This window comes from Agrilus planipennis, unplaced genomic scaffold (genome assembly GCF_000699045.2).
Source record: "Agrilus planipennis isolate EAB-ADULT unplaced genomic scaffold, Apla_2.0 scaffold242, whole genome shotgun sequence".
NCBI classification, from domain to species: domain Eukaryota; kingdom Metazoa; phylum Arthropoda; class Insecta; order Coleoptera; family Buprestidae; genus Agrilus; species Agrilus planipennis.
In genome coordinates, this window is record NW_020439006.1 from 85583 (window position 1) to 209051 (window position 123469).

Below are 123469 nucleotides of genomic sequence, written 5' to 3' on the forward strand. Positions count from 1 at the left end.
GTGCCTCGACCTTTGCTGGCAGTGTTGACCTGGGTCTGGAGCTCGCAGACACGGGCGTGATGCTCTGTTTATAGATGATCGACGACGGGGTGGTTGGTTGCACCCTTTGGTATATCTTTGGGGATTCTCTTGTCTCGTACTGGGGTTGCGTTTGATACGATGGGCTTGTGCGATAACTCTGCAAAAAATTTGAAGATTTCTAGTCTAGTCTTCCCACCTGGGAACCATTATTTAACATTTACCGTTATTGTTGGTCGCAACACTTGCTCGGGTTCGGGTTGTTCTTCTTCTTCGGAACTGTAGGTATTTTGGAACAGTGCAACAGCTGGTTTGGGGGTTGGAACAACGGGAATTGGCTTGTAAGGTCTTACAGGTCTGACGGGGTAATTCTGCGGGACATTTTCATCTTCATCCCTACCGTTTCCTTTCTCTTCTTCGTCTTGATCGTCTTTGGGGGCGTTTGGATCACACGGATTACCAGAAACGTACGTGAACTCTCTCTTGTTGCCGTCAGGATCTACGTATCCATATTTACCCCTAACAACGCAATCGGTTCCTCTCGTTTCTTCCTTGAAACTACCATCGGCGGCTTCGTAGCCAAACGTAAACGACCCATCGTCGTTTACCTTGTTGTAGTTTCTAATGGTTTGAACGGGGGGTTGTTTGGGTGCTGATTCTCGCTGCCTTTGTGCCGCCGCGGCCTTGTACGCCGCACCTCTGGACGGTTGATAGTAGTTGTCCCGCGATGGTGAGGACCTGGTGGGGGCGGCTGCTGTAGGTTGACCATAATATCCGTTGTATTGGTCTGCAGATACTAGAACCACCCTCTGGTTAGGTTCTTGTTCTGATTCGTCCTCTGAATCAGGTTCTAGGGCCGAATAGTATTGCACGTTGGCGTCTTCTTCGTCTGATGTTGGTCTCACGCGGACTCTTCTTGCTTCTAATGTTGTAAGAAGCACGAAGAAACCTATTAAAATTGTTGCGCCCTGAAAAAAAATTGTACAAATTCAGGGTGCTTTCCGCAACATTCCTCTAATTCTTAAGATTCATATATTTCAAGAATATTTTGTTTTGTTTGCTTGTTTTACTAATATCTCTCTCTTTTGTTTCAGATGAAAAAATTAAGTCAAAACAGTGTTCCCGACAGAAAGGATTCCCGCCATACACAAAGACGATTTTCTGCAAATATGTGATGAGTCCCCACGTTTCAACCCAACATTCCCCATATTAGGTAATATTTCTTTACTATATTGTTTACAGCTAAACATTTATTATCTATTTGTTTTGTTTGCTTGTTTTACTAATATATCTCTCTTTTGTTTCAGATGAAAAAATTAAGTCAAAACAGTGTCCCCCCAAAAAAGATTCCCGCCATACACAAAAGTGATGAGTCCCCACGTTTCAACCCAACATTCCCCATATTAGGTAATATTTTTTTACTATATTATTTGCAGCCAAACATTTTTTATCTATTTGTTTTGTTTACTTGTTTTACTAATACATCCCTCTCTTTTGTTTCAGATGAAAAAATTAAGTCAAAACAGTGCCCCCGACAGAAAGGATTCCCGCCATATACAAAAACGATTTCCTGCCTGCAAATATGCGATGAGACCCCACGTTTCAACCCAACATTCCCCATATTAGGTAAGATTTCCTTACTATATTGTTTACAGCGAAACATTTATTATCTATTTGTTTTCTTTGCTTGTTTTACTAATACATCTTTCTTTTGTTTAGATGACCAATTACCTACAACAACGATTTCGTGTAATTATTATGGATTATCGCCCTGAATTAGACAATAATCGCCAAATTTCTGTCACACACAAAGACCCTCTGCAATAATGGGTGATGAATCTAAACATCAACATATAATAGGTAATATTTCTTTACAATATATTATGTAAAGCTAAACTTTTATTGACCAAATCATTACATAATCCATACACTAAAAAAAAACATAGAATACTATACACACATATATATAGGAATATTATTTGTTATTGTTTTAACTCGTTTTACTAATATATGTCTCTTTTGTTTCAGATGATCAATTATTTCGTCAAAAAAGTTGAAGAATTATCCAAGATTCCAGTCAGGTCATTTCCTGTAATTATTATGGGTCATGGGTGGTCTGTGTTATGGTTGTCAATCGTTCAGTGACGAAGATGGTCCCTCCAAGTGCTGTCTCATCGTTGGCGACTTGATATAACAAATGTGCAAACTAATAAGCCATTCTGTTTATCAAGGATCTGTTGTTTTTTCATTTGTCTTCATTTTTTCTTTTGTTTTATTTTCGTCGATTGTTTCTTTTCCATTGTCTTATTCACCAATTAACGAGTTTTTGTACTCATCCTTCTGTTAATTTACTATTTACTCCACCATTCTGCAATTCTTCTTGTGCAACGTTTTCTGTTTTTCCCACACTAGCATGTCGTGCTTGTGGTGACATTTCAACAAAACTCTACGTTTATTTATTATATTGATTTGTTTGCCTACACATTCTGTGTACATTATATTTAATTAATAATTGCAAACTAATATGCAAATTATTAATGAAGAGACTGACGCTAATACATGTGGTTCTCCAATTATACTAGAAGTCGATGTTTTTTAAATAAGGGTTGCAAGTCCACTCACAATTTATACATTGTTTATTTATTATATTGATTTGTTTGTCTACACATTATGTGTACATTATATTTAATTAATAATTGCAAACTAATATGCAAATTATTAATGAAGAGACTGACTTTGTCTATTATACCAGAAGTCGATGTTTTTTAAATAAGGGTTGCAAGTCCACTCACAATTTATACACTGTTATGTGTATACCTGTATGCTGTATATTTTATTTATTTGTGCAATGTTTATTTGCTAATTTTTGTGTCTACATATTTGGATATTTCGTTGTTGTTATAACGAATTGTTTTTTAAAAACAATTGAAACTCCAGTTTCCCATCACCTTTCTTGTTTCCGATTTCTTACTAATTTTCACTTGTCTTCCTATTGGTTCGTTTTGGTGGCTTGTGGTCTCTTGGTGACAAATTGTAAACTAACATGCACATTATTCATAAAGAGACTTCGCTGCCAAAACATAGTCCTTTTATCGTAGTCTATATTCGCTGATAATTTCCCTATAATCCCAGAAGTCGATAATTAAAAAAAAAAGGGTTGTAAGTCCGCTCTCAACTACAATCGTTTTTAATTTACATGTGCATATGACTTCTACTTTTTCTAAAATTCAACACTGACCTATGTCTATGATTGCCAGATAATTATATACGTATTAACAATACTAAAAAAAAAATGCTGTCACTGTACCTAATTTGTTCAATAATAAATTTACTGGTTTATTAATTGTTGTTTATTTGTGCATTTGTTTTTTTTTTGGGTTTTTAGTCCGTTTCTTTGTTATATGTGGTTGTTTGTACAGTAGTAGTGGTAGGGGTTGTAAGTCCAACAACAAAAAAAGAAATGTTTCTAAGTCGCTAATACCACACACTAAAACATTTTAATATATGATTTCGTAAACATATTACTGTATATTATGCATTTTAAAACTGTGTGAAAAAAGTGCTCCTTTTTTTAATTGCGGCAGAAGAAAAAACAATGGCTAATTAATTCCCTGGAGATTTTTGTGTCCGAATGCTGTTCAATTGTTTTAAGCAACTTTTGAAAGAATAATAAATTATGGGAAACACAAAACAATAAAAGTACCATTTACTACACATAAGTTCAGCGACGTCTGATGCACTTGGATTACGTTGCCTAAACAAAAATTTCGAAAATTTTTGGATTTCTTTCGTCAATAGTTTCTAACGAAAGAAAGAGATGTTCCCCTTTTACTGTTCTGATTTTTTCATCTTTCAAAAATGGTACTACCTGTGCCTATAATACATCGTGAGAAAACAACCGTGCACCTAGTACCATTGTTTCTGCCGATTTCATGTTAAAAACATACAACTAACCTTTACAACATGTAACTACATTCGGTCGAGATTGGGCAATAATTTATTATAAGAAGTAGGTACAATTGCAACCATTGCAGCATACAAAAGTAATTCGTTATGTAAGGACACATGTTTTCTGTCCACATACTCTTGTTACCTTGCCCCTTTGACCTCTAATGTGCCAAAATCCACTACACAGTTTGACGTTGGGTCTTTCTCGTCGTAGACTACCATAATTACATGCTATCAGGCTTAAAAATTAGAGCAACATCGCGAGAACAANGCTGTTAAAACTCCAGTTTTATATTTATTTGTTTGCCTACACATTATGTGTATTATTTAATTAATAATTGCAAACTAATATGCAAATTATTAATGAAGAGACTAGTACTTATGTACTTTTTGGTGTGCCTATTTAATTAATTGTCCTCCAGCAAAAAAAGATGTGAATCCACCATGTACATCTTGCCTATTGTGTTAATTAATGTAAACTGTTTGTCCTCCTCTGACTCATGTCATTTGTCGTTGGTTTTCCTTTGATGTTTTCCTTTAGTTGGTCCCTGATCAAAACAACCTTTCATAACTTTATGTACTTGTTGGTGTGCCTATTTAATTAACTGTGCTCCAGCAAAAAAAGATGTGAATCCGCCATGTACAACTTGCTTATTGTGTTAATTAATGTAAACTGTTTGTCCTCCTCTGACTCATGTCATTTTTGGTGTTGGTTTTCCTTTGATGTTTTCCTTGAATTGGTCCTTAATCAAAACGACCTTTTATAACTTTATGTGCTTTTTGGTGTGCCTATTTAATTAATTGTGCTCCAGCAAAGAANTTTTTTCGCTTGGTACTTGTTCAAAAACAAAATCATGACGATTTTATTGGTGGCGATTTTCCATTGTTGAAATTTTGGTTATCTCTGAAAGTAAGTTATTCGAAAGTGTATTTCTTCTAAAAATACAACTTCGATCATTATTTTCTGAATCTATTAAGGCAATCGAAATTGAAAATCCGAAATTGGATTTTTTTGGTTTTTTTATGATATTTAATTTCGATTGCATTGTGGGAGTGGGAGGGGCTTGTTGGTTTTCGATTTTCCGTTTCCTGTTTCATCCACCTCGTATTTATAGTTGTTACAAGAAGAAGCAATGGCGTCGAAATTTTCAAGGTAAGTTTTCTGCTGTTTTGTTAGGTATTTCCATAGGTTGGCGACCAGAATTTGTTTTCAACGTAATATTTACAATCAATACTAGCGATTGATCATATTTTTTCTCTTGGCAATTTTGAAAAAGCACCTTAATTACCATTTTATTACTTTTGCAAGATGGCGCTTGGTCACAAACCAGAAAATTCTTTTAACTTTTGCCTCTAAATTCCAATAATATCAACTAATATTGCCTTATTATTTAAACTTTTATTAATAAATTCATAGGTTTTGTATTTTCGAAAATTAAAAAAGTCGTAACTAATAGACTTCTATTTGTATTCGATTACATATGTATAATGTGGTATATACAAGGTGAAAACTTATAAAAATTTCCATTGTGCAGCTATTGCTGTAGTAATATCACTTACACATGCTTAATGCTAACATTTATCTATGTGTAATTTGAAATTATTGAACTACACTTTTCTAAAATCGAAATGGTTTTTAATTGTTACAAATAAATGTTTAATAGAGAAGTAAAAGTATACAAAATTATATTTAGGTAACAACAGGTAAATAGATATAAAGGTAACGACAAAAGAAACGCATTTGTTTTTCTCTATGTACAACAATTTTGTTATTTTTGGAAAACAACACACAGGCAAGCAGCAATTGTTTAACGAGTCGCCCTAAAATGGCACATAAGCAAACAAATCTTTTGAATAGCTGTTATACGAGAAAGGAAATTGATACTTTGGTTGAAAATTAGAAAACAAAAAGAACAAATTAGGTACACAAAGTCTAAATTATTTCAAAATTTAAGAGAAAAAAGCTGAAAACCAGTCAGAAAAATTAAAACTCGAAGAATCACTACACTTATTAACATTTTCTGACACTAATTATCGTCCTTTTTTAACTACACTTGTATCACTTTTCTAAATCAGTTCATCATAAAATTTATTAATTAAAAATGACTCACCTTATTATTGGTACAATTTAAAATTGAATGTTAGACCCTCTTAAGAAGGAGTCTATTTGGCCATTGTTGTATCGCTGCTGGGGTTGAACGAAATAATACTGTCTTGGAGATGTTGCTTGGGCTTGTGCCTGGGCTTGAGCTTGGGCTTGGGCCTGTTGTTGCTGCGCTCTCACTCTTTGCTGTTGCGCAAATAATTCTGCAGAATTTTGGAACTGCAATCCCGATTGTTGCTGTTTGTAAAGGGTTTGGGGAGGAATTTCAGGTCTAGGTCTAAACACGGATGGTTGCTGGATGTACTGCGGTCGCGGCTGTTCCACATAGGGCTGAATATTTTGGCTCACTTTAAAATTACCCTGGGTTTGTGGCAGAGTTTGGTACAACTGGGTCTTATACTGTCCAATGGACGGGTCAAAGACCAATTCGGATGAATAAACAGGGTTTCCACTTAGGGTTTCAGGTTTTGAAGGTGCCAGAGGAGCTGGAGCTTGGTGGGGTTTGATGGGTTTTGGTAATAAGTTTTCGTTCGCGATAAAGTTGTTGGGTTGTTGGTATTTCCGGAGTTCGGCTTCCAGATCGAAGGTGGGTCTCGGTTGTAGGATGAGCGACGAGGGGGTGCTAGAGGGTAAGAAGTGAGGTCTTGGCGTAACCGAAATTTGTTTGGTATAAAGCACAGGTGGGGCCGGAGTCACTCCTACTTGGAGAAGTTGCGGTCGGTAGGTGGTAGCTGGTGCCTCGACCTTTGCTGGCAGTGTTGACCTGGGTCTGGAGCTCGCAGACACGGGCGTGATGCTCTGTTTATAGATGATCGACGACGGGGTGGTTGGTTGCACCCTTTGGTATATCTTTGGGGATTCTCTTGTCTCGTACTGGGGTTGCGTTTGATACGATGGGCTTGTGCGATAACTCTGCAAAAAATTTGAAGATTTCTAGTCTAGTCTTCCCACCTGGGAACCATTATTTAACATTTACCGTTATTGTTGGTCGCAACACTTGCTCGGGTTCGGGTTGTTCTTCTTCTTCGGAACTGTAGGTATTTTGGAACAGTGCAACAGCTGGTTTGGGGGTTGGAACAACGGGAATTGGCTTGTAAGGTCTTACAGGTCTGACGGGGTAATTCTGCGGGACATTTTCATCTTCATCCCTACCGTTTCCTTTCTCTTCTTCGTCTTGATCGTCTTTGGGGGCGTTTGGATCACACGGATTACCAGAAACGTACGTGAACTCTCTCTTGTTGCCGTCAGGATCTACGTATCCATATTTACCCCTAACAACGCAATCGGTTCCTCTCGTTTCTTCCTTGAAACTACCATCGGCGGCTTCGTAGCCAAACGTAAACGACCCATCGTCGTTTACCTTGTTGTAGTTTCTAATGGTTTGAACGGGGGGTTGTTTGGGTGCTGATTCTCGCTGCCTTTGTGCCGCCGCGGCCTTGTACGCCGCACCTCTGGACGGTTGATAGTAGTTGTCCCGCGATGGTGAGGACCTGGTGGGGGCGGCTGCTGTAGGTTGACCATAATATCCGTTGTATTGGTCTGCAGATACTAGAACCACCCTCTGGTTAGGTTCTTGTTCTGATTCGTCCTCTGAATCAGGTTCTAGGGCCGAATAGTATTGCACGTTGGCGTCTTCTTCGTCTGATGTTGGTCTCACGCGGACTCTTCTTGCTTCTAATGTTGTAAGAAGCACGAAGAAACCTATTAAAATTGTTGCGCCCTGAAAAAAAATTGTACAAATTCAGGGTGCTTTCCGCAACATTCCTCTAATTCTTAAGATTCATATATTTCAAGAATATTTTGTTTTGTTTGCTTGTTTTACTAATATCTCTCTCTTTTGTTTCAGATGAAAAAATTAAGTCAAAACAGTGTTCCCGACAGAAAGGATTCCCGCCATACACAAAGACGATTTTCTGCAAATATGTGATGAGTCCCCACGTTTCAACCCAACATTCCCCATATTAGGTAATATTTCTTTACTATATTGTTTACAGCTAAACATTTATTATCTATTTGTTTTGTTTGCTTGTTTTACTAATATATCTCTCTTTTGTTTCAGATGAAAAAATTAAGTCAAAACAGTGTCCCCCCAAAAAAGATTCCCGCCATACACAAAAGTGATGAGTCCCCACGTTTCAACCCAACATTCCCCATATTAGGTAATATTTTTTTACTATATTATTTGCAGCCAAACATTTTTTATCTATTTGTTTTGTTTACTTGTTTTACTAATACATCCCTCTCTTTTGTTTCAGATGAAAAAATTAAGTCAAAACAGTGCCCCCGACAGAAAGGATTCCCGCCATATACAAAAACGATTTCCTGCCTGCAAATATGCGATGAGACCCCACGTTTCAACCCAACATTCCCCATATTAGGTAAGATTTCCTTACTATATTGTTTACAGCGAAACATTTATTATCTATTTGTTTTCTTTGCTTGTTTTACTAATACATCTTTCTTTTGTTTAGATGACCAATTACCTACAACAACGATTTCGTGTAATTATTATGGATTATCGCCCTGAATTAGACAATAATCGCCAAATTTCTGTCACACACAAAGACCCTCTGCAATAATGGGTGATGAATCTAAACATCAACATATAATAGGTAATATTTCTTTACAATATATTATGTAAAGCTAAACTTTTATTGACCAAATCATTACATAATCCATACACTAAAAAAAAACATAGAATACTATACACACATATATATAGGAATATTATTTGTTATTGTTTTAACTCGTTTTACTAATATATGTCTCTTTTGTTTCAGATGATCAATTATTTCGTCAAAAAAGTTGAAGAATTATCCAAGATTCCAGTCAGGTCATTTCCTGTAATTATTATGGGTCATGGGTGGTCTGTGTTATGGTTGTCAATCGTTCAGTGACGAAGATGGTCCCTCCAAGTGCTGTCTCATCGTTGGCGACTTGATATAACAAATGTGCAAACTAATAAGCCATTCTGTTTATCAAGGATCTGTTGTTTTTTCATTTGTCTTCATTTTTTCTTTTGTTTTATTTTCGTCGATTGTTTCTTTTCCATTGTCTTATTCACCAATTAACGAGTTTTTGTACTCATCCTTCTGTTAATTTACTATTTACTCCACCATTCTGCAATTCTTCTTGTGCAACGTTTTCTGTTTTTCCCACACTAGCATGTCGTGCTTGTGGTGACATTTCAACAAAACTCTACGTTTATTTATTATATTGATTTGTTTGCCTACACATTCTGTGTACATTATATTTAATTAATAATTGCAAACTAATATGCAAATTATTAATGAAGAGACTGACGCTAATACATGTGGTTCTCCAATTATACTAGAAGTCGATGTTTTTTAAATAAGGGTTGCAAGTCCACTCACAATTTATACATTGTTTATTTATTATATTGATTTGTTTGTCTACACATTATGTGTACATTATATTTAATTAATAATTGCAAACTAATATGCAAATTATTAATGAAGAGACTGACTTTGTCTATTATACCAGAAGTCGATGTTTTTTAAATAAGGGTTGCAAGTCCACTCACAATTTATACACTGTTATGTGTATACCTGTATGCTGTATATTTTATTTATTTGTGCAATGTTTATTTGCTAATTTTTGTGTCTACATATTTGGATATTTCGTTGCTGTTATAACGAATTGTTTTTTAAAAACAATTGAAACTCCTGTTTGCCATCACCTTTCTTGTTTCCGATTTCTTACTAATTTTCACTTGTCTTACTTGGTTCGTTTTGGTGGCTTGTGGCCTCTTGGTGACAAATTGTAAACTAATATGCACATTATTCATAAAGAGACTTCGCTGCCAAAACATAGTCCTTTTATCGTACTCTATATTTGCTGATAATTTCCCTATAATCCCAGAAGTCGATAATTAACAAAAAAGGGTTGTAAGTCCACCCACAATTTGAAAATATTTATATGTGTTTATATATGTGTTATTTCTCTTTTGTTTCAGATGAAAAAATTAAGTCAAAACAGTGCCCCCGACAGAAAGGATTCCCGCCATATACAAAGACGATTTTCTGCAAATATGTGATGAGTCCCCACGTTTCAACCCAACATTCCCCATATTAGGTAATATTTCTTTACTATATTGTTTACAGCTAAACATTTATTATCTATTTGTTTTGTTTGCTTGTTTTACTAATATATCTCTCTTTTGTTTCAGATGAAAAAATTAAGTCAAAACAGTGTCCCCCCAAAAAAGATTCCCGCCATACACAAAAGTGATGAGTCCCCACGTTTCAACCCAACATTCCCCATATTAGGTAATATTTTTTTACTATATTATTTGCAGCCAAACATTTTTTATCTATTTGTTTTGTTTACTTGTTTTACTAATACATCCCTCTCTTTTGTTTCAGATGAAAAAATTAAGTCAAAACAGTGCCCCCGACAGAAAGGATTCCCGCCATATACAAAAACGATTTCCTGCCTGCAAATATGCGATGAGACCCCACGTTTCAACCCAACATTCCCCATATTAGGTAAGATTTCCTTACTATATTGTTTACAGCGAAACATTTATTATCTATTNAAAGATGTGAATCCACCATGTACATCTTGCCTGTTGTGTTAATTAATGTAAACTGTTTGTCCTCCTCTGACTCATGTCATTTGTCGTTGGTTTTCCTTTGATGTTTTCTTTGAATTGGTCCCTGATCAAAACAACCTTTCATAATTTTATGTGCTTTTTGGTGTGCTTATTTCTATTTAACATTTTGAAAACTTTGTGGTTTGACTCTGATGTTAATACCATTAGAGAGGAACTAGTTATGGAATTATAAGATTATCATACCACAGTTGCTGATATGATCATGATACAATCGTCGCAGGTTTTTTGGTAACAAATGAACACCAGATTGTTGTAATGCTTACTTTGTTGGCTTACGGTTTGACTCTGCTAAGTTTCTGTACCTACATAAACTGCCTAATGTAAATTTGAAGTGCGCTCCGTTCGAAAATATTTTTATATACCTATTTGTGGATAATTTCTCAAATTTCCTGTTATATAACGACATATATCGTAATGATAGAGTCACAATTCTGTCGTGTTCCGTGAAAGTATGTTTTTCCGTGTTTCTTTACTGCGTAATCAGACAGTTGCGCTCTAATGAGATTACATTATCTACTGTGACCACTTGCAAGGTGTTAGTTGCATACCAGAACTCATAGTATAATAATACCTATGCGAAGGTGTTAATCAATAAAACATTAAGAACTATGGTCCCGTTTATTAGGACACCATAAGCAAGTTTGGTCAATTAAGATAACATCTATATAAATTCGCTGTATGTGTATGTTGGTACAGATAGATGCATGAGAACTACATTATTGAGACCATGGTAATAGTGCATTATAATAGTCACTCATTTATGAACAAATTGTGTTACCGGCTGTACCTGGCGAGGTTTTCCTTTTCCTCTCTTGATGGATCACTTTGAAACCTGTTGATGTTGAAACTGCTAGAAAAAGTTGTACCACCCACGGAACACGTCAAGTTAAATATTGTACATACTGCAAAATAAAGTTCAATTGAGCTTACACCATATGCTAGTAGGAGACTATTTATTTAATTTGCTTGTTTATCTCCTCCCTGTAACACCTACAGTAATTAATTTCTTCGGTTTGTCTGACAGCTGCATTCTGCTACAATAAAAACGGTGGCAGTTGTTCCAATTGTTGCGATCCTTTCATTTGTCAACAAGTGCCATTGCTGTTCTTTTGTTTCCTGTATACGTCGATTGTTATAATTGACGGTAATTACGTATATTCTGTCTCGACTTAAAGTTCATGCAAATATAATTTTTCAATAGTAATTTCGATTTCGAAATTCCGTCGCTCCAGTTCTTGAAATTACCGTCCATGTAATTTTCTTTCTACATGCCGATTCGAATTTTATGACGTGCATTTCTCAAGACACTATTTAAAACACAAATTAAATCATTTGGGTCACGCCTCGCAGGATTACAATAAATAATCATCAACCTTGGCATTAAAACTACCAGATGCGTATCACATCGCATTCATGCGAGTGTGTGTGTTACGTTCTTCGGCTAATAATAATGATAATAATAGTAAAACAAATTCGTTTTGTCAAAGTCAGTCGCAAAAAATTAAACTTCTTCCTGCTTTATTTACAACGAAGTATTGTTACTGCTTGTAAATACCTACAGAATTAATTTTGTACACAAATAACTGGCAACTTCTAGAAGGATTAATTACTTTTGGTCCCGTTGAATGACTAATCGAGCTGTCTCATTTTAATCACGCATACACCATGCTCACGAATGGAGATCTTGCATAATCTTGCAGTTGTCTTTTTTTTTCACTACGGTTCTTATGCGAACGAACACGGAGCCACAGGTGAAGGTCGTTTTCAAGAGGCGATGTCTATTATATGTATGTATATGGAATGGTACCTTTATTCATGGTACTGCGGATCTGCGTTTGTTGTGTTCCACCTCCTGACGAGTTTCCATGGGATCATTTCAACCTTCACACATCGTAAAAGTTGACTATTATGAAAGGCGTGGTTTTGCAATTCACTAAACAAATTTGAAAATAGTAACGGGACAATTTCCGTATGTCTTTTTTTTTTGAACAGGCCGACTAAGGTGAAAGCAATTTTTCGTCTGTCGTTTGTTTTTTTTTTAACTTTTACATGGGTAATTAGTAAAACTGCGTAATGCAGAACTAATTTTGCGAATATATATGTATGGATTTGAATCGATTCATAAGGAGAAAGGTGATAATGTATATATATATATATATATATGTACCTGCTTAGAACTACTTATTGAATGCTCCAGTTCACACGGATAATCCAAAGGTAAAAAACTTTCATTTCCTTCAAATAACTTACCTTCATCTGATCAAAACACTATGCAATATATGTACCTACATGTCGAAGCCAATTCGTAAAATTTGAACTGAGAAAACCAGTAAGGTTTTGGTTTTTCGAGTTGTTTATTCGTTGATTCGTTATAAATTAATTAAGGGTTGTAAGTCCGCTCTCAACTACAATCGTTTTTAATTTACATGTGCATATGACTTCTACTTTTTCTAAAATTCAACACTGACCTATGTCTATGATTGCCAGATAATTATATACGTATTAACAATACTAAAAAAAAAATGCTGTCACTGTACCTAATTTGTTCAATAATAAATTTACTGGTTTATTAATTGTTGTTTATTTGTGCATTTGTTTTTTTTTTGGGTTTTTAGTCCGTTTCTTTGTTATATGTGGTTGTTTGTACAGTAGTAGTGGTAGGGGTTGTAAGTCCAACAACAAAAAAAGAAATGTTTCTAAGTCGCTAATACCACACACTAAAACATTTTAATATATGATTTCGTAAACATATTACTGTATATTATGCATTTTAAAACTGTGTGAAAAAAGTGCTCCTTTTTTTAATTGCGGCAGAAGAAAAAACAATGGCTAATTAATTCCCTGGAGATTTTTGTGTCCGAATGCTGTTCAATTGTTTTAAGCAACTTTTGAAAGAATAATAAATTATGGGAAACACAAAACAATAAAAGTACCATTTACTACACATAAGTTCAGCGACGTCTGATGCACTTGGATTACGTTGCCTAAACAAAAATTTCGAAAATTTTTGGATTTCTTTCGTCAATAGTTTCTAACGAAAGAAAGAGATGTTCCCCTTTTACTGTTCTGATTTTTTCATCTTTCAAAAATGGTACTACCTGTGCCTATAATACATCGTGAGAAAACAACCGTGCACCTAGTACCATTGTTTCTGCCGATTTCATGTTAAAAACATACAACTAACCTTTACAACATGTAACTACATTCGGTCGAGATTGGGCAATAATTTATTATAAGAAGTAGGTACAATTGCAACCATTGCAGCATACAAAAGTAATTCGTTATGTAAGGACACATGTTTTCTGTCCACATACTCTTGTTACCTTGCCCCTTTGACCTCTAATGTGCCAAAATCCACTACACAGTTTGACGTTGGGTCTTTCTCGTCGTAGACTACCATAATTACATGCTATCAGGCTTAAAAATTAGAGCAACATCGCGAGAACAAAAGATAACCGATGGTGTTTTTTTTATGAAATATGGTCACAGTTTTGTCTACTGTTAAATTGTACTTTCACATCGGAAGTACGAACAACGAAACATGTTAAAGTGCCTTGTAATGACACAGTACAACAAGAGCAAAGAAAGCTATGTAGTTTACTTAGATTATATTAGAAGTACGGCTTCTGAAATGCAGTGGCGGGTCTTGGGGGGTGAAATGGGGGAAAAAAGTCGCCGATGTTTGATATTCAAAGAATTAAAGGCTTTAAGGATGTTCGAGTCGAAGACCTTCTGGTGGTGATGATCGTAAAGAAGAAGAATAAAAAATGAAGTCTTTACTTTGACAAAAAAAAAACAATAGAAATACCACTTGTTTTGAATGTTAAGTATCTTAATTTGTTAGTGTTTTGTTTTTCATGTCAGTTGTTTTGTTACTGAGGTTCATTTTTTTTATTTAATATTCCACGTTTTCCAAGAATTGTTCCCGTGTCCACCCGTACAAAAAAATTTGTTTTGTGGGTATATTTAGTCGTAGGTACATACTTTTCAATTACCTACATCGATTGCCCAAGTTCTTGATAAAGAAATAACGCATAATAGAAGTCTGTGTGACATGTACGTTTATTGTTATTTATATTCTGTTAACTAACCGAGAAGTTTTTCCTTCAAATGGTGTTTTTGTTTTTCATTTTATACTGAAAGAAGTCGTTGCTTAACTGCCGGTGTTGGCACAGTCAACTACAAGGAACTATAACGAGGTTATTGTTAAACAAATGTTGTTCTAGTAATATTAACAATAACAGGTATCTAATCATAAAAGAAAATGTTATCGTTGGAAAATTCTTTGATTGGTTACTGTCAGAAATCTAATATAACATACGTGTTACGCAAGAGAAAAGATAAGTGGCATGTTTTAAGTGAAAGAATTTGAATTTATTATCTAATTGGAAAGCTTTCTCTTTCGATGTTTAATTGATTATGGGCTCTGAGGACATCGACGACGACATAACCGGAATGGTTGACAGCATGCTGCCCGCCACTGCACTGCAATTTAAAAAAAAAAATATGGTGCATTTGTTCAAACAAAAGTCGATTGCACTTTCACTTTTATTGCCGAGCAATTTTTTTACGGCTAATGTAAAATTCAGCTCGTGGTTTTCGCATAATTTTCTATTACTTCCTTGCAACAAGTAACGTAAAAAATTAAGGAAACAATTAGTCGCAGTATTAATAGGGTAAAGTTCAAACATACAAAAAAAAAGATAGTCTACTAATAGTAATTCGTGTCGTGGGACCACATTTCTCCGAGAATTAATATTTTATATCAAGGTTTATGTTACTTTTAGGCCTTGAATGATCGTTTTCACACCGTTAATTGGTCACATTACATTCCTGAAAGTAATACGTGGAACTTACTATAGTTTTTTCACACGATGAAGGAATATTAAGTACCTACAGCGATACCACACAACATGCTGTGTAAAGAAAGTATGTATCTAAGTTTTAAGGGGACTATACGAAGATTGTTACCAGCTGACCGTCTTTGGAAGAAAAAATGTTGCACCACATGCGTACATTAAACAATTACTTACATATTACAATTTTCACTTTCATTTTTCAACGTTTCACAGTTTCACTTTCAAGAAAAATTCACTTAATAAGCGATTTTAAATTGTCTCTGTCGATTAAAAATAAATTAGCCGCAATGCAGTGGATATAAATATATTTTTAATTGCCTTCATAATTACAAATGATGACGTAAAAAAATTGGGACGGTTATCGGTTTTTGAATTAATTCTCTGAGGCTTAAGATTCGTACCTTTGGTTCGTTACGTTTTTGCGGTTTTATGATGGTCCACGAGGAAATTGGCGATGCTCTATCTAAATCTTCTTAATTATTATATAATCTTAATTATAATCTTATTACATGACCTGGTGGTTTCTGAAATTCTACTTGTTCGAGGCATTTCGACTTTTTCGTTAATGTAGATCATGCGATAACGCATTGAATAATAATTTTATAACTGCAAGGTCACAATTCGTCGTTTTCGATTAATTAAATTTACTGACTTCAAAGCATTTTCAGGTCAAAACCTATTGGAATATGTAAAAGTGGTTTGAACTTTAGCTAATCGTAAATGAACTGTTTCCTGCGATTAAAACAATTTACTTTAATTAAAATGCTGTAGCTGACAATATAACTAATAATAATAACAATAATCAGAGTCAATGTGGCACACCAACAATATCGTGATTAATTAATTACAAAAATAAGAAACTTACACTGGCCTATTTTGAAAATAAAAATCGATTAATTTAATTCAACACTCCGTATAATAATTACTGTGATAATTATTTATTGAAGCAATCTAAGTACACTAGTGTCTATTGCCAATAAAAAATCCGTGAACAATGTTCTTCAAGGTAATTTCCCATCTCTGGTGTTGTTTCAAAGTTTGGTTTCGTCAATTTACGAACAATGGAGACAATTTCCGGTTTTTAATTATGTTTGGAGAGTAAAAGTTGACTTGGATAGATAATTCAGTATCTTTACTCAAAAGTTACATGTTATGGGTTGATTGTCTAAGGAAATACCAAGTAAATCCTTTTTCGTATTATGCTAATGGGAATCCGTTCTGTCCTGTTAAAATATAGATCATCCAAAATCAACAATTTGAAAATTCTTATTAAATGTTAACATCCCTGATATCCAAAATAGGCCTAAGGATAAGACGCTTGGACGGTCATCCGATTCTATAATATTGTATTATGAGCTATACCAGCTGCATCGATTTCTGTTACAATTGCAATTTTAGGTAGTTTTGTTCACGCCTAACTGATACCGATTTTTTAATTAATATTCCACGTTGCTTTTTCGTTTAATGAAAATAAAAAATTGATATTGTTAAAGTTGCTGTACTTACCAAGCTCTTCCGCAGAAACATCCTGCTGCTTCACCTTTAGAAATATTCCCCAAAAGAAAAGACAATCACAAACGAAAAAGTTACTTTACACAAGAACTCGCTGTGTTAACACAGTAACACTTTATCGAATTGAAAATACGTTTTAGCCTGCCACAAAATGTTCTTGTTATTATTTTCTTCGACGGCACCGTTACGCGTATTATACTCACTAAATGTTTAGACACTTTCATTTATAACTTGCGTTTGGCGAAGCTCAGGAAGGAGGGGCTACCTCCACTAGGTCTAGGCTACTAATGTAAGAAATTACCTTTGATCGTATGCTAGAATGAGGTATAGGTATCTATGCAAAAGAAATCCTATAAACCCTTTAGGCCTTAGGCCCAAATGACGCACAATCTACTATAGAGCAGTTGTTGGTACGATGCTGAAGAAGGCCATTACGCAAAAGGGCTGTCAGTTCACTATAAATATACAGTCATCACCAATGCCAAATTTACATACACAAATCACTATTAATACTTTATTTTGTACAATTTCTTATTGAACTAAGAAAATAAAAAAAAACAAGTCATTTGGATAACCTCTGTCACAGTTTGCATCTGCTCTTGATGCGTGCAAAATCCTTAAACAATTTCTTCGGATGACAACTTTTTCTTAATTAATATCTCGATGTTGTACCCTCCGCACCAAACCATTTGATATTGTGTTAATTTTTATGGGTTAAGTTGTTCATAAATGTTTTAACGTTATAATTTTTACAATTTTACTTATTTTTATATTCTACTTCTACTCTATTCGTTTTGGGAATGTTCTTTGTCCGCTCCTGAAAGATATACATCGTTGTTCTTAAACTACTTTGGGGTTGAAAGTCCGCTCTTAATCATTTCTTGTTCTGTCTATACTTATGTATTTCTATTTATTTTTATGTGTTTTTTATAATTTTACTTGTACTCTAATTTTTTTTGGGAATTTTCTTCGTCCGCTCCTGCAAGATATACATCGTTGTTCTTAAACTACTTTGGGGTTGAAAGTCCGCTCTTAATCATTTCTTGTTCTGTCTATACTTATGTTTTTCTATTTATTTTCATGTGTTTTTTGTAATTTTACTTGTACTCTAATTTTTTTTGGGAATTTTCTTCGTCCGCTCCTGCAAGATATACATCGTTGTTCTTAAACTACTTTGGGGTTGAAAGTCCGCTCTTAATCATTTCTTGTTCTGTCTATACTTATGTTTTTCTATTTATTTTCATGTGTTTTTTGTAATTTTACTTGTACTCTAATTTTTTTTGGGAATTTTCTTCGTCCGCTCCTGCAAGATATACATCGTTGTTCTTAAACTACTTTGGGGTTGAAAGTCCGCTCTTAATCATTTCTTGTTCTGTCTATACTTATGTTTTTCTATTTATTTTCATGTGTTTTTTGTAATTTTACTTGTACTCTAATTTTTTTTGGGAATTTTCTTCGTCCGCTCCTGCAAGATATACATCGTTGTTCTTAAACTACTTTGGGGTTGAAAGTCCGCTCTTAATCATTTCTTGTTCTGTCTATACTTATGTATTTCTATTTATTTTAATGTGTTTTTTGTAATTTTACTTCTGCTCTAATGTTTTTTGGGAATTTACTTCGTCCGCTCCTGCAAGATATACATATACATCGTTGTTCTTAAACTACTTAGGGATTGAAAGAAAACCTATATATTCTTACAGATATAAAAATTGTCTAACCCCCCCTAGGAAAAATCTCACGCTACGCCCATGCTTGCTGCACAGTAATGGGAGTCGATGAAGAAGTTGGTTCTCCTGATTAATTGTTTTCTTTGTTCAGTCCTGGTGTTGATTTTTAGATAGCAGAAGTTCCAAATTAATTTCTACGAAAAAAACAGGTTAACTACTGAGATCAATGATTTGCAATACAAAACTATCTTATAATGATCTTGTTATTACCAATAGAATTATTTGTTTATTTATGGTTCCTGTCTACAAATTCTAATTAATGAAAATGATGGTAGGTAGACACTCTACTCACAACCATCAGAAGATTACCATACAGTATTTCATAATTAGTAAAAATGACATGCTAGGACCAATTAATCACAAGTAAACGTGTTATCATAGCTAAAATGTGCTTTATGCGATCCATTGATAAATCGACAATAATCTATTTCTGACTTTTAAAATAGAAATTATTTGTCATTTCTTTTATTTCGCTTGCGTCTAAATAGAAAAGAAAGTTAAAAATATGCCAAGTAATATGACTGTAGAATGATCTTATGAATTGGATTATTTTATTAATCAACGAATTAAGTGAAATACTAAAGGGTACTCTAATTTTTTTTTGGGAATTTTCTTCGTCCGCTCCTGCAAGATATACATCGTTGTTCTTAAACTACTTTGAGGTTGAAAGTCCGCTCTTAATCATTTCTTGTTCTGTCTATCCTTATGTTTTTCTATTTATTTTCATGAGTTTTTTGTAATTTTACTTGTACTCTAATTTTTTTTTGGAAATTTTCTTCGTCCGCTCCTGCAAGATTTACATCGTTGTTCTTAAACTACTTTGAGGTTGAAAGTCCGCTCTTAATCATTTCTTGTTCTGTCTATCCTTATGTTTTTCTATTTATTTTCATGTGTTTTTTGTAATTTTACTTGTACTCTAATTTTTTTTGGGAATTTTCTTCGTCCGCTCCTGCAAGATATACATCGTTGTTCTTAAACTACTTTGGGGTTGAAAGTCCGCTCTTAATCATTTCTTGTTCTGTCTATACTTATGTTTTTCTATTTATTTTCATGTGTTTTTTGTAATTTTACTTGTACTCTAATTTTTTTTGGGAATTTTCTTCGTCCGCTCCTGCAAGATATACATCGTTGTTCTTAAACTACTTTGGGGTTGAAAGTCCGCTCTTAATCATTTCTTGTTCTGTCTATACTTATGTTTTTCTATTTATTTTCATGTGTTTTTTGTAATTTTACTTGTACTCTAATTTTTTTTGGGAATTTTCTTCGTCCGCTCCTGCAAGATATACATCGTTGTTCTTAAACTACTTTGGGGTTGAAAGTCCGCTCTTAATCATTTCTTGTTCTGTCTATACTTATGTTTTTCTATTTATTTTCATGTGTTTTTTGTAATTTTACTTGTACTCTAATTTTTTTTGGGAATTTTCTTCGTCCGCTCCTGCAAGATATACATCGTTGTTCTTAAACTACTTTGGGGTTGAAAGTCCGCTCTTAATCATTTCTTGTTCTGTCTATACTTATGTTTTTCTATTTATTTTCATGTGTTTTTTGTAATTTTACTTGTACTCTAATTTTTTTTGGGAATTTTCTTCGTCCGCTCCTGCAAGATATACATCGTTGTTCTTAAACTACTTTGGGGTTGAAAGTCCGCTCTTAATCATTTCTTGTTCTATCTATTCTTATGTTTTTCTATTTATTTTCATGTGTTTTTCGTAATTTTACTTGTACTCTAATTTTTTTTGGGAATTTTCTTCGTCCGCTCCTGCAAGATATACATCGTTGTTGTTAAACTACTTTAGGGTTGAAAGTTCGCTCTCAATCATTTGTTATTTTGTCTGTTTTTGTGTTTTGTATTTTAATCAAAATGTAAACAAAAATATAGAGAACAAATGTCAACAACTATCAAATCGATTGGGATCAATCATTGCAGATCATTCGGTCAATCACCACAGCATAGACAACGCAGAATCTATGAATCATATTATCAAATTAATAAAACCATTACAATATCTTCCCTATATACTGGGGAAGAAAATAAAAGCCGTCGTGCCATACTTAGCATCCATGTATATACTTACATATTTCATTTATACATAAGGAGGTACAATACTTTCATTGCACATTTCATTCCATGTCACGGCTGTTCTTATGAGTTTTCACGTGTTTTTATGGTTGTTGCTTCTATTTTCGTAGCCAATAGAAAGTAATAAGAAACCGAGTGAAACAATTCGGTATCTTTTAATAAATGATAAGAAGGAGAAAACAGAAAAGTAAAACTTTCTTTATATATACAAACGCATATTCAAGTGCCAAAATAATGGCAAGAAATGGCTTCGCATTTGTTCTAATTACCCACGGAAAGTGTATCTGTAAAGTTTAGGAAAAAATGCAGCGACTGGCATGATCACTTTCTGCTATTAATTAATTAATTAATTAAGGTGCTTTACGAATTATTTATTCCCATGGTTATCCAAGTGCGTAGCGACAACAAGTGAAATACCACTAAGTACTAATCTAACTACGTAAGCATTTTTCCGTCTACCTTGCTGGTATTTGATGTTACAAAAGGTGAAAAGCGAAAAAATAACAATAATAATAAGAACAAGAGTCAGACAGTACATTATTACATTGTGATGACAGTGGCGGCGAGTTCGTTGGGTACCAGCTACAGGTCACGCTAGAGAAAACAAAAGTTCATTTGTCATCGAGGGTTTCGGTCTCGTGCCCTTTGGCACACTGCTGTTGGAAGAGGACATTTCTGCTTTCAAAAATATTGTCCACCAAAATTCTTGGTTAATAGAAATTGTAGGGGACTATCAAAAATAAATACGATGGGATTTTTTGGTGAAAGTCTCGATCTTGGTATTGCGTGTTAAGCCCTGATTTTGTTCATTTAATCTGATAAATACTAAGGTTTTTTAGTAATTTTTTTACACAATAATTGTCTTAAATACTAGAATTTTCTGTCACACATGCGAGCCTGTAATAACTGTTCGAATATGTAGAAGCCGTTCTATTCAAAACGTGTTAATCTTATCTCATCAAAGTGAAACCACTCGACCCCTAACTCAGTGAATTCCTTTCGGAGAATTTACCAAAAATATAACAAACACCACAAGAAAAAGACGGGCTGGAAATCCTACAGGAAGTTTTCAAAACATGTTTTCTCCAAACGGTTATCACTGGGACGAGTCGACACTGGCTTGTTACGGCTACACTGTTTAGGAAAGGGGGAAATGGGCTCGAGTTATCGAAGCTACACGGTCGCCGACACGGTTGTTCTCATAACAGGCATCTCGTTGTAGTTCACCAAGGCATGAAAAATGCAAAGCAGAAAGTGAAATTATTGTTACGAATCCAGGATATGATATGCTATGGTGGTGTTCACCTGGTCCAATCTATGTACACATGTCGATTTGTACTGTACGTACCTGCGTTATCTATGCCTTTATCTATCCGATACGCCGATGGACCAAGGTAATCGAGAAAGATATTTTATCAGTTGTTGTTGCTGCATTGAGCGCATAGTACAGCACGCAAAACGTATAATTTTCAACGGAATGTTAGACGGCGCCCCGACCGCCTAAAACAATTATGAAACAAGTAAAAATTATGACGATAAAGTTACGGAATCAGTTAGTTGTAGCTGGCATCAGGGGCGGCGGAATGGGTTGATATGGAAGGAAATTTTATATACACAGAGGCAAAAACGTCGCTGTTAATTCTATCTTAAATGAATACTCTCAAATTCATCAATTTGTCCTCGATTCAACTCGAACTAATTAGTTGATTCATTAATTTTTGGATTCATACTTTTAATCCCTAATTTATTTAATGGGCAATTGTTACTCCCTTAGTGTATGTGATGACCACAAAAAGCCCCCCCCCCCTTACAATCTTTTATTCTAATCTGGTCCCCATCCTGCGAAATCCTGCTCCGCCGCCACTGGTATTAAGGCCAAGTGATTCAGTTCAATTGCGAACAATAACTTTCAAATCATTTTGCCTAAAATTCTTGTCTGTTTGAATTCAAATGAACCAAATATGTCGAGTATTCTCAGTGACAGTAGCAACAAAGGGGTGATTTGTTGCGTTTTATTTTATTTATTAACAAAATAAATATTCATCGTTTTATGCAGATGGAATTAAACCCAATGACCTGTTTCATACTGGCCAATACTAGACCTAAATTTGGTAATTGGTAGAAGAGAATGATCTGACCTATAACAATAAAAGAAGTTTTTTGATGCCCTTTTTTCTTCCCCAAATCCAATTCACCCCATGTCCTTTTCTGCCTTCAGGAACAACATTTTTTATGGATAAAAGCTGTTCTATATGCTTTCCTGTACCCTTAGCAATGTGTACAGAAAATTTCATGATGTTTTGAGTAGTTAAAACGTGAAAAGCCGACAAACAAACAAAAACTCACATTTGTTACGATTGGTTACGATTTTGTCCTCTTCAATCTAATAATTACTAAGGATAAAATTATTTTGTTGTACCCCTACTGAGAAAAAGATCAGATTGATTTCAAAATCAGAACAATTTCTTGGTCACAATCTACATATCTAACAAAAAGTTTAAAGTTTAACGATACATTTCCGTTCTTGCCTCTTGGCCTTTCACCCCATTATTGGAATTTGTGGCATGAACTTTTTCGAGTGGTAGATGTTATCTTTTTCTTCTTGTTGCCAAACAAAATGGATTTGGATTATGTCACACTTAAGCGACACAACAATTACGATATGACCTACACTGTCCGGGCGGGGTTGAGGGGGCGATCGGCTGGTGTTGTCGTTATTGCATTGTCATTACATAGGTGCCAGAAAGCTTTATCCGTTTTATGCATAACAAATGGGAGATTAAAATAAAATCGTAATAGTTTAGGGCATTCCGTCATAACCACGGCTGATTTTGTAATATTTAAGCAATGGTAATTATCTCCGCTAACCCTAATTGGCTAGGAAGTAAAAATGATAAGAATTGAAAAATAATTAATAATCGCCAATCATAATCTGTCCAAATTATAGTCTGACGAAACGTGAATTGTTTTTACCATTCTACCGGAACTGGGCAACCTTGGCGTGTGTGTTGGTCACGTAGATTTGGATCAAGAATCATTCAGAAACTTTTACTGTTAATCCCACGCCGTAATCGTCAGACAACATAAATCTCAACCGTTTCCAAGTTTGTTTCTCGCTAACAACGAAACAGTTGAACTCTAATAACAAGAGCAAGTGTAACTGTCATAAAATTCAGATGTTTCGTAACTATATCAAAAACGAAACAGTCGAACTATGACAATTGATGCAGACAAAATTATTGCTGTTTTGTTTTTCATTTGGTTACATTTTCGTAGACAACAGCACTTCTCGCATATTTTAAATATTAATCATTACTTAGCACTAAATAATGTTTCCAAAATTGAACGAGAACTGAACCGGTTTAGATAAATAGACATATAATTAGCAAAGGCAAAATGAAGAAATTAATACCTGCATAAGTAATAGCTCTAGGTCGATTGTTAAAATATTTCCAGCCGATTTTGCTAATGGTCCTTAATTTGTTGCAAACAATTTATTACTCATGTTCAGTTGTTAATACTTGACGCGATTTCGTAAAGACGATTTCGAAATAAAATTAACAATAGACTAATCAACAACTGGTTATTATGGATTCGAAAAATTTCTTTCATTTTCTACATTCCTGTCGCAATAATACGCTTGAACTTATTATTACTTATTAAAAGGCGGAATTCATGTTGTGAAAGTATCAAAAGTGGATATGTGTATATAGATACACCTAATATTATTTTAAAACGGGTCTTTAAGTCCAAATGATTTCGTTGCATGCCTTTAAATCGGGCAATTATCAAATTCTCTCTGATTGGAATACCGAATGTTGCACGTCGTTCAAAAACACCATCAATCTACGTAGTATTCCGTACATGAACAGTTGAACAAGTCTTTTGAAAGAAGTGTGTCAACGGTAAGAAATTTTTCTTACATAATTGACATAATCTATTTTGTCGATTTAGTTGAGTTGACATACAAAACTTACAGATACATATTCACCTAATGAACTTAAAATTGATAGATATTTAGGTCCGACTTTCGGATATTGGGTATCTACAAAAAATCACCAATCTTTTGCAGTGTTGAACGTATTTAAATGTCAATATTCTGTCATAGGGTCATAATTGGAATGTGACAGTGGCTAGCCTAACTCATACTTCCATTTCTACGAATTTGTTTTTAACGACATTATTTGTTAATTATCGAATTTATTTATTTCCACAACTTACTACAATTTCTTCAGCATTTTAATCGCCGATTGGATTCTATGACTATCTTAGACATGTTTTAACGAGATGTTTCATCATCAAGTAAAGAAGAAAAATTGTCCAGCTCGAGGGTCATTTTTAATTATCTCCTAGATGTTCTCGTTGATCTATCCCATATGTAAAACATTATCCACTGGTCTGGCCGAGAAAAATAGGCTAAACGTGTTTGTCTCTCTCTCTCTCTCTCTCTCTCTCCCTAATATCTGTCTAAATATCCTGTCGTGTGTGGGCAATCTGATTTCGGCTGTGTGAATGCCACTTGATCTGGATTATTGAAATAATTAACAGAATTATTTGGATCAGTGCCAGCTAATACCTTCACCGATTGTGTTTGTCATCGTACACATATATTATTTATGTACAAACGGATTATTTCAAAACCGTATTATTTTTTCGCTAAAACTTTTGTCAAACAATAATGATCCGATTGTGACATTGCCAATATCTACTAAATTACATATTGTGAGACGTACAACGACTGTATAATTAGATAAACGTAAGTGCAATTGTAAAATTCAAGATTTTCGTGAACTAAAAGATTGTTATTGTTACTGCGCACTGTACCGTTGGACCTTGTACTTTTTTCACAACAATATTGTTGCTATTCCCACAGAAAACAATACACAACCGATTCTCCCGCTGTTAATTAAATTAAATGTTTTTTGTTAAGATTTTTTAAGTGGCAGATGTAAGAAGATTGCGTAGGTATTAGGTACCAAACTCATTATTGCACATTATTTGTGTGTGTGAGGTGTATTCTCTCTGGCTGGTCCTGGTTACAAAATTGCGGAGAACAGCATTTTGTTTTAATCACCGAAAAACAATTGCCTAGACAATTTGGAGCAACTGTTCAACAACTAGATCCCATAAAAGTGTTATTATTTATTGGTAGAGAGATAAAAAACAAATGAATTACCTACTACGTATTTCCTATATACAATAGACGAAGTTAGAATCTAAATTTCCATAATTCCACGTTACAATAATAATGAAGTGCCTTCAATCAAGCGTTTAGCAAAAATCGATCGGTTTTTTTACGTGACACCCACAAACAAAAACCACAAAATTTGCTTCTCGTCTCCGATCTCATACAAAACTATTACGCCAGTAAATTTTAAGGAATCTAATAAATGCTTGACATTCGGAAGCTACAGCAACGACTATTTTCAAATTTAAAAAATGTTAAGTGTCTATTGTTTATTAGAAAGCTTCTTGTTATTTATTATATTGTAGTATTTTGCAATTTGTTTTCGAGTCCATTTGCATTTGATAAATGAGCAGCAGCCACAGGTATAAACCGACTTGGGTTTCTTTGTTAATAATAAGAAAGAGATAGCGTTCCTTAATAACATAATTAATGGGTTAGTGGGCAGCACAGCAGTCTTTTGTATGTGTATGTATTGTATAAGTACATAGAATCCAACCAATTCAAATTTTAGACCTTATTTGTCAAACAAGAAACGACTTTGGCAGATATTCATCATTATCTAATATCTTTCCTGCTACAGGATGATCTAACAAGCAGTGGTGGCTCGTATGATTGATCACAATTTGCTAAATAAAAAAATAGAGAACAATTATTTAGTTTGCTGTTCTACACACGCTATATAGACGTAAAACAATCGCCTGCTAACAGACAAAAAAGCAGATGACTTTCTGGCTGCAACTGTTTCAGTCACATTAAAATCTTTTGCATGTTCACCTATTGAAACAAGTGCCTCGTTACGAACAAAATAATAAAGAGAGCGCATTTTGTTTATTTGAACAAAACACATCATCTACAAAATTTATTGTTTTTTTTTCCGTACAAATAACATTATACTTTATTAAACAAATGAAAAGAATTCTCATAAGACCTATTTGCATTGAATGCTATTATTATTTAAGAAAGTTTCACTGTTATGTGTATGTGTACCTATTCCTGATATTACACATTCATTCGTTCAAAACCAGCAATCGCACTCTACACATGGATATCAGCGTTTCGTTCGTTTGTAGCCGCTAAAGAAAAAGTTCACTTTCAATTTCCTCACTCTCTCCCAATGAAACCGTTGCTTATGGACATGGCCATAGACAGGTATGGCATGTAGATGAAGCCATATAAACTTGTTATTGTTAGTTAATTCCTACAATTTCGAAACCTAGCATAAAGCCAAACAAAAGCTGCATTTTCTTATCTAATTCGATCAGTCTCTTAGTTTATTTACGTTTGAATAATCTGACGAAGTAAAACTAGTATCTTGTATAGTCTACATTTGACTAATTCGTCATTTTTTTAACATAAGAAGAAAAAACTAATTGCATCGGCCAGGACTTGAAGCCGAGGCGCCCATGTGACTGTAAATTTTGTCTCATTTAAGATGTTTCCGATCTAATCTAATACATAAATATAACATCAGTCCAAAACAATTGAAACTTCGCTCAACGAGAACAATTGCTACCAAACAACAACTAAACAATTGACACTCTTCTGTTTGAGAGACTCATCGACAATTGTTTTCACTGTTGTAAAGTGGAATTTAAAGGACTTAATGAAAGCTAGAAATTATACGTGTAACCTATAGCATAAACGACTCCTAATTCTATGTACCTATTGCTCCAAATCTACCCTTTAATAAATTACATTTTTCGGTAAGATGTTACTTTCAACTTCGTCAGGGGACGCATTAACGCCATGCGCATCCGACGCCCGGCGTCGCTGATTGTAACGGCGCCGATCGCAATCAATGCTACTACCAGCAGTAGTTGGCTAGTTGAACTCAACTTTTTAAGGGGTGCGTGTCAATGCTGTATCCAAATACGTCCGGAAATGCGAGAGAAACCCCAGAAGTATTATAAAATGGGGTCGTGGAGTCCGCACATATTTTTATAGACTATTTTTTGATAAGAGCGAATTGTTCAGGTACGATTCAGTTGTTTCAATATCTCAACCATTACTAGGTACACCCATAGGGTGATTTCTGGTAGATTAACATTTCTTTCATTTGTTATTTTCTGCATTCGAAATAATTTCAAATTTAGTCATTGTTGTTAAGTAGACTAAAAGTAATTCTGATATTAAAGTTGTTAGATGTTACCATAAAAAAACGTTCCCAATGATTCGCTTTTCATCGAAATGACGAGGGACGGCGAAATTCCGACCATCTTCAATCCACGCAGGGGTAGGACCCCCAACGTTCTGGTCACCGAAGAGGGGGTTGGTAATGGTCCGTTCACCCATACCGATTCCATAGGTAGCGGGCAACAGGATGGCGGTGCAACGGGAGGAGGGGGTGATATCGAGGGGGTCCCGAACACCACCACGACGGGAGGATGTTCGGGACGTATTAGGAATTGTACGATGTCGATTTGTTCCAAAAATGCTCGTAAGGTTAGCTGACAAAAAGGAAAAAATTTAATAGATTATCCTTATTACTTATTAGGTAGATATATTATTGCATGTTTCCGAACGATTTTCTGTAAGGCAAAGGGTTGCACATATTATGCAAATGGGGGTTGCAACGGAGATATGGTAATTTTCTGATGGATATGCGAGATATTTTTTTGCATAATTATGAAATTTTACAACTGCAGTAAAAAATAATGTCTTTGTTTTGGTTCTGAGAAGAAAGGCGCTGCACATAAAAAATTCAGTGCTTTTTCATTGATATTATTAGACAATGGATGCTAACTGTTCATAAAAAAAAAGTTTCGTGAAACACGAAAACGAATCTATATCCTACTTATATACGTAAAAATCCTTGAATAAAAGCGTTAATTATCTCCGATGTCGATACGAAAATAAATACAATCGATATGCTGATTATATTTAGCCGTACAATTCTTTTGACCTTTTCGAAAAGTTATCTACCAAAAAACCAATAAATTCTAATTTAATACCTGCAAATTTTAGATATATTTTGGCGTATGGGTCACGATATGTGTAACAGCTTCTTGGGTAGGAGCAACGCATTGTATAAAATATCTTTTTCTTCTGAGACCGATTAGTTCGGAGGGTGCCGTACTTCTACCCCAAGACACAAACGACTTTAATATGACAGCCATTAAAACACAATATGTAAGTCATCATCAGGTCGTTAATAATATAATAGAGAGATAGACATCTTTCACTCCGTTTTCAACATTTTTGTGCTTTTCAAATAGCCTACTAATTTGCTTTATGTGTGAAGTTCATTTTTCATTGTTCATCTTTTGTTTGCGACTGTTTGGTCTTCTTTTTTTTTGCATCAAGTAGATAGCAATTGTTTGATTCTTCTTTTTGTTTCTAATCACGTAGCAATTGTTTGGAATCTCTTTTTTTTTCATCTCACCCGCCTTCATATTTTTAACTACTACTACTATTTTTTAGACTTTGACGTATAGCGCCCCATTTTTCACAACATGGTTTGTTACAAACTGGACAATACTTTTCTTTCCTCTTTACTACGTATGCCGTTTAAGCAGTCACCGTTGTAAATCGCCGTCCGACATTTTTTCTGAAAGCTTAAGGGATTTTCGAGACAAAGGTTTTACCGCTGGTACGTGACCCATTATCACCTTCCATCAAAGCGAACCAACTTATAGTTCATTCCTTTTGCCTTTTCAGTGCGGTTTTTGACGAGATGCAGTTTATTTTGTTTACTCTGGGTCGCCACAAACTACATGTACATTAGATCCTTAAGGATACTCCTGGCGACCGACGTTATGGCCTTATTTGCCACCAACGTTTCGTGCGTTTATTTGCTCTCATGGGTTATTCTTCACGAACAATTTGTCGGAATACGTGTAAGTACCCTGCCGTGCCCTGTCCATCCCTAAGGTCAACCCCTTCAATGTTCTCAGATAATGGCTGTGATATTGTGCGACACGGGGGTTGCCCTTTTGGCTTACATGGACGGTATAACTGGCAGTCCGACGTTGGGAGGCGTCGTCTTGGCGGCTTCCGCGGCCGCAGGTTCTGCCGTGTACAAAGTCCTGTTCAAAAAGGTCATCGGGGAAGCGACCTACGGACAGGTAGCGTTGTTTTTTTCGTTGATAGGGATGATAAACGCTGCCCTTCTCTGGCCCTTGTGTCTGACGCTGTTCCTCATGGGTTTCGAAACTTTACAATGGGAAAGGTTACCATGGCCTTTGCTGGTCGCGTGTAGCATTCTGTCGCTGGGTAAGTCGATGTTTATAATCGCAACTAATAAATGTACCTAGCAAGGGTTGGTATATGAGCAAAGGGGGAGAAATGCGATTGATTTTATGTCAGGGAAGTTCCGGTTCTTTTCATAATACCTACATAACGTTTCTTGGTTCGTAAAACCTGCACTGCCAACTGTTTGATATGTTAAAATGATCTTGGCAAAGTTACCACCCTTAAGACTCAAACGGATTGCGAATTCAAGCCAGTTTTATTTGTAGGTATTTAAAAATACAGTATGTCCCAAGTAAATATTTGACTCGTTCTTGTTGTAAAGGTTTTTGACTTCAGCCCGTATATAACAAATTTAAATCTTTCTTAATTATCATTAATGGTAGAGCACTTGTTTTATTCCAAGATTATTTCTCTATTTCTCTTATTCGAATCCCTTAAGAGTTAAATCGAGTGCACATTCCTTAACGTATCGGTTAAAGAACAATTGAGTGTCTGGCGCTTTCACCAAACTTGTTTCTCTTTATTTCTTTGTTTTTTTATTGAAATAATTCTTTTGGACCACTCTGTAAATTAGATCGTTCAACTTTTTTCGCATTTTAGTTGCCAATTTATTGGGTAACTTCAGTGTTGCCCTCACCTACGATATGTTCATTACATTGGGGTTAATCACCGCAGTCCCTGTATCTGCAGGTAAAATTAAAAAAAAAAATAGACATCTACAGTCTGCAAATTGGGCTTTCTCCTTTCATTTCAGCCCTAGATGTAGTCCTCTACGGTGCTACATTCGAAGGGATGAAACTGGCCGGGATGATCCTAATCGCCGTAGGATTCTTCCTGGTCATGTTCCCTGATAATTGGCCTGACTACATCACCCGACTACTGAGGTAGGACTTTTTTCCTTTTGGGTTTCTATTTAAAGAGGTTTCTCTCTCACAGCATTGTGGCGATTTTTTAAGAAAATTATTATTACTAAAGGGTTAACAATATTTTACAAAGTACTATCAAAAGTCAATACATTCGATGTCTCTATTGTTACGTGTAGCTAATCTTAATCCATTGTGTTTGTGTTATTTTTTCTCTATCTAGATATTTCTTAGTTAATTTTATTGCCTCTGTAGCAACTTTTATTACTATGGCATTTTGATTTGCAGAAAAACAAGCCGTGTATTCAATGGAAAGGTTTGTTATTGGTCACTTAAAAGATTATCTAACGCTTTTCAGTTGTTTTCTTTAAGTAACAGCTTCTTAGCTTTAATAAAAAATTACATTTATATCTGCTCGACTACGAATTAAATAAAATTGGATCTCTTTTGTTTTCGCTTTGGGTAACAACAACAATTGTTTCATCATATGTTTTTGTTGCTGTCACATTCAGTTATTCTTCACGCCCTTTCCCGACACCGTTTCGCACCAAATGCATCCCTTATGAATTGCAAAACTTAAAAAAAAACACCTTCACCTTTGTTTTCTTTGAAAACCCTTAGGAAAATTCGCATTAAGGGCACTTGTAAGCTAATTGACAATGGTTTTATATTTTTATGCGGGGGATGAACTTAAACATTTACATCCCCTTGTATATATGTATATTTTACACTATTTTCTGCATACATATAAACATATACATAGTTACTCGCTTGTTTTGGACAATTATTTATATCAATAAACTTTATGCAGTAGCGTGAATTAGTAAGCTAGAAATGTTTTCTATTTTATTGTTGCAGAAATATCGTCCTGTTGAGTCATACTGCGAGGTAAGGGGGTTGTTTTCTTATTAAAAATAACGAATTCTGTACATAGAAGTTCGAAACTTTGGTAGCCGCACGCTTGATCTGTTTTTAAATAACTGTCAAGTACGTTTCTTTTGTTCTTTCGTTTGTTTTTCTTGTATTGCACATTTTCGTAGCCGTCACTTTCCACACAAAACAAAACACGTTCGAAACACATTAAAATCGTAGTTACTGTACTGTTTAGATCTACAGGGCGATCAATTTATTAGTCGTTCTAACGATAAGATAAAAGAGATACCGTTTCAAATAGCATTAGGGTGTGTAGTGTTTCGTATCTAGAAGGTAGTTAATTAGAAAATAATAGGAATATGTTGACTAAGTAACTAGTTTGATTTTGTTTTACTTTGTAGTAACCCGACCCCTGCCCCCGAAGTTGACAGGGGAAAAAAACGTGAATTACTGTATGTATGCATTGTTGGATGCGTTGTATTATTGATGATGTACAAAATTCGCTGACGAAGTTTGCGCATTGTATTTGGGCGCGAAACGTTCGTTTCTAAAACAAATGCCACCCAACAACAAATAGCATACTATTAGAACAATTGACGGTCCTCCCTTCGGCTTGGATTTGTTTCTTTTATTTTACAAGAGGCTGCTGTTTTAGTCAATGTTCTTTTCTGAGTGTAAACAATTGAAACAGCCACGTTCAACTATTTTTACGTAATACCTATTAACTATGTAGCATATAAAAACAAATTTGTTCTAAATACTCTATAGTACAATGCGAAAGCTTAACGAGGTAAAATGCACAAATTCCCTCAAAATATTTAGAACTAGGAAATGGTAACTTTAATTTCTCGAAAATTTTTTGACATAAACCCATAATAAAAAGTCCACATTTTACTGCCTTTATAAGAAGGAAATTTACTTGTTCCAAATTTAAGTACCTAACGCCAAAATAGGTATGTTGTCTTAGAATTTTCGAGGACCAGCAAAGTCGATCTTACCATGTATATCTTAGAGGCATATTTTCTTATCTTGAAATTTTGAGAGTTACCCAAGTATATATTTTTCGTAAAAGAACAATTTATTAATGCTCTAAAGATAATGTAGACCATTCCGTGCCATGGTAGTCTGAAGTTCGAATGCAGTATACCTCCCTTATATTATGTTGTTTGTAAATAACACATTCCCTAGGGGAACATACAGAATAAACGATGCCTGTGTTTTGGTTGCTGTTCATTTTTTACAGCCCTTTTTTTATAATAAATCCGCTACCAACCAAATTTTTCTACTGCATGATTTCGATTGCATGATGAGTTTAAAGCAAAACGATTTGTGTTTCACGAATTATTTATTTAATTAATTGATGCTTACGAATTGCACAAGTGCATTTTGTTTTGAGCATTTTTCACTTTTTTTCTGAACGATTACTTCATTCGTACATCAAAAAGTGTAATATGATCTGCGAATTTTTGTTGTTTGTTCTATTCAACATCAACTGTTTTAAATATTTTGTTTTGTTTGGCTTTGCATTGTTTTGCTCTCGGCTTCTGTTTCCCGATTTCTTTTGTCTTTTTTTTAAACTCGTGACCCTCTGCTGCTTATTCGTCGGTTTCATCTGACTGTCTAATGTTATCTTTACTTGTACTTCCTGTGCTATGTGTGTGGTTTTTCACTGGACTATGTTTGGTATCTAAAGACCGAAATTCTGCATTCGAGAGCAACCGGTAGCCGAACCAACGTCAACGAATCGGTAACAACAAAACGGCGTCTATCTGTATGTAAGTAACACGTATTTCCTATTTTTACAACATTCAAGTAAAATCAGTCAGTTGTGTGTTAGTTCGTCTTCTATTTGTGTGTGTACCGCTAAATATTGTTGTAGTAACTCCGTTGTTTCAATATGGCGGTTGTAGTAAAGCCATTGTTTCCGCATGGCGTCAGACAGAGAGCCGCCATATTGAGTCAAATCGAAAATTTGGACGTTTTTACGTTGTTTGGCATATCTTCTTGCCAGAAGTGTTATAACTTTTTAAAACTAAATGTTATAAATATGTGTGTTGGCATTTAAAACAGAATTTTGCCTCTGTAAGGGTTAATTTAGGTGAAAATTTGTAGATGGAGCAGGCGCAGTCGGCGTGGGACTCCGGGAGAACGCAGGAGGGACATAATTGACTATAGAACGGGTTATATTCGGTCCCATCTCAGGTCACCTTCTGGTAGAGTTAGATGACCGGATTTTGAATTGGAACCGTTAGAAGTGAGAGTTAGTTTTTGACCACTGGAACTTTTAGGGGTGGCGTATGTTAGATATCAAACACCAAAGGCTGTAGAAATCATATGTACTTTTAAAAACAACACGAATTCTGTTTCGATTAAGTTGTACCTACTCAAATAAGTGTTGCATTGTTGATGTAATAGTTGAAAATAAAACATGAGAACGTAGGTCGAAGTACTCCTTTGGTAATTTCGTTGCTCCATCTGTGGAAACTTGTGTCAATCTTGCTCCTCTGATTCAAATTATTTAAAAATAAAAACATCGGAACATTGCTGCAGCTCCTTTTTTTAATTTTGTTGTTCTGTTTTTGTTAATATTCCTACAGCTATTGCAATTGTTTAGAAATAAAACACTAGAATGCTGCTGTATCTTGTTTCTCTAACAGTTCGATGTTTTTTTGTCAATTCTGTTCCACTTCTTGAAGTTATTTGTAATGGTAACTTGGGTAATACTATAAATAATATTACAGTTATTATTTTTCTGTTTAAACCGGTGAGCTGTTGCTTAGTTACAATCGCCTTCTATACCCATTCTGTGGTTGACAAATACACAAAAATTGATTTTTAATTAATTTATAGAGTACAAAACAGAAAACACGAAAGTGAAAATATTTACTAACGTCAAAATGGACGATTAGGAACCTTGTGTCGTGTTCAGTAACAACAGTAATTATTTAATCTATTGTGCAGTTAATAGTGCACTTCAATTAACTTTTACAAACAAGAATGGTGAGTAATTGTTAGAGCCCATTAATTTTCGAAATTAGAAGGCAAAAAAAATATTGTTATAGATGCAATTTATGTTACTGTTCAGCCGACAAGGCAAATTAAGATTGCAAAAATGGTATGTCGCCCATCCAGATAAATTGAAGAAAAAAATTACCAGAGAATTAATTACAACCATTTTGGCAAGAAAACCGAAAATGTGCAGTTTCCTTGAATGGAAGGATCTCAAAATTGTCTATAAAAGGTACAATAATCCCCCAAAAGGGTCCATATCACACATTTCCTCCTGGAATTATTGCTTTTAGATATGCCAGTTTGTACTTTTGTTGTGCCATTGAACAGGATGATAACGAATTGCTCACTTTGGAAATAATTCATCGCTATGTAGAATTACTTGACAAATATTTTGGAAGTGTGAGTTTTACCTAAAAAAAGAAACAATGAAAAAGCAAATGCTTAGGGTTGAAATTTATTTCAGGTCTGCGAACTGGATATAATTTTCAATTTTGAAAAAGCATATTTTATATTAGACGAGCTTTTATTGGGTGGGGAAGTACAGGAGACAAGCAAAAAGAACGTTCTTAAGGCTATAGCCGCCCAGGATTTGCTACAAGAGGTTAGTAATGGTGNATCGCATCATTGTATTTCTCTTTCCATTTTTTTTATTTTAGGATTTGCTACAAGAGGTTAGTAATGGTGACACTAGCTATGAACTGTGAAATTTGTTATTACATTTTTTTTCCTTAAGTACATTATTTATAAAACAGGTGAATAGGGGGAAAGGGGATGTTCTCTTCGTTGTTGTTGTTGTTGCTGTTGTTATATCATTTACCTATAATGTGATAACAATTTTCTTGCATCTTTATATTTATGTTTGTTATTGTTCATCCTTGTACCTACTTAATATTTATTATTATTTTTTTTTTTTCTTTCAAAAACTATTGTATCAATGTTTGTTTTGCTGTTTTAAACAATATTCACTTTTTATTGTACTGACCACTTTGAAGAAGTACAGCAGAGCACAAAACATATGGGAACTTGTTGATTAATCTCAAAAAAAAAAGACCGCACAAATATTGTTTAATATGTGCAAACAAAAGACTGATAAGTTACCTTTTAAACTATTGTTATATGTACCATACCTTACATATACATATGCATGAAATCTGTAGAATATCTGTGTTGTCAGGGCTCCAGTTCATTATAAATACTATAAATTTTTCGCAAATGAACAAATGCAGTTAGCTACTGTATCGTATTTGTTTAATCTGTTCTTCTTCTTTTGTTTTACATATGTGCATGTGTTTTTGTTGTATTATCATATGTTTCATTCGAAAGCATGCTTCCAAAAATTGTGCCATTAAATGGAACTTCGTATCTCTATTTAAGTGCTTTAGTGACGGGCGTCTTTATTAAATAATATAATCAATAAAACTGCACCCACAGGTGTTTTAACAAGTACACAGTTAACATTTTAATAAATATTAAATGATAGTAGCTTCAGGTACTAGTTTGTAGTAAATAATGTTTGTTTCCTACGATTTTCTTTTCTTTTTTATATTACTTGTATGTACCTACTTATATGTGCCGCAAGGTTGTTGCCTTTTATATACAGGGTGGATTAATTTAAATAGCTTCTTGATCGGACACCCTGTATGTTGTCGATTTTAAAACTTCGCCATTTATTGAATGTATGTATATTTAAGAAGAAGGCACCATTTCCTATTTTCTGTGTTCTTCGGCTGTTGAAATTTTCTTGTTTCTCTAGTCACGCTATTGTTTTTCCCAATTGTCCTACGTGTACACTTGCTGTGTTTTGTTTTCCTGTTGTTGTTGTAGCGTTAAAGGGTTTCGTGTTTCTTTTGTTTCAAATTTTATCTGTTTTTATGTATACTTTATTATTATTTTCTACACGTATTATGACTATTATTAAATAGATTGGTAATTAAAGTTCTACTTAAATAGCCAGTAGTTTAGTTCCTAATGAATAACTTTCTTGTTGTATTTACAATAATTATTAAATTTATAAATATATTTCTTCGTTTCGAAAATCGTTAGTTTCACTGCCTTGACGTGCGAGAACAAAAGAAAATTTTTGTACCCGCTTTTCCGCTTGCTCATTGATACACATAATAATAACTAACGTGCATGATATTAAAAGATCTGCATGCCATATCGGGGTATTTATATTGGTAGTTTGCTGAAAATTTATTTTTCAAAGGACGAAGCAGTAGATGAGGCTTTACAGGACATTGGCTTCTTATAGAGGGAGACCTCCTTGCCACGTACACACTGAGGAAATTTTTGTATACACCCCGTAGATGTAGTTTTATATATTTTTTATATAAGTATTTTTTTAACAAATGAAAGGAGAAACAAAAGAAATAGTTATCTGCAAACGTAGTACGTTGTGCGGTTTGTGGATAATGTTTCTTTTTTTGAATTTAGAATTAGAAAATTGTACATTTACAATATTGCCGAAAAAAGATTCTACATACCAATTGTATCTCTATAATAGAGTAGAATTTGCCAACTAGCTGTTACTATACTGTACATAATATATATTGCTAGCATTTGTAGAGCCTAGAAAAAATACTACTGCGCTTAATCATGATCTTTGCATCGAAAGTTTTTATAATTATCGTCTACAAGTACCACGTATGTATCGTAGTAGAAAATTTTAAACAACTTGTGGCGATATTCTTTACCTTATTCCGAGTTCTAGTAACTGTAAAATAATTGAATGTTGTTTTCTGAAAACAAAGCAATATCAGCGTTTGTCAAATATCTCTACATTTCCTCAATTAAAACAAAAAGTAACTGTGACATAATTGAATGACACTTTCTAGAAACAAAGCAATAACGATTGTAAAATATTTCTCCTCTGTTTTCTGAATTGAAACAAAAAATGTAGCAAAACTGATGCGAAAAGCTTTTCTACCGATTGTGTTTAAACAAACACAACACTTTCGAATTTTTAGTATTCTTGCTAAGGGTGATGGTGATAGATTGTGTAAAATTTGATTCCTGCTGTTTAGTTGCCACATAATTTTAAATTATTTATAGTGCAGCTTTAATTAGGATAATATTATTATAGAATAAGTTATATTGTACACTATGTTCCAGGCGAGTTCAAAAATTCACATTTATATATCGTGGTTTTAGATATAATTTCAACGAAATGTGATTTAATTTATATTTAATTATATGTAGACATGGGTACATTAATTATGATCTCAAAATCTATGTATTTGATAATATCAATTCCGACTTTTGGATGTCTATTAGGTATTAAGAAAGTCCGGTCGGTAAAGAACAGAACGTTTGCTAATTATTACTTAATTGTCATAGTTAATTCAAAGACAGGGCTTTCTTAATACTGTGAAAATTGTAATTAAGCAATTGTCGATAAATAGTGTGGTAGCAGGGCCGTAACAACTCCTGGAAATTTTGAAGCCAATTACGATAAATTGAATGTGTATTACCACTTATAATAAATGAACTTTTCAATTTCAACTGTTTTGCCATTTGTTTTTCAGTGCTTTTTTTTTCGATTTTGTTTTGTCGTTCCCCAAGATAAAATCGTTTCTGCATTAACTGGTTGGTTATTTGTCGTTCAACGCTTCTTTTCGATTTTGTTTTGTCGTTCTTTTGTTCTTGTCTACGCAAACGACTAAAAACAAAACAAAATCACTTGCATTATTTTTACAATAGTTTAAGTTCGATTTTTTGAAGCTTTCGGAGCTGCGTTCAGTATGAAAGTGGATGTTATTAGTTAGTGGTGTTTTTAACAGTACGTAGTAATAGGATTTTGCCGCACTTTTTAGGTATGTCAAAATATTATTTCATTCAGTCAAATATTACACATTTCGTTGCTTTTTGTATTTCATATAATATGTAATATTTATTGGCCCGTCCACCTTCATATTGAACATTTTCCATTTCCCAGGCTTACATTCACTGTACATATACTTTTTGCAGGAGGAAACACCTCAGGGCTTCTTTGAAGACCATGGGTTGGGATAAGCTCGCAGAAATCGTAACGAAATCGCATCATTGTATTTCTCTTTCCATTTTTTTTTATTTTGTTTAATTATTAGGCTTAGATTTTTATTGTAATAGTTAATAATATGACGATGTAAACCGGTGTGGGGTACGTGAATCACGACAATTATTATTTGCACTGTCATATTTTATGTGTGGTACGATCCTGGATGAAATACCTTCTAGTTTTTTCGGGACACACTGTATATTATGTGGAGGTAACATCTCGTCGAAGCAGTTTCAGTTTTACTTAGTAGTAAATGGTGCTACTGCTACAGTTATTAAATAAATTTAAAAAAAAATGTCGTCAGGATATATACCAGTGCTATTTGAGCCCCTTTTTTTTATAAACTTTGTATTATTATTATTATTCTATTGCACTTATCATAAAATAATCGCACGTGTTCACCGAGGGTGCGAAAGTTGAAGACGTAGAGGGCAGATGTTCTTTGTTTCGGTTAAGAAATCGTTTTTTCAAAGGCCTTGTACTTAAAATAATTCCTAATGTAATGTTGAAAACAAAAAGTGCTTCTTCTTGCAGCACCCGGCAAGGGGCTGTTAAAAAGTAAACTTAATTACAAAAGTATTATTGAGAAGTTTTAGAGACTATTTAAAAGATGAAAACAAATGAAAAGACGTTTATAAACAATTGTTTGGTAGATTTAGTGCCGTTCAAGCTTGTATGTATGTTGTTACTGTTCACATGATTATTTTTGAACTTATTGTTGCATTGTAACGAGTATTTTGGATAAGAAATATAATATTACTGCAAACATTAAGAAAAAAGGTTTTTTTTTTGTAATTCTTCCCTCGTTCTAACCAATTTCCTTCAACAAAACAAAATCGGCCTGCCGTTAAACAAAGGAAGTTCAACGAAAAAAATTGATCACTCTGTCAATGGATCAAATAAACAAAATGTGTTCACAGCGAACAATCTATGTGTTTCTTTGTTCTTTTTCGTCAGTCCGTTGTTTCCTCTTACGTGAAGCGACTGTTTTTCATCCGCCAACGTTTGGAAATTCAAATAAATTGAAACACGAAAAGAACGCATACGATCAATATGGCCGCTACGCCATTAAGGTATCGATTAAGGAATAAAATGTTTTGATGATCACCTCGTATATGGCCGACGCATATTTACGTAATATTCAATAATCATCGGTGCAGTTCCGTAATATGAAAAAATTTGCAATTGCTGGTACAATATGGCAACACCCTCTGCGATTTTTTCAAGTTTAAATTTCGATATTTTATCGGAAAATTGGCAACTAGGCGGGCGCGCGTGTTTGCGATTGACGTAGAATTTTGCGACCGATGTTTCGGCGCCCGCGCTTTAAGCGTCGCGACGCCAAACGTCGTCAGCGGCGCCGACGCTTGCGCACCACCAGTGTGTCAGTCGACGGCTGCTGCGGCCTGTGAGAGAGAGCGATCGCTCCGTGACTGCGTGTGTGCGTGCGTGTGCCTCGAAGACATCGTCGAGAAGTAGGCCGTGAACGAAGAAGTCGAGGACTGTGTTGTAGCAGCACCAAAAAAACCAGAGCGCGGCGGGGTAATGCGTTACGGGCATGGGGTGACCGCCGCGACGACCAGGCGTCGGGACGGACTGGTGGTGGTGGCGCGGTAGACGCAATCATGTCTGCGGACGGCGGATCTGCCGAAATCACATAATCATAAACAATAGACAGACAGAAGTTTGGTCGTTTTTTGTTAGTTATCTATATATTTCTTTTGTTTTATTGTGTCTTCGCACGTAGCAACAAACGACTGCGTAACAGTTGAATTACAAAAAACAAACGGGAAGGAAAGAAAGGAAAAAAGAGTTACGACGACGGCAATTGTTCTTATTGTTGCTGTTGTTGTTATTAATGTTTTTCGTTTGTGCTCGCGAGAAGAAGAGGGTGGTGATAATTGGAGCAACGATGTCGTTGCGTTATTGTTCGTCGCGTTATATTATTATTATGTCGCAGCTGCTGCGTTCGGTGCGGAGCAGCGCCGTTTTTTCGCGGTGAAAATTCGGCGTGAACGGGGTCGGCAATGGCGTCGGTTGCGGGACCGACCAACGACCCGACCACCGCTCACGGGCACTCGTTTGGCAAAAAAACGTTCCACAAGCCCACCTATTGCCACCACTGTGGCGACATGTTGTGGGGTCTCATCCAGCAGGGCTTCATTTGCGAAGGTACTCGAAAACCATACATGCACCATCAATTTTTTTCATATTATATGTGTAGATATGAATAAAATCCATATGTGATCCGATGTGCCACGCATCCCACAGAAAATATCGCGGCTGACACGATCGTCACTAATAATGCTGCTCTTTTCTTAATTGGATAAACAAAATAAAAAGAACAAACAATGAAACAAATAAAAGAGAAAATCGAATATTTGAATTCAATTGTTTTTCCTAAATGAATGTAGAAAGTTATTTGTTGGAACATAAATTTCGTTAAAGTTTTTCAGGAATCAAATAAAAAACCTCTATCTAAAATAAACAAACTAAGTACATACATAATTGAAACAATTGATCGTGGCATCACTTGTGTCATCAGTCTACCCTTTTTTGCTCTACTATATACATACATACATACACACGTATCATTCCTGTAATAAAGTCGATGCTGTGGGTGGAGTCTAGCAGATCGAATAATTGCAAGGGGTAAAATTTGTGTGTGGTACCTCATAAAAAGTTCTGCTAAATTACGAAAATTAAGTACTTAACACACGAGGAAAATAAGTAGCATTATAGTTAACTAATTATTATGTATCTACTTCAGTAATTAATTAATTGTATAATAATTTTCATTGTTCATTCTATTTTCCACTCGAGAAAAAAAAAACAAACGAATCGACATAGAAAACAATAAAAACAGATGAAGTAATTCTGTAGCAAACAAACGAATTGACTCTGAATCTGAAGAAACAAAAACGAACGAGGTAAATTTTATTGTGAATGGTGCAATTAAAAAATAGAAAAAGAGATGGGAACGCACCACTGTGTGCGATTTGTACAACTGTGTCATGTTTATATCGTTACGTAGGCACCACGATTTTAAAGGCAATTAATAGCATCTGGTATTTCTCATAACTAAAATATCGTACAAACGTTTTATTCTTGGAAAAGGCTGTTGAGCAATGACAGAAGCGTCTTCTTAGAATAGACTCCCTATACACCTATTACTGAAACACTATACTATATATAAATGCGTGCTTATACGCGATAGAAGTTTAATAAAACACCAAATGAAACTCTAATAAATAGATACTATAAAAAAAACTGCGAGATACAAAAAAAAAAAGAATGAAGAAACAAAAGCGAAATGTCCACCTTCTTTTTTTATTAGGTACCTAACTACTTCGATTTTATGGTTCCAGACAACTAGACTACAGTCTACTGTATGGTACAATGATAGTAAGTCACAATAATAGCTTCAAATGTTATTTTTAAACCATTCAAAAGTCCAACACTACGTATTATAGTAACCTTCGTTTCATACGTATTGAAACAAAAAACTCAAAAACACCCAAACTGACGTGAACTTTTGCCTTACTTAATACTTACAGACAGGTAGTTATTATAGCTAAAGTTTTAATTGAAACGTTACTTTGATCGGTTTGTTACCACAATAACGGTCTATTGTGCTTCTCTCTACTTCCCCAAATGCCCGAGTTATTTCCGGGAACAAATTGAATGTTTACGACTTCGAATTGATTAGATGGACGGCCAGTCCTTCAACTTGCATGTGCAAAAATCGATAATTTCATGTTTATGATCGCAGGGTGTGTTTTATTGTATTAAATGTAGCCAGTAGGCATTACAATAAAATTAAAAAGTCAGCATCTAACTGAACTTCTCATCTTCTTCATGTATTTCAACCCAAACAAAAGCGTTTAATTCACTTGTTTCTATCATAAAATTCGATGTGATCATCTCTGAACATTCGACTCTGTCTCTGGATTCATTTGTTTTCCCCCTTTGTTACTATAAACAGTTGAATCTGCTATCTACTGCAGTTTCAATTGATTGCTTGTTTTCTTTTTACTAAAAATGCAAATGCAGTAGATTGAACAACGTTTACAGAACGATTTAAACTTATTATTCAATCCAATTGGATGTCTGTCGCAGACAGAACATCGCAATTCGAATTAATAAATTACTAGATAACGAAATGCATCGATTTAGAAAGACTTTCGAAAGTTGAACGGGCTAAACTAGTGGACAATATACTGGACGAAGTGTTTATTTGCGAAATTTCAACTGATAATTTTATGAGCTCATAAACACATATTTTATAGTTGCCTTGCCAAAAGCATTCTGATTTGCATGCATGTTAAAATAAATCTCCGTACACTTGCATTTTATTATGGGATATATTTGTAGTTTGCAGTGTCGTGGAACTAAATTTGCACTAATCTAGACTTTAGTTACGGGCAGGTGTATATTTTTGGAAATGGAAAAGGTCAAACAAGATCTATAGGTACTCCAACTATGTTGCATAATATCCCAATTTCCCACTGTCTAGAAACACATGTGCACCAGTGCTTTAAATTTTAATTAAATAGAAAATTTACAAATGAAGTAGGTTCTTTTCAAACAAATGAAGTCGCAATATCTAGTAAAATTTTTAGTAGGTATCCTAATATAAGAAGTCATTTTTTCTTCTTCGGCAAACAACTGAATAAATTTCTTTGTTATTTGCTGCTACACATTCTTTTGTCATCACACACGTTGTACTTTGTCTGACTGAAGTACACTTGACAATTGTATTGTTACTTGTCTACCTGAAACACTTATAACATCCCCCTGACTAAAAAGCGACTTGTTAATGGCGACATATTTTTAACTTTGTATATTGTATACATACAATATTATAGGAGTGTAAAAATGCTCCTTTCTTTTGTTGTTTTCGACCCAATTAACCTTTGCAATTATGTATATTATTGTTGCGCTAGACTGCCTTACAACCCCTTGTCACTCGTATTCTAATTGGAAAACAAAAATATATAAGGGAACAGTACACCTACATACGTATTTATTTTGGTGAAGATGACATCCACTTAACATACACGATTTGGCGCAGATTGACACTTTTGATATATATTTTTCGTTCTTGTAGTGTGCAATTTCGTGGTACACGACCGATGTCTAAAATCTGTGGTGTCACCGTGCTCCAGTATAGCCGCAGGACTTATAAAAGTAAGTCTGGATTACCATTTTTGTTTCCTTTGAGTCACAATAATGTTTCTCTATTGCCTTTTTGTTTAAAGAATCCGGTAGCCCACTGTTGGTCCGAACCGTTCCATCACAAAAGAAAATTTTGCAACGTTTGCAGAAAAAGATTAGACGACAGTTTATCAATTCATTGCGAAAGTAAGAGAAACGGAACAATATTTTCAGCGATCGTCTCTTTTTTTAACAGGTGGTATTTGTTTTTCTTGTTGTAGTTTGTGATTATTTTGTACATTGTGAGTGCCAAGATTTTGCTATAGCTGAATGTAAGGAGAACGCCACTTATTTGCCCGGTAAACAGCTTATAAATGTGCGACATGTACACCACTGGCGGGAGGGAAACCTCCCCAATAATTCTAAATGCGCAATGTGCAAGAAAACTTGCTGGACAACCGAGTGTCTTTTTGGATTTCGTTGCCAATGGTGTGGACTCACAGTAAGTCAGATTGGACTGTTTTACGATATGTCTTTTGTTTCCAAAAGTTTCGTTGTGTGCAAATTTTCAGTTGTATATATTCAAAAAATATGGCATTTCTATCCTATCTGTTTTTGTATTTAGTCTTCAGTCTTACATTCTTTTATTTTTCTAGAGATTTTCTGTTGTTTCTAACTAACAAACTGTTTTTGGATTGTATCTTCGAATTTCGAAAAAACAAATTTGACGTACCTACTAGAAATTTTTAAAAGAAAAACGAAAAATTTGAAGGAAACACTTTAAACATCAAATATTCCGGTTTATTTTACATGGTACCGTTTCGAATCCCTTTGAGAGGCACTCCACAAAGGAAAGTTAATTGCGTCTTTATGTGAGATAAAAGGATAGTTATAAATGTATGATGACGTCTATGGAGAGCGTTCTAGGCCTCTGTAAACCGCCCTGTGCCTTATTATTACTGTTCTTTTGTTCATTATTCGGTACAAAAAAATTTTTTTCGACTTGTTCGGCTATTGTTTTTCTTTTTTCTTCTCGTGTGAAATTAAGGGATGTGTTTTCAGTGTCACGCGGCTTGCTTGAGCCACGTATCGCCGGAATGTACTTTCGGAATTTTGGAACCCATTTACCTTCCTCCGCATGCAGTTAGCATTCCAAGAACCGAAGTTCCTATGGAAGCCATTATTGGTGTACAAATTAGGCGAAAAGATACTTTGTCTCGTGAGTATTTTTGCCGTAAGTGTTGACTTAATTGTTACCTATCTCTGTCTCGCACATCATCGTATCTATCATCCCCATCCAGTACCATTCCTCCCTCCACAACGCAGTTGTGGTAGTGCGTTAAAGAAAAATCATCAAAAATGGAACGTTGGGTGGTTTTTTTCGACAGTACCTGTCTACAACCATAAATATTATGTAATATTATTGTACACATAACAATCATAACTGTATGTTGTCTGATGTTATTCTTTTTTTTCGTCGTTCTTTTGTTACTTTTTTTTTGTTTCTTTAGATGTCGTGTTTTTGGTTTATTTCTTTTGACGTGCGTTGCGTGCGTGCTGACCCCCTTTCCGTTGCCGTTATGGTTTTTATGTGCTTCTACAATTTTATTTTTTAATTTTTATTTTAAGATAACAAGGGAATGATTTTGCAGTCTACAAGATCGATCGTAATAATCGGAGCGCACTTTCAGCTGTTCTGAAGCACCTTTCATTTGTTTTGTCTGGCAGCTGTAGAGGCAGTTGTCAACCCTCGCCTCCCCATTACGTTCGAGGTACTTTTGTTTTATGTATGGTTTCGTTGCCCCCCCCCCACCCCGTCTTCACCCTTCTCTTGTTTTACCATACCCTTCCCACATTATTTGCTAATAATTCCTCAAGAGATACAATAGTTTGCTTATTTTATCAAAACAAAACACGTTTCATTTTTCTTTTGTTTTATTTTGTTTTCGTTCTGCTCTTTCGTTTGGCTTCTTTTTTTATTTGTTTCGTAAATCTGTTTGAAATCTCGCAACAAAATCGAATAACAGCAACAGAGTACAGGATGAGAGGTTCATGTTTCATTATTTCATTCGTTATGTTTCGGTCTTGTTTGCGACGTATTCTTCAGTGGTCGATGCGTTTTTTTGTAGCTCGAAGTATTTCCGAGGAGTTTAGCAGCGGCGATACGGGGCGATACAAGGAGGAGGAGTGTCCGCCGTCTAAGGAGAGACCCGAGAAGATCAGGGCTTCGGATAGGGACGATAGGGAAGAAGGTAAACACTATTTTCGGTGGTTAACAGTGCAAGGGGTGATAATTTCGTTGTTTGATTTTACCAGAAGTAATAAAGGTTTACGATGGCAATACATCACTCAGGCGTCGCATATTTCGGACAATAGTTGTACCAAGAACGGCATCGGTCAAACAAATTCTCACACTAGCGCTAAGGGCTCATCACATCACCAAAGACCCAAGCACCTTTTATTTATCGGATCTGTATTCGCCAGACGAGGCCCGTCTTCAAGATCCCAATCCCGTATACAACTTGCATCGTAAAGAAGGAAAACGACCCGCAGTATTCCTTAGATTTCAGTGAGTTTCACCTACGAAAACAAAAAATTAAACAAAATACGAAAGCAAAACAAATGAATTGCAGCAATGAAAAAAACAGAAACAAAACTAATAAACGAATCGCAACAGTACGAAAACAAAAAAAAGACAACGAAATTTTGTTTTTTTGTTGTAGGGATCGCGACAACGACAAGGGTGAAGTTCGCGTGTATCCCGGTAAGTTGCAGGTATCCCAGGCATTCTGCACCGTGCCCGTGGATTCCAACACTACCGTGGAAAATATTATTAGCGAAGCTATTCAGCTTTTCAATTTAAACACTTACAAGCCGGAAGATTTTCGTTGCAGCGAAATCTTACTGGATAGAGGAGGTTAATAAACAAACGCACATCGTCGAAACAGCAAAAAACAATTGATGTGTAATTGTTTTAGTAACGGAAAGGGTACTCTCGTACCACGAGAGACCATGGGAGATAGTGAAACAATTGGGCAGGGACAGCATCAGGCAGATGGAACTTATGCGATTTTATTTGCAATTGAAGGAGGACCCACATGGGCCTAACGTGGCCCTTTTTGTTGGGAATTTGCCCCCCAATCTGAACGAACGTAATTACGAGAACATCTTGACGGACTATTTGGGCAAGGGTATGTTTTATATATAGGGCGGTATTCGTGTTTATTGTTCTATATTTGGCGCTTGCAGAGAATAAGTTTTCAAAAATTGGTCCCATTTACTACGAATATGGTTCGATGGTAATCACCTATGAAGATGCCGAAAGGGCCGTCCGAGCTTTCTACACCCTGCGCGAATCCAGATACGAAGACAAACATCTTCTCGGTAATAAAAATCTAAATGCCCTTAATAAGTTCGATCTCTTTATCGGGGAAAAATGTTGTTACTTCCAGTGATGCTTTTGCCAAATTTGGAACCGTTAATGATACCACAGGGTGTCCAGCCGCTCCTGGTGTTCGTCAACGTCAAATCGGGTGGGCAACAAGGGTTAGAATTGATCTCAAGCTTTCGAAAACTGCTTAATCCCTATCAGGTGTTCGATTTGGATAACGGCGGTCCCCTGCCTGGCCTTTACGTATTCAGGAACATCCAAAATTACAAGATATTGGTCTGCGGCGGAGACGGGACCATAGGGTGGGTGCTTCAATGTCTAGACAACGTCGGGCAGGATTCGCAGTGTTCATCGCCAGCCTGTGCCATCGTACCACTAGGAACAGGTACTTCAAGTACTTGTGTTTCTTTTTTAAGCTAAACAGTGGCGGCTGGTCGCATAGGGGCTCGTGATAGTGAAAAGTAGGGATGTTGTCAAAATGTTTCTTATATTCGCGAAATTGCTGATTTTTAAATAGCGTTTAAATTCTAATAAATATCTACATGTGGTCTCGCCAGGTAGATTACGTTTACCTAGAGAAAGGTACACGACTGCCTTAATGGTCATAACTTACGACCCCAGCGGCTTACAGTTGTGCTTTGATCGAAAACATCTGAAGATGAATCGAAAACATCTGAAGATAAATGAGCGTCCATGTTCCGAGGACACGCCTACGACCGATGTTCATTTGTCTTTTGCATCTCGTCCACGCTATACCTTTCTCTAAGTGAACGGACTACGTATACAAAATTAGTATTGAAATTTAGAAAATTTCAAGCCGCCACTGGTTGTGGGTGAAATATTTGGAGTTTGGTTGTTCTGTTTCGTTTTGTTGTTTGTAGTGTTGAGGTAATAATTTCAGGGAATGATTTGGCGAGAGTTTTACGTTGGGGTCCGGGTTATACGGGAGGGGAAGATCCGTTGAATCTGTTGAGGGACGTTATTGATGCGGAAGAGATCAGGCTGGACCGTTGGACTGTTGTCTTTCATCCCGAGGATAAGGCAGACGATACCAACAAGCAGGTCAACTCCTCTGGTAAGAAGAGGCAAAAACTGTCCAAACTGAAACTTACCAATGAGCAAATTAAAAAAACAGGTCAATCTAGTGTGTGTTTTTCATGTTGTTTTGCTGTAAACCGCCTCGTCAATACTTATCGATTCACATATTGTTATTGATTGATCATTTATTTGCTGTTATTTTTGTCACGTAATATCAACGCCTAGTTAGTTGGAAAAGAAGAATTTTTATTTTTTTCGATGTCGCTTAAATTATTTATTGTTGTCGTCCTGGTAGAAAAACAAAAGACAGAAAAATAGAAAAAGAAACAATTGAAGACAAATGAATATAGAAACAATTGAAGGCAAATGAATATCTTCTTATGTTGGGCACCTGTGAACGATCATTTTCGCACTTTATACACTTTCTAGAATTCGTTGTTGCACTTTTACGGGAGAATTTCACGTAAAAATGATACTTATTGTTAGAATTAAATGGCACTGCATATTTAATTCATATTTCTTGTATTAGAACATCTTCTTTCTTTATTCATTCTTCTTTCGGACTATGGCGTAATTTTTAATGGTCCCTCAATCTTTTTTCGACTTCAGAAATACACCATGCAATTGTTTTTGAAATGGAAAAAACCAATAAAAAGTTGTATTTAATATTGCCTAAAATATCACCGCTTTAATATATTTCACGATGCCATCACAACATTTTTGAAAAACCTTCTCTAATTTACTAGTTTTGCGTATTAAAGTTCACCACAGAACACTGATGCATGTTAGTTAATTACTTTTGAATTAGTTGTTATTATTATAATTTCGTGTTGCTTCGCTTTCTACATAGAATGTTTACGGCAAAACAACATTATATTGAACAGTAAATTTTTCAGTTTACTGATTGATTTATAAGTTAACAATACCTAATATAAATTTTTTAAAAAATCTAAAGTAAATAACCTTCTTATTAAAATGACGGTGTTAACCCAAAAAAAAGAACATTATTTTTCGTTTAATTTTTCTTTTTTTACCCTCAACTCGATAATAACAATAACAACATGAGTAACCCCCTGGCGGGGAGAACAAATAATAATTTAAATTAAAAATCATGTAACATCTAACGTAATGGAATAAATTAAGACTGAAGTAAAAATACTTTGGAAAGATAAAAGTGAATAAAAAAAAGAATATCGTCGGTGTAAAGTACGTAACATCAGTACCCTTAACTGGGCCTTTTCCTTATTTTCGTGTAGTGGTGGGGGCTTCGGCGAACGAAGATAACTCTCAAATATTCGTAATGAACAACTATTTCGGGATCGGGATAGACGCCGACTTGTGCTTAGATTTCCACAATGCCCGCGAAGAAAATCCGAACAAATTTAACAGCCGCTTGCATAACAAAAGCGTCTACGTAAAGATGGGACTTCGAAAAATGGTGGGACCGAAGATGTGCAAGGACTTGCACAAGGAGGTCCGATTGGAGGTCGACGGTAAACACGTGGAACTACCCCAGGTCGAGGGTATCATCATTCTAAACATACTGAGGTAATTTCGGCCTTCAAAAATCTGTGTAGAGTCGTTTGTGTTCAATGAAAGGGATGTTCCAGCTGGGGTTCCGGAGCGAACCCTTGGGGTCCCGAGAAGGAAGATCAATTTTGTAAACCGAACCATTGGGATGGAATGCTGGAGGTGGTGGGAGTCACGGGGGTGGTTCATTTGGGTCAGATACAATCCGGTTTGAGATCGGCCATGCGGATAGCTCAGGTGCGAAATCAATATTTATCGATTGTCCGCAATATATTATTATTGATTTTCTTTTGTTTGTTGTGTATGTGTAGGGAGGTCATATAAAAATTCACTTGCATTCCGATATTCCCGTACAAGTGGATGGAGAACCGTGGGTTCAAAGTCCCTGCGACGTGGTCGTTTTGAAATCTGCTTTAAAGGTAACCGATTCGCTTTATTATTAGACGATCCACTGCACTACTTGTGCTCGTTTTTTTTTTTATTGTGCACCCTGCTTGTTTGATCGTTTATTTGTTGCTTGTCCTCCATAAATCAACACCGATTCGAACTAAAAACACACACATTTGTGTAGACTTTAACCCCCTTCCCTTACTATATGTAGCTGAACATTGTTTTGTGTATCAAGTAATTCAATAACGAACAAAATTTGAAACATAAACACAAAAACAAGCCTTACACACGCTGTACAAACTCTAGGAAGAATGTATTAAGTGCCGATGTGTAATTGTTTTTTTTTTGAAAATTCTCTGTTAACTGGTTGCTTATTGACAGTATAACCCCGTCCCTCCCCATCACCACCACCACTGTGTTACTAATTGACACTAACATTTAGTTTGGCAATAAATAAACTAATACATTTTACCAATTAACTGCTACAGACTACTGGCATTTTTGGTGTGTTGTTAAATGGAATACCTAATAAAAAGGTCAATAACAAATTGTAAGAAAATGTTTTTGACCGTATTCCATTGGCTATTAAACATGATCGATCGGTCCACTCAACGTGTTAATTACCTATGATAATGACGACGTCTAATCGAAAGCATTTTCTGACAAATTGCTATATTATTTGGTTTTTTAACACTTGGGCAGATTCTTTATACGCCACGAATCAATAAACAATGAATAACAATTGAAAGGAAGTCGTGTTTTAATATTTGCCGCGCGCAATTTTTTTTTTCTTTCGGTATACAGAATCTCCGAAGTGGTAATATATACTGTGTGTTCCGAAAAAGTAATACACATAATTGGTGTGTACCTGTAGGCAACCATGCTGAAGAAAAATAAATTCAAGCGACGGCCCACCGAACCCAGTATTCTGCCAGCTAACGGGGAGGGGGGCAACAAGAGCACAGACGACTAAAAGAAATCACAAACAAAATATTCAATAAAAACAACCGCATTTATTTTGTTTCTTTCGACAATTAACGCAACAGAGAAAAACAAAAGCGAACAAGCAAAAGAAAACAAAAACAGAAAGAAATGCATGTCCATATTTTTTTACGAACATATCTATTATATCTACCTACATAATTGCCTGATTTTTCTTCTGCATATTATATAAAATATTTTTTATCACTATTTCTACTATCTACTTATCCTATTTTGTCGATGTGTATATTTCGATCGATGAAAACCCCCCCTCTTCTCAGGCCACCATGTTAAAGAAGATGAAGGGCAAAATGAAACGTCGTAACACAGAACCGACCATGTTGGTGTCACCATGTTCGCATCTGGCGCCTTTGGCTTCCAACGAAAGTGACGTTTCGCCAACCGATCCGGAAAACACAACATTTTAAAAATAAAAAAAAAACGCACGCAACACACGCATACAACACAAAATCGTCGTAATCTCGTCGGTGCTCACCCTCTGCGGGTGGTGCAATGATAATTACGAAATCATAACTAGTATGGTATTTTACCAATTTTTTCATTATTAGACTTTATAATAATTATTATTATATACATATAGATGCATATTAGATAAGCTATTTCCCGCCAAGATGAAGAAAAACGTAACACTACTATATAAATATATTACATAAAATAAAATAAAAATAATAATTAAATATCTACGATTGCGTTGCCAATATTAAATGATAATAATTAAGTAATAATAATAATAATTATGATAAGGATGAAAACACGGATTTGACCCATTGACCGATCAGTACTCTGCAAACGACCTCCGGACTCAAAAGTAGCGTTGGGATTCCGATCGAGACGACTGAGTGATAATTATCGATTTTTCGATTGATTGGTAAACGAAAAAAAAATTACACGGGCATGAAAAGTTTCGGCTGTATGGTAAAAGACGTAGGAAAAGTTCGGAAAAATTTCCAGGAATGATCGGTCACCTTACTTCGCGTAATGATAGAAATGGTATCCCCGAACTGTCCGCCAACCCTCGCCGGTGGCGGAAAATGGTAATTACTACGGAATGTTAGGGCTTGCTATCCAGAAAGCGACCGCTAACATGTTGCAAATCGGCTGGGATGCAAAGGGCTCAGTTTCCCACAGGCAGTCGTCTGGAACGTATCCTGCGGGAAAAACTGTATGCCAGCCGATTTACACGCGGATTCGACACCCCAATTTACCCCCCCCCCAAAACAGTTAGCAGCTAATTAATATCTTATTACAAACAAACAAACATCAAAGAAAAAACAAATGAATTGATGTACTGTATCGTTTATTATTTCATCCGAATATGTAATAAAATAATAATTATTTATTAGGTTGACGATCAGCCTGTTTTTTGTATGGAGAAATTGTGGACTTTTTCTTGTCCCGAATGCTGCTCGATATGCATCCCCTCGCATCCCCTTCCTTATAAGCATCCCTCTTTACGCGATATATAATAATATAGTAATAAATGAAGGGGGTGCATGTCAAGCGTTATTCGTTCAACTACTTTAATAAAAAAAAGACAAAGTTTCTCCATAAGACACACACACACACACAAACAAAGTATAAAAATATNTCATATATATAAATATATATATATATATATGTGATTATTATAGATATATTGAAATTGTGAAATATAGAAATATTAAATGTACAAATGAGTTTTACATTTATTATTCGCAGCTACCCCAACACGTACGTGCTCTTATGAAACACGTAATCAAGCAGGAGGTCCCTATTCCTAGGGTATTCCAAACGAATAGTGAAGACGAGTCCAGCCCCCTCCCTCTATAAACGATTTCTTGTGATTAAAAATAGCAAGTTAAGATAAGCCATTAAAGCCTCCCTCGTTGTCATATCTCGTCACGCTAAACAATACACCCTTTCCGCTCTCCCCCTTAGTTGCGAACGTATTTTATAAACAACCCCTTAAGTTATGACTTAAATTTTTGAAAAAAATCTGTGGTAATGGATAAACAGGGCTTATCCATACGTTATCCATTTCAACCCTGGTATTCCAATTCCAAATTTCGGCTCTCGATTTTGGGCCCTTTTTTGCAACTAAAAATAGGCCTCTAATATCCTTGAACATACGCCATGTGGTTCAAAATTAAATAAAAACATGATCGCAGATGATCAGAGCTCATTCATATGATACCTAATTGTACTCTGGTATTCCTGTTCTAAATTTCGGCCCTCGATTTTAGGCCCTTTCTTGAGATTAAAAATAGGCAGCTAATATCTCTGAACATATGTCATGTGATTCAAAATTAAATAAAAACATGATCGCAGATGATCTGAGCTCATTCATATGATACCTAATTGTACCCTGGTATTCCTATTCTAAATTTCGGCCCTCGATTTTGGGCCTTTTTTTACAATTAAAAATAGGCCGCTAATATCCCTGAACATATGTCATGTGATTCAAAATTAAATAAAAACATGATCGCAGATGATCAGAGCTCATTCATATGATACCTAATTGTACCCTGGTATTCCTACTCTAAATTTCGGTCCTCGATTTTGGGCCCTTTTTTGCAATTAAAAATAGGCCGCTAATATCCTTGAACATATGTCATGTGATTCAAAATTAAATAAAAACATGATCGCAGATGATCAGAGCTCATTCATATGATACCCAATTGTACCCTGGTATTCCTATTCTAAATTTCGGCCCTCGATTTTGGGCCCTTTTTTGCAATTAAAAATAGGCCACTAATACCCTTGAACATATGTCATGTGATTCAAAATATGATCATAGATGATCAGAGCTCATACAAATCACTAATATCTTTGAATGTATATGATGTGATTTATGACCATCCCCATGATAACCAATTCTACCCTTCCTTGTATTCCGTTTGTAAATTTTGGCCCCAATTTCAAGTCCGTTTTTGCAATTAAAAACAAACCGCTGATATCTTTGACTATATGTCACAAAAATTAAAAAAAAATGCCTTTGGGTTCTTCATAATTAGTATTCTTAAATTTTATTTTATTTTTCTTTACAGTAATTAAACCAAGGGGCACTATTATAATTCATTATCCTCCACAACAACAAAAAATATTGGGTCATTTTGGGTCAGTACACAAATAGTGAAAGAACCACAACATATGCAACTACTACATGTGTTTAGAATTAATTAATTTACTTTTTCTTCCTCTCATTTCTGTTAATGTTTTTTTTTTTTTGGGAATTAATCGGTCGATCCATCGTTAAAAAACCAAATTAAAAGTCATCACATAATTACAAAAAAATCTCGTATTTATTAAAATAATAAATAATTTTATTTACATCCTGATAAATATTGTTGTTAAGAGGTACTTTAACATTTTTTCGACCGTATAAAACATTATTCGTTTATTTAATTACATTAGTAGCACCACATAATTAAAATTAAAATTAAAAAGGAAAAAGAGCATTCACACTTGCACCACCAAATCTTCATCACCGCCACCCACCAATCCACTATTAACAACATTATTAGTCCGCTTTTGGGGCAGTGTCTCGTAATCCGGCATATCACCCTGTTCATTGTCACTACCCTTTNTTTATTAAAATAATAAATAATTTTATTTACATCCTGATAAATATTGTTGTTAAGAGGTACTTTAACATTTTTTCGACCGTATAAAACATTATTCGTTTATTTAATTACATTAGTAGCACCACATAATTAAAATTAAAATTAAAAAGGAAAAAGAGCATTCACACTTGCACCACCAAATCTTCATCACCGCCACCCACCAATCCACTATTAACAACATTATTAGTCCGCTTTTGGGGCAGTGTCTCGTAATCCGGCATATCACCCTGTTCATTGTCACTACCCTTTGAGTTCAAACTATTTCCCACCCTCTCATACCCAGGCACTTCCCTACTATCAGTCCTACTAGAGTCGTCGTCATGCAACCTTTCGTACGGTGGCTCATCGAGCATACCCACATCCAAATACTTAACGCTCTCGTAGTTGGGGTCGTTGTGATTCACAGATTCGTAATTGGGGTCAGTGTCACTGCCGCCCGACTTTAAAACTGCATAATTGTGTTCCGAAAACGATTCACTAGGCATGCTCTCATAGTTTGGTTCTTCAGTCGTGCTAATGTCTCGAGGGGTGTCACTTCCAAAGCTGCTGCTGGCATTCGAAGGTGAGGTTTTCTTCTTGTTCACCACGGAATAGCCATCCATAAGGGCGTTGGCACTCGATGCAAGGGGCCGTTTCACGTAAATGTCACTCCCAGAAGGATTGGGTAACTGAAAACAGGAAATTTGTCAACACTCACTGACCTCAACGTTTAATCATCTACAAAACTTTTGTGGATCTTATAAATAATTAAAACATAATTATTTTGAACTTTAAATATTATGGATACAGATTATTTAAATCTGTTGATAATCCAGACTACTTTATTAAGAACATACCCAGTTTTGTTCACTCGAACTGGACGCTCTAGGACCTCTTTCGGACTTAACAACTTCATATCCTGGATCTGACTCGGCTAAACTTGGCGGGCTGTTGATGGTGTCATAGCCAGGTTGGAAGGGATCACTCTGCCTCGATTTGGGCCACTCTTTATTCCCCCTGGGAGTATACGAGGTTTTCTTAAGGGTCTCGTAATCGTGTTCTTCAATTTCCTTTTCTTCAGTGACATGATTGTCACTTTGGGAAGACCTGACACTAGCTCGATGATGATGACTAGCAACGTTCTCGAAACTAGTACGCGAAGAAGCCCCCGACGACCTTCTCGACCCCTCGTTATTAGGACTGCTGCTGCCAGTGCTATTTTCGGGTCTGTTTTTGTTCTTGTTGCCCTTATGAACTTTCGCGTACATGTCGTCGAGGTTTCCGGGGGGAGGAGCTGGTAAGGGGGAGTTTGCTTGTCGTTTTTCCGGCTTAGGAGAACCCAAAACACCCACGGAACTTGAATTGGAAGCTAAAACAAATTTATAATTAATTATTCACATTTAATAGGTTTTTATTTAAGTCACTAGTAGAGTAATTTAGATGTTTGTGAAACGCGAATATTGTGAGGGTTTACCTTGTCTAGAGTGACTTTGGGTGACGTGTTTCAGGCTGTCGACGCTGGGGGGTTGAGGGGCAAGTTCGTAATTGGGATCTAAACTGCCCGAAGGCGAGACACTACCTTGGGGAACAGCGTTCACCTCTGCTGCCACGGTTATCTGAAGGGGCTGGATCTGGGCGTACGTTTCGCTACCACTCGTGTAAAGGGGGTTATTTGGATCTTGGATAGTTGTGTACATTTCGTCTGCAACAAAACATACCTTAGTTACAATCAATTTAGTGGTTGAAAACTGGGCATTACTAACCAGAATCATCCGATACAGTAGAATAATGTGGATCGCCCTCGGTAGACATTTTTGTTTGCTCTTTCGTCTGTGCCCTGATGTTTGCTAGGGGTTCCCTCACTGTTATACTAGTGTACCCTTCTAAAACAAGAAAAAAAAAACAGTTATCTCCATCTGAAAAATGAGAAACATCGTTATTACTCGATGAGTCTTGTGAATCTCCACTAAAGTTGGTCTGAGCAATAGGAGGAGTCATATAAGGTAGTTCTTGATTCGCGGGGATACCCCCGGCCACAGCAGAGGCTGCAGGGATGTCGGCACATGTGGAGTTATGCGAGGACGACCTTCGTGACCTCGGGGGTGCCACAGGTTCCACCATATTCTGACTATTTTCGCTCCTCAGAAGACTCGTACGTGGTGTGGCCTCGCCAGAACTGTCCGGATCTTCATGTTCTTGACTGGCAGACTTGACACTTGCATAGGGGTGTTCAGTCTTACGTAATTTGTCGTAGGGATGCTCCCTGACCCTTGCATAAGGCGAAAGGGCCTCGTCAGCTTGGCTTATTGAACTGTGCTGCGATATACTGGGACGTGAGGGTGCACTATTTGATAACATGTGTGCTTTAGCTAAGAAGAAAAAACGGAAATTAAATCGAATTAGATGATTAAGTGGGTTTAAATTATTTATAATTGTAATTGTTACCTCCATTTTGGTATGGTTCAACTGTGGCATATAATTCAGAAAAATTGTCACCACTGGGCTCGTAAGCCACCCCATCCACGTCTCGTACACCTTCTAATGGAATGTCCGGGAGACTTCTTCGGGGGTTGCTCCCCACTTGAGACCTGGAAATTAAAATATAGTTCAGACATTAATTAGAGAAACTCATGCACCAAGTTAATTAGCCTTAATAGCCTTCATTAAAAGCAATTTATATAATTCGTAGAGGTGAAGACACATATTTGCATATTGCATTACAGTAATCTGCATGAAATTTTCCATTTAATGGTATTAGAAACGACAAACATAATTAGCTGTTTATCTAATTAGGATATGAACTGCTACCTACTGATTATTTTGCAAATACAAAGTAGATATCGTTTTATTTTTAAAGAAACGATATCATTTTACACAGAAATGGGAAAAGTATAATGCAATGGAGATAATAACAAGCACACTCAATAAGTTTACCTCTCCAGATTAGAAAAAGAATGAAATCATAAAATACTTATTTACAGGTGCAGATAAGCTTGACTGTACAACAATAGAATTGAAGAGAAAACTGCTCCTGCTGTTCAATAATTGTTTATCTATCTATAATAATACATGACTAATTGAACCAAAAAAAAAGCTACTTGAATTAACAGATAATGCATTTTCAGTAGCCACTTATAAATACAGTTTTGTAATAAATAAAGCAATGGAAAATTGAAGTTAAGAAATAATGAAGATTTTATAGCATGATATCTATTATAAGACAGTTTGCAGAGAGAAGCAAAATCAGACAATTTTTTTAACAAAAATAAGAACAGGTGCTTATGAAAGCAGCAGCTGAAATTAAGCATGCAAAAACATAAAAAGGAAAACAAAACCTTCTTTCATTATTAGCATCACTGCCAGCAATAGTGGTAGCGGTATAAATGCCATCAGGGGCACTCTGTGCATTTGCAGAAGGTAAATGATTGACATTCTCATCAGGATTCTTTTGCGTTACCATGCCATCAAGCCCTAGCCAGTCATTTCTATTAAACAAACAAAAATACAGAACAGTGGTAGTCAGTCACAGAGGAACAAAAAGTTTGTTTTTTGGTAACTTACTTTTGCGTTTTTCTTCTCCCACACAAACACAAACCAACAGCAATCAGAATTACCACGCTACTGCATACCAACAGCAGCACATTCCACATTATTCTTGAAGTTAAGAAATTGTTTAAAAACTTATTAGTCTTGGCCACATTTTGAGGTTAACACATTTTATTTATGTATGTACGACAACCAAAATACTTTTATTTCGAAAGAATTACGGTAACGCACATTCTGTTAACCGAAATCGACTTTAAAATACGGGTCACACCTTTTCCCTAGAAGCGAAAATAGGTGAAAGGCGTCTGATTGTCACACATGGTGTCGTCAATTTCTCAAGACGATTCACTAATAGTCGCTAACCAGGTCGGATAATTAGTTTTGTTTCAGACTATCCTCATAATTACCGAAACAGGCAAAATTAAACGATAAACATATGTAAAACAGCAATTTGTATGTGACCACAATTCACAAAGCATAGCTGAAATGTTTTTGTTGTATAATGGACTTGAAATGTCAAATGCAAACTTTCTTCTCCGAAAACATAGTCTGGCTACGTAATGTACTACTTTTAAAATCATTGATATAGTCAATTTTTATTAGATACGATTAATAAATTGTTAATTAGTAGCTGCATTAATCCCATAATTATTACTACAACATTGTTTATTAAATAGCAAATGAATTATTTACTTGTCACTTTGACGTTTACAAACGGTTGCTATGTAACCACCATAATGGTAAACATAAATATTTGAACATAACCATATAAACTTAACCTAAAAAGTTATTAGTTGAGTTGAAGTAGTTTATAGTTATTTATTACAAATATTATAAATTAGATGCTTGTCTGATTTGTAGAGTGGTTATAAGTTTTACAAAGTAATAAACTTTAACGTTTACTAACTGTTCACAAACTGTAAACATGGAAGTCGACAGTGTTCCTTCAACGTCTAATGTGAAAGACGCCGGTGCTCCTTCAACATCTAAAAGATCACCCAATACTAACCATAAAGAATCCTATAGGCTGTTGTTAAATAGAGTAAATGATTTACGTTAGTACTTGGGTTGTAAGTTGCTAATGTATTTTATATAAATAAAATTCTAGAGGAAAGTGAAGATAAAGGTATCAGAGCAGCTTTGGAATTAGGATCTATTCTAGAGGAAGTGGATATTTTGGAAAATGAAAATACAACTGCAGGAGTGAGAGATGCAGATGAAACAATGTTGGACTCCATGGTACTCTCCTCTGCCAGTGATTATCTTGTAAAGTGTGTAAAAGCCGTTGATTTACAAACATTAACATACCATCCTGCTGAATTTTCCACAAAACTAGTAATAAGTCTTTTATTTATCTAAATGTTCTGGTTTACTATGACAAATTATTTTAGATGAATCGCTTAAAAGGTGATAATGATTTTGAGCCTGAGAAGTTATTTAAACTCCTAAATGTTGCCAACAATTTAATCCCTCAGTTGCCTCAACTCAGCTTTTTACATGGTACATTTGATCCAAATGTAATGCCTGAACCTAAGCAAAAAAAAATAGTACAAAGACAAGCCCCAGAGAAATTGGAGAAAAAAAAATTGCAACAAGTTAAAACAATAGATAAAGAGGAGGATAATATTAATGAAACGATTAACGTTTTAGAAAGTTTCTTGAAAAGGGAATATGAAGAAAATAGGCAAACACCTATTAAGTACTTTAATTTTGTAATTGACAGTGAATCTTTCGAAAGGACCATTGAGAATATGTTTTATTTTTCATTTTTGCTAAGGGATGGAAAAGCCTCTCTAGAAATTGGTAAGAATAAATATCTCACAATCAAATTGAAAAGTAATATAGTATATTTTAAGACAATGATGGTATACCAGTGGTAGCTCCAAAGTCTAAACGGGATCTAGACGAGTTTCGTAAAAAAGGGGGAGTTAATACACAAATGATATCTTCTATGGACATAGAACAGTGGCAGGTAAAAGAGAAAATAATCAATATTAAGCCTCCCATTCCAAAACGAGGATCTGAAAAAGAAATCTGAACTGGTAAAATCGAATTTATGAGATTAAAGACGATTCAGAATAATCGAAACTCTTCAAAATTAATTAGAACACTTAATTTAAATGTTAAAATACATTTATTTCAAAATTAATGATCAACTATGAGTTCATCCCTTATGAAAAAAGAAGTAATACTTATCTATTAAGCCTTTGATTCCAAGTCTAGGACCTGGAAGAATTTAATATAATTAAATAAAAATTAAAGGCATTTTTGGATGTTTTAAACTGTTAAAATTCAACGCAAAAACAAAAATTAATTTTAAATTCTTAATTGAAGGAATTAATACACAAATAATATATACTTCAGAGATTAAGAACTGAAAAGTATTAAAATAATAATCGTCAATCCTTGAATTCCAAATTGAGGACTTGAAAAAGAAATCTAAGTTTAGTAAATTCGAAATTAAAGAATATTCAAACCCAAGTTTGTCTATTCCATTAAAAATAAGTTGTTAAAACCTTAAAGAGAAATTTGAACTAGTGAAGCCTAAATGTTTGTTTTCGTTTTTATGAGTAAGTGAAAGTATTTACAATCAGTAGGAGCTTTTGTATAATTAAACATTTTTATTCAAATTGGACGTAAAAGTGCCAAATTAAAGGCCATTTATGAAAGCTTTTCAAATTGTTTTAAATTTTAAAAAAGCAGTGTGTAGGCAATCCGTCAAACATCCTTATTTAAAATTTGATAGGTTGCCCAACTTTTTATCCAAAATTTCATTAAATGTGTATTATACTTAATCGGTTGCCTAACTTGACTACACACATTTGAATTAATTCTCGCATCATTTTAAATAAGACTATTCAACTTTTCCTTGCAATTTAAAAAATGTTTTCTAAATAACATGAAAAGATGCTAATTAGGACTTTTCTATTTTAGAAACTGGCCACGAAAGAGGGTATTATACAAAAACGCAAAAATAACAACTCATAAAATCGACAAAAATCAATTTTGTTTTGATATAATTTTGCATGTAAATATTATTGCTAATTTGTTAACGCTTTTATCGTTGCCTATTTCGAGATAATGGATAATTTATTGTTAAGGAAAATGAGTGAGTACACTTGAACTTTGAAATGAATTGTTAAAAGATAACTAAAAAAAAACCGAAGGATTTTTAATTCAGTTAATGATGGCTAAGAACAAATGCACATGGAAAAATAATATTTTTTTATTGTTATTGTAATAAAACAATTTTATATAAGTAATAATAAATAAATTCTTTTATAGTCTTCTAAAAAAAATGTTGTTATGAATCATCAAAAGTCATCCTTCCAACCCCGTGATTTTTGAGATACCTTCGGTACTGTTTGTACCTCGAATTCTCTGCAAGTTGTTTCTTTGCTTCATCTTCTTTTTCTTTGTGCCACACCTTAAATTTATCCCTTATCCATAACTCCTTGTCAAGATATTCCTTTTTCTCACTGTCCTCCAGGACACTAAACTGTTGCTCGCCCATCTTTAAATATTTCCTAATCAAATACAACTTCTCCTCATCAGTGTATGGTTTCCTCAAGATGGTGTGCAGAAGAAACCACCTTGTATACCAATAAGCGTAATATAAAATGGTGAATGGTAACAGAAACAATCTAACCCATAAAATGCCATATATTGTGGGCTTAGCATAGGCCCCTTTTATGTCCATATTCTCCTCAATTATAGTCCTTATAACTAGTTCCATTTCCTCTTTCTGTTCGGCTTTATTTTTTCCCTTGGACTTCTTTTGGGCATTTTGGAGAATACCCTTCTGCTGGGCAATGTCTAAAGCTCGATTCCGGTACTTTGGCAGGGACACAAAGTATTTAATAGCAGTCTCATATCTTTGCCAAGCACTATAATACTGAATTATGGAAATCACGGAAATAGTTACGAATATAACTATGCGCACATCTACTTTTGGAGCCACTTTTCGCCTATAGTACCTATAATAGTTGGCATAGTATTCATCAGGATGGTCCAACATGTAATCATAGTCGTTCCTGGCCTCTTCATCTTTAAGTATCTCATATGCATTGGCTAGGACTTTGAACTGCTCTTCAGCTTGCAGTTTCTCTTCGATATCCCTGTACAAATCAGGATGGTACTTCTTGGCAAGTTTTCTATAACTTTTCGCGATCTCATTCTTAGTGGCTTCTCTACTAACCCCCAAGACGTCGTAACAGTTCAATTTACCACAGTAGATGCCCTCCAGTAGCTGTCCATTTGCACTTAAAACGATGAACGTAAGATACAGAATCGCCACAACTACTTCTTTTGCCATTTTAAGCTACACTAGAATTTAATACTGAACTGTAAAGATCTGGGCTCACTGGACACGTTGCATTTACAATTCACAGCTGATTTACCATTCAATATACAAAAAACTACTGTGACCAAAATGAACCAATAGCAGTTCGTTTATCACTTGTTTAGCAGTGCAGCCAATGGTTACGTATTAGAAAGTTTATAGGATACATTTTGCATTAAATCGTCACGCAAAATCAGCAAATTCCAGTCGGAATTTATGTAATAATCTTTTTTCAAATGTACATTTTGTACGAGCTTTGACAGGTAACTAATTACTAGGTCTTTTTAAAGATCAAAGTAGCTGACGACTTAGTAGCTCCTTCGACCATGACAGTAGTTCAAGTAGTTCGTTGATGGATCCTAACCCAACTTCTTATAAACGTCAGTGTACTTAGAATTTATCGAATTAAACATAAAAAATAGGAGAATTATCCATTTACTGTGGTATATTTGTATTAACTGAGATTGCAGGAGTTTATAGACACCTAGATAGCCACCAGAGACTTTGTTATTATAAAATACTTTTTAGGTTATAACGAGTGATTTTTAAAAAATGAGTGTTTTAAAGTGCTTTTTGAGTGAATTTTATTTTTATTTAACTAGTAACGTCGAATTTGATCCAAATGTAATGCCTGAACCTAAGCAAAAAAAAATAGTACAAAGACAAGCCCCAGAGAAATTGGAGAAAAAAAAATTGCAACAAGTTAAAACAATAGATAAAGAGGAGGATAATATTAATGAAACGATTAACGTTTTAGAAAGTTTCTTGAAAAGGGAATATGAAGAAAATAGGCAAACACCTATTAAGTACTTTAATTTTGTAATTGACAGTGAATCTTTCGAAAGGACCATTGAGAATATGTTTTATTTTTCATTTTTGCTAAGGGATGGAAAAGCCTCTCTAGAAATTGGTAAGAATAAATATCTCACAATCAAATTGAAAAGTAATATAGTATATTTTAAGACAATGATGGTATACCAGTGGTAGCTCCAAAGTCTAAACGGGATCTAGACGAGTTTCGTAAAAAAGGGGGAGTTAATACACAAATGATATCTTCTATGGACATAGAACAGTGGCAGGTAAAAGAGAAAATAATCAATATTAAGCCTCCCATTCCAAAACGAGGATCTGAAAAAGAAATCTGAACTGGTAAAATCGAATTTATGAGATTAAAGACGATTCAGAATAATCGAAACTCTTCAAAATTAATTAGAACACTTAATTTAAATGTTAAAATACATTTATTTCAAAATTAATGATCAACTATGAGTTCATCCCTTATGAAAAAAGAAGTAATACTTATCTATTAAGCCTTTGATTCCAAGTCTAGGACCTGGAAGAATTTAATATAATTAAANAAGAATTGTTTAAAAAGTTAGGAGAAGCTGCTGCTATAATAGAATTGCTACAGAATAAAATAAGCCAAGCCACAGTTGTGGATATTGACGATTATACAGTATCTAGTAGCAAAGGTTCGTCTTTAAACATTCTTTTTTTTTCTGCGTAACAAATTCGGTTTTCTATATTATTGTGATTGGTTTCTGTTTCTTCGTTTGGAGTAAACTGGAATCAATTGTTTTAATTGTTTTTTGGCAGATTTGCTCATTTGTTTCAGGTGCTTCTTTTATTTTATATAATTGTGGTCGTTTATCGACGTTATTTAGAAATTTCGAAAAGAAAGTTTCCGAAAAGGTGTACCCTCCATTGTCCAGCGATATTTCAGACGTTAACTTTGCTCTTTTAACAGAACCGGTGAGTTGTTCTTTAAAGATGCATATAACATATACATACATAAGTAGAGACTAGATACAATGTGTTGCTATTTGTGCTAAAATTGGCCATTGTTCTTGCTCAATATAGTGTGAAAAGTTCAGTCCGGTTTTTCTTTCCTCTGTTCTCTTGTTCTGAACAACCGACTGATTTAATTTCGAATTGTCGTTTGAACAATGAGCATTTTACAATAAAAGTCCAGTTGTGTTTATCATTATGATTATTATTATATTCCTACTTTACAAGACAATCATTTTGTAGTTTCGATAAATATTTTTACGAGGTTTTTTTAAACGGAAATTTCGTTGACTGCTGGTATTTGTTTTCCAATTTTCTTTTTTAATTATAAAACGCGTGGAAAATTGCTTCTTTGACGTGCATTAAGCTCTCGCAATTTTCCGACGATTTTCTCCGAGTTTCCGCCTCGAATTTTCGTTGTCACGGTCCCTCGAGCCGCACTTCTTGCTATTTTATGGATTTTTAGTCTACAGATGTAAGAATTTTCCGGAAAATTAAGTCCCTTAATGAGCAGGACGTAATATCCGAACTGAAATTAGTATCGTTTCGCTCAAAAAACAGACGCAAAAATCGAAAAATTCCTTTGTCCATCATTGACATTCAATTCGCTACTAAAAAATAGCAATGAAGAAAAGAAAATCGGCAGTTTCATTTTATTCGCATAGCTTAAAAAAAAGAAAACGCAAATAAAATAGAAGACAATTGAGTTGAAAGCGATCTTATTATGTTCATGCGACAAACAAAACAGAAACGATTAAGTTTTCGTTGCGTCGTAGGCAGTTGTTTATTTTATTTTGTTTTGTTTTATCGCCTACTTTTTAGGAAGAATGGCATCTTCTGTACGTGTTCATAGGTCAGTTTCCCATAGTCGTAGAGAACAGTATCAAAGACCTCTTCGTAGGCCACGTGAACATCCATCATGTGTGTTCATTTTTATCGAACATGTGTTCTGTCTTCAGCGTATATTACAGCAGAGTACGCATACTGATGGTAAGTTAGTTAATTTGAATACGTACCATACGCATGTAAATGTAGTGTGTCTGCGGTAAATGCGTGTAACGCACGCATTTTGTTTATCTTCGATTTTTATCGTTTGTTTGAAAAAAGGAAAAATAAAACAGCTGCACAACTGGCAGTGTAAGAAACATGTGAACGTCCGTACCTATAATAAATGTAACGGCTTGGGAACCAGATATTTTGTAGTTGAAAAATTTCACGTTTTTTTGACTATAATTTGAAGGGATGAAAATGGTTAATTTTTATTGAACATTATACTACGTTACGTGGACTTTCTTAATTTTCCCCTATACACTAGTGGCGAGTTGATATCCAATCACATTCGACATGTAAATGCAAATACCTCCTGCCACGTTTTGTATAAATAATAATGTAACACAACTCCAACAAATGCAAGTTAAATTTGAATCGCGAATATCAAGTTAGAACGACTACTAAAATGCAATATAATTTATCGCTAATTTGTTACGAAATCCAAAAATGTGTAATTTCTATGTTCGGTGAATGTTTTGCCTTACTTGTATATGGATCTATGTTTTTATTTTGTCGATATTAATGTTAATTTGAAATGAAACGTGCCGGATGAAGGGACAACCGAAATGGGAAAAATGTGCAAATGTCACGTTAATTAAATTTGGGGCTTTCTGTAAACAACAAAAAAGGGGTTGTATTAACCTCGTTTTGCCCCTTTTCCCGGCTTGACTTGACACGGTATTATTTTTAAGGCGCGAATCGAGTTGAATTATACAAAAATGAAAATATAACGCCCTTAAATTATGGGTGAAAGAGAAATTTTATTGTTTGCGTGTGATTTCGGTTTTTGTTTCTTTTTATAGGAGCCGAGAAATCATTTGTTTCCACTTTTGTTTGCAAGGCTGTACCTTCTTAAAGCGTTGGAAATCGTTCTACACAATGGTCTGAATTTGTTAAATATTCAACCTGTAAAACAAATGTAGATCGCAAATCATCTTTTGCTACAGACCATCGTTTGTTTTACGTATTGTTACTCGTTTGTTATTTTGCAAGTTTAAAATTGTTTTAAAACAAAATAAAGCTGTTTATAACAAACGATACGTTTTAGTGATTTTACATGGCGTTCCTTAATTCTTATCTAATTTCCTCCTGCTATCGAATCAATTTGTGGGCAGTATCAGCTTCGGTCGCCAAACCTTTATTGAGAAGATAAATTATTACCTACCTTTGTACTTTTAAATACTTTTCGCGTAATACAGAAACAAATAAAAATATATTATTAATAATTTTGTTTGCCGATTTAACAGACATGACTTCGATAATAATAAAATGACAGAAAAGTAAACAATATAGTCACGTTTCTTCTTCAAATAATAATTGACATAAGTAAGTATTCTTGTATTATTTACTTACGTGTATGTCATACCTACCTGCCTTTTGCTGATACATTAAATAACGAAAATGATAAAACGGTTTTAACACAAATGTAAACAGGCAGACGATGTTGTTGTTTTTTTAAATTCTTCTGATAAAGGTCGCATTGCGATAGAGTTGATTATACTTTTAATATGTATTAACGATAAATTCTATTATCGTCTTTTTCTTTTACGAGTTAACATCAATACGTAAAAGGTCATGCATTTTGTTAACAGTAAAACGTTGCTACAAGCAAAGCTACTTATTTATAATTAGTTATGTGTTTTATGATAGATTATCAGATATAGTCTTATTAAACTATAAAATTAGAATTTAAATACTATAAATTGTATAAATAACTAATTCCTATATATTACTTTATTTAAAACAGCAATGTATTATTCTCAATATGTCGTTTCCCTCAACATCAGAATCAAAAAAAAGAACGTATAAGAGTTAAAAACAAAGAAAAACGATGTTGTTTTGTCCATACAACAAACAAAGGAGAAACGATTAAATTTCTGTTGTTTTATTTACTATTTTTTAGAAATTCTCCAAGGACTCCATACTCTTGGATATGTATGTAGTCCAGTTAGGTATGTCTAACAATGGTGTAGTTTATGGTTTGCTTTTGCCTGTCAAAATTAATTGACAGACAGGAATAGAGGGTTTAGCTTAACTTTATATATATATGTATAAATATGTACGTGTGTGTGTGAGCCGTTGTCTCGAAAGGACCCTTTGCGCCATTGATTAATGGATGGGATTGTGTATTAATCTTCCTTCATTTTCACGCTACACGGACCCTGTTCGTTATATGACGAAAAATCGTTCGCATTCTTTCCAAATTATGTCCCGCGTTATCATAGTAACGCGGACAGCTTTATTATATCGGAAACCCTCTCTACAATAATTATTATTGACGATCGATAAAGTGAAAATCGAGCAGGAAAATACGACACGAACGAGTACTAGCCAGTACACTTCCGTTTAACGGGATTATTTTTCTCCGAACACTCAGTGGTAATTCATAATTTTATCAAAATGATTCGTAAAATCGATAAAAATCCGTAAATTATCTTTTAAAACAGAAAAAAAATATAACGCTACTTGTTCAACTGTTTCTGTATACGTAAATAACACTTGAACGTTGATCTTGAGAAACAGAAAACAATAAAGGACTATTCAACTGTTTGGCAATTTATTTGTTTTTATTTTAAGTAAAATGAATATTGTTATACATACATAGCATTATATTATCCTTCGTCCTAGTGAGCGCACTTTACATTGCATGTTTCGTGGGTGGTTTATTACGCTCATACGGTTACGTTTGAGACATTAGTACAATGTGCAAGCATTAGCTGCAATAAATTTATAATCGTTATTAGCGGAGATTAATGTTTTGTAACGGTTTGTGCCATATTTAATAACAAAACACGGAATATGCCGTGCGTTTCTTCGTACATGTTTAAGATAATAACTGAACACTAAGATAATGTAATAATGTAGGTGCCTACATATATTATGTACAGTTGCGGTCAGTTACTTTTCTAATCTAAAATAACGCACCTGTTTTTGTTTAGAACGTTCATTATTCAACCGTTTCCACGTAAGTCGCACGCTTTTGTTTAAAGCTCTCTTTAAATTCAACTGCTTCGTCGTAAACAGTTGAACTGCAGGGCCTCAGAAGCGGAGAACAAAAAGGAAAAGACCTATTCAATTGTTTGTAGGTACGCAAACTTGGACTTGAAAAATAGAATACAAAAATGATACTACCTCACGCTCAACTTTGCCTGGTCGCCAAAACTTTCGGCGGCTCAGTTCTTCGTTCCATTTATTTTCTTTTTTGTTTTTGGTGGTGGTGCTTGTGCCATCATGGACGCCAGTTTGTCCCCTTTATTATTTGTTATCTTGTTTGCGAGAGCCCGAATTGTGCCGGAGATGGGGCACCACTGCTGCGAAATTGCGAAAACGGCTCGGAGCATCAGAGCGCAAATAGGCACTCTGTTTAATGTAGCATGCAGGTCGTTTGAACGGCACATGGGGGGCCATTTGTCTTCGGCTATTGTGCGACGCTGCCGAAAATGGGTCGTGAATCCAAATGCTGCCTGGCAGATATTAATTCCATATAAACCGAATGTCGAAGTCCTAACCCAAGTCTCTCATCAGCAAAAAAGGAATATAGTATTCAGTTTTTATCTCCAAACGGAAATAAAACAGTATCTGATAGATGTCTTTTTGTCTTTTCACATGCGTTTGTTAATATCCGATGTAAATTTGTTTTTCGCATGTATTTGTTTCAAATTTCAACAACTGAAGTGGATTCTCGTTTGTTACAACACTAAATATGAGAAAGGTCCATCCAGGTTGGTCACGTCTCTCACGCCCTTTGCCAGAAATCGTAGCATATTTCGTAGAAAATGAAAGTGTTTTATTATTGAAATAGTTGAGCTTCGCATATCAACAGCGAGAAAGAATGTGGGGGTCCCGAATGAATGAATGAATGAATAGGGCGAGTCGTATCAAACAACCCGATTATTGTCAACGAGGGTTGTTGCCGGCTTAAAAGGGGTGGAATGCCCGGTGTGGTCTTTGTCCTTTCTTTTAAAAGTTTCGGCTGTCGACTATTAAACAGAAACGTAAATCCACTACTGGATAAACAAAACTAAGAATAAAAAATGTTCGTAAACTATTTGTGGGCATTTGGATAACTCACAAAGAACTCTACTAACGGCGCCATTATTTTATTGATGTTATTGACGTTGACAGCATACAAATTAATTGGGACAGGTTTGGATCGAATTACTGTACCTGTTTGGTACATTGTATTAANGTAAACTATTTGTGGGCATTTGGATAACTCACAAAGAACTCTACTAACGGCGCCATTATTTTATTGATGTTATTGACGTTGACAGCATACAAATTAATTGGGACAGGTTTGGATCGAATTACTGTACCTGTTTGGTACATTGTATTAATAGAAAACGGCCTAACTGCGATGCTCTAAAACAGGGGTCATACACACATAAATTCAAACAAGCCTCTACCTGCCTCAACGGATTTTCTACAAAGACCGTTTTAAACTACAACGTCTGTTTGATTAAAAAAAGTAATGTACAATAAAGTGCAAAATTTAGAGGCGATTGCATATTTCAATGTCAACCCAAAAGTAAGGCCAACGCAACGTGAAAATGATGAGTTCAATTGGAAAACAAATTGGGAAGATTTTCTGCCATCGGTTGTATTAGGGCTTAACAGTGTTACAATGAAATACTTATATGCTCTACGAGTGTTTCAGTGAGTGCAAAGTGCTTTACCGAGAGTGATTTCGTGCCCCCCATGCAAGTGTTTTGTAAGCGCGAATTAGAAAACTCTGTTAGCGTGTTGGTGGATTAGCCAATAAAATAGTGTTTAAGTGAGAGTGAAGAAGTGTGTCTTACCGTTCATGACTTAACAGATAAGTGCTTCACTGTGTTACAAATAGGATGACACTTTGTATGCTAGTGGGTTCATACTGTAAAGCCATAAAGTTTCGGTGAAAGCGATTTAGTGCATGAAACAGTTGAACTCTTATTATAGAATATGGACCTACATCAAATGTTTCAGTAACGATAACTTATTGTGTGTTACTGGATTTGTACGGACAGTGTTTCAGTGACGATGATTTATTGTGTGTTAATAGTGACTACGTGATATCTTTAGCTTTTCAGGGAAAAACTGCTCCACAGTGTCAAAGCGAAGTGGCGCATTGTGTTAGTGGATTAGTGTGGACAGTGTTTTGCTGACGATGATTTATAGTGTGTCAGTGGATTTGTGAGGACTGTGATTCAGTGATAATGTATGGTGTTGGTGGATTAATGCTGATTATGTTTCTGTGACGATAACTTATTATGTCTTGATGAATGTGAATTAGTGTGGGCGGTATTTCAATGACGGTGTCTTACTGTGCATTAAATTGATAAGTGCGGACGGTATTCCAATGACGAAGACTTATTGTATGCTAGTGGATTAGTACGGGCAGTGTTTCAGCGTTTGCTAGTGGATTAGTGCGAACAGTGTACTAGTGACGATGGCTTATTGTGTGACAGTGGATTAGAACGGGCAGTGCTTCAGTGTTTGCTAGTGGATTAGTGCGGGCAATGTACAAGGGACGGTGACTTATTGCGTGTCAGTGAATTACTGCAGGCAGTGTACCAGTGACGATTACTTATTGTGTGTCAGTAAATTAGTACGGGCAGTGGTTCAGTGTTTGCTAGATGATTTGTGCGTATAGTGTACCAGTGACGATGACTTGTAGTGTGTTAGTGGTTTAGTATGGACAGTGCTTCAGTGTTGGCTAGTGGATTAGTGCGAGTAGTTAATCAGTGACGATGACTTATTGTGTATTAGTGGATTAGTATGGGCAGTGTTTCAGTGTTTACTAGTGGATTAGTGCGGACAGTGTACCAGTGACAATGACTTGTTGAGTGTTAGCGTATTAGTACGGGCAGTGGTTCAGTGTTTAATAGTGGATAACTGCGGGAAGTATATCAGTGACGATGACTTATTGCGTGTCAGTGGATTAGTACGGACAGTGCTTCAGTGTTTGCTAGTGGATTTGTGCGAGCAGTTAACCAGTGACGATGACTTATTATGTGTTAGCGGATTAGTACGGGCAGTGCTTCAGTGTTTACTAGTGTATTAGTGCACAGTGCTTCAGTGTTTGCTAGTGGATTAGTGCGGGCAGTTAACCAGTGACGATGACTTATTGTGTGTTAGTGGATTAGTACGGACAGTGCTTCAGTGTTTACTAGTGGATTAGTGCGGACAGTGCTTCAATGTTTGCTAGTGGATTAGTGCGGGCAGTTAACCAGTGACGATGACTTGTTGTGTGTTAGTGGATTAGTACGGGCAGTGTTTCAGTGTTTATTAGTGGATTAGTGCGGACTGTGTGTCAGTGACGATTACCAATTGTGCGTTATGTGACGACGTGGAGCCGGCAGTGTTACAGTGACGATGACTTTATGTGTTAGTGGAATAATGTGTGTAGTAGGTGAAGGTGATTCAGCGGATCATTACGATTTGTGCGGACTGTACAACCGCGTGGATCGCACACCTTTCGCTCGTACGATGTAAATACACAACAAACGGGGTCCGCGCTCAGCTGTTGGCGAAGTCAAGCAACCCGCGATCGCTCGCTCGCGCAGCCAGTGCGGCGTCATTTGTTCATGGCACATTTGTGGATCGGTGGTGCGCATGCTCGCGTTAAACGCGATCGCGCATCAATACGCGAGCGTACGTTGTGGTGCCAGTTGGCCAGTTCGTGGTCGGCGGACAGACGTTGCGTATCGTGTAGGGTCGCGCGCGCGCAGCCTTCTTTGTCTTCTATTTATTGTTATTATTATTATTAGCATTATCATCGCCATCAACATTACCACAACGCTGTGCTTTCAGTCGTCACGATACTCTTTTTCGGCCGCAAGTACTATGAGCATCGCTGTTTTGATCGAAGCTGCCGAGTACCTGGAGAGACGAAATAGAGGCAAGTACCCCGTACCACATACTGCATAGAAACAAACAAACAAACATGTGACGATGCGCTTTTGTTCCGATCTGACATATCTAGCGCGCCGCTTCTAGATCATTATTACGGGTACTTCACCGAGGTTCTGGCCTTATCATCATGCCAATAATGATCCCGTCGTCTGTCGTTTGTTTATCGATTGACGTTGCCTTCTGTGTTATTATTGGCACGGGTGCTATACTTCTCACATGCAGCAGTGGCTTGCGACTGGCGATGAGACGAGACGGATCGTTCCGATGATGATTATTGTCATGATGACGTTTCTGTTTTTTTTTTTCTACTAGCTCGTTGATGTAATAATAATAATGCAAACGGTAATGAAGGTGAAAGAGAGATAGAGAATGAATGCGAAAAGGAAGGAACGTTTCGGACGGGAATGGAGAGAGCAGGACGGAGAACCGTAGACTGAGATAGAAAGCTGAGAAAGTGGCGTGATGCTTTTGTTTACATTTGATTGTGTGTTTGGTGCTAACTGCTGGATATGTGTGTTGCACTACACGCGCGCGTCCATCCAAAATAAAACCAATAATTTTGTCCTGTTGGTTGATGGAATCATTAGCTAATCCATTGCGTTCCTTTGGTTGCTCATGGTTGATGGTTTGCTCGTCATGAACCATTTTCGTGGAACATGGGGTCGTTTTAAAGCGAAGATACTTGCTGGTCTGGTCTATGAATTTCTGCTGGGTTCCTACACGTACACACATTCATACATACATGCATAGGCATAGAAAGCAGCCAGAGCAGCACGGGATGGATGGATAACCTTGAATCCAACGTAGCCATCGTCGACGATGTTGCTTTGTTTGTTCCAAAGCAGCCATGCTCTTTATGCTCATTCCGTTGTCATATGGTTCACTGTTTCAAAGGAACAGTGGACGAACGGCTTGTCCGTCTTCATTTTTTAATGATTTATTGTTTCTATGCAACGAATCCATCTCCTCCTTAGTAATAGCATTTGGTCGTCGTGCTATGCCTCACGTTTTTTCTTTTTTTTTTTTTTTTTACTACACTACTATAATATTATGTATACGCTGTGCGTGGTTGGCTATGATGATGACCGACTTTCGCAGTTCCTTTGTTTGCTTCCGCGTCGGGAAAATCGAAGAAGCGCGGCAGCGGGCGCCACGCCACACGAATAATAAAATCTTTTCGGTGCTGTTTGAAATTCTGCCGTCGTGTTTCGCCACGACAACTTAATATCGCAATGAAGAAAAATAAGGTTTCTTTCAAAAGATGGCTAATTGCTAACGTTTCGCACTGAGCGTGGGCATTTTCCGATTCTGATTATGGCATAGTCGTATTTCTTTGGTAAAGGAGGACCATTTCTCTGATGGGCATTCAAATGTTTCATTTAAGAAAGGCTCGATTGATGATGTTCCACTGTTTGTAAACGAAATGACAATTGAATACGCATTTCCCAACTGTTTTTTTATTTTATTTCGGATGCTATATAATGTGTTGGTAGAGAGACGGTTATCGAAATAAGCTCGACCTTGATCAACTGATTCTGTATTTGCATGTTTTACTTTCAATAGTTATAGCTATAAACGTATCTAATTGTGCTGTTTTTTGTCTCTTCTTGGTTCCTACATAGCAAACTGTATATAAAATAGTAGTTACTTGTATTTTGGATGACTAATTAGTAATTACGTAGCTGTTGTTACAGTCATAATCATAATTGACAGAGTTTAAAGAGCAGTAGGTATACCTACAAAACAAGTGAGTCAAGGTCATTATTACAACATTTTTCTGTTCGTACACGTGGTTTGCATGTTTTCTGATTGCCAACATGTTTCTACGTAATATGTATATTAAATACACTTGTCTATTGATAATGTCGTTATGTATCTAGTGATTATTAAAAAAACGCCCAAATTTACTTTCGATTCGCCTGATGAAGGTCTCTTTGAAGTAACACACAATCAAATATTTCATGCTGCATTTTGATACGTGTAAGCACATATACACAAAAATAACATTCATGTGTATGTATATATATATGCAGAAGTGTAAAAGAAATAAGTTGTGAGGTGTTTTAGGTGTACGGTGGTTTAACCCAGTTTACAGAATCTCGTAATCTTAGAGGCGATTTGTTTATGTGTAGTGTTTCCGATGAATGCCAAGTGAAAGGGAAATAAAAGAGCAACGAATGAACCAACTTATTATTGTAGGTAACTGGTTGACGACGTTTTTTTGTTTGGTGTGCTCGAAGAAACAAGTGAGAGAGAGATACCTCTATTTATTAGACAGAGAAGTCTATGGAAAAAAATTAACGATGTTTTTATTGATGGTCATTTGAATCGTGTTCGTGTTTCGTTTGTTTCTCGCATAGGTACCACCAATTTTCGTAACAATCAAGCTCTGATTCTTGACCGATATTCATGATCGAAAAGTCATTTCCTAATAGCAAACTATGCTTCAAACAGATGGAAAACTTCACTCAATTTTAACAACGAAACATTAGAACGATTCTTCTTTAGGTAGTTACCATCAACGGTGTCGCCAATTTGGAAATTGGACACTCATCTGTGCTGGAATGTTCTTCATTTTTTTTTTTTTGGCAAATCAGTGCTAAGTATCAAATGTATTTGTATGTCTGTCATTAAATCGTTTTGAAAAACCGCTACGTGTTTGTTATTGGTCTTGTTTGCGACTGTTTTTTTGACGTCATTTTTAATTTTGAAACGCTCGAATCACCGGAAATAAAGTGCTAATGTACATATCCAAATATATGTTTGTACGTACGTGTGTGTTGTACATTTGTGCACACGTAGCACCTAGTAGGTAATAATAAGTGTCCTGAATGAGGCTATTACTTTAATGGACGGGCGTTTAAATTTAATGATTTCAGCATTTTTTTTTTGCTACTTTGAGATGGTCGAGATGAGATAAATGTACAGTAACGTTGGACAAAATTTATTTTGAATAAAAGTAGTCCACGCAATGTGGTTTTCTGGATCGACTGTTAAATACAGCATATTATAGGTTCCTATTATTAATTCTAGAATATTTATCAGAAAAATCATAAGGACGATGATCTTCCTTAAATCATACAGAAGGACCCATATCTTTTTCGTAACTATCGGCAGGTTCCATCATACACCCATCGAAATTCTAATGATGTCCCTGGTAATGTGGTGTTACTGTTACTGTTTCGTTTGTTAAAATGTCGATTATTTTGTTTTATTCAGATGTTTCTTGTTGTTTTTTTGTTTCATTTGTTCATACTACAAAAGTCGTCGTTTGTTTTGAACTCAACATACACGTATTTGGAGTGCCTGGAACCGATGCAGTTGTTTTGCTTTATTCTTCAATTTTTTTTTGTAGTCTATTGGCAACCCATATTCATTTTTTTGTACAAAAATCTTTTCTGTACAACGATATTTTGGTACCAATTTATTTTTCAAGAATTTCAGTCAAATGTCTAATCGCTTCTGCCTGCGAGCGAGGCTGTGTTTGTGAAATGAAAAGCAAATGATAAACGACTACTGCTTGGTTGTTATATACGACGTTCATTGTGTGACCTTGCTGTCACCATACGCACAATATAGTGTTGGTTACACATTTCACAAAAATACTTTTGTTATTCCTGGGTTTATGTTGATTACGTTTGTGGCTTGTCAGTATAGTCGCTCATTCCAAACGGTCATTCACTTTTTATCGTTATTTAAATTTGTTTCGGCCGTTCGTTATCTATGTATGTAATTTTGACGAATGTCCATGGCAGCTACTTCTCATTATGATTGTTATTGCTTGATGATAACGCTATTCGACATCATTGAACTCCTCGAAAAATATATCCTGAAACAATGTTATATCAATAGGTAGGTACTTATAGGAATACATCATTGATCAATTGTTTTAGAACAGTTGATGCAGCTATTGCAATAAGATCTATACAATGTGAAGATACTTAATTAACGTATTCCAAAGATTGCGTGATCCTGTCCATTATTTAGAAAAAAAGTTATTCCTAACAGTGTATCAAAAAATAAGAATGTTAAAATACGTATTGATGATGCAAAGAATTCGATTGTTTTTCCAATATAACAGTCTCTCGTTAAAAAAAGTTGAATCATAGCAGTTCTTTTATTAGCAATCCTGTAGATTTCATTTGTTGTTTTCTTTTTGTGCAACAAACTGGTTGTGAAATTTCCTCATGTAGTGCAGGTATAATTATTTCAAATACACACATACAATGTAGTCAGCACGTTTCAAGTGCATGATGAATGGCCTGGTATGAAGCAATAAGTCATTCATCTTTGTTATCATTGTTTTAATTTGTAAGCGATTTAATGGCGATAACCAATTGTTTCCTCTCGTTCAAATTTTTATCTACAAATATTTGTTTGTTGTTACAGAATTTGAACATGGTTATGCTTCTTCTTTGCCCATTCCGGACCACCTTAAAACAATCACGAAGAGGCCAAAAGCGAAAAAATCCCAAGGAAACAGGTACGTTTCCCATTTTCATTTGTTTTTTCGAAATAATAAAAATGGCAAATACCTATGTACTCACTATTCCATGGTTGTTCACACAGTAATTGTTAAATTATATATGGAATTATTTTTTTAATGGTTTTCATGTGGTTCTATTTTCTTTTTATTCCAGAACTTCTCACAACGAACTGGAAAAAAATAGGTGAGTGATTTTTTTCTGCAATTTTAAAAATTTCTGCTATTGGAATGTTTCCTTCGTTAGCGTTAGAAGCTGATAAAAGGGCATAAAATTGAATTCTTCGGCTTATATCTGTGTATGTTCTATATACTACATATAATAATAATTTGTACATAGTGATCGATGTTGTTGCTGTGAAATCTTATGTTTTAGTCAAATGTTTGTTGTGGACAGTTGAAAATTCGAGCGAAATGCAACTGTTTTCGTCGATTGTTTAAAACCAAAACAACGTAACTGCTTTGTACACGTTGCGTTCTGATTTCTGGAGTTTTTTACTATGTGATGTATGCGTTGTGGTTTGTAAAACCGTAATTTGTGCGTTGTGGTCAGTATATAATTAAAGGTGTAGACTTTCATGGTAGGAGTCTATATGAAGATTTGAGTTTTCCGGATTCTTTCGTCAAGGTTTAGTTAGTTTGGTTGATGTTTATACCAGAACCCCAATCAAACCAAACCATGAACAAACCCGAAAATCTCAAATTTCCGTATACTAATAGGGTGATTTGTGGTGATCAAAAATTATGTGTTGCGATTACATTACGGAGTTATTGATTGCGTTGTGTTTATAGATATTCCATGCCATTTTGCTACTCCATGCAGTAATAGCCGGGTTTTAGAACATTTACAATGCTCATACGTACATAATATTATACATATGTAAATATATACCATTAATAGAAACATTTACGGCAAATAGAATGATTACCCACCACTACGAGTTGACTCGACGACGGATGGTGTGTGCCCGATTTTGTGTGTGTGCGTGTATTTAGATACGTGTAGCGTAATTAATACACTGTGAATGTGTGTAGCAAATTTAGCGCGTCTACACATACGTATTGTGTGTGAGAGTGTGTGCGTTTTGAAGGTGCATTTAAGTGTTCGCGGGTGTGCGTTCGTGTACCAATACACGTACATAAATGTGTGTTCATTTGTTTGTTGCCAGGCGAAAAGGAAGGTGGCCTTGTGTTTGTTGCAACCAAGCCTGGAGTTTCTAAGTAAGTGTGCACTTACTTATGTGTGTATTTCAAGTTGCACTTGTTTCATTTCTTCTCCCCGAAAATCCCGAATATTACGACCAAACAGTAAAAACATAAACGAATCTGCGATGATGAGGAGCCAATTGATTGCGAGATATTCGCATTTCATTTGTCGCCGGTTTCATTTATTTCGTGACGGCGATAAAATGACAAAAGCCGGTGGTATACGGAGAAACAGTCGTGTAATGAGCGTTTTAAACAAGTGAAGAGTTGTTGTTAAAGACCGCGGCCACGGAGCACAATGGAGGCCCATAAAAAGAGCAGGAAGTGCCCTTTTTGTCAGTAGCGCGTTGTTCTGTTTTTGGGCATTTCGCTTTTACGTTATCTCGACGGTTTCTAAACTTTACGACCGTTGTAATTATATCTTCTCGTGAGAGAGCCTCTGGTGCCAGATTCTTGGAAGTAATACACACCCTCGTGGACTGAAATTTGGGGAGAAACAGCGTTCCACGATTTGTTCATTCCTGAACGCTGTCGGTTTTAGGCAATATGACGCACTAAGCCGGTGCATTTATCGGAAACTAGAGCACTTAATCTAATCTCTAATCCAAGTGTGTCTTTGCCCTTCTTAGCTCCTGTTTCTGCTTCCAGTACGTCTTTCACTGGTCTTTCATGTCTGAGAAGGTGTTCTACCAATCTATCTTCTTATGGACTTCCCCCTATTATATAATGTCACATCTTACAATTAAACACTTTCAACTTTTTCAATCTTCGCCATCGTCCATTCTCTCCGATTTGTACTGGCATTCCGTTTGCGGCAATTTAATTAAAAACAAATGCCTGGCTGCGTAATTAATTTTGGCTGCTAATACATTTACGGGAGTGCATGACACCATTTTGGCCGTTCTCTTAACACGAAATTTGTTGATTTAGTGTAAATTAGTCTATTTTTGTGCCAAATATCTGAATTGCATGGCCGCAATGATGTCACCTTTCTAACCACTACGTGGCGCCGAAATTTTTCGAATACTCCACTCGAAAAAAACAATCTTGTAGTAAATAATTACATCATCTATTATATCAGCGTCGTGATATAATCGTGTTAATACGTTAGAGCCTAATTTATTGCTTAAAATAAAAGGAACCACACATTTATCGAATTTTATTTAATGTACGGGTATTGATATAGGATAATCACATGCCTAATCAGGAAAACACAGTTTGGATTCATTTGCATTAATTTTGTTATTATACGAATGAAGCACGTGCCGTTCTCAGTTGTCAAAAACACGACCATCTGGAATACCATATTCAGCGTTTTGTTTGTTTCCTTCGTTTGTTTTATTTGTCTTGTCGTTCAGCTCATTTTTGTTTCACGTGCCTGCTGCTTTTTGTTTATTTCTGTATTTTTACCATTTTCATTGCAAAACTTTTTCTGCTGTTCAAATTCCGTTGTTGTTGTTGTTGTTGTTTTTGCAATGCGATAAATGAAATTGTTTCCTGTGATAGGTTAATCTGCACACAGTATTTTCTGATAATAACCATCATATGACCGTGCGTGTGCTGTTTCAACAAAATTTTTGTGCAAATGTAGTAATTGTTTACATTAAAACACAACACTGTAATAATAGTGACGCGAACTACATTTCCGTCACGCCCAAGTTGTAGGTTATCAGAAAGTTAGCTCTAGTCGAGGCTTTTTCCGCTATTAGTGGATGTTATGTCATAGCGGCACGATTTGCCAAAAATAAAAAAAAAACAATCTGAATCTGTTTGATCAGTCAATCTAAGTATCACAAAAGATACTTTTAGGTGAATTTCTACCAAAATTATGAGTACGACATTAAAAGATACAAAGAATTGTTAAGTGTTAACTCGGAATAACTAATAAAATAGTCCAATTAACGTCGGGCATTTGAAATAATGTTCAATTAGAGAAGATATATTGTTTACTGGTGTAATATTTGCTTGTTATTTAATGAATAACATAATTAAAATATAGATACACGGCTGAAACAAGCGGGGTATTCTGTTAACAATTATCACTGTCATTATCGACAGTATAATAATAACTGCTATTATTATTAATATGCAGACTTTTTGCGATGTGGGTCAATTGTTTTTGTTATTCAACTGTCGTCGCGTTCGTTTGCCGTCGACTATTTTGTTAATTAATCATATCAAGACCCCTATATCGATTACATTTTTGTTTTACACTAAAACCAAACAACTGTTGAGTCTCAATTTTTTTTCTTGTCTTTTGTTTTGCGTCACTACAGTGTGTACTTGTGAATTGTTTTCTTCTGCGATCGACTTTTGTTTTTTCGTTTTTATATTGTTTAACAAGAGATACCAAATGGTTGTAATCTCCAGTTGATGTCTTACGATTTAAGATGTGATACATAGATAGGTACGTAGCGAGAGAGGTAATTCTTGAACTATTAAATTTCGAGATACAACTCTTCGCCTTTTTAATGGTTCTAGAGCCTGCTGCTGTTTCAGTGTTTCGTTATCGATTGGACGCGTGCCGACGCCGTTGTTGCCGACGCCGGCGATAGCTGCGTCATTTTCCGGGTTCGGAGCCATTTACCTAAACATGGCCCGCTTCATGCCTCTGCCAGTAGTTCGTTCGTAGAAGGTATTTTCCTCATTACCTTCCGTCTCTCGAAAATATCTATCATCTATCTATTATTATCTATACATAGCGTATATTCGATATCATGTACATACGTGCTTACGTGAGCACCTGTATTTTCACCCGAAATAACCATGACCGTGATTTTGAATCTCAACCACATTCAAAAACAGCACGTGTACTTATTGGCCTACAGTACATCACAAAAGTTGTAACTAAACAAATGACTTGAGCTGTTGGACTCGCAGTGAATCTTTTGTTTTGAAGCTTGTGCCGTCATTTATTTTTTTTTTTGACGATAAGTATTCGTAATGGCTGTGAAATCTGTGGATATATTTGTGACTCACTGTATATATATATATATATACTTATAGTTTATAAGTCGCTCTTTAGTAGCCTGATCTAAATTGGAGTGTAAGTTGTTTCTGGAATGATGCCAGCAAATTGTCAATCACTGTTACGTTTACGGGCCTTACGCCGTTATCTCCGGAGATAGAGATAGATTGAAGGTACACGCGGTGCAAGTTCTAAAATGATGTAATGCCAAACTTGAATTATTCAATTCCAATAATTTTTTCCTCGGTAAAACTGTTTCTCTTTCTTTTGTTTTTTTTTTTTTGTTTCTTTCCTCTGTTTCTGATGTCTATGCGCCAACGTGATCTTGCGTATCTTCGACACTTGCATTTGTATTGTGCCGACAATTATCGCAATAAATAAATAAAAAAAGAATCGTTTGCGTCATCATAGGCGGGCTGATAAAAATGGCCGCGGATGTCGTCTCGCAGCGTCGATAACGATTTTGTAGAATATCATAATATTGTGTACTACGTGAAAGTCTTATCACAATACGTTTACAATCTGGTTTTATCGGGAATTAAGGACGTTCACCCATTTTCATATACGGAGACATTCAATTATTTATCAATATTTTTTTACATGTATTCTGTATGTACAGTCATGTATTTATACCAATATGTATACTGTCTGCATACACAATTGAACTTGCACTCTTATCAGTATAATTATTACGATAATTCGGAAAGAAACTGTTAATTATTATTAGTGCAATACGCATATGTACCTAGTGAAATATTTCTCTGTTATTACGTATAAAATGTCATTATTTAACAGCACTTGTATTAGCTGCTGTGTTTAAAAGCATACCTTGCGTTACATACTTATATGATGTGTAAGTATGCACATGGATTTATAAATAGGCTTGTTTGTATTTTATTCTAAATTTGCTCTTGGTGCATACGTCGTCTCAAAAATAGTGCCCCGTGTGAGACTACTGATCAGAATAAATTTATTAACATTCATTTCGTTCTGTTTTGTTCGGTCTGTCCACTGTACCTTCCAGCCGCATACCTCCTAAACACGCCAAAAAGTTATGTATGTTCCAGATAAGTCATTATCTAATAAGAAAAATATGTAATTAATTTGTTAAAACATGTGACTAACGTGGGGCATATTAGATGATGATAATAAAATACATGCATATGTTTCTGTTTGTACTAAACCTATTATTTAAACAGATGAATGGCTGCGGAATCTCATATCATTTGTTTTTTGTTTGAACTTTTCGTTGTTTTTTACTTTCCTGACAGAGGCCTTATTGGTAGCAGATTTCTTATTAGTCACTTCTTCTTATAAAATCCATAGAAAAGTTACATTTGTTATTTAACGAATATTTTTAGAAATTCTCTCCGGAATTTCCAATTCGCTTTGGGTTCAAACCGCGCGCCACGGTTTCACAGGAGTCGGGAAAATTCCTGCAGGAAAAATCTTTCCTTCTTTTTCACGCTCGGTAGTTACCGATCCAAGATGGCGTCGGTAAAGCAGAAAATGTCTGTATGTATGTAGGTTGCACGACGGGGGTTGATGTATGTGACAGCAGTGTAGTAGTGTAGTTAGTGTGGTATCTCTTTGATTCTGTTTCACAGGCTTTGATCTGCCCTCGTTAGGGGAGCCATTACCCCCGATTCCCCGGGGTTTTTTTTACACTGAACGCGTTCCAGGAATTTGACTCCAATATTGCTTCTGCTGCATGGTCCTTTACTTATTTTTACTACAGAGTAGCTCACTTATGTACGGTAGCTTTCTAGATTATATTTTACGTTTGTTTTTGGATAAACGATTTCGTTTGTTTCACTGTTACTATGAACAGATGAACAACTGCCTCATTTATTCTGTTTTTTACGTCAATACATAGGTGTATAGGTACACTTCATGACGGTTTTGTGACCTTGACCTCCTGTTCCTAAATTATAGGCCCTCAAGAATAAATTCTTACAGAGCAAGTTTGGCCGGACTGAGGTTCTTCATTTGTTTCGAACTGGTCTTGCTCGTCAATAACGTTCTCTCTTGTTTTTTTTTTTTCGTTTTTGTTTTATATTGTTCGTACAGCTTTTGTCATGATTGTTGCGGGCGCAGCCGTCTTTAACAGTAACAGTCACGAATGATGACTGTGCAGTTGTTCGGAACAGCAGAAGATCACAGAATTTACGTTGTGAAGAGATGAGATGAGAGTGGAAAAATCTTATTTCGAAATGAATTTCTAAGTGTGCTTGTGTACTTGCGTTTGTCGGAAGCCGTAGTTAAACTTTGCAAACTCTAAAAACACAACTTCCTGAATGAAGATAGGATTTCGACGAAGACGAAGGAGGAGGAAGAGGAATTGGATTTCGGGGATCGCGTTCGGTTTATGGCGAGTCGAAACTCTATATTGCACGTCACGAACCTGATTAATTACGGCAATTAAGGATCTTAGGGTCGAGATTATTTCAGTTTGTTTCGTGCCGTGGTCGTCGCAGTTGTTTGGCATTAGGAATTAATTGGAGTTGAGATAAAAAGGAGGGGACAAGGTGGCATGCCTAAACAAGACTCGATATTTAGTTAAACACGCAAGAAAATTCTTTTCTTATTGAACATTTTCTTTGGGAAGGTAATGAATTTCCAAAAGCCATCAGTTGTTTTTTTTTTTACTACTACAATTCAATTTCCTTACAAAATATTTTGAGTGATGTAATGGAATGCGTTATCTTTTCGATAATAATGTTATCAGATTGGGTAGTAGATTTTTTTTGCCAGGGAAAACGATCGCTTGTACGAGACGTGTTTATTTGGATCGATTCGGTGGCGGGCGGCTGGTTGGGTTGGTTTTATCATCCCTTACACAAGTAAACAGGGCACCACAAAAAAATCGTGGCAATAAAACGGGAAACTAGGATAGAGGTGGCATTAGTGGTAAACGTAACCAAGTAGCAAGGTCCTTAGACTAAGATTACATGCGAGTTTTCTCGGAGGAAAATCTGCTTTTCCGACTACGAAATTTTTGCGACTATGCCTGATTCTGGCTTTAGAATTGCTTCAGCACTTTAGAATTCTAAGAATCCAGGAAAATACCATTCTTGGTATCTTGGTATCTCTCCGGATGGGTAGAAGACAAAACAAACGAAAGTGTAGTTATTTTTTCTGACATAGGCATTTTTGTCTTTAAATAAGAACCTGGTCCCAGAATTGTTCTAATCGATCAAAACTTCGAACGGTCTTAATCTTAAACCGAACAAGCCACATTAACATTATCGGAGTTTTGAGATTAAGAAATTTCAAAATCGGAATGTGCTGGTGCAATTGTGGAGTCAGATTAAAATTCAACGATAAGAAAAGTACATCGGAAATGCGTAAATTTTTTTTTACTTCTGTTCTGTTATAAAAGTTTCCTTAAAAATAGCCAAAAAGAGCATCTTAGATTTCGATGTTAGTAACCCCGATACTTTAAAGGAATTATACGTAAAGCCGGATATAGATTTAGCGACCAAGATCATCTAACGCATGACCACCCCATTGTTTTCACCTTTGCAACCTCCTGGTTTGTAGGTTTGCGTCACTTGTGACTCCATGGTGCATTTCGGTACCCACAATTCATAATTTGATACCTCTTGGACTTCATATCCCATCATATATTTTGAATTTTAGTCTAGATTTTTATAGCATTCCATCGTGGTACTCATCACCATCATCATAATCGCCATATTAGTACCTTTAACGCTACCAGTTGCAATGTGTAGGTGTTGTAGGGTTTCCTCTCAGTTTTCAGCCCTTTTTTATATCTGCCTACACAGACCTAAAGGGGTTGGTACAACAGCGGCTGACTTGACGTGATGGTCGTAGTACGTACTCCACTCGAAGATGATGACGTAGGGGAAAATGTATTAATAAGGGTGTCTACGTCGATGTTTAGTGTTTGCCACGTGAAGACGACGACGAAAATGAAATCGAAATGTATACCATCTAGGTACGCGATCGCTGGCGAGGAGTAAAATTTATTCCACCCCTGCACTTGAAATTAAAGGCCGATATTGCTAGCTGCATCCCTTATTTGGGAGTGTCTTCGTACATTTTTAGTTTGGAGTTTTCAAGCAGAAGTTCCATGAAAACAACCAATCCAAAAGTGTCTGTAAGTCACCCTGCGTTTGTAAATATTATTCTATTTCTCGAAATTTTATTGGCGTATCTTCAGGGGTTATCGTTCTAAAATAATCGTGAAGCTTTTCTTTTAACGATTAATCTAATCTTAATGTTTCTTGACTTTGAATATTTTCCGCCAATTAGTATATGATTTATATTTAGCCATAATACGTTCCAATTTAAAAATTTTAAGAAGCAATGCCTCATGGAAGATAACTATTTATAATTAAAATCGAAGTGTATTTATAAAATTATTAAATTTTGTCGTGGACTGGCGATGAGGGTGGTGTTGTTGTTGTTATTTTCGTAGTTAATTTTATTTATCTAATCGTAGATGCAAATTTCTGTTCTTGTCGACGATTTTATTGTTGGATACGAGAAACCCCTTTGTCCTTCAGAATGACAGGGAAATGCTGGTCTGACTTTGACCTTGAAGCGTGTGGGGGCGCTTGCGCCACGCAGGTGCAACCTCTGCTCTGACGATCGATGACAACGTTCTAGCTTCTCCTTTCTGCCTTTTCTTTCTCTGTTACACCACATTTTCCCTTTTGTTTTTCTTCTCTTTTTGTCATACAGGCGAAATTGTGTGTATTTATATGTGTGTGTGTGTGTGTGTGTGTGTGTGTGTGGTGGAGCTGGCTCATCAGTCATCACATTAAAATCAAAAGATAGATAGAAAAAATGCAGGATTTCAATCGGTAAATGCCTATGGAAATAAACGAGGATGGAGGTATAGAATATCGAGGTCGAACGATAGGGATGTTTTTTTTTTGAGATGAAATTTTGGCTTACTAGAAGCCCAAAGGAAGAATAACAAAATGAGGATTGATATGAAGCAGTCTGTAAAGTACAGAAATTCTTATTCTGAGAGTGCACAATTAAAAATAAAATTTTTCGATGAAACCAATCTGATAGTTAATTTTAACTTCTTGTGTAAATACATATAATCACCGAACTGTGACAAACAAACAACTCAAACTAAAGGGGCCTTTACCACAAAGTCTGGATTTTCATCCCCGAAATTTTTCTTTTTCCTAGTCAGTGTTAACAATTTTTTTGGAATCTACTTAATTACTATTACATACTACGAAGCACTGCATGAAATTACTCGACAAACTCCATGTTAGTTTCTAAGGACCTGGACATAACAGGGACCCTTGTCTGAGACTATCAATCAGACCAAATCACACTGATACATTTTTGAGTCAATTAATTCTGGATTTCGTTTCAAATAATAATACACGTCCTCCTCATCAGATAAAGATGTCGCATTTGATTCAAGTATTAAAAAATGGCATTATGTAACCGATCCTTAAAAAGAAATGTGTGAACACTCTCGCAAAAAAAAATTCTAATGTGAGAAGAACTTCATCATCTTTGTAAAACCATACGAAAGATTGGGATTGTTTTTTTTTCTTTTTAATATCATTATAAGGTCGTCAGCCCTAAAACTGGTTGGACACGTACCTCCACTCTTTCCTATCCTGAGCTAATTTTCGCATTTCCCCAAAACTAGAACATCCCACTTTCTTAAATATTTACGAACAGTAATCTAATCTAGGTCTACCTCCTACTTCTCTTAATGCCTGTTTCTGTCTCTAATATGTCTCTGACTAGACCTTCATACCTTAGAAGGTGTCCTACCAACACCTATCTCGCCTATTTCTTATTGACTTCCATAGAGTCCTCTGTTCTATTGTTTCTAATACCTCTTCATTTCTAACCTTCTCTATCCACGGTATCCTCATCATTCGCCTGTAACGCTACATTTCTTTTTAATATATGGGAATGAAAATAAGTACTTTTGATTACATTTTAGGAAAACTAGGAGACAAATTAGATAGAACCTGCAAGAATTTCCGTGACTACATTGCCAACTGTCGCGTGCGATATAGTCGAAGCTCAAAAAAATACTAAGCTAAGTTCCATGGTAGTAGCATTTTCTGGCCATCGACCATAGCCCACGCGGCAATTGGAAATGCAGTAATGGAAATTCTTGCAGGTTCTATCTAATTTGCCCAAAATGTAATTAAATTTACTCATTTTCATTCGCATATATTAAAAAAAAAACAATTAAAATCTTTTGTTAGGTCATATTGGACATTTTTGAATAATATATTTTCATCTGATTATTATTTGAAGTGAAATCCATATTAATTAACCGTACCGAAAATGCACAGGTTTGTGCGCAATGGCCGAGGGTAGTGTAGTGTGGTCTGTTCTGAGTAATAGTCCCAGGCATGGGTCCCCTTTAGATCCATGCCCTAAGAAACTAATATCGAGTTTTTTGTAATATCATACCATCGTGGTACCTACCTGATTGTAATTAAATAAATTCCACAAAAAAATGTTCTTGGTCTGAGAGAAAGAAAAACTTCGGGAAAGAAACCCCTTCCGTCTGAATCGCCAGTTTTTCGTAGTTTGTAGATTATATTTACGCGAGGTTGGAATTAATTAAATAGATAAGCTTCAAAAACCACACGTGCCGAAGGTTAAAGGTATTGTACTCGGAGTGAAGGTCCCAGGCGAGGGTTCCCGCTTGATAATTTGATAATACCGAAAGGAAATTCCGCTGCACAGGTCTTTGAACTGAGACCTTTTCGTTTTGAGTATATATACGTTGTACCTATCCAATTTTAAATAAAATCTGGTTGAAAGTTTAACTTTCTCCTTCGTCGTAACTTTTATTTGTTAGGTAAATGATTCAGTTAGTAAAATGAAGGCAAAAAACGTTTTAAAAGTATATATAGGGTTGTTCGGAAAGTCATATCGTTTTTTCCCGACAGAGGATTTAATTGTATTCTTTTGCACCCAACTTCACATTTAAGCCGTATAATTTTTATATGCTTTGAGAGCTCATATAGCAAGGCTTGTGTGTGAAAAATACCAATTAATTCTACGCAGTAGTTTTTGGTTTTTTTGGACATATCTTACTGTTTTACTACAGAAAGGGTAAAAATGCTGTTCAAGCCAGAAAGAAATTGACTGATGTGTATTGAGAAGGTGTGTTGACAGTACGCCAGTGCCAGAACTGGTTCGCTAAATTTCGATCCGGCAATTTTGATGTCGAAGATGCACCACGTTCGGGAAGGCCGGTTGAAGCTGATAAAGACGCGATAAAGGCATTAGTTGATGTGAACCGGCGAATAACAACACGTGAGATGGGATTGAGGTTAATTTGAGCTTTTACCGGATAACACAACGATTAATTCGGAAGTCTACTGTCATCAGCTGGACAAACTGAATGATGCACTTCAACAGAAAAGGTCAGAACTAATCAACAGGAAATGTGTAGTGTTTCACCAAGACAACGCGAGACCTCACACAAGTTTGGTCACTCGCCAAAAGCTTTTACAGCTTGAATGGGATACACACCCACCATATTCTCCAGACCTGGCACCATCGGATTATTATTTGTTCCGGTCACTCCAAAATTTTTTAGACGGTAAAACCTTTACCTCAAATGAGGAGGTCAAAAACCTCCTCGATCAGTTTTTTGCCAGCAAAGACCAAAAATTTTATGAGCGTGGAATTATGCTACTACCAGAAAGATGGCAAAAGGTGTTGGACCAGAACGGTCAATATATAATTTAATAAAGTATTTGTTTATTATACGAAAACTGTCTTTCATTTCCACAGAAAAAAACGAAATGACTTTCCGAACAACCCTATAGATGTAGGTAGGTATACGTAGTGGAAATGACGGAAAGCCGGAAAATGTAACTGCTGCTGTTGCTGTTGCCTAACCCCAATAGGTACAACCGATAGAGAATTCCGGAAGAACTGTTCTTGACACTTTATTTTTTTGTAAAGTCTTCCTCTCAATTTTTGAAGGTTTAGGGGTTGTCGACCTAAGATGATACACCACCACCACCCCGTACCTGTTTACTTCTTCAGGAAAATAACAATCTGCCGGTCGAATGTTACAAACAAGAAAATAGGAAGTAGAGAACTTAATTAAATTCGATGTCAGCCCTTAGAATTTGCTTTGCCCACGCAAAACCTCGAATAATCGAGCTCTAATACTAGATAAGGTTACCCTTGCCTCGCTGCGAGAGCTTCACCGGGCGATTTTACTCGAAACATCCGCTGTGGGTACTTTTAGTCATGTTATAAGTTCATTTTCGTTTTTATGTTTATTGCGATCCTTTTGGTGGTAGATATATCCTGCAGTTCGTTCCAAAATTTTGCCTCCATCATGTTGTATAAATTTAATTTGAAGAACAGGGAGTGACAGGTAAACCTTTCCTTTCCCTGTTTAGGTACCAACGATTTTCATCGGTCGTGATTTTAATTATATCAAGTTTAACGTAAAATAGCAGAAGACAAAAGAACCTCATTTTATACCAACTTCAGACTTCAGAAATTCCTTCAGGAGACGTAATGAGAAGCACCTTCCTTCGTCGGCAATTTAAAATTTACACCAGATGTAACCTCATCTCACAAAGTTATTCGTCTGTTTAAATTATGCCCCCTGTTCTTTTGTTTAACGTATACTTACTATAATTTGTTTCGTTTGTCTTTGTGATTTCGTTGATGCTGTTTTGTTATCTGAAGTGTCGCGTTGAATTTTGTTCTTCGCAAGTCGTTCTTCTCTACTTATTGGTTGTGTTTCGTGTTTTTTTTTGTGAATTGTTTGACTCTCTTTTGTTATTATCTGACTGGAATAGTCGTGTTTCTTCGATTTCGATGTCCGCTTTTTTGCTCGGACGATGTTCTTCTGTTATACATTGATTGGTACACCCTCTCGAGTTGGCGGTCTTAAATTGTCAAGTAGCAATTCTCTCATTTTGAGAACGAAAAAGTGACCTCGTTTCGTCTCTTTCGTTCTTGTCGTCATCAAAGCAGCCCCCGCTGGCTGGATCTTTTGTGTAAAGGACTGCTCTCCGTTTCTTTTCCGCAACTGTCATTTTACTTTGATAAATAACGGCATTTGTCGCCTGTCCAATACAGAAGAATCGTTTTGCTGGAAATTTGATATCGCGCATTACACTGCGTAGTATATTCGCCATTTTTTTTTTTTTTCGTTTTGTTCGTTTGCGTCTTCTTCTAGCCGGTGAATTCGACCATGAAAAAGAGAGGAAGAAAATCTGACGGCTCTTCTGGCTCTTTTGCATTGAACAAAGAAATGTCCCAATTATGCCCAGTTTAATTTATGGAAACGGAGGATCCTTTTTGTCCTCTCTCTCTCTCTCCCCCCAGGACTTAAATAGTTTAAATTTCTTAAATATTTTCATCCGCTTTTTTATTTTAATGGATCCGCAGGCAATATTCTTATTATTATGGCAAAGGAAGTTCATTTGTTTGTCCGTTGTCGTAACTAGGAACAAAATGGGGGTGGGTATACGTACCATCTTCCAGCGTCATATTGAAGTCCTTAGAGTATTTTTCTAGTATGTGTAGTGTTCATTTGATATCATCAGGCTGGAATTTCATCAATTTTCCAATAATCGGTTGGAGCCATGAATTTTAGGATTTTGTAACAAATTACATTTTTACAAATGAGTAATTCAACTGTACGAGTAGGTGCGTCAGATTTTCACTATTGTAAAGAAAAATTGAGAGGAATTAAGGCAGGAGCCATTGCGTTGCAAAAACAGCGATTATTGGAGAGGAATTGAAAACAAGTGAAGGTAAACAGATTTTATTGTTTTTATTTTAGTTTCTTCGTAAGGGTTTGGCTCTGATAATGAGTAGGCATCAGTCGGGATCGTCCTGATTGATTTCCCTGGAGACGTTCGCGCTCTATCCAATGACGCAGGGGAACTTATACAACACAAAGCAAAAATAAACGTCATTGGTACCTATAATTTAATGTTCGATCAATTTTTTTCGATTTAGTTCTTTTAATTAAAAACAGTTACGGTCCTGTCTCCAATTCGTTATTTATTAATTTCTTTAGGTGAGTTTATCGGGTGACCTGTTTCTCTCTCTCTCTCTCTCTCTCTCTCTCTCTCTCTCTCTCTCTCTCTCTCTCTCTCTCTCTCTCTCTCTCTCTCTCTCTCTCTCTCTCTCTCTCTCTCTCTCTCTCTCTCTCTCTCTCTCTCTCTCTCTCTCTCTCTCTCTCTCTCTCTCTCTCTCTCTCTCTCTCTCTCTCTCTCTCTCTCTCTCTCTCTCTCTCTCTCTCTCTCTCTCTCTCTCTCTCTCTCTCTCTCTCTCTCTCTCTCTCTCTCTCTCTCTCTCTCTCTCTCTCTCTCTCTCTCTCTCTCTCTCTCTCTCTCTCTCTCTCTCTCTCTCTCTCTCTCTCTCTCTCTCTCTCTCTCTCTCTCTCTCTCTCTCTCTCTCTCTCTCTCTCTCTCTCTCTCTCTCTCTCTCTCTCTCTCTCTCTCTCTCTCTCTCTCTCTCTCTCTCTCTCTCTCTCTCTCTCTCTCTCTCTCTCTCTCTCTCTCTCTCTCTCTCTCTCTCTCTCTCTCTCTCTCTCTCTCTCTCTCTCTCTCTCTCTCTCTCTCTCTCTCTCTCTCTCTCTCTCTCTCTCTCTCTCTCTCTCTCTCTCTCTCTCTCTCTCTCTCTCTCTCTCTCTCTCTCTCTCTCTCTCTCTCTCTCTCTCTCTCTCTCTCTCTCTCTCTCTCTCTCTCTCTCTCTCTCTCTCTCTCTCTCTCTCTCTCTCTCTCTCTCTCTCTCTCTCTCTCTCTCTCTCTCTCTCTCTCTCTCTCTCTCTCTCTCTCTCTCTCTCTCTCTCTCTCTCTCTCTCTCTCTCTCTCTCTCTCTCTCTCTCTCTCTCTCTCTCTCTCTCTCTCTCTCTCTCTCTCTCTCTCTCTCTCTCTCTCTCTCTCTCTCTCTCTCTCTCTCTCTCTCTCTCTCTCTCTCTCTCTCTCTCTCTCTCTCTCTCTCTCTCTCTCTCTCTCTCTCTCTCTCTCTCTCTCTCTCTCTCTCTCTCTCTCTCTCTCTCTCTCTCTCTCTCTCTCTCTCTCTCTCTCTCTCTCTCTCTCTCTCTCTCTCTCTCTCTCTCTCTCTCTCTCTCTCTCTCTCTCTCTCTCTCTCTCTCTCTCTCTCTCTCTCTCTCTCTCTCTCTCTCTCTCTCTCTCTCTCTCTCTCTCTCTCTCTCTCTCTCTCTCTCTCTCTCTCTCTCTCTCTCTCTCTCTCTCTCTCTCTCTCTCTCTCTCTCTCTCTCTCTCTCTCTCTCTCTCTCTCTCTCTCTCTCTCTCTCTCTCTCTCTCTCTCTCTCTCTCTCTCTCTCTCTCTCTCTCTCTCTCTCTCTCTCTCTCTCTCTCTCTCTCTCTCTCTCTCTCTCTCTCTCTCTCTCTCTCTCTCTCTCTCTCTCTCTCTCTCTCTCTCTCTCTCTCTCTCTCTCTCTCTCTCTCTCTCTCTCTCTCTCTCTCTCTCTCTCTCTCTCTCTCTCTCTCTCTCTCTCTCTCTCTCTCTCTCTCTCTCTCTCTCTCTCTCTCTCTCTCTCTCTCTCTCTCTCTCTCTCTCTCTCTCTCTCTCTCTCTCTCTCTCTCTCTCTCTCTCTCTCTCTCTCTCTCTCTCTCTCTCTCTCTCTCTCTCTCTCTCTCTCTCTCTCTCTCTCTCTCTCTCTCTCTCTCTCTCTCTCTCTCTCTCTCTCTCTCTCTCTCTCTCTCTCTCTCTCTCTCTCTCTCTCTCTCTCTCTCTCTCTCTCTCTCTCTCTCTCTCTCTCTCTCTCTCTCTCTCTCTCTCTCTCTCTCTCTCTCTCTCTCTCTCTCTCTCTCTCTCTCTCTCTCTCTCTCTCTCTCTCTCTCTCTCTCTCTCTCTCTCTCTCTCTCTCTCTCTCTCTCTCTCTCTCTCTCTCTCTCTCTCTCTCTCTCTCTCTCTCTCTCTCTCTCTCTCTCTCTCTCTCTCTCTCTCTCTCTCTCTCTCTCTCTCTCTCTCTCTCTCTCTCTCTCTCTCTCTCTCTCTCTCTCTCTCTCTCTCTCTCTCTCTCTCTCTCTCTCTCTCTCTCTCTCTCTCTCTCTCTCTCTCTCTCTCTCTCTCTCTCTCTCTCTCTCTCTCTCTCTCTCTCTCTCTCTCTCTCTCTCTCTCTCTCTCTCTCTCTCTCTCTCTCTCTCTCTCTCTCTCTCTCTCTCTCTCTCTCTCTCTCTCTCTCTCTCTCTCTCTCTCTCTCTCTCTCTCTCTCTCTCTCTCTCTCTCTCTCTCTCTCTCTCTCTCTCTCTCTCTCTCTCTCTCTCTCTCTCTCTCTCTCTCTCTCTCTCTCTCTCTCTCTCTCTCTCTCTCTCTCTCTCTCTCTCTCTCTCTCTCTCTCTCTCTCTCTCTCTCTCTCTCTCTCTCTCTCTCTCTCTCTCTCTCTCTCTCTCTCTCTCTCTCTCTCTCTCTCTCTCTCTCTCTCTCTCTCTCTCTCTCTCTCTCTCTCTCTCTCTCTCTCTCTCTCTCTCTCTCTCTCTCTCTCTCTCTCTCTCTCTCTCTCTCTCTCTCTCTCTCTCTCTCTCTCTCTCTCTCTCTCTCTCTCTCTCTCTCTCTCTCTCTCTCTCTCTCTCTCTCTCTCTCTCTCTCTCTCTCTCTCTCTCTCTCTCTCTCTCTCTCTCTCTCTCTCTCTCTCTCTCTCTCTCTCTCTCTCTCTCTCTCTCTCTCTCTCTCTCTCTCTCTCTCTCTCTCTCTCTCTCTCTCTCTCTCTCTCTCTCTCTCTCTCTCTCTCTCTCTCTCTCTCTCTCTCTCTCTCTCTCTCTCTCTCTCTCTCTCTCTCTCTCTCTCTCTCTCTCTCTCTCTCTCTCTCTCTCTCTCTCTCTCTCTCTCTCTCTCTCTCTCTCTCTCTCTCTCTCTCTCTCTCTCTCTCTCTCTCTCTCTCTCTCTCTCTCTCTCTCTCTCTCTCTCTCTCTCTCTCTCTCTCTCTCTCTCTCTCTCTCTCTCTCTCTCTCTCTCTCTCTCTCTCTCTCTCTCTCTCTCTCTCTCTCTCTCTCTCTCTCTCTCTCTCTCTCTCTCTCTCTCTCTCTCTCTCTCTCTCTCTCTCTCTCTCTCTCTCTCTCTCTCTCTCTCTCTCTCTCTCTCTCTCTCTCTCTCTCTCTCTCTCTCTCTCTCTCTCTCTCTCTCTCTCTCTCTCTCTCTCTCTCTCTCTCTCTCTCTCTCTCTCTCTCTCTCTCTCTCTCTCTCTCTCTCTCTCTCTCTCTCTCTCTCTCTCTCTCTCTCTCTCTCTCTCTCTCTCTCTCTCTCTCTCTCTCTCTCTCTCTCTCTCTCTCTCTCTCTCTCTCTCTCTCTCTCTCTCTCTCTCTCTCTCTCTCTCTCTCTCTCTCTCTCTCTCTCTCTCTCTCTCTCTCTCTCTCTCTCTCTCTCTCTCTCTCTCTCTCTCTCTCTCTCTCTCTCTCTCTCTCTCTCTCTCTCTCTCTCTCTCTCTCTCTCTCTCTCTCTCTCTCTCTCTCTCTCTCTCTCTCTCTCTCTCTCTCTCTCTCTCTCTCTCTCTCTCTCTCTCTCTCTCTCTCTCTCTCTCTCTCTCTCTCTCTCTCTCTCTCTCTCTCTCTCTCTCTCTCTCTCTCTCTCTCTCTCTCTCTCTCTCTCTCTCTCTCTCTCTCTCTCTCTCTCTCTCTCTCTCTCTCTCTCTCTCTCTCTCTCTCTCTCTCTCTCTCTCTCTCTCTCTCTCTCTCTCTCTCTCTCTCTCTCTCTCTCTCTCTCTCTCTCTCTCTCTCTCTCTCTCTCTCTCTCTCTCTCTCTCTCTCTCTCTCTCTCTCTCTCTCTCTCTCTCTCTCTCTCTCTCTCTCTCTCTCTCTCTCTCTCTCTCTCTCTCTCTCTCTCTCTCTCTCTCTCTCTCTCTCTCTCTCTCTCTCTCTCTCTCTCTCTCTCTCTCTCTCTCTCTCTCTCTCTCTCTCTCTCTCTCTCTCTCTCTCTCTCTCTCTCTCTCTCTCTCTCTCTCTCTCTCTCTCTCTCTCTCTCTCTCTCTCTCTCTCTCTCTCTCTCTCTCTCTCTCTCTCTCTCTCTCTCTCTCTCTCTCTCTCTCTCTCTCTCTCTCTCTCTCTCTCTCTCTCTCTCTCTCTCTCTCTCTCTCTCTCTCTCTCTCTCTCTCTCTCTCTCTCTCTCTCTCTCTCTCTCTCTCTCTCTCTCTCTCTCTCTCTCTCTCTCTCTCTCTCTCTCTCTCTCTCTCTCTCTCTCTCTCTCTCTCTCTCTCTCTCTCTCTCTCTCTCTCTCTCTCTCTCTCTCTCTCTCTCTCTCTCTCTCTCTCTCTCTCTCTCTCTCTCTCTCTCTCTCTCTCTCTCTCTCTCTCTCTCTCTCTCTCTCTCTCTCTCTCTCTCTCTCTCTCTCTCTCTCTCTCTCTCTCTCTCTCTCTCTCTCTCTCTCTCTCTCTCTCTCTCTCTCTCTCTCTCTCTCTCTCTCTCTCTCTCTCTCTCTCTCTCTCTCTCTCTCTCTCTCTCTCTCTCTCTCTCTCTCTCTCTCTCTCTCTCTCTCTCTCTCTCTCTCTCTCTCTCTCTCTCTCTCTCTCTCTCTCTCTCTCTCTCTCTCTCTCTCTCTCTCTCTCTCTCTCTCTCTCTCTCTCTCTCTCTCTCTCTCTCTCTCTCTCTCTCTCTCTCTCTCTCTCTCTCTCTCTCTCTCTCTCTCTCTCTCTCTCTCTCTCTCTCTCTCTCTCTCTCTCTCTCTCTCTCTCTCTCTCTCTCTCTCTCTCTCTCTCTCTCTCTCTCTCTCTCTCTCTCTCTCTCTCTCTCTCTCTCTCTCTCTCTCTCTCTCTCTCTCTCTCTCTCTCTCTCTCTCTCTCTCTCTCTCTCTCTCTCTCTCTCTCTCTCTCTCTCTCTCTCTCTCTCTCTCTCTCTCTCTCTCTCTCTCTCTCTCTCTCTCTCTCTCTCTCTCTCTCTCTCTCTCTCTCTCTCTCTCTCTCTCTCTCTCTCTCTCTCTCTCTCTCTCTCTCTCTCTCTCTCTCTCTCTCTCTCTCTCTCTCTCTCTCTCTCTCTCTCTCTCTCTCTCTCTCTCTCTCTCTCTCTCTCTCTCTCTCTCTCTCTCTCTCTCTCTCTCTCTCTCTCTCTCTCTCTCTCTCTCTCTCTCTCTCTCTCTCTCTCTCTCTCTCTCTCTCTCTCTCTCTCTCTCTCTCTCTCTCTCTCTCTCTCTCTCTCTCTCTCTCTCTCTCTCTCTCTCTCTCTCTCTCTCTCTCTCTCTCTCTCTCTCTCTCTCTCTCTCTCTCTCTCTCTCTCTCTCTCTCTCTCTCTCTCTCTCTCTCTCTCTCTCTCTCTCTCTCTCTCTCTCTCTCTCTCTCTCTCTCTCTCTCTCTCTCTCTCTCTCTCTCTCTCTCTCTCTCTCTCTCTCTCTCTCTCTCTCTCTCTCTCTCTCTCTCTCTCTCTCTCTCTCTCTCTCTCTCTCTCTCTCTCTCTCTCTCTCTCTCTCTCTCTCTCTCTCTCTCTCTCTCTCTCTCTCTCTCTCTCTCTCTCTCTCTCTCTCTCTCTCTCTCTCTCTCTCTCTCTCTCTCTCTCTCTCTCTCTCTCTCTCTCTCTCTCTCTCTCTCTCTCTCTCTCTCTCTCTCTCTCTCTCTCTCTCTCTCTCTCTCTCTCTCTCTCTCTCTCTCTCTCTCTCTCTCTCTCTCTCTCTCTCTCTCTCTCTCTCTCTCTCTCTCTCTCTCTCTCTCTCTCTCTCTCTCTCTCTCTCTCTCTCTCTCTCTCTCTCTCTCTCTCTCTCTCTCTCTCTCTCTCTCTCTCTCTCTCTCTCTCTCTCTCTCTCTCNCAGGGGCGGATCTACTTAAAGGCTTTTTGGGCTGCAGCCCAGGGCCCCGTGGATACAGAGGGCCCCCAACCTGAACTGAAAACAATAGACGATATTGTCAATAATAAAAATTATCTAGAATTAAAAAAATCGGATCATAAGATTGGCAACACTGCGATCAATCAACCCCTTGTGCGCATCTATCAAACGGAACGGGGAATTCCCCGTCGCTTGTTTTCGGTCGGTGTATTCCGTATATTGTCTATTACCGGGGACTTCCCTCCGCTTATCGTTCGACGCAATTTTGTTAGTTACAAACAGCATCGCATTAACATTGCTAAGGAGCTGTTGGACTCTGTCCGCTCCAGAGGGTCATAATTGGTGACGAATCATGGGTTTATGGTAATGATGTGGAAACCAAAGCTCAATCATTCCAATGGAAGCTGCTGCACGAGCCAACATCGAAAAAAGCCCGCCAAGTTAGGTCGAATATGAAGGTTTCGCTTACAGTTTTCTTCGATTGCAGGGACGTGGCGAATCATGAGTTCTTACCACAGGGTAGAACGGCCAATAAGAGACATTACCTGCACGTTATACTTCTTGAACAAACCTCGTATTTGGGATGCATTATTAAAACAATTAGTAGCTTTTTTCGGGTGATAACATCGATTCCAAAAACATGCAACATGCTCTAAGGGTTAGAATTACTGCAGATTAATTGTTTTGGGATAAACGGGTGCTTATATTCTAAAATTTTCAAAAATGGCGCTTATATACGACATATTGCTCTAGTTTAGTTTAATTTTAGTCTGCCTGAAGATGATCTAGCCATTGAGCCGTCTGTACCAACGCCGATTTGTAATAAACACTAAACGCTCTCCGGTGATGCGCTCCGAGAAGTTTCTTGACACTTCACTTGATGCAGACTCGCAGTGTTTTGCACATCTGGTAACCACAACATGAGCTCAGATCTAACACATGTACACATGTATATGGTGTATGCGGATTACGATGCAGAGTAATTTATTTGGCCATTGTGTTAACTTATTAAACGTTGCACTCGCTACCGGGTATACACATACACACACACGAATGAAGCCATTAAGATTGGATGCAAGTGATAAGATGAATAGCTAGATCAGGAGTACGTACGCCAACACAAAACAAATGACAACTGCAGCGGCAACCGTAGAAAACAGGAGTAACAGAGAAGTGGAGAAACACAACTGAGTTATTGTAGGGCACAATTTAGGTGTGACATTTGTCAAAATTGAAGAATTACCTCTTTCTCGATCAACAGTAGCACAGCTGCTTCATATGAGATTTTAATGTTGTTTGAAACTTGTAAATACGTGTCGTCGTGTTTGTCCATCATATCTAAGTTGTTATGCACTATCGCGACTTTCAACTTTTTTTCGGTGATTTTGATTTGGCATGCAGGATTTTGTTGTTGTTGTTGTTGTTTTACGTTATTTTGGTTCTTTATCTAATTTGATTTTTTGGGGTAGCAATTGAAGGAACGTTAGGTTACATTCCTTGAGAAAATATATGCAGGTGGGTTTGCTGTGAAAGTGCTTTTTTGCGTGACGAATGACAATGAGAGGAAAGCTCTAGTCCGGTCCTGTGTTAATATGTATGTTCAACCCCCGTAGTCGACAAAGAAATGACCGACACGTGGTTAGAATTCGATTGTGTGTACGCTTATAAAAAGCTCGGTCGGCTTTACCACTGGGTGAAACGTGAATCATTTACGATATGATCGCGAAGGACGATAGTAAAAAGCGTGGTTAAAAAATGAATAAATGAAGATCAGTAGGGCTTTTCACTTGTTTGCGGAGTCTATTGTTTTCGATAGGGTTTTGTCAGCACATGTTTAGAAACATTTGAATAAAGTTCATTGTTTTAGTGGTGTTTTTTACCTTCTAAGTTGTAAGCAACACGCTACATATATTGCCGCAATGGGTCTTAATAAACGAAAAATTCATTTATGTAATAGTCTCGGATTGGCTTATTTGAAGAATTTTGCATTAGATTACTTTTTTTCTTAAGAACTAATGCAAGTTAAAAGTCTTGAGGCTTAATTGGCCTAATCATTTCAACGTTGTGTTAGTGTATGTCGAAGGACGAAGAATGCGATAATGCGCTGTCTGCTACGTGTATGGCTATGGAATTATGATAAACTATAATAATGTCTGTTAAGCCCAAAGTTAACAGAATCGTAGTGCATGATATGTAAACATTTTTTTATCTCTTTACAGCGGAAAAAAACTAGTGCTGGAAAATGTACTTACGTTAAGAAATGTCGTTGTTTTTCTGTTCGTAAAAATTTCGCCTGTTTTTCGCTTTTCATCTTTTTCAAAACATACGAGGCGTGTATAACAAAAAAGAAAACACAATCGCAGTCGTCGTTTTTCATGTTTTTAAAAAGTAAAAGAAGGGAAAGGAACCTGATGTCTATTTCGTATAAAATCCTTTGAATGTAAGTAAGGAAAATTTGAGTCTGGATCCGCAGTAATTAGTTGACGATTTTGTGTTCTTTGTTTGAAGGATGAGGAGAAAGGAAAAGTAAGAAGAAAAAAAAAAGAATTTACACGAACCCGCTCGTTATTGCCTTTGTTCAAATCAATGTCGCTCTCTTTCATTAAAGGCATCAACACGGGCGCAACGCGTTATAATTTGAATAATTTCCTTTGATTTACGCGAAGAAAAAAGAGGGCTTAGCGAAAAATAAAAAAAAAGACGGTGCTGGAATAAATTACAGTACGAGAGATTTGAATCAGAAACAGAACGGAAGTTACTATGGCGTGATTTTTTCGTTCTGGAAGCGTAAAATTAAAAAACAGCCATCAAGATGTTACATTAAATATGACATCTACTTACAACAGCAAAAATCGATAAATACACTTAAAGATATAACAATCAAACAACATATTTTTCGATTCTTTGCTCAAAATTTGTCAGTTTTCAGTTAACTTAATTCCAAAAGTCAGATGGATAATCATTTGTTTAAAGCAGTTGTGAAATCGTTGCCAAGAGAAAAAATAAGGATTATAATTTCAATAATGTATCTACAGGCGAGAGCAATGGGGGTGGTGGTAGGGTGGGCGGTCTACCCTTTGCTGGATGAATTTACAACGTGTTAGAAAAAGGAAATGGATTTTACGTCCTATGAATTTTTCACTTCCACTAAAGTAACTGAACGCGAATAACAAAAGAACAAAACAGACAAAAGGTGACATACGATGAGAAGATACTGACGAATGTCATGTATTAAGTACCTCTACTAACGCAATGAGAGATCATACGAAAAAAAAAAAACTGACCATCGAAAACAATCGCAAGAATTAAACAAACGAATTCCGCGTATCTTCTCCGAGCAGCTGTTCAATAAGAGGAATAAAAAAAACAACGCCAGAAATGAAGACGTCACATTCGGCATCAGATTTCTTCAAAAAAAAAAAAACACGCGTATGCACGCACGCATGTGCTGCCGATTCCTGGTCGCTACAATTATCCATCACATTCATTTATGTATATACACATAAATAAATTAGGCTCATTTGTATTCCATCGTCGAAAGTAATTGGAGTGAAACAAATTGGGCATTTGTTGTCAATAATTTAACGGCGGGACATACATGGCATTCCCGATTTCGTCGCTGGGTTCTATAGCAGGCAGCAGCGTCGCCCGCCGTCCGTCGCGCGACAGACGACGACGCAATCAGAAATGGGCACAATTAACAGTCGACCAACAAATAACCACAGAGCAATCCGTGAACAGAATATTCAATTTCAAACCGAACCATTTACGCACACGTCGTGGCGTACACACAACTGTAGGGTACGATAAGACCATAAAACAATCCGGTAGCGACAGATCCATGCAATTTTAAAAATCCTGATTGAACACCATTCGTTCGGCTTTATTCATATGTATATAAACAAAAGAATTTACTCTAACGATAGGGTTTTGTTATTATTGCATTTTAAAACATTTGAAGGAGATTCGTTATTGTTTGTTCACAACTCTTAAACAAATGATTGATTAGATTTTGTTACTGCATACCTGTTTTGAAACAGTTGAACACCAAACAGTCGTTCTCCTTTCATATTTTATGTCAAAAAAAAAAAAACCGGAAACAAAATAGAACTGGTTAAACACACGTGGCCAAGCGATAATTCTCGTGTCAGTTGGAGGGAGGAGGCGGAGATCAGATTAATGGACTTGTGCGCGAAAATATGGCCGCACACAGGACCCAAAGCTCGTGGAAGTCCCTCATCACGTTTCAAACCCTTGCTTGCCGCCCCCCAGAATTAACTTGTCAAGTTTGGAACTGTGCCTTTGTTTGGAACGCGTACCTATAGATATCTATAGGTGGGTGCTTGTCCTTCTATTTCAACCCTTAAACACAATGCACGTTTCACTCACCTGTCTGCGGCCTACCCGATCGTTATTTTCGGAAAATGAGATGTGGCGATGGTGACGATAATATCTAATAAAGACAGCGAGATGATACCCAACATATTTTCGTAAACTGACGAATTCTATATTGTGGACAGACGACAAATGACGGTAGTCGATGAGATTTTTTTTATATTGATCGTCACAAGAATAGATACAATAGAGAAAAACCTCCTTGTAAATGTTTTTCGAATTAAACGGCTCCAGAGGGCCATAAAAACGGCCCTAATACAATCGGTTCGCCGAACGGATGTTGCCCAGTTATCGATCGACTTTTATTGGTTGCATTTCCGCGAATATTGCGCCATTACGTACGAAACGTACCTATATATGTCGTAAAACTAAATGCTCGCCGATATAATAAAACCAAAAAGAACAAACAAACGAGCATCAGTGCAATAAAACCATTTGTTTGTTAATCGTTTATCATTTGTTTTGTTCATTCTTTCTGTCGATGCAATAAGATAAATGAAACAGAATCAAAATGTCCCCGCCGCACTTGAATAGGACTAAGAAAAATTCTGTTTCATGGATTTCTGTAAAATCTGTCAAGGGATTTCCCTTCCACGCGAAAGAGGACTGATTGTCATTAATCGCGGTGAAGCCCGCTGGTTTCGAATTAAGAATGCACCATTATATCCCTATAAACTGTGTCTAACGTTTCCGATGCCACCAGGGCTCGATATAAAGCCAATTAGCCGACGAGCCAATCAGCCGTACTAATGAAATTATTTGCAGGCAACGCGTCAAACGTTTGTTCAGTAGCTTGCGGGATTGTCATCATTTCAAGGCGAAGAAGACGCCACAAAGGGGCCGGTAGTGACGGGAGGAGCGAACGAAAGCGGGGTTGAGTGAGAGCAGCCCTGCGGGAAACTCGAATCGTTTTTATCATATTACGTAAATATTATTATGTCGCATAGTAGTGAATAATGACTTGAAATTATAACGTTACCTACTGAACTTCTTGATTCCACCTTGTAAAACGAACAGATGAACTGCGAAATACTGTCAATTGTTGTTTTCTACGTTGTTTCACTCATTTCTGTTGTTTTCTTTATTAACGAATGTATTGGTTATAAAACAAACGAAGTTGGGTTTCGATCTTCTGCTGTTGTATATTGTGCAATTTGAACTTCGGAAAGCGTTGACAGTTTATAATATTAAGAAAGACGCTGGCTGAGATTTGAGAAAGTGTATGGGGGTGAAAAAGTGAGTTTCGTAGTCCCAAAGCGCCCGTCGAATTAATGCAAATTATTTCGGCCAATTCCTGAAGTAATTTTTAGAAAAAAAAAAAAAATGAAAGGAATAGCGCATACGAATCGAAACGTTGTCGCTCCAATCTCGGAAATGGATCGTGCCGAAAGTTCGCAATAAGTTTATGCAAACGGCCTCTCTTTACACAATTGCTTCTCCCTGCCGCCCTTTGCAACCCTCTTCCCGTTTATCTGTTCAATAAACATATTTCAAGAACCGGCAAAACGCTCGCCATGTTTACGATTATTGCCGTTGCAGGATTTTTCGACAAAAGAATGTCAAAGGAGGAATTTTCGTTGATGGAAAGTGACAAAATGGGATGAAATAATGAAGATTAAAGTCGTATCTGTATCTGTATCTGTTTCTATAAGTACAGACTGTTGCGTTTTCTATCTCCGATTTCTCTCAAAAAAAAATCGCATCATTTAAAATTTAATTCGAATAAGTAAATTCAGAAATAAAATAGTGACGCCTATTTGTTTCCTTCTCTCTTTTGTTTCTTTAAGATAAGCTTTGCCACTTAATCAAAACGTTTACGTTGGCTTTACAGTATCTCGCGCTGTTACCCGATTTTTCTCCCTGTTCCCGAGTCCTGAATTTCCCCCGTCCTGTTTCGCGGCACAGGCAGCATCTTGGTTTTGCTTTTTCTTCCTATTCGCAGGCATCTTGAACAGCCTACGCATCCAGTCCAGGTATTATATATACACGTGGGCATTATAAAGTCTCTCTAGAATTTTAGAGAAAACGGAAAACAAGTCAATCTTTTAAAATGCCTTGTTGAGAAACCAGTAAATTTTCTTTGATTTTCCCGTTTTCAAAAGATACGATCGGCGCGTGTGACCTCGTGACCTCATGCCCTATGCTTTACCGATTCAAATGACATTCGTGACGTCGTACCTATACAGAATGTGTTCAAAGATCATGCATCGACATTTCGTTTGTTTTTTTTTGCGCCGGTGTGAATAAAAAGAGCACAATTAATTAACAAATGAGCATACAAGTTATGTACATTGTATCTGTATGTATAATGGGGGAAAAGTGAGCGATAGAGAGAGAGAGAGAGAAAGCGTCATGTTGGCGAGGTTGTTGACCATTTTACCTACAAAATAAACCTGTACATTTCGTACATGTAAGCAGTAGGTACTTAGTACGCACTCACGAATTCGCGATGGGTAGGTACCATCAAGTCCCAAAGAAAAATATGAATTCGTCAAGTTTGAACCTTTTTTTGTCAACATAGGCTTTGCCTTCGTTCACATTATGAAGTCGTTATAAGGGCCGTACTTAGGACATAAGACTATGGGCTAAACCACAGTACCATCGATTGTAGTATGTACTGCAGCATGCCCAATGGTCGAAGGTCGGAAAAGAACTGAAGTAATAGATTCCATGGTGCCAGATCTTGAATCAGACCCATGCGCAGAAAGAGGGCTGAAACCCAAAAGTGACCATCTTTTTTTATAACCATGTAATTATTGTATTTTGTGAGCAAAGCTAGGGTAAGTATCTTATGCTAGGGTCCCTTGAGTGGTACTTACCCTAGCTTCGCTCACAATAAAACAATTACCTGATTATAAATGAATATGACCTTAATATTGGATCATGGCGTCTTGCTTCGCTCGTAGGTCTGAGCCAAGAAGGTGTGGTACCATTAAACCTATTAGTTTAGTATTTTTTTGACCCCTGACCATAGCGCGCACGTCTGCTAGAAGTAGGAATTGTAATTTGCCCAAAATATAATCAAATGTACTTATTTTCATCCCTATATATATATACCTATTCAAAAAAACAATCGGGATCTTTCGTTAGGTCATTATTAAGATGGTGAAATTCTCCATAGTGGAAGTGTTTTTTTTACTGAATAGGGGTAAAAAATCGACATCTTACCTTCTACTAGTGATTCATAGTACGTACCTACTTGTTTTCAAAACACTATATTCACTTGAAGGGAAAAAAACTGAACTACTTGCAACTGTTTTAATTACGTTATTACATATAAAAGTACTGCTGACAGAACAACTAACAACGTGTTCACTTCTTCGAACACTAAAAACGACTGACTTGTAATATTTAAATGTATTCATCCCCTATTCCCTATTGCTCTCACCTGTGGTCGCCGCCGATAATGTTTATACTAGCGGCTTTATTCAAAGCTTTGTTTCGCACATGCCGACGATCGATCCACATGTACTACAAACTATAAAATACATATAGGTTTGAATCTAACAAAAAAAGTGAAAAGCGGTACAACCGCCCTGCATTAGTAGGTAAACAAGCGGGTTATTACATTAATTACCTTGCCAAAAGTAGGCTGCCTTTTCTATCTTGCAGGGCTAATTAAAATATCTAGAATATGCACTTACAACACGTAAAAAAGGTCGAAGTATTACTGATAACAAGGGTAATTTATTGTTAAATAAGTGAATCCTAAAGAAAGACTTATTTCCTTGTCTTTTGTTCATTTTCTTTTGTTTCTATAACTATACAGTAGCAGCTAAATAAGAACCGAACATACAATCATCAATTTGATAGGATAGTGTCACTCCATGTCGACCATAAAAAAGTAAATTATTTATCAATAACTTCATTTTAATGTTATAATATTCTGTACTATAATACGTCCTAGTTCTCGGAACCCCTGTGACCCTTGCTGGGTGCAACAGGGTTCCATAGGACGCCTCTGATCTCAAGTAGAGCTAGGTACCAACTTATCGACGTGTTAAAACTTTTTCTAAAGTTTGTTCACTTTTGTTGGCCTCAATTGTACCTAGGCCAGATCTCTTTGTGTTCACGGTAGGTAATTGATCAAGTTTATTTTCCGTTTAAGACTTTGTGCCCGTGTGCTCTTCGGTCTTCCTACTTCATCAAAAAGAAAAAGAAAAAAGAAGCACCTTTTATTATACTTGCTGCTGTTTTCTTCGTTTGTTTTTCTGTTTGTTGTTGTGCTTTTGTTGTTACTGTCGCTGCCGCCGTAGTTGCAACTAGCATTCGGTTTAAATTTAGCTCATCTGTCTCCTTCTCGATCGTCCGCTGTTATAAAGTTGCTTCTTGCATAATAATATTGTTATTACGTATGCATATGCCCACGCTTTAGCTTTGGCGAAAATTTGTTGTGAAAATGTTTATGTAAACTCGACATCTATTGCCCAATGAGATTATACATACATATGCAGGTATGCGTTAAGTGCTTTCTTTATGAAAGTCTTTTCGAAAAAGAACACGATTCTCTGAAGCTAGAACCTTTATCGCAAAAAAAAAACACGTGCATTTTTTTTACGTACTGATTAAATGTAGATATCCAGAAATTTAACAGGATTGACCAGATTTTTAAGGCTTTGTGCTTGAAAATGTGTTTTTAATCCGTTTTGGATTTTGCTGACTGATAATTCGAAGTCCTTTGATTTTATTAATCGGGGCTTCAAGGGATAAGCTGTACATTGATCCTAGGCTTGCAGATGTAAAACAACTTAAACTGCTTCAAACACTTTTAATAATATTTCACATATTTTTTATTATATTTGACCTAAAGGATATTTGAATGACTATATTTGTTAGCTGAAAGTGACTGTGACTGTGACTGTGACGCGTTTGTTTCATTCAATTTTATTAAATGTCGGGTAAGCTGATATTGTTTGCGGTTAGCTAGTTGATCATGCCCGTTCCCGAAGGCGCGAGCAAGGATTAGTTTTATAAGCCAGAGAATCAGTCGTAATTCAATCCTGCAAGAGCATTCGCATGAACGCGATGTAACTTTAGAACTGTATTATAATGAGAAGTCTTATTACGTTTTATAAGGCTTTCTTTATGTTCTTATCGTCCGCTGTCTATGCTCATCCACCTTTTTTATGCCTATTATTAGTTCAGTTGTTTCATCTGTTCGTCTCGTATTTAATAACAACGGCGAATCGTTGTACTTGCACTTTTTTATCACCAATCACAAATTGATTAATAAATGCATAGATACACGAATACGTTGTACTATATTTAACTAGAAAAGTTATATATCTAAGATAATAATCTATAATCGAAGAAAATTGACTGTGAAAGAAACAATAATTTAATAAAACAAAAGGAATAGAGAACATAGCCCCCGTAGGTCGTAACGTAACGGTACAAGCTTAAAACCTTCCTGGAAGTATAAGCTTTTTAATAAAAAAGGAATTTTGAAAATCCGACCTGTAATTCCAGAGATTATCTCTAACTAAGAAACTTAAAAATAACAGGAACATGTATGAGCGATCTTTTGAAATAAGATGTTTCATTGTTTCGTTTTTCTTTTGTTTCAGGTAAGACAACTTCGCCTTTTTTTCACTTGGATTTTCCTCTACTTACTGTAAGTGATTTGGTAGCATGATAAATGTAAATTTTTGATTACTTATATTTGCGATTCGTTTGCGTCTAGGTGGTTAGAATTATGCCTTTTGTGACCATTTAACGCGACTCTTTAAGGGGTATTTTCTTCGTGAATGAAAACGTATTATGAAATCAATTCTTCGTATTTTGAGGGTCTTCTTTTCCGAATAAAAGCGCGCGTCTCTGAGCGTAATTGAGAGTGTTCAGTTGTTTCATAAAAAAAAGAAGAGAGAAAAAAAGGAAGTAATACAAAAAAATAACCGGGAGTTCGTTGCTCTGACAAGAAGGGATTCTTTTGTTTTTGAAAATACATGTGAAGCCGTACGTTATATGATATTTTCGATTGTATCTTATGTATAAGGAAGGAAGCCACTTTTGTCGTCTGTTATTTGTTATTATTATTGTAACAGTCGGTACAATACCCTTCGTTTATTTTTTAAATAAAGAGCACTGAAAACGTGACGTGTCATTTAAAATTCATCGTTTACTTATTACCTTCCTCGTTTCTCTCAAGTTTGCAAACTTTAACGATCTTCTGTTGTGCATGACAATTCAACGGATTTTGTCTTCAACTTTTTCGATGAATATTTGCTGCTGTTTCTCGTTCGTTTTTTTCCTTTCACTTTTTTTTCTTCTTTTGTTTTCGCTCTTCGTAAAATCCTGCCGATTCATTACGCAGACTTCTGAAGTTATTTTCGTAACTTTTAATTGTTTATTTTGTTATTTACGTTGATTAAAACGATCAGATATCTAAAGGAGTAGTTCAATAAGGTATATAAGGAGACAGATGAAAGAGAAGGAGGATTTTCGGGTTTGATATTACACATACTTATTATATTAGTAGGAAAACAACAGGTCAGCATAGTCCTCCATCTGCCGCGTGTCGATTGTTTGTTTCGGAATCGCCAGTTCCATAATAATAAACCAACATTGGTACCTACATACCGAGGTATATAAAAGAAACAAAATGTTGTAAACGGCTGTATCCTACCAGGTGGGTATGTCAGCGGGGACACTTTATTGCTGTATGAGATGACATCAGAAAACGAGCGGGGTAGTTTAGAAGAGATGATGGGGTGAAAATTGTACACCGGGTCCCCGAATAAATTAGCGAAACTGTATTGCAAAAAAAGACCACACAGCTACGAGAGCAGCTGGACCTCGAATGTATGAATTTGATCCAAGGGTTGAATCAGAAAACAGTAGGTAGATGCCATCAGCCCCAAACTGAAGTACGTTTAATTTTACCACTTTAGCACTTTTTGGCAAAAAAATGGGCCGGCATATACGATAAAAACACGACATGGTAGATGGTACCATTGCCCTTTCATGTGGGTCTCATTTTTATTACCTCCACAGACTAAGATCTCTTTGCCCAAAACCAATGTAACACTTTAGCATCATATCAAAAATATAGCATCACTTTTCCAAAAACAACACCGTAAAGCTCAAAAATCCATATTGTTATTATGTAGGTATAAAATTCGGGGATTGTTATTGTTAACAAAAATACTTGTTGCATAATCTGTGTAACGAAATCGTGCAAAAAACGGCTGCTTATGACCCGTGCCAAAATTATTATTTTTAACGCGTTCGCTTTATTATTATTGCAACAAGGAACTTGGGTTGAAATACGTGACAAAAAGCATACGCTTGTGTACGTATACGGTACTTGCCTGGTGCAATTTTATGTCGCATTGAACGTTAAAAAGCCTTCTTACATCGTTTTGCAATTGTCGATCAGTTCTATTAGTTTTCGTTCTGTAATATTTTCGGTTGCAAGTTGATCACCTGCGGAAAAACAAAATGTGTCCGCAGCGAACGTTCTTTTGTTCGTGTTTCGTGTCCGTTTCCAACGCTCCACGTTCTTTTGTCTACGATGTGTGTGTGACGTTTCGCCGTCGTCGTAATGCCTTTTATGCGTAAAAAAAGAAAAATGATGAAACCAGGTCGCGCCCGTTTTCGTTGCCGCCGACTGTCTTCTGTCCGATCGAAAAATAGAAATCATTTTTTTTTGCATGCCGTCCGCGTCACACTCGCTACTTCCCTTTACTGGTGTTCGCATGCTTCTTGATGGCAGTAGCGACACATGGCGCTGTTCAAATATGGAAAACTGTGTCGCGTCCATTACAGCAGCCATCACATACAGGAACAATACACACGCGTATACGCATTACATGACGATTAACTTGAAGTGCCGATTAACGGGCACCTTCTTGAGACAAATGCACACGCTTTCGAAATGTACAATATAACGCCAATGGTATGGCGCTTTTATGGTCTGCCACAGGTGCGATTGTTTTTTTCTTTTGTTTCTATGCAGTTTTCCCGTTGTCTTGTTCAATAACAGTTGAATGGGGATTGTTTACTGTTTTAACCAAAACTGCACTTTGGGTTCGTATCAAGCTTGCTGCAAAGCCTCTACCGCAACTGTTTTGTATCTCCAGGGGCAGGTTGGATTGTTTCTAGGATTAAAAGGTCCTGCACACGATTTTCAGCATATTCAATGAAATATTAGTAGGATATTTAATCTCTTCAGGTGTTCTAGATATGTAGAAGTTTTGAAAACAAAAGTTATTGGGTCTAAAACGATGGACTTTCAACCTGTTTCTCATTCTGCGTTCTTTTGCTTCGGGAAGCGGGGAACGAAAATGTCATTGACCGTTGGAAAACGGACCGTCGTGGGTGGACTCATTCGCTAACTGATTTTTCTCTTACTCATTATTATCTTCGTAAAGAAAAAGGGCTCCTGTAGGGTCAACCAGGCGACTGTATGTGTTCGCAGGGTGAGATATTTTTTGCCCCATTTCTAATTGTAAATNATTAAAAAAAAAAAAAAAAAACGAAAGTCGGAAGTTACAATTCTGATGGCGGTGACAGTTTTTCTATTGTTTTCTGTTTTTGTTTTAACTTCGTGACGCAATTCAAATGTTACAATTTTGATGGTGATTGCAATTGTTTTTTTGTTTTCGTTTGTTTTTTAATTAGCTAATAATCGTAGAATAATGAGCCATACGCCGATGAGAGGCTTCTTTAAGGCGATTTGAGGGAATGACATAAGAACCAAACATTCTAAGAAATAACTTCTTCACCTTCTCTTGAAAAGCCAAGATAATAAGTACATAATTAAAATTTTTAATTAGGCAGATTCACAAATAAAAATCTGAAAAAAAATAGTACCCATCTCATGGAAACTCCTGGACAATGGTTTTGTCTTGGGCTGCGGCACTACATATATCTAATAAAAAGAACGAAAATAATAGACGCCTGTCGTCAGTGTCAACGTCCTTCTTTTTTTTTTGTGTTATGTTCTTCTTGTTACGTGACACTTTGGTTTCGAAACCAATAGGGGTGATCGGTCAATCTGACAATAGAGTTCTATTGTTCCGTTACGAGAGAGTGAGATCATCCACTTTTTTTCGGATCTAATTCGGTTCCCCCTTTGCTTTATTATCCCGTTTGGCACCGTGACATCGCCGACCCCGGTGACCGCGATCTCTTTTACAGATAAGACGACATTTTCTTTATCGTCTTTCCTTTTTTCTTTCGGCAGCATTTCTTCACTTGACTGGAATCAACCGGAAATAATACTTTATTCATTCGATAAAAGGAATTGATCGCGAGGGGAGAGAAAGGTCTGAATAATTTTCATGTAGGTACGCGTATTGAAAGTTCTTTCTTTCCTGTAAAGAAAAAGACAATTGATTTGAAACAATAAATCCTAAAAACAATTGAGTAGAAACAATTGAAATAGAAGTGGTTGATATCAAACAACTGACAGAAAACAATCTCAAAACAATTGACCAAAAAGTTGATCAGAAACAGTTGATTTCAAACAACTGACACAAAACAGTTGACCTCAAACAATTGGCCAAAAACAGTTACCTATAATTAACACTTACTTCCCCGTTTAGCGGGTAGGTACCTGCATATTTATGTCTATATTAGGCACAGACACAGATCGATGATGAATTACGTAACCGTCAGTTGTTTTACATAATAGTTACGGTGATTGTAAAGTTATTGAATTATGTAATAAACTGTGAGCCCTGCTGTAATTATTACTGTCGTTTAAATGTTCGTTATAGTCTATAGTTAAGTTTCATTCACCTAGGTCATACTATTTACCATAATGATTTTTTATGAATACTGGTACGCAGTTTTTTACACTTTGAGGAAAATTTACACGACCCTGTTCGCAAAAAAATCACGTGTTTGTTTAAATATGTATATAATAACAATAATGGTACGGTTCGTCGGCTACTAGCACCTTGGATTCAGTTATTACGGTTGAAAAAAGTGATTTAAGATTGCTCCTTTAATGCTTTATGAACCGTTATAAGTAATATGCTAGAACAATTATTTTGTCTTTTAAACCTTGGAAACTTTTGTCATAAACTCCAAGTTTTTCTACGTTTATTTTGCTTTCCATGGATTTATAATTTCAACAGTATCTACTATAAATGTGTGTCTTTATTTTTCTACTTTTTTAAAAACAAATGATAAAAATAATTGAATAGTGTCTGTCCTCTGATTGCTGAGATACACATATAATATTTACATAATGACATTTACTTTGTCGTAAATAATTAAAGTATCCTTAACTCTTAGTTGGCTGGGCAAAGGATGTTCCAGCAGGGGGTTGTTCACGTTAAGTATCATACTCCCCCGTTCGTCCTCCGCTTTTCCCCCAATTTCAACTGTTTACCGACGAAATTGCCAAGCTCTCTACCGCGTATCATCGCCATCACCCCCATAAGGGATTTGCCCGTGTAGATCGTTACGGCGGACGTCCTGTTTGAACTAATCCTTTGCATAGTTATCCCTATGTTCTGGCGTCCTTTAGGGCACGAGCTCGAGCTCGATAATGGTATGTATACATGTAGGTACACGTTACAGATCTGGCCGAAACCGATTTTGTCCGAATGAAACGTTATTGGAGGACGGTAAATCCATCTAGCGATCTATTTATTGGACAAATACAAATACAAAATATTAAATAAATGAAGGTTTGTTTGCGGCTGTTGTTTTTCTCGCATTCGTACGAATACGAACGAAACAGTTGTGCTCTTGTAGTTTTGGTTCTTTGCTCGTTGTTTTCTGCAGCTTCAATTGTTTTATCCTTTCAGTTGTTCAGATTGGGAAAATGTAGAATGTAGAAATTTTCACAGATTGCGTCAGCTGCCGAATTTTTTTGACTTTTGACCATTTATAAAGAATGTAACTGATGCTGGCGCCACGACACCTCCCTGGTGATGTTATCTCTGTCTTTCATTTATTTAGTGTTCTTTTACCGGTCCGCGTGTTCGTATACGTGTGTGTGTGTGACGAATTGCTTTTGTTTTTAATGGCGTGGGATGACCTTGTACAGTGTTGTATCATGTCCTCTAGTTGTATCTCGCGTGGACTTACGTAAATGTTGTTGGTCGTTAACTATACGTTATACATTTTCCGGAACTCTCCAAGAAGGAAAATGGCGAAAATTGCCGAAATTGTGAATAAAAGTTTAATTGTAATCTACATCGTCATCCAATACATGCATTTTTCTTAGTCAGTTCGTCTTTTTCTTTCTTTTGTTTCTATCGAGAAACAGGAAACTCTGTATGCGTAATATGTAGCTGTGTAACATATTGAAATGCAACCCCAGTATAAGGTCGCGTTTTCTCAGTTCACTGATGTTGCTGCATTGTTGTTAGGACAACAAGAGAGACCCTGGACTTGGCTGGGTCTGTTCTGATTGGCTAAGACAATGGAAGCCCTTGGAGCGACTTCGCACAATAGATTAGTTGTTGTTAGTCGACGACGTTAGCCCTGTCATCGTGGCTTTATCATAGGTACCCTACATACATTTACATGATAAATATGTTGGTACATACGTATTTTTAATTTTTTTTTTTTTTTGAAGAATCGGTCAATGGAGACAAGTGTACCACGAAAAGAAGAACATAAATAAATATCTGATTTCATTTGTTTGAGTATAAAAATCTGGAGGCATTTGTTTCAATGTTATGAGAAAATATTTGAACTTCATTTACTGCAAATGTTATATTATTGGAATAGGAAAACAATTGCCAGTAATTGCTCTTTCTTTGTTTGACATCTGCCAGCAATGTTGGAAACGATCCTTCTTTATATCACCCCGTACAGATAAAATGTACCAATGTGGGTAATACTGACAAGTCGCGTTCACGTCGAAATTAGATTTCTGATGTTATTAAACGGCTGGCCAGGAAAATTCCATAAATAAAGTGTCGGCGGCGGCATCGATGACGGTGGTGGTGGTGGTGGTGCACGATGTTGTGTTGCGCCGGCCGATCCGCGAAAGATTTATGTCGAAATTGCAATGTTTTATTGCAACGAGCGAGCGAACGAACGAAACGTTGCACTACGTACTGGAAGAGTACGAGACTTTTTTTCCCAAGAAAAGCAGCTGTCCGCTGCAGGCTTTATGCCATGTTTTTTTCTCGTTTTATTTACCGGCCATACGCCTATTCCACACTTCACTTGTACCAATTCCCATCAAAGCCGTTTTTTCCAACGATTTATTGCTCCCGTTTGTGATACGCTACGACGATATACCTACGGGGCAGAACAAAACAAAACAGAGTACAATCGATACTATAGAACAAAAGGCCATCATCAACAGTTTGTCGCTTTTCGCTAGCATTTGTCCGAAAAATGAAGCCGTAGCCTTCTTGAAGGCGTGTGGAAAATGCTTCCTGGCAATTGTTCATCATTTGCCGAGCTAATGGTTTGTAGGTACACAAGCTGTTCGTTACGAGGAAAACAAAAATCCTAAACAATTTTACGTCGACACGGAATTTGTTCTTTGCAAATGTTTTCCTGCGATATACTGCGTGTACTTTACGTAGACGGACATACATACGTGTCTTGTTTCCAGAGTATGTTGCCTGACGACAGGCAGATAATTGTCAGTTTAACTCGCCTTTCACAGAAGGAAATTTATTGAACGAAAGAAAAACGGATCGATCGCTCAGGAAACGCTCTATACGTAGCAGCAATGACATAAGAAAGGGCACGTTACAAACGGACGAGCATAAATCAAGTCGGCCGAGACTCTGTGAATAATAATAATAACGAATGCTGGACTGCTACTGTGCCGCTGGGCTTTATTTTACAAAGGCTGAAGAAGAAAAAGAAAAGCAGAAACATGAGCCACCTCTAGGTACCCATTAAGCTTCTGTATAAGCATAAAATTCATCGATTCTGTTGAAGGATAGAAGAAGACCAATTTTAATATGTAGTCAAATTACGTTGCAGTGACGGCGGTCGCCGTAACCCGCAATTCGTCCTACTAGGATAATTGAATAATAATGTCAAGTTGCCGCTGTCAATTTACGCTATTAAGTTAAACGTTGAAATTTAAAACAGACTTGAATTTAATTTTCCGCTCGGAGAATTTTGAAACGTATTTTTCTTTATACCTAAGTTAGGGTACCTATTATTATCTGTGTAGTCATCAAGGGAATGAGTGAGGGATGATGGTGGGGTATAGAAACATTTCACCCTGCTTAAACACTTAATATAATTGTGACAGAAAATAACGCACATACTGTATTTATTTAAATGTATAAAAGAATATACTCTTCAGTTGTTTTATTTGTTAGAAAACATCCGCAAATGATTGATGTTCATTTCTTTTCATGCACCAACAACCGATTTTCTTTCGTTTGTGCAGAAAAACATCCGCAAAAGATTGATTTTCATTTCTTTGAGCAAGGTATAGAAAAACATCTGCATCGGTTGTCGATCTTCGTTTGTAAAATAAGCATCTACAAACATCACTATTTATATCACCCTGTGTACGTACATTTTAGCTGTGTGTATTCAGTAATTTCCCAGGAATGGAAAACCGAGGGTTTCCCTTTTCGTTTCATATATTCGCAATACGTGAAGCGATTTTGTTTTTCCACAGCCGTCGTTTAAGAAATATATAAAGAAAGTGGAGAATTCAATTTTGGAATCGCTCAAGTGTTTATTTATTTGTGAACTTGTATAAGTACAATATTTCATTACCCTCTAGAAACTATTTCATCTACTGCAAATAATCCTATACTGCTGTTAATAAATTTGATGAGGTCTAATTGTGGTTTTCTATTGTTTTAGACGAGCCCATCTTAGGAATTGTCTAGAGAAACTAAAAGATATTGTGCCATTAGGTCCTGAAGCCTCACGGCACACAACGCTAGGACTACTAACAAAAGCCAAGAGGTTTATTAAGGTAAGTTTTTCATTTGTTCGCCTCTGCATATTCACTTCACTTTTTTGTTACAATAATTTCAATCAGCATAACAAACGAATAAAAAACTTCTATTCTTCTATTTTTTCATGAAACAGACAAATAATAAACAGTTGAATAAATACAAACTTTTATTTGTTTACGTGCTGTTCATGTATCTAATCTGTGACCATCTATCTACTTATGGTTTTTTAATTTGATGTGACTTCTTGTGCAACACATTTTCACTGATATGGTAAGGAAATTGGGTTTTAATGCTAAATTGTTGTTTATTTAATTGGTACATTATCAAGTTTACTTAATCAAATTCTAATGCATTGTAGTTCGTGATTATTGTTTAATGTACAGAAAGAAACTTTCGTGTTTTGTTTGAGTGAATGTGATGACTGCATTAAGTTATTAAATGGTGGCTTATCGTTACATACCATTTATTACCCTACGATTTTATGTGTTCATTTGTTTAACGAGGGGAAGTTGACTTCCGTAACTTACGTTGCCTCTCTTTTGTTTACTTCCTTCCTGCTTGGGCACCGAAATTTTGTGACAGTGTTTAGTGTCTCTATCGATTCTATGGTAAGGTACATGGTCGCGGATGATCGAGAGGCAGGCGATGTCGTATCGCGCCGCGTCGCCTCCTCCGCAAGGGGTGTGATGACGATGGCGTAAACGTCGCTGAAAAATAATTCCGGGCGAAACTGGAAATTACCCTTCGGGGTGCAATTTATTCAAGTAAAAAAAGAAAATAGATTTCAGGAGAAGAAAAAAGTAAGAGACAAGAATATTATTTTTGATGTGTTTTTCAGAATTGTTTTAAATTTTTAAATATTTTTTGAAACTGAAAACCTAACGGTGTGGTTGGCGTGTCTCATTTTCCACCCCTGACTATCGGTAGGAAAAAAATTGAATGCCAGAAATACCTCTCTGGAAAAATTGCCCTTCACGTACAGTAAAAATTAATGGTTCTCGCTGCCAACCGAGCATTGTAATTGGTTGTGTGTGAGGTACGCCCTGTTCTTTTCGACACACTTTTGTTTTGCGTGTTTCTTCCTGATATGCTAACCAGTCGACTTAAAACAAAGGATTTCAGAATAATTATCATTCGAATTGACTCTTATCTCTATTATCGATTTTTTACTATTTCTAAAAAGCGTCACCTAGCACACATATTAGCATAACTTTGTGTCGTCTCATCTCTACAACATGGAAATGGAATGATGTAAATTCTACTTTTTCTTCCATTACAACGGGAAAAAATATACGACCTGACACTAAATAAAAATTGTCGACGACATTTATCGCCAGTCCAAAAAGTCAAAGCAAATAAAAAATAATAAATATGATACTTACAATGTAACTATGTCGCATCCTATTGATTTATCATTGCAGTTGGCGTCATTTTCTAAGAGAAATGGTTTACGAAAACCTAACTTCGTTTGTTTGACAATGAGTAAAAACAATTGCAAACAACTCTTTTTGGTTTATTTGCCGGTAAAGACATTTGTAATGAATCGAGCTTCAATTATTTGATTGGAAAAACATCTGCGAACAGCCGATATTCATTTGTATTACTATGTAAATAGGTGATCTTCATTTCTTTCGGTTAGAAAGCATAATCTACAATCAAAAAGCTCGGTCGGTTCCAGGAAAATAAGTTTCTGTTGTTACAGAATCTGGAGGAGAAAGAACGAAGGAGTTATCTCCATAAGGAGCAACTATGTCGTGAACAAAGGTACCTGAGAAGAAGACTGGACCAGCTGTCGGTGCAGCATCAAGCCCTCTACAAACGTCGTTCCGTGTCCGAATGTTCGACGTCTACGGTGTCGAGCAGCGTTTCGAACACGTCGTCGACACCCTCTTCGATGGAATCGCCTATATCCGAATCCGGTGAGCCCCACTTACAGTACACATGCTTTTACGTTTTTTATAGCTGCTCTGCCCTGATCGATCGGAATGCGATGATTGATAGCCTAAAACCTTCGTAAAAGTGTAAGGCTTTTAATAAAAAAAAAAAAATTTTTGAAATTTCTCATTGTAGATTGCATAAAGATTATTCCCAACAAAGCTTAGCGTGCTTTTTATGATTTTGTTATGTTTTGGTCTTGGTTCTGGTGGAGGTTTCCGGAGTCTCTCTCTTGAAGAAATCGTTCGTAAAACAAACAGCTGGTGAAATTGTTTATTTTAACAAAATTTACGCTGGCGGTTTACTATCCCCACATGTCGACCAGCATTTTTAAATATAGACACCGGGCAACGGTTTTCTTTTCTGGTGGGATAATGAACGCGAAGTAATCGTCACATTGCGTACGCAAGTGTGTGGTATATAAAATGTTTTCTATTAAATAAAGTCGTTTTTTTTTTTCTCTTCCCTCGATTCGTTTTTTAAATCGCGCATGAGACAAACTCAGTCAGCTGAATAAACATTGATCAGTTTTATTATTTTCCCCTTTTCTTAAGGCCCAGCGCGCACAGCGATTTTTTAGTCGCGAGTACGTGAAAACAAAAGTTGTAGATTGGTTGCTGTTTCTAGATCGGCAAGTGTTATAAACAATTACATCTTTCTTTTGTTTAGATATTGTTTTTGGGGTCTTGTCGTACAGTTTTGTTTTCTTTGAGACAAGTGATAGAAGCAAATAGGTGAGGTCTAGCGTATCTTTGTTTGTTAATGTTAATAAACGTATGAGTACGTAAAATGACACAGTGGCCTGAAAAAAAGGAGTTGTTTACTAACGGATGTCCGATTTGATGCCAAGTAATATCGTTTTTGGCAAGGTTGAATTTGGGCGTTCCCGCTGCCAGATGTCGTCCGAAAGTTCCTTGCGTCAGCGAGTATTTTGGTCGGTAAATTTCATTGATGGGAGTTTGAAAAATGTACGGCTCCTTTTTTTTTTCCTAACTAAAAAACCCCGAGAGCGGCGAGCGACATGTCTATTAAAAATAATTAATGACAGGCAACAAAAAACGCTACCGTTACAAAACTAAGTAATCGTTAAAATTTATTACAACGACAAAAAATAAATTTGAACAGATTTTTTAAAAATCGTTTTGTTGTGATTTTTCCTTGTTGGTTGTTAACAATATAGCTTCAATGCTTTTCATTTTCCCACTAGAAAAACTTCGTGCATGCAATCGCTTTTCATTTCTTTAATAGAAACGCATCGACAAATAAGCGATATTCATTTGTTTGAGTTTTTATATCTGTGGGTCAGCGAAGCAGAGCAGCTTTAGGGCGTCTGATGGATTGTTCAAGGGTGGTTAAGAAAATTTCGTGATGCGTTCCTCATTTGTTTCAGACGAGGTTGACGTGATCGGTTATACTAGTACCCAAAGTGACACGGACGACCAAAGCGTGCGGTCTGGGTCAAGTGACAGTGGCGTCGCGATGTCTACCAGGCGTCTAGGACTCACCCTATCCGAAATGGAGGTGCTGTAGGCACCGCAAAAGGGGGGCATGAAAGATGCAGGGGGCCGAGGACGCGTCCAGGGCCATCTCACATACATACCTACATAAGCATATAAAAAAAATATAAATAAATACAATACATAGTAAAAACAAAAAAAAATATCGTCTCGTCGTCGTTTGTCGTCTGTTTCGGTATAATATGTAGGATTATATTATACCGTCGACCATCAGCAGTAGGAGCAGCACCGACGATACTTCTACTACCTACCACCACTCCTGTCACCCCAAGTAAGTAATACTTCTTCTACTCTTACTTCTACTTTTCAACGCGTCTGAAGACTAGTCATGGAACAGCGTGTCTCATTATGCCACCCACTTGGAGCGCAAATAATATAAAAATATGATTAATAATAATAATAATAATTATTAACGAACGGAACTATGAAAAAAAAAAAAACTAAAAGAGAGAGTAAAAAACTTTGTCGTATTCACTTTATAAATTATTTATGTATATTGTATATACTTTATCCAATTAATTAATTAATTAGTACCTAAAAAGAAGATGTATCACGTTTAATATATATGTACATACATATTTGATTTCGGTTCGGATAGACGACGAACGCAACGTGAATGTGATATTTTTTTGGTCGAAAACGAAACACAAAAATAAAAAAAACACAAACGAAACAATCGAAAAGGAGCAATAATTTTTGTTATTATCGTAACAGTGGAGCGGCGAATCGTAAAACAATTGCTTCCAACAGTATCCACGTTTGGTTCTTTTTTTTTATATTGGCAAGAAAAAGAGAAACGGAAAACGATAACTAGTGGGATTTTCGGGGGATGCGCCACATTCACAGCGGTCATCTGTCTGAACTGAAGCAAAAATTCTACATATTACATTACGAGGGCAGTTTGTAACTGCTTTGACCGTCGTGTGTTACACATCCAATAAATACTGTTAATATGGTAGAGGCCGTGGGAATTCTGTCTGTCGGTTTTTGTGTTGCCAAGTAAATTCCGAACCCATATAACTAATGCAATGTATGATTTTGCTTGATTCAATTTATTTTGTTTTGGCGTTTTCTCTTGCCATTGCCTTTCTTCCTCCTTCGTCTAAAGAAAAACAAAACAACATTTCTCTCCCTTGCAACTAGCTGACTATTTCTAAATGACCCAAATCTTACCTACTTAAGATGCGTCAAAATTAATTTGCTTTATTGATGTCACCGTGATCATAATGATGTTGGGTGAACTATCAAAAACGTTGTTAAAGTATCGTAGTTAATTAACTGCTGTACTAAATTGTAAAAATATTATTTTTAGTGTTTAATGTGTTAAAAACGTTCAAACTATGCTTTTTGTTTTAAATTTGTTTGGCAACACCGACTGAGAATTGATATTGATATTTTTTATCAATTTACCTATATACTTACTCGATTTTTGGCAGAAAACTATTCAGGTACTTTCTTTGGTAACACTTTTGTAATTAATGTTACCATTCTCAATAAATTGTTGATAGTATCGTTAAAAAAAAAGGCGAAAACAAGCAAGCGGCATTGTTTTTTGTATTATTACTGAACAATTGAACAAAGTACCGATTGTGGAAACAAACGCTAGTGCGCTCTCAGGTAACGCGTTCAGAGCTCGTAGCACCTACCAAGTCACGATCTAGCTCCTTTGGAGTTTATATTCATCTTATTAATATTGTGTATAAAAGAACGACGTGCTGTACAGTGTTGTTAGGTTAAAAACGTGGCTTCAATGGCGGATTAAACGCGAAATTTATCGAACAAAATCTAATCGCTCGATTGTTTAAAAAAAAAAGCCAAAAACAATTGCAGATACGTTCGAGTGCTTGTTAAAATTGTAATTTTTCTCGCCGACTACTTGAATTTGAATATATTGTATATATTATACTGTTTCGATTAATTTTTTTTTTTTGAGGTGATCGACAGTTCGTTCGATAATTTTCGCTGCGCTTTAAATGCATTTGTTGATCTCTTTTTCCGTCATGGCTGTCACTATTGGATAGCATACAAAGTACAAATCCTTTTTAAGTGTCCCGTTGATAGGGGCGTGCGAATATTGTGACCCAAGACAATGTTGTCGTGGTAAATAAAATTCATCTTGGACGTTAGTTGGTTGTGTGGTTTTGTGTTATTACATTAGGGTTCTATGTTTTGCAAAGAAAATGCAAAAGTACATTTTCGAAACGAATATCAAAAACTTCCCGTTTAGAATAGATGATACTTTCTGATTTGTCTTTTCAACTATTTGACAGAACAATTATTAGATGTTTAGTTTTTGTTTCGGGGTTGTCTTTTGTTTGACGTTCAAAATTTTCGGTTGCAATTTTTTTCTATTTTCTATTGCCTTGCAAAGGCGTGTTAAAACTACGAATTTATTCATGAAAATTTATTGGTGCTATATTAGAGATTTTATCAAAAAAAAAAGAGAATATATTATATACTTATTATTGAATTTTTTGGATCGCAATGTTAGATTGAGTATTGAAGATGAGTTTTATTTACGAGTGAAAAGAAAAAGCGAAAAACACTGAGCCTCTTTTTTGTGTAAATTGTGTACAAGTCTTCTCTCTGTGTGTTAGTGTGTGAGCTGTGTGTGAGTGAATTAAGGAGCACATGCGTCTTTTGTGTGATTTGATCAAGACTGACGGGTGAAAGGCTGCCACGTGAGAAAAAATACCCCTCACCCCCGAAAACCTCCGTTCTTACTTCCACCAATACCGTCATAATCTTCGTAGCATCGTAGCCCTACTTTCGGCAAGACCTGAAGATTTTTCCGTCTTAAGAAAACGAGGTGATTACGAAATGGTAGTTCCAGTATGGCCACAATGCACTTTATCTATACATAATTTCTATTTTTGTATATTGCGATATTATAAAGAAACAAAAAATAATAAATAACTGAAAAAGAGTACAAATTTGAAGTCAATCTGTGCTGTTTGCCGAAAGCAGGGTTTGTGTCGTTCGACCTGCATACGTGTTAGCATTAAATAAATTACCCACCCCGAAATAGCATGTCACAGGTACCAAAATATTTTTGTGTTTCTACAGATCGCTTCTACTGTCTACTTACCTATACATAAACGTACGTGTTGTTATTAAATATAATTTTTTGTGGAGAGGGACGAATTCTTTGCAAAGCTGCAATCAAAACGAAGCTACCCCTTGATAAAAATCGGTAATGATTATCTCCACCAACGTACAATAAACAAATTTAAAATAAATTCAAGCTTTGCACGGTGTTTCTCCCTCTAGTTAAAAAATCAATTTTTACATAAGAAAAGAAAATACGAACACTCTAAAATGTTTTTTGAAAACAAATGCACAACTGTAGTAGTGACATTTTTGTTTCTTCTTCACTTCATTTGTTCTTAACAACTGTTGGATAAAAACAAAAATTAATACTGATGGTCGTTTTTTGTTTATCGTTGTCGTAGCCTAACTTTTCTTGAAATAAATTATTTGCACAATTGTTTATTTAATTTCAAAAAATAAAAACATTTGGGGTGTTCAAAAATGTATCGTATTTCTAGAAACAGTAGCATTATAAAAACTACAAAAACATACATAGGAAAGAAAGCAAAAAAAAAGTTCAGCACTATTTCTCTCACCTGTTAAAACCTACTTGTACATACTAAAAAATTAAAAAAAAAATAATAATTGCAACAATTATCGTAATGCATGGTTAAGTTTAATTCCCTATATTTTTCTAAAAACTGTTGCTGAGAGTATGATGTGTAATGTATTGTATTATAATTAATATTAATTATATAGTTATTATATTCTATTGTATCGTTTAAATAATTTCAAAATTTAGGGATTATTACGGAAAATGACTTCATTATTGTTAGCACTTTATTTTTATTTTTTTTTTGAAGATCTTTATTCTCACTTGCTCCATACATATATTAAGTATATATACTTATTTTTTTTTCTTTTTTCAACCTACCGACATTGTAAATTTAAATGTATAAGAAAAAAAAACACCTAAATATAAGGTAGTAACACAAATCGCCGTCTTTTTTTTTTTGGTAGATATTGCGTAGGGTAGTTTTCTTACAGTGACGTATCCAGCAGGAGGTGGAAAGGGATGCTATTAAAATTTTTGACGAACATTGCCCTTATTTTTTACCTACGTAATTTGGCAAACACAAAACCGATAGAAATTAAGTACAGTTTAAATTTTGTTTTTTTTGTTTTGTTTTTTTCCAATTTTTAATGCGTGTTCAAATAAAAAATTTATTGAACATATATAAGTTTATATTTTTGTGGGGTCATTTTCTATCATTTTCACGAAGAATATTGAGTAGCCACAAAAGGTAAGTGGTACTTATTGACCATTAATTACTTAAATATTTGTTAATTTATAATGAGATGCAAATGTTGGTCTTCAAAATTTCCCAAAATTACAAACCTCAGATTCGTATGCCGTTTCTTCTTCCTGTTGCAAACTCGAACTTCGTTTTTAAATACTGAAAAACAAAGTACGAAACACATTCAGTTTTGTTTCTTAAACGAAAGCTTAACAGTGTTACGTAGGGACTCTTTTGTTTCTTCCATCTAATGGTCATTTGATTAAAAGAAAAAAAATGAAAAAACGTAG

General features: G+C 36.4%; 10 protein-coding genes across 27 annotated transcripts in view; 6 read left to right on the top strand and 4 right to left on the bottom strand.

Annotated features, from left to right (window-relative positions):
* The window catches only part of LOC112904887 (nuclear receptor corepressor 1-like), a 2617-nt gene extending 1391 nt beyond the window's left edge, over positions 1-1226 (bottom strand). The window contains exons 1-3 of the mRNA XM_025976042.1: positions 1218-1226; positions 243-986; positions 1-178 (exon numbers count right to left, since the gene is read on the bottom strand). The exon at positions 1-178 is cut by the window's left edge and continues 1391 nt beyond it. Coding sequence (XP_025831827.1) covers positions 1-178; positions 243-986; positions 1218-1226 — 931 coding nt within the window. The remainder of the gene's footprint in view (positions 179-242; positions 987-1217) is intronic.
* A 4187-nt stretch (positions 1227-5413) lies between these two features.
* Positions 5414-17290, bottom strand: LOC108741214 (nuclear receptor corepressor 1-like). The gene is made up of 3 exons (XM_018475917.1): positions 17072-17290; positions 7047-7790; positions 5414-6982 (listed from the first exon to the last, which is right to left on the bottom strand). The coding sequence occupies exons 1-3, from the start codon at positions 17090-17092 to the stop codon at positions 6095-6097; spliced, it is 1653 nt and encodes a 550-aa protein (XP_018331419.1). The 5' UTR covers positions 17093-17290; the 3' UTR covers positions 5414-6094.
* Positions 17291-27905: 10615 nt separating this feature from the next.
* LOC108741235 (putative thiamine transporter SLC35F3) lies at positions 27906-34428 on the top strand. Of its 6 annotated transcripts, XM_018475954.1 has the most exons (12): positions 27906-28046; positions 28208-28514; positions 29037-29201; positions 29493-29661; positions 29730-29908; positions 29966-30284; positions 30864-30953; positions 31018-31147; positions 31415-31442; positions 31985-32014; positions 33693-33774; positions 34112-34252. In XM_018475954.1, exons 2-12 carry the CDS (start codon positions 28260-28262, stop codon positions 34162-34164), a joined length of 1500 nt encoding a protein of 499 aa, XP_018331456.1. In that variant the 5' UTR covers positions 27906-28046; positions 28208-28259; the 3' UTR covers positions 34165-34252. The 6 variants fall into 6 exon arrangements, with proteins under 6 accessions (XP_018331456.1, XP_018331460.1, XP_018331462.1 ...); XM_018475958.1 differs by lacking the exon at positions 33693-33774; XM_018475960.1 differs by lacking the exon at positions 31415-31442 and having other exon boundaries at positions 34112-34184.
* A 404-nt stretch (positions 34429-34832) lies between these two features.
* LOC108741231 (AP-1 complex subunit sigma-2) lies at positions 34833-39819 on the top strand. 3 transcript variants are annotated; one of them, XM_025976037.1, is made up of 5 exons: positions 34833-34999; positions 35062-35240; positions 35302-35410; positions 35475-35612; positions 37218-38512. In XM_025976037.1, exons 1-5 carry the CDS (start codon positions 34997-34999, stop codon positions 37260-37262), a joined length of 474 nt encoding a protein of 157 aa, XP_025831822.1. In that variant the 5' UTR covers positions 34833-34996; the 3' UTR covers positions 37263-38512. The 3 variants fall into 3 exon arrangements, with proteins under 3 accessions (XP_025831822.1, XP_025831823.1, XP_025831821.1); XM_025976038.1 differs by lacking the exon at positions 37218-38512 and adding an exon at positions 35683-37047; XM_025976036.1 differs by lacking the exon at positions 37218-38512 and adding an exon at positions 38978-39819 and having other exon boundaries at positions 34834-34999.
* Positions 39820-40415: 596 nt separating this feature from the next.
* Positions 40416-52831, top strand: LOC108741226 (diacylglycerol kinase theta). Of its 8 annotated transcripts, none has more exons than XM_018475935.1 (17): positions 40416-41219; positions 44158-44237; positions 44309-44411; positions 44486-44706; positions 45267-45438; positions 45857-45976; positions 46334-46456; positions 46521-46773; positions 46928-47121; positions 47183-47395; positions 47454-47588; positions 47657-47980; positions 48497-48730; positions 49890-50181; positions 50244-50400; positions 50475-50582; positions 51816-52831. In XM_018475935.1, exons 1-17 carry the CDS (start codon positions 41075-41077, stop codon positions 51960-51962), a joined length of 3021 nt encoding a protein of 1006 aa, XP_018331437.1. In that variant the 5' UTR covers positions 40416-41074; the 3' UTR covers positions 51963-52831. The 8 variants fall into 8 exon arrangements, with proteins under 8 accessions (XP_018331437.1, XP_018331440.1, XP_018331438.1 ...); XM_018475938.1 differs by having other exon boundaries at positions 48497-48670; XM_018475936.1 differs by having other exon boundaries at positions 45267-45423.
* Positions 52832-54814: 1983 nt separating this feature from the next.
* LOC108741228 (hyphal wall protein 2) lies at positions 54815-59214 on the bottom strand. 2 transcript variants are annotated; one of them, XM_025976034.1, is made up of 9 exons: positions 58698-59214; positions 58472-58621; positions 57582-57724; positions 57080-57505; positions 56900-57019; positions 56611-56838; positions 55994-56505; positions 55402-55825; positions 54815-55115 (listed from the first exon to the last, which is right to left on the bottom strand). In XM_025976034.1, exons 1-9 carry the CDS (start codon positions 58784-58786, stop codon positions 54994-54996), a joined length of 2214 nt encoding a protein of 737 aa, XP_025831819.1. In that variant the 5' UTR covers positions 58787-59214; the 3' UTR covers positions 54815-54993. The 2 variants fall into 2 exon arrangements, with proteins under 2 accessions (XP_025831819.1, XP_018331448.1); XM_018475946.2 differs by lacking the exons at positions 54815-55115; positions 58472-58621 and having other exon boundaries at positions 55135-55825; positions 58698-59212.
* A 222-nt stretch (positions 59215-59436) lies between these two features.
* LOC108741230 (non-structural maintenance of chromosomes element 4 homolog A-like) lies at positions 59437-64291 on the top strand. Of its 3 annotated transcripts, none has more exons than XM_025976035.1 (5): positions 59437-59737; positions 59791-60017; positions 60074-60197; positions 63647-63934; positions 63988-64291. In XM_025976035.1, exons 1-5 carry the CDS (start codon positions 59608-59610, stop codon positions 64167-64169), a joined length of 951 nt encoding a protein of 316 aa, XP_025831820.1. In that variant the 5' UTR covers positions 59437-59607; the 3' UTR covers positions 64170-64291. The 3 variants fall into 3 exon arrangements, with proteins under 3 accessions (XP_025831820.1, XP_018331450.1, XP_018331451.1); XM_018475948.1 differs by lacking the exons at positions 63647-63934; positions 63988-64291 and adding exons at positions 60539-60724; positions 61617-61889 and having other exon boundaries at positions 59438-59737; positions 60074-60485; XM_018475949.1 differs by lacking the exons at positions 63647-63934; positions 63988-64291 and adding exons at positions 60539-60654; positions 61617-61889 and having other exon boundaries at positions 59439-59737; positions 60074-60485.
* Positions 61940-63606, bottom strand: LOC108741229 (dnaJ homolog subfamily C member 25 homolog). Its single transcript, XM_018475947.2, has one exon. It carries the CDS (start codon positions 62995-62997, stop codon positions 61987-61989), a length of 1011 nt encoding a protein of 336 aa, XP_018331449.1. The 5' UTR covers positions 62998-63606; the 3' UTR covers positions 61940-61986.
* On the top strand, positions 64290-67451 carry LOC112904888 (DALR anticodon-binding domain-containing protein 3-like). The gene is made up of 5 exons (XM_025976043.1): positions 64290-64316; positions 64355-64496; positions 64640-64776; positions 65635-65802; positions 66666-67451. Exons 1-5 carry the CDS (start codon positions 64290-64292, stop codon positions 66783-66785), a joined length of 594 nt encoding a protein of 197 aa, XP_025831828.1. The 3' UTR covers positions 66786-67451.
* Positions 67452-70476: 3025 nt separating this feature from the next.
* Positions 70477-121375, top strand: LOC108741222 (max dimerization protein 4). The gene is made up of 6 exons (XM_018475927.2): positions 70477-72742; positions 77146-77239; positions 77397-77426; positions 115302-115416; positions 117102-117318; positions 118725-121375. Exons 1-6 carry the CDS (start codon positions 72457-72459, stop codon positions 118862-118864), a joined length of 882 nt encoding a protein of 293 aa, XP_018331429.1. The 5' UTR covers positions 70477-72456; the 3' UTR covers positions 118865-121375.
* The last annotated feature ends 2094 nt before the right edge of the window (positions 121376-123469 follow it).

Bases quoted from the DNA above. Each gene is read 5' to 3' on its own strand.
- LOC108741214 (XM_018475917.1), bottom strand. From the start codon at position 17,092: ATGTTTCTGCGGAAGAGCTTG. The intron at 7,791-17,071 runs GTAAGTACAGCA...ATTTTTTTTCAG, and splicing joins TGTTTCTGCGGAAGAGCTTG to GGCGCAACAATTTTAATAGG. The intron at 6,983-7,046 runs GTAAATGTTAAA...AATTTTTTGCAG, and splicing joins TGTTGCGACCAACAATAACG to AGTTATCGCACAAGCCCATC.
- LOC108741235 (XM_018475954.1), top strand. From the start codon at position 28,260: ATGACGAGGGACGGCGAAATTCCGACCATCTTCAATCCACGCAGGGGT. The intron at 29,202-29,492 runs GTAAGTCATCAT...ACTATTTTTTAG, and splicing joins CAGCCATTAAAACACAATAT to ACTTTGACGTATAGCGCCCC. The intron at 29,662-29,729 runs GTACGTGACCCA...TTGCCTTTTCAG, and splicing joins AGACAAAGGTTTTACCGCTG to TGCGGTTTTTGACGAGATGC.
- LOC108741231 (XM_025976037.1), top strand. The intron at 35,411-35,474 runs GTGAGTTTTACC...AATTTATTTCAG, and splicing joins TTGACAAATATTTTGGAAGT to GTCTGCGAACTGGATATAAT. The intron at 35,613-37,217 runs GTTAGTAATGGT...TATTTTTCAAAG, and splicing joins CCCAGGATTTGCTACAAGAG to GACGAAGCAGTAGATGAGGC.
- LOC108741226 (XM_018475935.1), top strand. From the start codon at position 41,075: ATGGCGTCGGTTGCGGGACCGACCAACGACCCGACCACCGCTCACGGG. The intron at 47,396-47,453 runs GTATGTTTTATA...TGGCGCTTGCAG, and splicing joins GACGGACTATTTGGGCAAGG to AGAATAAGTTTTCAAAAATT. The intron at 50,583-51,815 runs GTAACCGATTCG...CCCTCTTCTCAG, and splicing joins TTTTGAAATCTGCTTTAAAG to GCCACCATGTTAAAGAAGAT.
- LOC108741228 (XM_025976034.1), bottom strand. From the start codon at position 58,786: ATGTGGAATGTGCTGCTGTTGGTATGCAGTAGCGTGGTAATTCTGATT. The intron at 57,506-57,581 runs GTAACAATTACA...TTTTCTTCTTAG, and splicing joins TGAACCATACCAAAATGGAG to CTAAAGCACACATGTTATCA. The intron at 56,839-56,899 runs GTTAGTAATGCC...GTTTTGTTGCAG, and splicing joins TACTGTATCGGATGATTCTG to ACGAAATGTACACAACTATC.
- LOC108741230 (XM_025976035.1), top strand. From the start codon at position 59,608: ATGGAAGTCGACAGTGTTCCTTCAACGTCTAATGTGAAAGACGCCGGT. The intron at 59,738-59,790 runs GTTAGTACTTGG...ATAAAATTCTAG, and splicing joins AAATAGAGTAAATGATTTAC to AGGAAAGTGAAGATAAAGGT. The intron at 60,018-60,073 runs GTAATAAGTCTT...AAATTATTTTAG, and splicing joins CTGAATTTTCCACAAAACTA to ATGAATCGCTTAAAAGGTGA.
- LOC108741229 (XM_018475947.2), bottom strand. From the start codon at position 62,997: ATGGCAAAAGAAGTAGTTGTGGCGATTCTGTATCTTACGTTCATCGTT.
- LOC108741222 (XM_018475927.2), top strand. From the start codon at position 72,457: ATGCTCGCGTTAAACGCGATCGCGCATCAATACGCGAGCGTACGTTGT. The intron at 115,417-117,101 runs GTAAGTTTTTCA...CTGTTGTTACAG, and splicing joins AAGCCAAGAGGTTTATTAAG to AATCTGGAGGAGAAAGAACG. The intron at 117,319-118,724 runs GTGAGCCCCACT...CATTTGTTTCAG, and splicing joins ATCGCCTATATCCGAATCCG to ACGAGGTTGACGTGATCGGT.